This window comes from Diadema antillarum, unplaced genomic scaffold (assembly GCF_040938485.1).
Source record: "Diadema antillarum isolate AM-2024a unplaced genomic scaffold, OU_Dant_1.0 seq00000897_RagTag, whole genome shotgun sequence".
Taxonomy (NCBI): Eukaryota; Metazoa; Echinodermata; class Echinoidea; order Diadematoida; family Diadematidae; genus Diadema; species Diadema antillarum.
This window is the reverse complement of record NW_027271758.1, coordinates 555,219-699,397: the sequence shown is the minus strand read 5'-3', so window position 1 is coordinate 699,397 and position 144,179 is coordinate 555,219. Positions and strand designations below refer to the sequence as shown.

The 144,179-nt window shown below is 39.7% G+C and overlaps 2 protein-coding genes across 2 annotated transcripts in view; one reads left to right on the top strand and one right to left on the bottom strand.

Moving 5' to 3' along the window:
- The window catches only part of LOC139741014 (uncharacterized), a 5,631-nt gene extending 2,113 nt beyond the window's left edge, over positions 1-3,518 (bottom strand). The window contains exons 1-3 of the mRNA XM_071651603.1: positions 1,872-3,518; positions 1,564-1,821; positions 554-1,201 (exon numbers count right to left, since the gene is read on the bottom strand). Of these exons, the coding sequence (XP_071507704.1) occupies positions 554-1,201; positions 1,564-1,821; positions 1,872-3,518 (2,553 nt within the window). The remainder of the gene's footprint in view (positions 1-553; positions 1,202-1,563; positions 1,822-1,871) is intronic.
- A 73,731-nt stretch (positions 3,519-77,249) lies between these two features.
- LOC139741013 (uncharacterized) lies at positions 77,250-141,124 on the top strand. Its single transcript, XM_071651602.1, has 3 exons — positions 77,250-77,895; positions 139,764-139,924; positions 141,029-141,124. Exons 1-3 carry the CDS (start codon positions 77,250-77,252, stop codon positions 141,122-141,124), a joined length of 903 nt encoding a protein of 300 aa, XP_071507703.1.
- The last annotated feature ends 3,055 nt before the right edge of the window (positions 141,125-144,179 follow it).

Here is a 144,179-nt window from a genome sequence, read left to right as displayed (position 1 = left end):
CCCCCCCCCCCCCAAGTACTCAACATCAGTTTTATTGTTTATCCATTTTGTTTTCTATACGGGAAAAAGTAAAGAAATATCACATACAGCAATAAAAATCTCAACCAGAATGTGTGTAGGTGCCCTGCTAATTTAAAAATGCAATGGTACATTGTATGCATTGACCCTTTTGTATACAAATGATGCACAGGATAGAGTGTGTCTGGATCTGGATCTGGATGTTTACGATGCAGGGCCCTACTGGGCATAACGCATCGGATGAGAGAGGGCGCAGGGGTGATTAGAAAGTTCTATCAATGGCCTTTTTGAATGAGGCGATTGATGGCGAGTTAATAGTGGCGTCACTCAGGTGATTCCACTCGATGACAGTAGACGGGAAGAATGAGTTTCTGAATTGTTCTGTTTGTGCTCTTATTTGATTAAAGCACTTACTGTTATTTGTCACTTGTCTGTCTAAGATATTTACAGTATCGCAGTTTGTGAATTGCTTAACACGGATACGTCGTCTAAGTTTTTTAGGTTGAGCAAAGGTTTGAATTGGGAGAGCTGGCACCAGCCCCCCGACCACTTTGAAGAAGAGGGTGAGCTTGAGATTCCTTCTTCTTTCCTTCAGGCTTGGGAGACAAAGTTCAGCCAGCTTGTTTGTGATAAAGCCGTCATCTCTGGACACGTAATCCCCTGTTATGAATCGGACAGCTCTTCGTTGGATACTTTCAAGTCTGTTTATGTCCTTTTGTAGATATGGGTCCCAGGCAGTGGCACCGTACTCAAGGAGTGATCTAACGAGTGAAGTATAGGCAGTTCGCTTAACGTTGGCAGGGCAGAAGTAGAGGTTTCTCCGAAGGAGGGATAGAACCCAATTCGCCTTTTGCTCCTCCCACTTCAGGTCGTCAGAGATAGTGACTCCTAGGTAACGGATGTCGTGAACGTGCTGCAGGATATGGCTGTTGAGTTGATAGAAGTAGGATGATTTACTGCAGACACTCATAGTATAGCACTTCTCTGCGTTGAAGCACATACCCCATTTATGTGCCCAAGAGACCAGGGCTGTCAGGTCGTTTTGAAGGATGAGGTGGTCTTCCTGGTTCCTGATCTGACGGTAAAGGAGACAGTCGTCTGCGAACAGCCTTATTTGCGACCTCACTGTGTCTGGTATGTCGTTGATGTAGCAAAGGAACAATAATGGCCCGAGTACTGTTCCCTGGGGTACACCTGAATCAACATGTGCATCGTGGGAGCTCTCTCCGTCTATGACGACTCTCATACAGCGTTTTGTTAAGAAATTTCTAAGCCATGAGTGGGTGGGGCCAGTGATTCCAATGGATGTAAGTTTATGTAGGAGATTTTCGTGGGGGACCTTATCGAAAGCCTTCGAAAGGTCCAGCACTATGATGTCTGATTGCTTCCTTTGGTCGTTTGCATGCAACAGGTCATGGAGGGCAGTGATCAACTGGGTTTCGGTGGAGTATCCAGATCTAAAACCGTGATTCAGGTGAGTTAGGATGTTGTTTTCTTCTAAATAATCAAGGAGGTGTTTACATATGATATGTTCCAGGAGTTTACATGTGACTGATGTTTTAGAGATGGGACGGTAGTTTGCCGACTGGTGGACATCCCCGGTCTTGAAACTGGTGTCACGTTGGCCTGCAACCAGTCAGTAGGTAGTACCCCAGTGTCCAGGGAGAGCTGGAATATCTCACTCAAAGCTGGCGCAAGTTCGGTGGCACACTGCTTCAGGATAATGTTAGGGATGTTATCCGGTCCACAAGCTTTATGGATGTTGATGTTCTGTAATAGCTTGAGAACTCCATCAGCTGTGATCTGCAGAGGAGGGAGGGAGCAATTGTAGTTTTTTTCAATGCTGGGCATACGATTGGTCTGGTCCTTGTGAACACAGATGTAAACTGCTGCAGGAGGGTGGTTGCTTTGGTCCTGCTGTCCTTCACAAGGTTTCCTTCCAGCATGAGGGGAGGAACTCCATTCCTGTCTTTCCTCTTTGCCTTGATGTAGCTCCAGAAGGGTTTGGAGTTCTTGTTGATTTCCAGTTCATCGACGATGGTGGAGGTGAGATGGTCCCTCTCAGCTCGACGGAACTCTTGTCTACACTGGCGTTGAAAGGCCTTGTAGTCGGCCCATGAGTTAGTCTTCTTGGCTCTCCTGTACAGTCGTGCCTTCCTCTTCACCATTCTTTTCAGCTTGTGGTTAAACCAGGGAAGTGACTGTCTGCTGCTGCTCGACTTGGAGGGGATCCTTTGTTCTATGATGTCTAACAGGGAGTCTCGCAGCATAGTCCATAGGTCTTGGACGTTTGTCCCTTGCCTCTTTCTTTCAGTGACCATCTCAGATATGTTGGCTACGTCCTTTTTCACCTCTTCCCAGTCAGCTTGAGAGTACTTGTAGATCTTTCTCCGTGGTATCTTTGCAATGGCTGGTTTCATGTCGAAGTCCGTGACCACCATGGCATGGTCGCTTATACCTGGGATGCTGTACGACGATTTCACTTGTGTTGGGTTGTTAGTGAGCACGATATCTAGGATGTTATCATATCTCGTAGCTTGGTTGTGAATCTGGACCAGTCCGTGTTCCAATGAAAGGTCGATTAAAGCTTGTTGGACTTCTCTGTCTTGAGCATTGTGACGCAGGGTGAGAGTTTGCCAGTCTATATCAGGACAGTTGAAGTCACCTGCAATCACAATGGTTTTGTTTTCCTTCCCTTGAAATTTCTTGAGGGACTCGTCAAGTCGCTTGACATCTAGGAGACTACGGTGAGGCATATAGAAGACTCCAAAATATGCCTCAGCTGATCTCGGCAGTTGGATCTTTGTCCAATTGATCTCACATTCCGTGACTGCGTTTTGGAGTTCACTGCACATAACTTCCTGTTGTACTCCTATGAAAACACCGCCTCCACAGCCATCTCTATCATTTCTGTAGATTTGGTATGAAGATGGGAACACCTCGCTATTCTTGATGGCATCTTTTCCTGGGTCCAGGCCAGGTTTGATTCCTTGGAGCCAGGATTCTGTGCCACAGATTATATCGGGTTTAACATACTGGAGCGCCGCCTTAAACTCTGCCGTCTTTCCTCTCAGGCTGCAGCAGTTCACAGTCAGGAGTCTAAGGTTACCAGTGTTTCTCAGGAAGGTTCTGCTGTTTTCTCCTTCCAGACTAGAGCCAGAGGTAGTACTTGGTCTTTCGCTGTCAGGTAATGACTCTGAAGGGGTACTCCGACGGGCCGTGGTCTCCCGGCTTGGGGCAGTCACATCACTAGTCGGACTTGATGTAGATGTTCGCTGGCTTCTCTTTCTAAAGTTACGTTGTTTACGTGGGCTACTGGCAAAGGTGGGGCTAAAGGGCTCATTGGAGCTTAATGTATCCAGCGAATCCTTGAGGTTGGTGAGTGGGAAATAGATGTTTGACTCTTCCAATTCATAGCTATGGAAGGTGAAGCTGTCGATGTTAGCGCTATTACACTTGTGGCAGTGCCATACAACTTCTGACTTCTCTAGGTGAGACATGTCTTGCGAAGCAATGCTCTCACACGACTTGTGGTGCCAGATTGAGCAATTTGAGCAGCATACTGCAATTTGTGACCATGTTACCGGTCGTTCACAGACTCCACACGGAAAAACATTTTTCACTCTAGGACCAGGATTTGATTGGATGTCTCCGCTCAGTATCAGTAGTAGGACTACAGATCTCAGTTTACTTTGGTGTGAGTGGGTTATTTTCCATGCTGTTGACACTCTAGCACACTGGTGGAACTGCATGATGCTGAATGTAGATCTATTCCCACGGGCATGGCCTTGTAGTACATGACCATTCACGACTGACATGCAGGTGTTAGACAGAGCAGTGTTTTTCTCAAACCCACAACTACAACATGTTACATAAAAACAAACAATAAGGACTAGGGTATGAAGGAGGATGTCTGAACGCACAATGGTGTCTCTACGTGAACCCATTCTGCTTATAACCCGGTCTGGGTTCTACTCACGTTGTACCGCTACCGACGACTAACGCAGGCCGCCATGTTGGATCTCCCAGTGACAGTGTGGTCGGGGGGTGGCAAGCAGCTCAACCCAAGGAAGACTTAAAATTCCATTTCATCGCTCAACTTACGTTCCATGAAAAAAGGTAATCATTACAGTGACAAATTTCTCTTCAGATATTAACAAACAGTTGAATATAATCCGAGATTTCGTGGAAAACTGGGGTGTAAATCAGGAGCTCTCAAAAACACGTCCGTTCCCCGTCGAGCGCGCCCGTCGAGCGCGCCCTCGCGTGGTGCACTCGAGGGTATTTACAATTGTGAAACATGCACTACATTGTAAATACCCGAGAGTGAGCTATACGCCTCCACTAACGCCACGAAATAATCCTGTGCATCATTTGTTTTATAAAATGGGTCGAAAATTCGAAAACTAACATCATTTTTCAGCGTTTTTCACATACCTTTGTGGGTCAAGACGTCCGAAGATGTTCGTCCCAAACATTTACGCACGTCGCACTCGCGGAAGTCCCGCACATACAGTATAAGTATAATGGGGGTTGGGTTTCCGGACACTTAAGTTCCCGCATGAAAACTTACTTATTTTACATAGAATATGCACCCTTTACCTTAAAGACTTGATATAGACTCCTCATATAGGCCTACTAGACAACATACTCTGAAAACGGCGTGAGAATTAACCTGCTAAATCGTTGGATTTGCTCTTCAAAGTGACTCCATGTACGCGTCCGGTCCCATAACGCTTGGTCTACTGTACTGTACAAAGTGTACGTATAGTAGAGTATACGTACGTACGCCACACATGTTATGCACAAGGGAAGACAGGCCGGCCGGCCGACAGCCCGAACTAGAAGTTGTTTACAGGATTGACAGCGCGTATGCATGCAATTCATCAAAGGAGCCGCCGCGCGCACAGACGATCGGCAATCTACCATAGGATTACAGGCAGTGCAATTGTACTGAAGTAAAGGAAGGAGGTGTGTCTCATTTCAGCGCTTCCTATTGGCTACATTCTTGAACCCATTTTATAATCATGGATATCAGATTCATGCAGTCATATGTGGGGTTATCTGGTTCGGAAGAAATTATATTATTTTTAGTTTTTATTTTTAGGCGTATTGCAGGAGCAGCAATGGTGTCGATGATGACTAAGATTACAATAATCATGGCGACAAACTAGAAATAATAGTCATGAATTGATACAATCAATGCTACAAAAATTATGAAAAAACTTTTTTTTTGGTAGCGGGTCAATAATTATATGATCATAATGAGAATACTATCGGAATTTTCTCTTGTCTTGACCATAAATAAAATATGAAATGAAATGAAATGAAATAAATGGAAACGGAACGTTTCAATAGATAAAAAAGAAATATGGAGTTATCGTAGGTCAGATTCTTTTGTGTAAGCGTTTCCTTGAAATCTTTCAATATTCCCAGCTTTCCACTCCCCAGCAGATGTCTTAACTTATCAATCAGAAAAAATGAAAGAACGGTTTAGAGGAAATGCAATATTCGAATACCAGACTTCAGGGTTATAGTTCCTTCCGTGATTGAAGAAAATGCAAGAATGGGCTTTCAATTCCCAGAGATGATGCCTAAATCCTTTCAGCTCCATCTGGAGATTGCCTTGAATTACTGTCAATCCTAAACCTCAACTTTCATCCAGTTCCCGAGCACGATTGCTTTATTCATTCAACCCATTAATTCAGTCCTATTGTCTGTGTTTCTCCTCCCTCTCGCATACAACCACGGTGGACGTCTTAACCTGGCGGTATATATTGTTCTCAATTTCTTTAGCTTGCCGCGAGAGACTTTGAAGAGGCGAGGGCAGACAGGGGAAAGAGGAGGGGAGGGGCGAAATGAGGGGGGGGGGAGGAGGGCACAATAGTGAGTCAAGCCATCACTCACTAATGAACAGACTATCTTACTGGGAGGCTTCATTCGGTTGACCCAGTTTCTCAGGGAAGAATTTTCAGACGGTGCTTGCTCGCCTTCGTTCTTTGCACGTATAGCGAGCCTCCTCCTCCTCCTCCGCCTCCCCCCCCCCCCCCCACAATACCGAGCAACTTCTGTAATTAGTGAGATTCAGGGAGAACTGAAAAAGAAAATCGACAGCGGGAAACGTTGATTGAAGAAAAAATTCAATCAACATGCAGGCCGAAAATGACTTCACGTAAAAGATAGGGAACAAAAAACCTTTACTATTACACTGGCAATTAAAAGTGGTATCATCAATCAAATCGAGAGACCTACCTCATGTACATGTATGTAATGGAGACACAGCTTTAAATCATTCTGTCTTTCCCACAAAATTTCATGATTAAACCGGTGAAGGTAGTTCATCGAGGGAATTGGCCAGAGGCACAGTAGAAGACACCTCGGTTTACTTCACTTCAGCGATACAATTTCAACGGACAGTTGAAGAATGATCATTGATAATGATTATCATGCTCTTTGTCCACGAGACAGGTCTGACTTTATATGATTCTCCCTTCCATACTGACTCAAAGACAGACAGACAGAGAGAAAGAGAGAGCACACACACACCTGTATACAAAAACACACATACACACAAACAGACACATTAAGCACTGTTTTTAAGTCTTTCACCTTTTTAAGTGTGTAAGGGGGTGGGGGTGGGGACTGAGAAATGGAATTGGCATTGTTCCTATCATATTACCTAAACAAAAATACAAGAGGAATCATTCAAAACAAACACGATTTAACTCACTAAGTTTTGGCATGCTGGTTTTTGCAAGTGAACGTTCCTAAATCTGTACCTTTGGCTGATATCTGCTGATAACTTTCTGACAAAAATAAATAGGCATGACAGGAGAGGGGGGGGGGGGGGGAAGAGCCAATTGTTTTAGAAATTGAGGAAGAAGTCAAATTTGTCCTGGCATACATACCACAGACAACGTATAGTACAAAAAGAATTATGAGCTTCAAGGTATACCAAGAAAAAATAAGAAAAGAACAAGAAAAGCACTCGCAGAGCTTAGACCTCCAAGCACACTATGCTGAAAAAGCATTCAATGACCCTATTTTACTTGCCAATGAATAAGAATCCTTCAAAATATCCTGAATCCATACGGTGATCCGGTCAGATACCAAAATTTAATCAACGTCTATTTCTTATTTCATCTTATCTTTTCCTGAGATTTGATCAAACTCCGTTCATAACTTTTTGAGTTACTTTACAAACAATTAATCAAACAGACAGACAAACAAACAAACAAACCAACGCCGCCCAAAACGTATACTAGTAACCTCCTTGGCGTAGGTAAGAATGTCTTTACCTTCGTAGTGTTTCAGAATCCCTGCAGAAAAAACAAAAACAAAAACAGAAACTAATCGAGGGGTTGATAACGCCATTATCAATCACCAATACGATTCGGTACGGTTCTGATCGGTTCTTACGTTCGGTTCTGATTGATAGTCTTAACACAAGACATCGTATTTTTGTATTACCTGTGTTCATGGCTTCACATGGCTCGATAGCTCACGATAGAATACAATAGCAGCCAGTTCTGAACTCTGTTTTAAGCTGCCCTGAGTATATTTAGCGACATTCATAACTAATATCACTACTATCACAACATCATTTAACCACAGCAACAGCAACTATGACCAAAAACAAACAAACAAATAACTTTTCTTTCTAAGCACAATGCATGCTAACAAATTTGGGCACACAAATTTGTTGATGTTGGTGAGAACGTGCAGGAGAGGCATACTAATGGTAACATACCTGAATGAACCAATTCCCATTAACATCGAAGTGTTGAGGCGTCGCCTGTTTGTTTCGCGCTGTGCCAACCATGTATGAATAATGTGTACCTCGAAACTTAAAATTATAGCTATTAAAAGCACAAACACAAATACAACAAGCGTGGTAATAGATGTGTTCACGTTATCGTCAGTATAAACTGCTCTTAAGCCAAGCAAACGTTCAGTAATTCCTCAGTGGTTATATTTTCCCCTTGTCATTAAGTGGAAGAAAAAAAAATGAACATGAAAGACATTGACCTCCCCCCCCCCCCCCCCCCAATGATAAAAGGAAGAAACCACAAACACACACACGCACACACAACTACACCAGAGCATCGAAGAACACCTTAGGCAGGCCCGTGGGCATCGGAAACGCTGCACAAGTTAAAATGGTCCTGTTTAAAACCCACACCGCAGTTTTTTGCTCTACGTGTTTAACATTCATGGAATGTCGTTACCGCTTTAGCTTGCATCTCCCTCCCCCCGGGGGTAGAAAGATGTTATCCATGCATTAACACCGAGCACATGAACATCACAGGGAATCCATCGCAAACTGTCGCCAGCACTTAGCCCCGTTTATCTAACATCAGGACATCGCTGAAGCTGCATGGCAGCCCTTTCTTCCTTCTCACTCAGTTGTTGACCCGAAATCTCCGACTAAAAACTCATCGCAGATACCGGCGAAGCCATTGCACCCCCTTGCCCATCCCCCCCCCCCCCCCCCATCCCCAACTGCTTCTTTAGTATTTCGATCTGTTCTATCTTTGGCAGCACTCGACTGATATCAGGCGAAGTTGTTTTTATTTCATCAAATTCGTCAAAATCCCTGTATGTACTTCCTTTTTCCTCTTTTCTTTTCAGGTCTTTCCTCCCTCGTTTAGCGTCGGCTCGCTAATCAATTGGTGCTTCTTTGTTTGTAGACGTGACTGGAAATACCAGCGACCCTCTTTCCGAAACCCTCTTTTTTTTTGTCATGTGGAGGACTATCGAGTCCTCATGTGGAGGACATACCGATCGAGGAGGAGGAGAAAAAAGGAAAGAGAAAAAGAAAAGTCTTCTTTCCTTCTTGCTTTTTGTTATCATGTTCTCATTAAGGTCATCCTTTTTGTTTTATTGTTATTATTATCATTATTATTATTATTATTATTATTATTATTATTATTATTATCATTATTATCATTATTATTATTATTATTATTATTATTATTATTATTATTATTATTATTATTGTTATTATCATCATCATCATTACTATTATTATCATTGTGATGGCCATAGCCATCATCAAGTGAGAAGGCGAAAATTTCCGTAACATATCTTTTGATAATGGTGGTTGCGGTGCATGAAAGTTACCATGAAGGAGCGGTTGCGATTTTATACCTCATTCAAATTCGTTATTCTATATAGCGTCTGCGAAGTCGCTCGCGAGTCCCTGATTCTTTCACGTCAGTCATCATGAATGTTATGAAGCGTTTCATAAATGCGTCGCTTCACCCACAGTCATTTACAGAAGAGCAGCTCTTTCACGCTCGTATATAAACGTGACAAATTAACGAGAATTACGCGACATCGTCTGGCCATGTTTCCCAGTTTGAGTTACATTTTGTCGCATGGTCCTCTATGTAATATCAATGTCCCTTCTACTGTGTCGCAAACACCAACAAGCTACAAAAAAAAAATGTGAATGATTATTTAATGCAATATAAAATGGCAAAGATCTCAGATGATAGTGGCCGGATCTAATGTACTTATTTTCCCCCAATTCAGTGGTGTTAAAATTAATCATTTTGGATAAATGATTCTCTCATGCGAGAGTTTTTCCTCAACAACTTGATGAACATTTTACAGCAATGTCAGCAAAGTTCGTTTTCTTTTTAACCTGATGAATGAATGAATGAAATAATGAGATTCGTTATGCCAAAGGTTCGTTATTCCAAAAATGAAATAAGGTCCGCTATTCCAAAGGTTCGTTAATCCGAAATTGAAATAAAGTGCATAAATTCGAGCAAAAACAAACAGGTAAACAAACAAACAAACAAACACTAAATCCTAACGAACCATCGGAGTTACGAACCTTACTTTGCTTTCGGATTTAATAATGAACCTTCAGAATAACGAACCCTATTTTATTTGCGGATTAACGAACCTTCAGAGAAAAGGACTGTAAGCGACGGTCTGTGCGGTAATGTCATGGTTTATCATGCATGCGATATAAAAGTCTAAAAGATAAGCATATATATCTTTCCGACGCTGCCATTCAAGCCTATTTTTTTCTTTCTGACAAAATTAGAAAACCAGAGAAACCACCCAAAGAGAAAAAGAATATGGGAAAGAGCAGAAGGAGTGAGAAAAAAAAAATGAACACAACAACCGCGCCCAGCTTTTAATGTGCTTGATGGCATACATAATCAGATAAGGCCGGCGGTCAATTATCACGGGGGTTCAGTGACATCACTATCACGGGCTTTCATCGCGGGCTGGCGTTCCGAGAGACCAAGGGAAGATCGCTTGCTCCGATTGATCGCGGCTACTGCGCGGTACAGGCGCCATGACACCAAACGGAGCCCGGTTCTTAGATGACCTTTTGTTTTTTATAGTGTCTTCTTATAGCTTTATATTTGCTCGAGTGTCTTTTAAGGGAGTTGGAGGGAGGGAGAAAGAGAAAAAGAGACAGATAGACTGACAAACAGAGAGATATGACAGATATATATATACATATATATATATATATACACATACATATATATATATGTATATATATATATATATATATATATATATACATAATTTGTATATATGGTATATAAAAGCAGTGTTTTTTGTGGCAATTTATAGCAACATGTGTCCAAGATATCCTCGTTTAGGATGAATCTTATCAATAACATTTTGTAGTAGTAGTAGTAGTTGTTGTTGTTTGGTCACTTCCATCAATATTTGTTGTACTTTCCTGATATCTTCCAATTCACATAATTATTAAAAAAGACAATACAACAATAGTAGTAGATTAAGTGGAAAATCTTATTCTAGAAAGCATAAAATAAGTCTGCCAACTGTGGCAACTATTGGCATGATCTTTACATCTATGTTGCGTAGTTGTATACAAAGTCTATAATGACTGGACCATAGACAGTTTCTGCATATTTTGGGCTTTTTAAAGGTGAAATGTAGGCACAAGTATTGGCAGAGTCATGTAGAGGGTATTGGCGATATACGGCATGTTAAAAACACGGAGCATTTTTTTCTACCAAAGTACATGAAGCATGACAACGGGTGATTTTCGTTATTCCGGAGGTTCGTTAATCCGAAAATGAAATCAGTTTTCGTTATTCCGAAGGTTCGTTATTCTGTAAAACAGGGAATTCCCTATATTCGTTTATCCGGACATTTTGCGGAGTTATTCCGAAGTTTCGTTACTCCGAAGGTTCGTTATTCCGAAACAGGGAATTCTTTAAATTCGTTTATCCGGACATTTTGAGGAGTTATTCCGAAGTTTCGTTATTCCGAAGGTTCGTTAATCCAATGATTATGCGCACGTAAGGACCCTGATGGTATTAAATGCTTTCATTTACAATGAAAAGTCATGTATATGAAGAGCCTGATGGTATTGTAATACATTATTATGAGTAGTGCGACAGTTTTTACGTCAGGGTCACGTTGACAACCGTTTCGCTCTTTTTTTTTTCAGTGCCCATAGAACCCCGTCATATAGGTTGATAGTAGGGAGCTTTAGATTTTGCCGCGCGGACGCTTGAGACGGCGCTTGAGCTGGACGTTCTCCTCTCCCCTGCGTCGTGCTGAAAAGTAGCTTTAGATTACGCTGGGACGCAAAGTATAAAAAAATAAAATGGCACCCCCATATGATCGGTGCATGAAGTAGTTCTCTACGTCGCAAATTGTGCGGACGTAAAAATAGCCCAGAACGCGTAGTGAAAAACTCAGACGACGCGAGCTAAAAATAGATCGACTTGACGCGCTCTTCTGCGGATGAGCAGAACATGTTTTTTCCTCTTAATGTCCCCGTCGCGAAAATCTAAAGCTCCCTAATATCAGACTTCACGACTGTGTATTGACTTGTAACGATCACTCCAGTGAGGATAGGGTGGGCCATTATGGTTACAGTTCGTCAATCCAAAGGTTAGTTATTCCGAAGGCTCGTCAATCAGAAAATTAAATAAGGTTCTTTATTCCGAAAGTTCGTTATTCAGAAAAGTAATTAAGATTTGTTATTCTGAAGGATCGTTAATCCAGAATTGAAATAGGCGTCGTTCTTCCGAAGGTTCATTAATATCAAATAACTTTCATTATTCTCAAGGTTCGTTATTCCGAGAATGAAATAAGGTGCGTAAATTCGAAGGTTCGTTATTCAGAAAGTGAAATCAGGTTTGTTATTCCGAAGGTTCGTTATTCCGAAGGTTCGTTAATCCACGAATGAAATAGGCTTCCTTGTTCCGAAGGTTCATTAATCCTGAATTGAAATAGGGTTCGTTATTCTCAAGGTTCGTTATTCCGAAAATGAAATAAAGTGCGTGATTCCGAAGGTTCGTCAATCCGAAAATGAACAGACGGTGCGTTCTAGTTCACAAACCTTCGGAATCTGATATATCATCCATTGCAATATTTTTTTTTTGGATATCTCCTGGGGAATATCTTGCCTTTCATTTAACTTTGCCAAAATGGAACACTGTAGTAAAACGATAATGCTGTAGACTCTCAAATACATGTTCCAGGGTTCAAGTCCTGGGTGCTGTCTTCCTTGGAGATAATACAGGGATTTTGGAAGGTGGAATCCTCTTGAATCGATAGCATGCGTGCTACTTCTGTGAAGATCTTGCCCTGACTGTTCTGAAGAAGAGTATTTATGCCATTGTAATGATAATGATAATGATGCAGTTGTAATGATAATGAAAATAATCATAATGTCATTGATAAGTTTACATTCTGATTATTATTTTATTGCCCTCGTTCTTGTTCTTGTCCTTTACATTCGAATGTTGTTCTTGTTATTGTTATCATAAAACTGTGATTATTACCGGTGTTACAAATGCTGTTAATCTTATCCTTATTACGATAATAATGATGATAATCAAAGACTAAATAGTCATTTTATATCATTCTTATGGTTTTCTGCGTTCTTCTTCTTCTTCTTCTCATTACTGTAATATTATTATTATTATTATTATTATTATTATCATTATTATTATTATTATTATCATTATTATCATTGTTGTTGTTGTTATCGTTACCAATATCAATATTATTTTTCTATGTTCAATGTTATTATTTCGATTATCAAAATTAGTTTTGTTCGTACTGTAAGTCCCAGGTCAGAGGAAATAACTTCAATTTGAACCTGTCCCGGGTCTGCGGGTGACAGCTCGCACTATCACACACATCTACGCTCACACCCACGAAATTGCACGGTTTGAGATATTGGTATAAAGCCTTATAGGAGGCAAAAAAAAAAACGGTTGCAGCTCGTTTTTTATTACAATAATCGATATCGCTTTAGCAATACAAGATTGGTCCATAGCTCGCTTTGCAAATGAGGAAAAAACCCGGCAAAAAATACTTTGCCATATTTGCTGACGGACAACGCTGTCGATTCTTGATTTTACTGATGTTGTTGTTGTCCATTCCTACATTGCTTGAAGGCACTGGGACCAAGAAGCAAGAGCAGCAGAAACAACAAAGCTCATTGAGTCCCCATATTGTCTGCAAGGAGAGGCAGGACTCAAGTTCACGGTTTTGGATTCTGTTTAATTGCTGCGCTTTCATCAGTTGGCCAGATTTACCTCGGAGTTGCATATAGAGCGGGGTGCGATCGATGAAACCTGGAACAACATCATCGGCACTCCACGATCAAGGACAAGAACATCCCTTCGGCTTTTTTTTTCTTTTCTCTTTTTCTTCTGTCTCTCTCATTATCTCTCTCTCTCTCTCTCTCTCTCTCTTCATAGCTCACTTACTTCTTTTTTTTTCATGTTTTCTTTCATTTTAGACTAGCCTTTTCGATAGGTCTTTTTTGCCTGCCCTTGTAGGCCTTGCTCTCGTTACTTCCCCTATTTTGTTCCACCTATAAAAGGCTTTTCTCTCTTTCTGGAAATTTTCAGATCACTTTGCCTTAAGTTTCGCATACTGAGCCATTGATATAGCAGTACGAAAGGGGACGCCTCGCCGTAGAGTTCTTCGAGACGAAATTAGTTGCAAAATTGGCCGAATACATGACAATCTTTCTATCCCTATACCTCTGTTATTGAAAGTGAGGATACTGAAACCACAAAAAGTAACACTGCTTGATGGCTATTCACAAAATGAAAAAGATCTGATTCCTCAGAAAATGACATATTTCTGAAGATTCCGTTATCTTGCAGTGGTTTTACTTCAAGGAATGTTTTGATCATTGACATGAAAATGAACGAAGATATGGACGCATACCAAACGCAAGCATTCGTTTTCTTGTGTTTGCATTTGCGCGTGGATGAATGTGCACGTGTGTGTCATGAATGTATTCAATTTATGGCTATATTGCACGATTCTGTCAATATCGATATTCTTTCAATCTAGATGAAGAAGGATCAAGGAGATACAGGGGGAAAAAAGGAAACATTCTTAATCACGCCCATGTGCTCGGTCTCCTCCGCCTTGGCTAAATGCGCTGAATGAACGAGATGGGAAAGAATGGAAAATTGATCCCGAGGCAGAATTAATCACAGCTCGTCTCTTCCAGAGGGAGATGGAAGTCTTTGATGCGATTGGTAGCTTGGTTCCACGGTGACTTCAAACGAAAGATGGCCACAGAAACGGGGGATGCTTTCATTTCCGGTCCCCACCCGGCCAAAAGGAATTGGCGACTGTCAGCAATCCCCTGCCTTTCCACTGAAATCTTTCCGAAGATTCGTACACACAGCACTGATACGCACACGCTCAGAGATCAGACACACTTGCACATTGCACACAGACAGGCATGTACACTCACATACACAATCAATGGCAAATAGATGAACATGGATGCACTTAATTATAAGTCTCCGAAAAAAAGAAAAGATACTCAAAGCATAAAGATCGCGAATAGCAGGTGTATAGGGCTCGGTTGCGATTCCAGCGTTATGGTTTGTTTTAGCAGTAGAGTCATTGATATCCCAACCCCAATACAATTACACATTATTGTATTTTTTCTTCCCCAAAGCAAAACATATCTTCAGGGGATATTGGTTATCTTGTTCAGCATGGAATTATTATGAATAAACCATGATATCTAAAGCGTGCAAAGATGATGAAACGTGCAGCTTTGAATAACTGGTGGCGAAATAGTCATTCTACATTATACTGGGGCGATCTGTAAAAACGAAGGTAACATGTCATGCTCCATAGCATGTTCACTGCAAAAACATCGGTGTTAGATTTAACACCATGGGTGTCTAATCTAACACCGATCAAGTGCCAATATAGGGGACCACACCCACAGGTGTAGAAAGTATGTTGTGATGGTGTTGAAAAGTGTTCACCTGGCACTTCGTTGTGTTAATTTGACACTGCGCTGGTGTTAACTCAACAATGACACCGAATGGTGTTGATTTGATATTATCAATAGGAGACCACACCAACTGGTGTTACTGTGGTGTAAATGTGTTCACACCTTTTTTTGTTCTTAAATCAAGTACCTTATCTTAAAACTCCTGATCGTCTTGTTAAAGTTCAAAATCAACAAGAAGAACAGTAACTAAGAAATTATTCAAAAAACAATTTTATATTTTGAAATGACTAGACATCCGGAGGTATTAATCTAACCCCATAAGTGAGAGGTGCCAGGTAAAAATGGCAGGGGTAAAAATGGCAGAGGTAAAAATGGCAGAGGTAAAAATGGCAGGATAAAAAATTGCAGGGGTAAAATTGGCAGGGGTAAAAATGGCAGAGGTAAAAATGGCAGAGGTAAGAATGGCAGAGGTAAAAATGGCAGGGGTACAAATGGCAGAGGTAAAAATGGCAGTGGTAAAAATGGCAGAGGTGAAAATAGCAGAGGTAAAAATGGCTAGAGGTAAAAATGGCAGAGGTAGAAATGGCAGAGGTAAAAATGGCAGAGGTAAAAATGGCAGGGGTACAAATGGCAGAGGTAAAAATGGCAGGGGTAAAAGTGGCAGAGGCAGAAATGGAAGAGGTAAAAATGGCAGAGGTAAAAACGGCAGAGGTAATAATGGCAGAGGTAAAAATGTCAGAAGTATAATGAGAGCGATTTCGTGAGATATAAACGTATGAAGAGGTTTTAAATGATAACCTAGCCAGAGCAAACTGTATTTATCGAATTTTCAAATCCAAATTGCAGGTTTTAAGAATATTGAATGAATTATGTTTTAAAGAGATATACATACGGTGTTTCATATTTTATACCGGACTTTTTGCAGTGTGGACACATGTGTGAATACTCATCTCAAAACGCAAAGATTAGAAGCCACGATGCAATGTATAAAGAAATGCCTTGGCAAGTATTTGTAAATCTACATGTCTGTCTCCCACATTTTTCTATCTCTTATGAATATAATGCTATAACATATTATATATCGTACATCACAGGGAGAATTAGAATAACGACTTTAAGAGTAATATCCACTTTAGTAGTACGCAGTAGTTTATCATTCCCAAAGTCATCAACACTATACAAAGTCAAATAGTATACAGTCCAGCGAGCATAAAAAAAACCTGTCAGTGCCTGTGGTAGCTTGTTTGTTTGTTTGTTTTTTCTTTGAAGAATACTGAAAAGGAAACTGATTTAATGAAAGGGACAAAAAAGATAGAAACCATGACAGCTGTACAGACTACATGCATGCACATCACGCATAACACGTTCAATCATGCGATCAGATAATCCACGCCACAAGCCATGAATGCAGTCCTCTGATGCTAGCACAGCATCAATCACATAAATCATAGAATGCGTGGGTTTCTCCTTTCCATTCAATAAACTTTGTTCTCTGCATTTGGATACCCTTGAATACACATTTACATGTGTGTGTGTGTGAGTTTGTTGTTGTTGTTGTTTAAAATATAATACTATGAGTATTATTATCGTTATTAATATGCTTGTTGGGTCGACTTCTCCCCACAAGAGTCATGCCTTGTTTTGGTATTTACGACATATCAAGTGATTTGTATGTTTGGAAGACTGAGGATCGTACCCGCGAGAATAGCAAGATCGACGGCGTGTGACAAAATGAATAGCTCTCCTTTTAAAGATCCATTCTGTGTATTGCGGTCAACTGGTAGCCATCCTCGTCACGGCTCAAAGCTACTGGAGTTCAGGTTACCATTCTTGGGCATGCATCCATACCTTGAGATAGTGTCCCATTCCTAATTCATCGAAATATAAAGTTATTGTCTCCCCACCCCACCCCATCTCCCTCTCTCTCTCTCCGTTTCCTTCTGTCTTTTGTCCATCTCTCCGTCTGCCTCTCTCTCTCTATCTCTCTATCTTATGTCTGTCTCTCACTCTTTGTATGTGTGTATGTATGTATGTATGTATGTATGTATGTATGTATCTATCTATCTATCCATATATCCATTTACCTGTATATTCATACAGTTGCCAACTTTCGTAATTCATAACTTTAATTTTTCATCTGTCAATTTCCACTTATAATAATAGTCAGTTCTTAGAAACGCATAATACCATAAGATGCGTGTCTATGTGTCTATGCGTGTACAAAATAATGAAACAAAATCTATCACATATTTCTCTAATTCAAACATGTAATCAACAATTGTCAAAAAGGTGAGTTTTTAACACAGATTTGAATTTATCAAAATCTGTAATGCATCTAACACTGAGAGGGAGATTATTCCATAATGAGGGTGCCATTTTTCCAAAAGACCTATCACCATATGTCTTAGATTTGACACTTATTTCAGAGAGGAGATTTTTTGATTTTGAGCGCAGATTACGACCAGGATGATATGGCTTGATGAGTTCACTGAGATATGCAGGGGCATTTCCATGAAAACATTTGAATACAAGGGTCAAAATCTTAAACCTGATACGAGCTCTTATGGGCAACCAATGAAGACTACGAAGAATCGGAGTTATATGATCAAATTTCCTTTTGCGTGTGACAAGCCTTGCGGCTGAATTTTGTATCCGTTGGAGTCCTTTCAGGTGAGAGTCTGGAACTCCAATGAGCAAACCATTATTATTATCCAAATGACTAAAAATAAACGCATGAACCAGTTTTTCTGTAGTTGCTTTATCGAGAAAGTGTCTCAATTTTCCAATCCTGTGTAGACCTATGGCTGCAGATTTGCATATTATGTTATTTATGTGAGTTTTCATACTAAGATCATCTTGGATAATGACACCAAGGTCACGTGCCTTAGAAATTGGTAGCACAGGAGTATCGCAAACATTGACGGACAAAGTTGTTGAGGACTTGTTACGAGATCTTACATGCACAACTTCAGTTTTCTCAAGATTCAATTTCAAACCATTTTGCAAAGACCAATCTTGAATTTTACCTAAGCATGATTCAATCTGACCAACTGCTACATCAGAATTAGCGCTTTTTGGCAATGAAAGATAAATCTGAGTATCATCAGCATATGTAATTTTACTTATGCCACACTTGTCAATTACATCCTCTAAGGGAGCTGTGTACATTATGAAACACAGTGGTCCTAAGACAGAACCCTGAGGAACCCCTTATCTATACTTCTCTGATATTTTTGTTTTCATACAAATCTACATATTATCAAGATGGCGTTTCCCTTGATAAAAGCTCTGAGACCTTTACACGGGCGAGCCTGGATTCAGTTTCCCCGGGTGGCTTATGTGACCTTAATGTTAGCCCTATCCTATCTTCACTTTCGCTCCCCGATTCGCACACTGCAGTCGTAGGCCTACAGATTCATTTCAGATACATTTGTATCCTCATCTCAAGATTTCGGGTGCCCTATGAATTAGTGGTTTCTTGTTTTTGTTTGGGGTTTTTTCCGTCATGAACACGTGATCCATAACCAGATACGCCCAGATGTGAGCTGTGTATACGTGCCCCTAATGGTTACATTAAGCCCACTCCATACATCAGCATGGGCCCCGAAAGCTGTTCTTCCATTGCTTTAATCCGTTCAAATTTACTACGGGAGAAGCGTCGAGGAGAATTCTGAATATCATGCAAATGATTTACACCAGGATGTGAGTCTGGAGGTTTGGGCGTCATCAAACACAAACTCTCCTGAATGATCGGTTTCCGATTTTCGATTTTTTTTTCTTCTTCTTCTTTCCGCCCCCAAGACATATCGTTTCACTGAAGAGAATAAGTCAAAGTATCCAGTTTCGAACATCAACAAGTCGACGGCAGTCACTGCTGAATAAATCGTGATTTTTCTTTTTGTTTTTCTTTTTACCAAACTTGTAAATCTGTAGAGTAAACACGAAATAAGCCACTGTCCTCTGTTAGAGAAAGAGAGAGAGAGAGAGAGAGAGAGAGAGAGAGAGAGAGAGAGAGGGGGGGGGGGTTGGAGGAGTTATAATAAAGCTGATACGATTAACGCCTCAATGTGGGAGTAGTCTTTTATGACTGGAGTAAGTTAATCAAACAGAGCAATTAAGACAAGTGTCTTCATTACCAGTAACGATATTGTCAATAATTCCTGTTCGTGTTCATGTTTTCCTGCCTGTTCCGTCCCAGCTTTCGTTCTTGTCCTTGTCATAGTCCTTTCCTTCTGTTTGTTTCGCCTGAAGGATCATGATATCAAAGTTTTCATATATGGAGTCCTTGACGGATCTTGAGATACCCTCATCTCCTAGAGTATAATTCACAAAATTTACAAGCTGTACTTTTCTTGTGAATTCCTCATTTCCACATAGAGTTAGAATATGAAATTGTATTGCTTACTTGTTTATTTATCTAAAAACAAATTTGACCTTATTATAATTGCATCCACGTTTTGTTGAATCTTATGTGATTCAAAGTCACTTAAAATGTTATGTACTCATGTGAGCGTTAGTATTGCTTTGTATCACTTTATATGGAAATAAAATAATTTAATTTGATTGAATAATACTGTCAGGCGCAGGTAACAGCATATCGGTCGCTACCTCTTATCCAAGTATGCAGAAGTCGCAAAAATTGTATGTGTGTGTGTGTGTGTGTGTGTGTGTGTGTGTGTGTGTGTGTTTATATCAAAATATAACACAAATCCTGTTTTAAGTCGATCATTTCAACCATAAACCTCCTCCCTACTCTTTGATGGCTCGAAAAGAAGAAGAAAAAAAGAAAAGGAAATGTAGTGGCCCGATGTAAACGGAAACATAACAATCCATTCTGAATCTCAAATGCCCGATCGGGCCAACAAAAGGTAGCCTATTTGGAAATTTGGTTGCCTGACATAAATGTTTGATGACCCCTGGCCACCAAGTCACCTCCAGCCCTGTAATATATATAAATTCACATCGAGGGACAGAAAGAGAGGAAGAGAGAAGAAAACATGGAAAATGGAGAAGACCATTGTTGAACAACATGAATCTCGTTCTTGTATCCAACTAAAATAGTCTGTGGCAGCCACGCTCTTAACTCTAGACCCTGATAATTAAGTTGCCACTCAGTAACGTCAAAAGGAGAAGGAGACCATTGAACGGCGCTTTGTCAGACTACTATACAGAGTGCTGACTTTCATCCTTCGATGCAGAAACAAAACCCGACTGTTTCCAAATGCCAAGCCGAATTTTTATCTCATGGTGTAGAGGGGAGAAGAAAAACGCATTCTCTTGTATGTAGAGAGAGAGACCTACATACATATGCTTGACCTACAACTATCTCTACGTGACTTTTTCCTCTTTTCCTTTCTTTTTTTTTTTTCATTCACTTCTCTCTCGATATGAATCAATCAATTGCGTCTGAAACGCATTCCTGTTTTCCAGTCTCGGGTCATCAAAACGATTGATCACATTACGCTCGCGTAGCGTTTCATTGAGCTGGGAGCGGGGCGAGTCACGAAGATTAAGGCCAAATGTTAATGAGAGTTTGGGGCGATTTTTGTTGGACGAGGATATGATACACGGAGTGATAATCCTGTATATATGATTCCAATGCGAACCTGTGTCTTCGTCCGTAAGAATTCTAGAAGTAGGCCTATGTGCATATGATTTACGCATGTGACCTATGTGTATATTTGATGCACGCAGTCATGTGTCTTATGTGTGTATACATTGATCATTTGTATATATGTATGTGCATATGCATGTATGTCTATGTGTGTATGTATTTATGTATGTATGTGTGTATGCATGTATGTATGTATGTATGCGACTGTGTATATATACTATATACTTGCACTTTCTTCATTTTTCTTTGTTTATAACCATGCATTTATCAATAAGGTACATTAATGTTAAATATTGTATTTATTTTCTATTTTGCTGTACGACGAATGGATGTTTCCAGCATTTTATATCATTAAGTGCTTTTCATCAAATGTTTTAGATTGCTATAAAGTGTGCCAATGTTGCGTTTATAAATAAAACAAGAAAAGAATAGAAATAAACATGAAGTAGTGTATTAGAAAAGCTTCAACTTGTTTTCGAGAAGTTGTTGACATAGGTTACAGCATACTGCATGGAAGGACGTAACAATGTAAGAAGTCCTGAGCCAGACAAAAGAAAATAAGTGTAGAGTTAAAGAGAGAGGGTTCAAAATCATTACGTGAAATTATTTTCCCTTCAGATTTTGTTTATTTGCTTGTTTTTATTCGACCAGACGACTGAGTGCAATGCGCCATGTTTATTAGCGAACGAGGGAAGGCTATCAACGACCGGGCAGTGATCTGTAAGCCAGGGGACGGGACGGGGTGGATGATACCTCATGCAACCCTCCAATATTGCCGGGGGATCCAGGGGCTGAATTAACCGGAGCACCAGACAACCAGCCAAACATCCCCCGAAGACACACCCGCTGTCTCCTTACTTAGATGTCTCATTTACCAGATCAAAATAAAAAATGAAATAAAAGCTATGTAATTGCATTCCCCTCCCCCTCCCCGGTTTTTATTCTTTCTTTATTTTTCATAGCTTTCATCCATATGGGAACATTACATTTACACAAACCATAAACATAATTCGATATAGGGCATTACAGTCATGACGCACTTATACAACACATGTGAAATAATAACTTTCTTGATAAATGAAACAATTAAGCGATATTCCAGCGACACGACGGTCCAATGATTAGGTAAAACATTTTTAGCATAAGGAAAATATCTCTCGTTTGGAAATTGTGATGGATCCTAAATGTGAAGCGTATTAGTAGCCTCAATTTCTACCCCAATTGAATTAGAGAACACCAATTAGCGCGAGCAGTGATGTTAGAACCTCTACATATTAAGTCACGCCAGTTGCTCAGTTATTTTGCATGGCGTTCTGCAGAGTAGCCAGCCCCAATAATGTGCCAGTCCTCCCAATATACTCATGTTAATTTTGTGAACAGTATTATGATCTAAGAGCAAAATAAAGAACAACAAATCTGAAATAGAATAAGAAAGTTGTGAGACATTCTTTATGTGTGTGTGTGTGTGTGCATATTTTCATGAAAAAGTGATATAATTCGTAACCATGCTAAATACATAGATGACGTTTTGTGCGATGTGGAAATGTCAAATGTAAATATTTGCACATTGAGAGATGCGCAGACTATAGAAATCCGCACTCTTCAAAGGAATAAATCTATTTCATCCCCCACCCAATCTTCTGCTGACATTACACTTCTGGTTTCGACGAGCATGGTGTATTCAGTGGTCTCTGCATGATGGGGTTACCAGTTTATACGGTGTCAACCTATTCATTAAAGGAGAATAAAACCCTATGAATTGAGGGAATGCATGCAGCAATAATTAGAAGAACACATCAGCGAAATTTGAGGGAAATAAGATAATCCGTTAAAAAAATCTATGAACATTTAAAGTTTTAAAGCAGCTATCCCTGGATGAGTATTCTACAACACTTTGTGACGTCACTTACGAAAAGCGATATAAAGAAACTAGAAAGAAAATTGACTGTTCACTTTTCTATCTTACACCATGACAGAGCACTATAGATTTATCTCTTCCAGAGACAGGGCAATGCTCTCACTCTTAACATAATCAGGAACAAGTCGAGCGTGTGTGCACTTTTCATACAAAACGCGTGGTTTTTTATTTTACATTCTCCTTATATTTTCTTTATATCGATTTCCATACATGACGTCACAATAGTTTTCTCATACAGCAATTGTTCTTTGAAACTACACCAAAACCAATGCCAATGTCAGAAAACTTATTAGACAGGATCCTACTGATGATCATGCCATGAAAAGGGGTAATCTGATGTCTGGATATATTGGATTATTTTGTCTGAGGAGCTACTTTAAAAAAAAAAAGGCATACACCCTCAACGGCAAGAAAAGGGTAACTCACGGAGGGATTTCGTTTCTTGCCTCCGAGGCCGTAGGCGAGAGCATATACCATAATGTGACTCAGGCACGATTGAAACCAAATTCGATATTCATGCGAAATGTCATGGGCGTTGGGAAGGCACGCAGGAAAATGAACGATACTGTGGTTATAAATTGTAGCCGTGTATCTTAACTGAAAGCAAAAGAGAAAATTCCTCGTGATAAAAAGAATGAGGAAATCATAAATCAAGACAGTCACCCACGTACACATCCACACTATACACGTATAATAATATACAGTACTTGTATGATCAAATGTAGTGAAATATCTTATGTGTATATTATACAAATATAATATCTCACTATTCTTTTGATACTCATGTATATCTCTTACATCCTCAGGTCTGATATTTTTTGGAATCAAATAATTGTGTGGAGGGTGTGCCTGCTTCGCCTCTGCATATTGAAAGACGTAAGTGTGACTTACATTCGTGATCATGTCCACAACAATCAGCCAGGGTCCTCCGATGAAATAACAACAACAGCGCTGCTTTTTATTTTCTTGTTGTTCGCAATTACAAATCTCTTTCAATGTGATATATCACTGAAACATGACATTACGATTAATTTATATGTTTTAACTATCTATAAATCAATACAATTTGAGAGTTTTTCTCTCTTTCTGTATCCATCCCTCACTCACTCTCTATCTATCTATCTATCTATCTATCTATCTATCTGTCTGTCTATCTATCTATCTATCTATCTATCTATCTATCTATCTATCTATCTATATAAGTACATGTACTTCCCTTTAGATTGCTGTATCGCTCTCTTGAAATAGTCAAGCAATGCCTAGAACTGTACACACCAACGGATTTTAATTTCGCATTTGGAATTATAAACAAGAAGATCGGAGTCCTACAGGGCAGAATGAATGTATTTGACAATCGTGACCTCAAAATGACGGTATATTATGATCTTGTTCAACTTCCCCCGTAATTCCTGGCAATAAAGCAATATCGAAATAACAAACAAGCACACCAACAAATCTATACAGTCTATTTTGTGAATCTCTCATGAATAGATTGACCATATTAAAACGGGAGTCGCAAGAGTCTCTCTCTCCTAACAAAAACTACCCTCTCAAAAACAAACAAAACACACACAACACACACACACACACACACACACACACAGATAAACCAACCAAATCAAAATGGCCCAATCTTTACCGTATAAAAGTTGCCCAGGGCAAATCTAGGCTAAGACTATGTAGGAAGACAAAGAACAGGTCGAATTTGAATGATCAATCGAATACCCATTTAAGGGAAGTACACAAACCCACATGGGCCACCTTGCTAACCCCCATCCCTCCTGTATATCCCACCATCCCCAGCCATCCAGAAAAAAGAAGTTATTTAACCCATTGGTAGCTTTAAAACTACACTGGATTGTATTCAGCAATTGGGAAATTGTCATTACCCGGAGTTCAAGGGGTTAAGCAAGATCAATGTAGGCTTCGTGTAGGTGTAATCATTGGGCAAAGGGAATAAATGAGGAAGAGCTGCAGACTTAATTTAGTAAGGTACATTTTTGGCTCCGGGCAAATTTCAAACAGGAGATTTCCTCAATATTAATCCTCGGCTTATCTATTCTAGACTGTCAGATGGGTAATGCAACTTTTAAATACGTCCTAGGGGTCGTCCGACGAGTAGAAAGGGGGAAAAAGACCAAGAGAAGAAATTTGTAATCACCCCAAAACAGATACTCCTTAATTCTAGAGTTTCTAGTGTGTATGGCTGTGTACGTTGTTTGTGTGTGTGTGTGTGTGTGTGTGTGCGCGCGCGCGCAAAGGTGTGTGTGTAGGTGTATATATATATATATATATATATATATATATATATATATATGTGTGTGTGTGTGTGTGTGTGTGTGTGTGTGTGTGTGTGTGGCTTGCACTTTAACGCGTAATGCGATCTGAATAACACTTCCTTGAGAAATCGATATGTGATAAAGATTCATCAGTAGGCCCTATGTGTGTCAAGAACTGTCTGAAGGATCAGCAAAATCGTGTCACGTGTAGACGATCAGAATTATGATCGCAATGTTGACACCGCTGTAGGCGATAGTGGTCTACCCTTGTATTGCCATGGCAACCAAGATTTTAAAAAGAAACAACAATCGAAATTTACACTAGTATATTCCCTCTGTGTGTGTTTTTTTTTTGGTGTGTGTATGATAGGGATATGTATGTATACCTTTTGAAACTCAGACAAGGCAATTACAGTTGCACGAGTTTGAAGGTAGAGTATTGTGACATTGTCATGATTTGAAATTTTGTAATCTTCAGTAATCCTCACAATGGGATCTAATCTTGTTTTATGGGCACCACTAAGGAAGAAATATAAGCATTAGAAATTGAAACAAGGTGAATGCGGAAGCGTAGTTTTGACTACAATCTAACCTTGATGACTGATTATTAAGAGCATGGTGTGTATACCGTCATACATATCACCTAATATGTCAAGAACATTGCAAAAACATCGGTATTAGATTTAACACAGTGGGTGTCAAATCTAACATCGATCAAGTGTCAATAGAGGACCACACCCACAGGTGTAGAAAGTATGTTGTGATGGTGTTGAAAAGTGTTCACCTGGCACTTCGTGGTGTTAATTTGACACTGTAGCTGGTGATATTTTTGACACTGCGCTGGTGTTAATTCAATAATGACACCACATGGTGTTGATTTGATGTTGCTGGTATTAATGTCATTGGTAGAACATCCGTCCAGCTTCAGTAGGAGACCACACCAACTGCACCACCTGTGGCTTAAATGTGTTAACACCATTTTTCAAAAATCAAGTACTTTATCGGAAATTTCTTGATCGTCTTGTTGAAGTTCAAAATCAACAAAAAGAACAATAATTAAGAAGCTATTCAAGAAAACAATTTTGCATTTTGAAATGACACCCGGAGGTGTTAATCTAGCACCATATATGAGCAGCGGAAATTTAACACCAGCTCCGTGTTTCATATTTAACACCGGACTTTTTACAGTGAACAATTCAAGATATCTTGCATTACAGTCACAACCGTATTGTATCAGAAAGCACTGTCATTCCCAATATTATGTCTCATATCCTGTCATCGTATCGGTATATTCTCATATCATTTTACGATTAAATTAAATTAAATTCAATTCAATTCAATTCAATTCAATAGTTTATTTATTTCCATCATAAAAAAAGGAACATGATCCAAAGCGGTACAAGTTTTCGATTTGTCTTTCATTTGTCTGATAGGGGCATTTTTTTTTTCAAATACAATATAAAGTATATGCACGAAATATGTCATAAAAAAAGGAACAATGCACTTTGTCATGGCAACAAAAATAGTAAATAATTATAACGATGGAAAACAGTGTTCCACTAAAAAGCCAAGCTTGTAACACGTGGAACACTGGAACAAAACAACGACAGCACCAAATGATATATGATGCATATGCAAATGGAAACTAAAGGCCAAAAATAGGTATACATGGGTGAAAGCAGCAATTTTAGTAGAATACATCGGCAAATGCTTGAGGAAAATCTGACAACTGATTAAAAAGTTATGAATTTTTACAATTTCGGTTTTGTCATTGCTGGATATGGAGACTTCTACACTTCATGATGTCATTATGGGCGATGGGCAACAATGTAAAGTAAATATAAGGAGAATTCCATGAAATTATTTCTTTCTTCATGAAAAGTACGCATTCCATAGACTTATTACCAAAATATGACAGGAATATTATTTCCCCCTGCTTTTAGAAGGAGGTAAGACAGGCGCTCTTTCATTATGCTAGGAAGGTGAAATTATGTCACATTTTCTCTACATTTCCTAAATACTGTTATCTTTAATGAAGTGCAGTAGTCTCCTCATCCAGCAAGGGCGGCACCAAAACTTTAAAATTTTATTTTAATACTGTTCTGCTCGACCTCGACTACGTTCAAGTGCAGATAACACCTTACTCCATGTACCCAAAACCAACAGTAGAGCGGGGGACAATGCTTTTGTGACGGCTGCACCGAACGATTGTGGAACGATCTACCTCGGTTCGTCCGCATTTCCCCATCCCTTGATGTCTTCAAGAAGAATCTTAAGACTTTCCTTTTTGATGGTAATTTGTGACTGAATGTTGTTGTAAAGTGCTGTGAAACCAGTCATTGACTGTGTAAGAGCACTATATAAATGATCCAATTGTATTGTGTTGTATTGTATTGTATTGTATTGTATTGTATTATTACTTTTGAATGGATTGTCTGATTTTCCTCTCACTCTCACTGATGTGATCTACTAATATTACTGTTTTCACTCGACCAGCATAAGTACTTGGGCTTTGGTTTCCTTAAACAGAATATCTGTGTGCGGTTGTTATTCTTTTACATTTTTTCATCATGATGTTACCGCTTGTGTTATGACATGTTTTGTCGCAATCTTGGCGCCAGAGGCTGAACCGTATTTTACCGTCCACCAAATGTTGTTTAGTGGTTTTACCCCATTACGAGGGTTGCTCAACCCTAATCTGTATGATGCAACTCTTAGATCCTTGAGGGTTTTAAGATACATATGTATTCAAAATGACGGCCCTAAAGTAAAATTCCTATAATATTTCCGTGCGAACGGTGAAATTTGGCAACACTGATTTTTTGACCCTGTTTCGAGGGTGCTGAATATAAATCTGGATGATGCAATTTCTTATCCTTTAATGTTTAAGATATTCAAGATGACCGACAAACTAGCAAACAAATTGGCTGCCAAAATGATGCCGATATCTGAAATTCCTTATTTTATAAATGACGAAAATTGAAACAAACTAATGGTTTTCACCCCTTTTCGACGATGCTGAATCCGAATATCATGGATGATGCAACTCTTGTATCCCCGTAGGATTTTAAACATTAAAGATGGCTGCCAAAATATGAAACTCCTTTTAGGGACAGAGGGATTGCTATTATGTTACCAATACTTCATATTCTACTTACATTTCAGTTGAGCGAATTTTTCAAACTAGCAAGAATGTTACCCTACAGGGCTTCCATAATTCACCCCCATAATTAACGAACGTCTGAAAGCATGTTTCAGGCGTATCATGGAAAGATATGAGATTAACATCCTCTTTAAGAGATGAAAGTGTACACATATGCGAACAAAAAGATATGACTAATAACTTTATGACGCCAAAAAGACATATTCCAAATGGCCAGAAAAATAGCCACCAAGACGGCTCCCAAGATGCGAAGTCAATTACGTGACTTTTTGATTTAAAATGTTGAAACTCATCTTATGTTTTCATGAAACTTGTTTTTTTTTTCTAATGATACCATAAAAAACGGCGACAACCATTTGCGGAGATAATATGTCACGAGTGTGTGTGGTGTGTGAGTGGGGTGGGGTGGGGAGGCTGCGAACAGCGGAGGTGATACCCTAGCCATGGCCATTCATGCCTGGCCAAACGCAAGGGAGTGACTGTGGGCGGGCTATCCCCATGCCTCATGAAACAGCTCTTGGAGCTTATATTTGAGAAGGAAAATTCAGCATTCTGGTGTGAAACTTGTGGTAGGAAAATTAGAAATTTTCCAATCCAAAAAAGTTCAAAAAAAATTAAATAGGGCAAAACCATCAAAGAACATAATGGTGGATGGCAAAATGAGATTAGGCTCAAAATCTGGCAACTGTAAATATGACTGTTGTGTTCTGCTGATTATTCAGGTGTGAGTTTCTTCAATTTGTCGCTATATACCTTCAAGGTAGTAAATGCTACCCCTAACATGTCAAGTTGATGGAATGTGTTATTCGATCATGAAAAATGAATTTTTGTGGAACTCCCTTTATATTTTCTTTATATTCTTGTCCTCACATGGCGCCATAACCTCTAGTAGTTTCCTTATCCAGTGGTTCCAACACTAAAACTGTAAAAATTTATAACTTTTGCATCGATTGTCCGATTTTAATTATTTTAATTATTCCACATTTCTCTTTTGCTTTTGGTTTCCTTTAAGCACCCTGGAAGGAGAGTAAAGCCGTCATACTTTATTTTTCGTTTTTTCGTCGTCTAAAGGGAAGTGCACACATATCAGGATTTCATATTTTGGCGGCCATTTTGGCAATCAGTTTAGTGGCTATCTTGAATATCTCAAAAACCTTCAATATAGTGCAGATGGATTAAGCACCCTTGAAAAAGGATTACAAAAATTAAAACAATCTTTCCCATTATTTTATAAGGAAATATGTAGGAATTTTATGAATTAGCGGCCATCTTGAATATCTCAAAATCTTCAACGATGCAAAAGTTGCGTCATCAAAGATTCGGATTCAGAACCCTCGAAATAGGATAGCACCATCAAAACAACAACAGCAACAACAACAAAAAAAAAACATCGGGTGAACGACAAAAGTCGGTTAGGCAAAAATTTAACTTTGGCGCCAAGACTATCAAGAAGATCTATGATGACTTTACATGTTACATCGTTCTGGTCTAAACTACTTTAATGAGAGACTGTCAGGATCAGTATAGCCCTGTACTCTCTACATTGTTGCCGGTCTATTTGATATATCAAGTCAGTCACCTTCCATATGAAATCTTCCGTACACGTTAACCACATCTCTGCTTCCAAAGCTAGAGACCAAACCTGCATACAAAACAAAAAACCACGACGGGATACATTACAATTAGGCAGTTTCATTTTCAGACCCAGAGATGGCCATGCGATGCCATTCATTGGCGCCAGAACGTGCTTTACAAAATAATGGTGATGAGGATCGATGCAGTGGTCAAGATACTTTGACTGATACTATGGAAACGACATACGTATTGTACGTTAAAGAAAGCGTATGTGTGTACGTGATTTCTCATATTGATGCATGTACGTGAACAAGGGAGAGGAGAGACAAGGAAGATAAAAGGAGAAACTGAGGAGATGTGAGGGAGGGAGAAAGAGAGAAAATAGCCAAAAACAATGCCCAAAAAAGACTTTCCTTGATAAATTTTGGGCGCAGGAGGAGTGAAATCTTCGTGAAGAGTTAATGTAGGTTGACCCAATCTGTGGAGGTCGAGTGTGCACAATACTCCTAATTGCGTGAAAAGGAAATTGATAATATCGATTGGGTTCTCAGAAAAGGAGTTTCTAAATTCAGATACTGATAGCCAGGGGCAATGGGATAATGTTGTCACTTGGACCAAGCCCACGAGGGCGGGGAGAAAAAGAGACATTTGAGAATGAGAAAGGAGGGAAGAGTAAAGAGAGAAGGAAAGAGACAGGGAGGAGAGAAATAAATCAAGAAAGAGGGGCAGTTACATGGAGAGGAGAGAAGAGAGGGACAAAGAGATCCAGAGTGTATGTAATTCACAATTTTTGCAACTTTTTTTTTCTCGTTTCGCTTCTACTCACTCCCTCTCCCTCCTTCACCCTCTCAGCCCTCTTCTCTCCCTCCCTCCTTGTTTCTCTCTCTCTCTCTCTCTCTCTCTCTCTCTCACCTTCTTTCTCTCCTTCCCTCTGATGATGAGATGATTTATGATTGAATAATTTGGGATGATTTGAAAACTTTCATTTTATGATAGTTTAATCAATTTGAAATAATTTTAATTGACAGAGGTAATATCGATGAAAATCGTAATTTATTGCCACGCTTCATCCATCTATTTTAATGAAGCAATTTCTTCAAGTTTACATGTGCCATCAACGAAAAAACACACACGCACACACACATACACACGATACGAGTTGCTGCCATGAAGCTCTTTATTGCTCAAATTGACACAACAGCCAGTGTAATAAACAGGAATGAATCAAATCGACTCTGTTAAAGGTTAACGTAACGATGACCGTCCTTACCATGTATGTTGTTGTTGTTATTCCTATTACTTGGATTATTGTCTTTGTCGTCTAAATGAACATAGTTGAAATTTTAATCATCCATTATGATTTGGGAGCAAGAGGAAGGATATTGCGCTAAAGAAAACACACACACACACACACACACACACAAACAAAACGTGTAAAACGTAAAATCATACAACTTAGGGGTTTCAGTAGATGAGGGCCTAAAATGTATTATTGGAATGACAGAGAATAATACGGCCATTAGGTGTAACATAGGAAACAAAATAATCATTCACAATTCCCAAATAATGGATGGATAGTCCTGTTGAAGTCCATCTTCTTAGAAGGAGCTGGTGTACCGAGAGGCTCAATTACGCGCACTGACTTAAGAAACAAGCATATAAACAAAATGCACACACTACAGCTTCAATACTGTGCGTGATATGGAAAATATGAAATCTCGACGTTAAAAAGCAATCACCAATTAGGTTAGTAGCGACATATGGGGAAGACACAATTAGGACAAACATTGGAAAAATTGGAAAAAATTGGAAATAATACATTAATTTTTCAAAGCTCTTCCATAAGAGATATCTTTTGAAATTCCAACCATAAGTTTTGTCGTCATTTAAGAACACATATGTATAAATCAGAATAATTCCTGAATTAATGAATCATTATGTATCATGTGCATTTTTGCGCATTCTTACAGTTACGTAACTGTGTTGCTCGGGTGACAAGGAGTCTTGAAAGCGCGATACAGGTGGCTACTTTGTATTTCACTATGCTTTCGTATATTTTATTACTTTCTCTTGCTCTTTTTGCTCTCTTTTCTTTTACGTCCCTTTCCTTCCTTTCATAGTTTTCGTTACTAGGTTATTTAAGAAGACCAACACTTTCATATATACAGGGACCTATACATTACAAGCTTTGCTTTTTAGTAGGTCCCCACATTTCATGTTTGTTAAATTGTCTTCTCTTGTATTCTTTGTAATTACGACGCTATGTTCAATCTTATGTTCAATCGATCGTATTATGTTTGATGTTTTGAGATGTGGAACAATCAAATCAAATCAAATAAAAAATAATTGAAAATATGAAGGAAAAAACGAAAGACATGCACAAAATGTGAACGATGGCGGAACTGAGAGTAATAAGTGAGAAAAAATATATGAGTAAGAGAGGGACAGGGAAGGTGATGGGGAGAGAGGGCAATGATAAGGGATGTTGACAAGACGAAGCCATTAACTATTTCAACCTTAAAAGAAAACGCCTTTGTCTATACAGCGAAGTAAGCTAGAAAACGGCTACCTCTGCCCATACATATTATTAAACGGAAGACTTCTGAACGAATGACTTGCAGGGACGTAATGTACACTCGGATGGGATGGGATGGGATGTGCGCAGGCGCTATTAAAGATGCGGCAAGTGTTGGTGTTAAACGTCAGGAAATAGAGTTGGTTGACACACAGCTGGCTAGCTCGAAGGATTCCGTGCGTATCAGGTGACTAGCTTCCATTCTTCTCTTGAGTGGGTGTTTTTCTGTGTGACTGCATCGTGCCCTTGCGTGATATAGAGGAAGAGAGAGAAAGAGACATAATATGTAGGGAGGGAAATGGGAGTGTGTGGGACTGTGCATGTTAGGGCTTTTTGCGAGTGAAATAGGAGCAAGATTTGGAAAGAGAGAGCGTTTGTGCGTGGGTGTGAGAGTAAGCAATTGGGCCGTTTGCATACACCTCGTTACGGTTTGGATGTCACTACTCTACAATGTCATTAACTCGAAGTTTTCATGACATTATTGTTTAAATTTCAAATCATCATCCATTTATAGAATGATTCCAGCCAGTGATCAATATATGATATACATACTATAATACTACTTACATGAGGAATAAGTTGATGTTTTGATTTCTTTGACTCTTTGAAATTCCCGATACAGCAAACTGTACAAAGAACTCTGGGTAGAAGTGATTATCATAATCCGTATTATCTCACAGGAGTGGGCACATTATGGCGTAGTGGAACGGACCACGTGATCTGTTAAATGAGGGTCTTGGGTTCGAATCCACCCCAGTGCGTTCATCCTAGGACAAGATGTTTTACCAAACATGTTTCTCTTGAAGTGGGTAATTGGCATTCCTGGTAATTGGCATTCCTGATAAGGGGCGAATCCATGAGTTCCGTAAAGGGGTTGGGGAGGGTGTGTGTGTGTGTAAGGGGGGGGGGGGATCCCCCTCCCACGGTAGGGAGGTTTTTTGATATATTTATCTTGGTCATCGTGCGATTTCATACATACTTTTGGTATACTTTTTTGTGATTTTATTACTCTTGAAATATAAAAAAAATAAATAACTATTAAAAATAAATAGATACTAAGAAATAATGATAAAGGGTCGCCCGGTGTGCCCCCCCCCCCCCCGATCTTACACTGCTGAGGTATACAGCAGAACCTTCTGGAATGAAGAGCCAATCCTGGGTATATGATCCATATATATACTATTTCTTTAAAATTCATTAAAGAAATTAATGACAGAAACTGCGGTTTCACTAGCAGCAGAAATGAATGCAAAACTATGTAAGTAATGATTTCGGTGGTAATATATAGTTATCAACTGTAATGTTCTTGATGATGCAGGGCACGCCATCTTGCTGGCCATGTTAGTGCTTTGGGGCTTTCCATGTCCAATGTGCTTTATGGCACTAGTGTCTTTAAACACTATGGACAGTTATAGTGATTTGATTTGATTTGAATTGATTTGATTTGATTTGATTTTTGATTTGATTTGATTTTTGATTTGATTTGACTTGATTTGATTTGATTTGATTTTTGATTTTTGATTTGATTTGACTTGATTTGATTTGATTTGATTTGATCTGATCTGATTTGATTTGATTATGATTTCATTTGATTAGATTTGATATGATTTCATACCATTTAATTTGATTTGATCCTGTTTCCTCATTTCACTGAAAACCGTGATGTAGGCTTAAAGTGTGGCAAAGAGCCAAATGCAAAACTACGCAATTGCAATTCTGCATGAAACAAGCAGTCTTTAAGTTATTTTTTTTTCTCTCTCTCTCTTATCAACATGATATTTTCTTAATCATTGGAAATGGTTACACATCGTTGGGAGACCATCATCTAAAGCATTTTTTTTATGTTGACTGGTGAATTTATGAGTAAATTTACAGACTTGAAAATTGTGAATCTTAAAAATCAGCATTAGGTGTTGTCGTTGTTGTTGTTGTTGTTGCTGCTGCTTTTTTTTTCCTTGTCACAGGGAGCAGCTCTTTTCATGCTCCCGATCACGTCATATGGGAAGGAAAAAAAGCAAAATAAAACTGGGCTAATGATAATGACTGGATGTAGATCACTGCCCAAACAAGAGGCTGATGATCTCTCCAGCTGCAAAGGTCATTAAAACAGGTAGCTTGGTCACATAATGGGATCGGAAATGACCCGAACTTAATTTCAGATACCTTGCTAAAACAAAGTTCCGCTATTTAATGATTCATGTAACACGTGAAGAACAATGGTATCGAGGGGGTTATTATTGGGATAAAGCACGGTCCAGGGCTTGTTTTATTGTACTGGTCGGGAATGCAGGGCAAGGTCATTAGACATTAGATGTCCTGATTGATATCATGATTAAAACAACACCGATCATTACACCCTTGAAGGTGGCGTCTCAGTGACTGCAATGAATCGTCAGGATTACGTCAATGGCCTCTTTCACCAATCATTGCCTGCCAAGTATAGAACGGCTGTGTAATCACCTTGAGTCCATGTCCATTTTTTCATTTAGAACGATAATTGAAACATCGAAAATGTAACAATTTACAATTGGCAATAAATTCTTTGGCATGCAGCAGAAACCTAGTTTGACAGTAATGTTTTTGCACTCGCAGCTTTATGAGTCATGAATTTCAGTTCTGTGCGTATTGAGTGAATATCCATACTTGCACATTTTTTACATCTTTTTCTCTTATTAGAGTTTCAATTCTTGTCGTGTGAAATGTTACACGTAGTAGTTTTTGAAAAATTCCCAATTTTTAGTTTTGAGTTTTTCTCTCTTTTTCTCTTTGATGTTTTCATCTTTCCATGTTCCTCTGTCTCCTGATTTCTGTTCGTCATTTCATTTGTATTCTAGTGCCATGTATTATTTCTCCAGTGTTCGTGCGGGTGTTTCTACATTTTTCAGAATCTATATATTTCATCTTTTCATTCTAATTCTCTCATTTCCAACCCCACTCTCTCTCTCTTTCTCTCTCTCTCTCTACTCCTCTCTCCACTTCACGGTTTACCTTTCTCTCTCTTGCTCTCTTTCTTCTTCTCTTCTTCTCTCTCGTTCCTTCTTTTAACTCTTAATAAAATTTGTTCTCCCTTTTCCTCTAATCCGTCGTGATCAGTCCTCTTGCATAATTGCTTGTCTCTACTACTCTGTTTCTAAATTATGTCTTCATTTTACATACCGACACACACACACACAAACACACACACACACATACACACACACAAAATATATATATATATATATATATATATATATATATATAAACACATGTAAATTTATATAATTTACATATCTATATACTTTTAAGCAGAAAGATAGAGATATATAGTAGATATATATGCATATACATGTATATCTATCTATCTATATATATCTACACTCTCCTTCTCTTTCTCGCTCCCTCGACTCTCTCTCTCTACTTGACACAGTACCTCCTTTTCTCTCCTGCTCTCCTACTAGAATGTCCTATTAAGTCAGTCTTCCTTTCTCCAATCCCTCCTGTCTTCCACTCTATCTCTCCTCTCTCTCGGTGTCTTTGTCTCTCTTCTCTCTCTGCCCCCCCCCCCCCTCTCTCTCTCTCTTTCTCTCTCTCTGTCTGTCTTAGATCCGTCCACGAAATGTCATTCATGAATTCTAACTCCCTGGAATCACTTTATCGCCCGATTTGCCCGAAATCATGCGATCTTCCTGTGTGCGCACGAGGCGTTTAGCGTTGACGTAGTCACCACCAACCAAGCGCCTCAGTAATGCCCAGACATAGTGGGAAAAGATAACCTACAAGTATATAGGAAATAAACATTTATCGTCCGTAGGGCAGCATTCGAAAGAGACTTGCGTACGCACACCGTCCCTGCTTTTGACACACTTAGCAATTTGTGGTATTTTAGAGCCACATTGCGAACAGTCTTTCCCTAAAGGGATAGTATATATTTTCGGTTGAGATGCGGGGCTTCCTGAGGTTTCCAAAATCTTTTGATGAATTATGTTTTTGAGATAATGAGAAACCTCTTATGAAATATGAAAGAGCATACCATTCTAAGAGGAATTCAAAGATTATTATTTTGATGAAAAATTGGTTTAGAAATAGCCGAGATATCCAAAACAAAGCGACCCTAATAAAAGGAGGGACCAACCTTTTATCAAGATCGCTTTGTTTCACTTTGTTTTGGGATATCCCTGCCATTTCATAGAATTGCATGTTCTTTAACATTTTCTACAGTATTTTTAAAGTATCTAGCCGAATCCTCATCTTGACCAATACTATACATCCCTTTAAAGTCATGCAATACTATGTATGCTCATTGTAACAGACTAGAAAAAAACAACATTTCATATCAAATCGTGATGAAACGAATAGAGACCAATGTCCCTTTTTTATTCAGAATCCACAAAATGAAGTTGGTTGGTGTTAGAAAAAAAAAGTATAAAAAATTGTAGCTCAAGATATATTTTTTTTCTAAAACAGCGTTAAAGTTGCATGACTATATACTGTAGTTTTTGATGCATGGATATTATTCCTCTATGTTATATGCTGCATACAGTCATGTATGTATAGTGCTTGGCGAGTTGGTGGTTTGCCATCATACCCCGTTGGAAGTAGGTCCGTGGTTTCTGCTTAAATGTCACCGTACGGTAATTAACTGAGCAGTGGAAGATGTCTTGCACATCATGAAGTCTCGTTTGGGGCTACAATATTCAATTGATTTGATTTGAATTGATGATGTGTTCCAGTTTACCCGAGGAATATATGAAAAGTACTTGTAAAGTATAACAATGTTATAGTATCTGAAGAAATGTTCATTGTGGAGTGTATATATAAGTATAAAGTGCTTTGATAACAAACAAAAGAAAAAAATCGTTATGATAAAACAGGGGTGCAGGAACGGAAATTGAATTTCCCAAATCGTGCCCATTAGGTTACCAAATGAAGTATTCTGAAGAACATGACGAAGAGAAAGAAATTCTATACGGACCAAATTATAACTGTTGATTCAACCAAGGAAGTTAAGTGAATGAAATGATATTCAAACTTGTATGACCAAGATAGTAAAAAAGTTTATATGAAAGATTCAAAACTGTATACTTTTTATAACATAATTTGTGCACTTATTAGTCACCAAATACCATTAACATGACGTAGATTCAAGCTATACACTCATCATCAGCATCATCATTATTTTCATCATCATTCTCATCATCACCATAAAAATAACAAATTCAAGCACTTCTCTTAAAAGGCCCTTGAAAACTTAATGCTCACCTATTCAACTGACAATAATGCGAAGTAGTTGTTTTGATCTGATTTCAGCATCTAATAACATCAGATGTCCCTTACTATTATTTTTTTTTGCTTTGTTTTTAACAAATAGTGTCCCATTCGTTCGTGGATGACGTCTGATGTGCTGTTGAGTCAGCTGGAGATAAGAATGCAGCTTGGGCGTGTGTACAGTGGAGGGACCTCGACGAGCATGGCTGGAGTGAAGTGAGATGTTATCGAGGAATTCTCCACGGAAAATAAATGATAGTGGAGTGGGCTGAAGAGCTTGAAGAAATTTATAGATATGTGTGTCCGTCTGTCTGTGTGTATATTTATGTATGTTTGTGTGTGTGTGTGTATGTGTGTGTGTGTGTGTGTTGCGTGTGTGTGCGTGTGTGTGAAAAAGAGCCATGGAAAAACAAAAAAAGTGAGGAGGTTGGAAGTTGTTCCAGTTGCATGCCCCACTGACGGAAGAAGACATAAAGAGCTGAGTCAGAATCACCGATTCATAATAGGTTATTCCATTCTCAGTATTACTCACACACACACACGCACGCACACATACGCACACTCATACAAGCACGTAAAATTGCCTGTAGAAGAACATATATCCAAACTTTCCCCTTGCATTTCTTTCACTAATTTCTTTCACTATATGTTACCCACAATGAGGCACCGCGTGCGTTTGGGAAAGGAATAATCTCTCGCAATATCTATTATATATATACACATTATATGTATATATATATATATATATATATATATATATATGTATACATATACGTGTATATATATTATTCCCGTTCTTCTGTTATTTTTCAAACCCGTCCGGCTTCACTTCGAAGACTTAATTGAAGCCGTTAATCTCTACACAACCATGGCAACGCAAAGTAGAGAGCCGGACATATTCACAATTTTCATTTCGTTAGGTTTGAACTATTGAAAAATAGCAGAGAAGCAAAGGGTGTGTAAACTTTAAAAAAAAAACAATGGATAGATATTCTCTTATAAGATAAGCCTGGGTACACGTATGAATTTCATATGTGTGTGTAGGTGTCCGTGCGTGAGCGTGGTGTCTGCTATTATCGTGTGTATGCATAATGTGTGACTGCTAAAACCGTCCTGCTTTGGAAAATTGTTACCCTCCAGACAATAGTATCTCGAAACAAGGATAAAAAGCTAAGTCATGACGTCAGAAAAGACGATGCATCGTGATGTCTTGAAATGGGGAGCGGGAGGATGACCCTTCTGGAATGAACACTGTGTCCCAAAGTGTTCAGAGGGAACACTGTGTCCCACAGTGTTCTTTCCAGCAACACAGTGTGAATACAATGTGAACATAGTGTGAAATCTCTTCACACTGTTAAATTCGAGCGTTTTAACAGTGTGAACACAATGCGAGTCATCAATTCACAGTGTGAAAGAAAACATTACTATGTGAAAACTCAGTGAAAACCACATCACAGTGTGAAATCATCTTCACACTGTTAAATTCGAGCGTTTTCACATAGTCGACTATGTGAACACACTGTGGGACACTGTCCTTTCCAGTAGGAGAGGATTCTTGAATATCAGTTAAACGCGACACAATCAACAGCCAGACCAAGCAGAGCCAGAAAGGTGACAGAGAGTGAAAGTTCGTTTCTCAACATAAAGCTTGTACACTTTGAACTTTTTTTTTTCATAAAAATGATGATGACAATGATCTGATATTTTCTAACTCCCCTGGATTTCTTATCAAACATGATGGCAATGATAATGATTTGATAATGTTCAAACTCTCCTAGATCTCTTGTCAATCTGCTAAAGTACGAAGAAGAAGAAGAAAGAAAGAAAGAAAGAAAGAAAGAAAGAAAGAAAGAGAAGAAGAAGAAGAAGAAGAAGAAGAAGAAAAGGATTAATGAAAACAGTAATCCATCTCGACCTCAGACATTCGGTCTCCGTCTCGGACATCATCTCGCTCTTTTCCACTGTTTAACCTTTCACTTATTCCGTAATGGCGGTCCTTTATCGAAGAGATGGCCTTATTTGCTGCGATCGTTATGAAAGAAAAAAACAAAAAACAAAACCATACCCACGCACTCATATTAGAATTTGTATTATTATAAAGCAGCAAAATGGAGGGGGGGGGGGGGAAGTTGGAGAAAGAGATTGCGGATCTTTCGCTTTCTTTGCCAAGGCAATCTCATGATTCTATCGATTTTGTTTTTACCTCGCGTGCTTCCTGCAGACGATTAAAAAAGGACGGAGGATCAGCGATGCTTCGTTTTGATTAACCTTGGATGGAAAAGCGCGCGCAAGGACGAGATGCGGCTTGGTAAGAACTTTTCTAAGTAATTGACAGATTTTTGATATCTCTCTATATAAATGGGGCCATCTTTCCTGGACTCGTCGGGTCTCGTGTCATTCAGTTCGGGGAAGGGGAGGTACAATTCTTCACGACTGAACTGTAATCAAGTGTGTTATCAAGGTCGAGTCATATTCATGTTTCCATTCATGTCTTTTATCATCACAGAACTTCCATATCGGTTTTAAAACATGGAGGTACGCACAATCTATCAGAAAAGCTAATTTGAACTCTGATTAATACGTGAATTACTTCTCAAATCCCTCAGTCCCCGTGTGTCACTAATTGTGGATGCAGTGTGTACCATGTGAAAATATATTTTGTAGTGTCTGGTTCGACTTTTTTTTTTCTGTTAGTTGAAGAAATTTCGTTCCTCTTAAAATGAACCCCCACAATTGCTCTGATAATTACAACGTTGATGATGATCAAAATGATAGGTGCTGGTGCTGGTATACGATTACTATGCACCTGCTGGTGGTAGTGATAGATGCTAAAATTAGTCATGATGTAATTCACACATGATAATAGCGATAATAGCAAATTGTGACGACAACGACAGTATAAAAGAGATCGAAATAAAGGAGTAGACAAAAGAGGAAAAAAGAACCACTGATAGTGATAAAAAATTTCACCTCACAACAGACTATCATTTAATTACTGGGACTAATGTGAGAGGTTGCATGCCCTCGATGTGTCAAAGGAAAAGCTATACGATGTACATAGACTTTGATACTATACATTTGGTCTTGTCCAATGCATACATACATACATACATACATATATACATATATACATACATACATACATAAACATATGTGTACACGTATCTATGTGATATGTATGTATGTTTGTATGTCTGTATGCATGCATGTATGTTTATGCTCTTTCAATGAAAACAATAGAATAATGACCACAAATAGAGTTGAGGTATAAACAAGAACGGACATGATGTCTAGGATCAAATGACGGGGGTCATCCCACAAGACCGACACCCACGAGTCACATAGCCCACGAGTTCGACATTGAAAACAGGTCCATGGGTCATACAGGTTATGAGTCATACAGCACATGAGTTCGACACTATTATAGGCAAATAAAGCCCATGAGTTCGACACGATAGGTAAAAAAAGCCCACGAGTTCGACAGGTATAACACGGGGCTTAATGTGTCGGTCTCGTGGGCCTTGTTAGCTTAGTGTCGAAATCATGGGCTGTATGACTCGTGAGCTGTATAACTCATGGGATGTATGACTCGTGACCTGTATAACTCGTGGGCTGTATGACTCGTGGGTGTCGGTCGCGTGACGTGCACCCAAATGACGAGGGTGGTGAGTTGGCTCAGTCGATATAGCGTGTCTGCCTCCGACCCAAGCGGCCCGGGTTCGAACCCGAGTCTGGACTTAGCAATGTTGTGTGTAATCATACCGTCCCCTCTAGCAAGAGGCAAAACACTCTGTCCCTCGGATAGGACATAAAATGTGAGAGAGTCACAACTAATGCCCGTAAAAGATCCCACTTCATTCATTCATCACAAAGAGCAGGGTGTTTAAAGGGGATGGCTAGTAACCGATCAGTGGGAATCAGTGGGAATGCTGGAGGATGATTGTTCCAATCCTTGTGGGATTCATTTAAGAGTACAGTTGAACCTCTCTTATCCGGCCTCCCTTTATCCGGATCTCTCTATTATACGGACGAAATCTCGCCGTGATTTTTTTTAATACAATGTAATTACGGGAGGAAAGGGGGATTCCCAACTCCTTGAGAACTCCTACACAAACACACATGAATTGCATATACTTGATACATTTCTTAATAATTATTTAGGTAAATCATCCCAAGAATTTATAAAAGAAAATGATTTCATTCTTGCAAACACGAACCTCTATTTTGGGGTCTGTTACTGAGTGTAACAATGAAAAGGTTGCAGTATACACATTACTACATGTGGTACTACAATGGGCTACATCAGTACATGTGTATGTATGTACATGGATAAAGCATTGAGTCTCCCGTATCCGGCCAAATCCCTTATCCGGATGAGCCCCGGTCCCGACTTGTCCAGATACGAGAGGTTCAACTGTACATTATATATCTATTGTTGTGTGAAAATTATTTGCTTCAGAACGGTCTCATACTCTCTAAAAAAGAACGAGTGAAAATATTCACTCTTAAAAGAGTGAATACAAAAAAAGAGTGAACTTCGAGTGAAATTGGAGTGAATTTTGAGTGAAAATGCTTTTTTCACTCGTTTTAGAGTGACCTCAGGGATCACTCCAAAATCTTCGAGTGATCCCTGACGTCACTCCAAAATGAGTGAAAATGAACATTTTCACTCGAAATTCACTCCAATTTCGCTCTAAATTCACTCTTTTTTGTATTCACTCTTTTAAGAGTGAATATTTTCACTCGATTTTTTTTAGAGAGTATTCAAGTAATGTGCAGATTAATGCCCGTCACTGACCAGGCACGCTAACCTGGAAACATTAAAGTGCACTTTACTTGAATATGAGACCATTCTGAAGCAAATAATTTTAACAACAACAATAGATATATAATATACTCTTAAATGAATCCCACAAGGATTGGCACAATCATCCTCCAGCATTCCCACTGATTCTCACTGATCAGTTACTAGCCATCCCCTTTAACCCGGTGAACTGGACCCCATGGAAGACCAGCTTAGCATAGCTGAATATGGGCTATCCAGCCATCTTCTCAGACGGAAAAATGAACAAACAAACAAACAGACAGACGACGCAAAATGTTCTTCAGGTACTTTAATAAAGGATATGATGCTAACACTTCTATGGGAGTGCGATGGATAGGGATTCTGGTCACTTCACCAGAGGTCCTGCGTTTGAATCCTGTCTGGCATCAAGATTCCTTGGTGCCGCCCAAAATCTTCCTGTCGGCCCGGGTCTTAATACGACGAATGTAATAACTGATGGGGTGCAAATTCTATCAGGGCCCTCTGGAAGAGAAATAGCAACACTGGTAAGGTCTTCCTCCATATATAATTTCATTTTCATACAATATTAAATGTCATATTTTCTTTATCATAGTTTTTGTTATAATTGTTATTGTTATTGTTATTATTATCATTTTATCATTATTATTGTCATCAATGGGCTTCCGTCTAGTGACGGGACAGCATAAAATCTGTACATAAGTGTTCAAATAACTTTTTTATTGGCTTCTTGAATCAATTGCTACTAAATTGGTACTTCTTTGAAAAGGAATGCTTTATCACTCATCACTTTATCAAATGTCAAAAATATATCAATTTTCCAGTCGCTTTTATAGGACGTGGAGAGGCAATATGACGTCACGCTCTCGCGACAAATTTGCTTATTTTTAGTATCCCATAGAGAGTCATATAACGGTAATTTACCGACATACGAACAGTCATACTTTTCTCGTTATTTACCGATTTGGCTACATTTTCTCCGGTTATGTTGCTTCACAACATTGTTCTCGTTCGTGCAGCTTTCAATTTGGGCTGTTTATTCGCCCTGTAACGTACTGATACATGGTAGCACAGCAACGGGCTGTCGTGGCTGTAACAATGAAGGCAAGCCCTACCCATCCCACTCCCGCCCCTTATAACAACAAAAACATGTAGAAGCCTTAGAGACCTTTTCCTCGGGTGAAGGAAAGATGAACGGACATGATAATAGTTTTTGTCAACATTAACGAGAAGGATGTTCATTGGGGAAGAAATACGAACCCAGTGTAAACAGCACAGCGGCGCTCGTTCCATACATATCTCCGTGTGTTTGTTCCTCCCGTTCCGTCCGTGGGACGCGGAGGGAGCAAGATTTCAAAAATAAACGAAATCCGATCCAAACGCCGTACTGCGCGGGACAAGGACGGCTCAACACGCCCCATCCTCCATGTCAGAGTCGAAAATCTCCCTGCGTCAATATTTATCGTGCATATCTGGTACTTGAATGGGGAAAACATATCTTAACCGATAAAGCCAGACCAAGGGTGCGCGTATATCCGGCACTGATGGGGATAAATAAAAAAGAAGAAATAGAAACGAAAAGTGCATTTGACTCTATTATGACGAAAACGACCAGGGAATTTCGTCAAACCTCGCTGTTGCGACCTTGCGGGGCAAAGGATGTAAATGACACGTTTGCCGCATAACCTGGCATACTTTTCATAAGCGTCTGGAAGAGACCCGAGACCCACACGTAAAATATCCGTTGTGTATGCAAAGCACAAGTGTTGAATCACACGTCTCGGTGTGTCGGAGTAGCATAGTAGAAAAGGTATCAAACTCTTAAAGGGATAATATAGTACCCATAATTCTCCAGAAACTGTCGAGTTTTGTTCTTAAATGTACACATGATATGTATATCAAAGAAATGTGTGAAATAACGCTGCAATAACAACGCGATTTCAGTTGGGTACCGGCGAAGAGACGAAATATCAGCCAAAAAGGTACGACAACAGTATTACAATATAAGAACACAATCTGATCGTGATCATTTAGTTTTATAATCGATTAGAGATGATAGACAAACCGAGCCATAGCAGTATCCCTCGATCTTCAGAGCGAGAGTGAATCGCATGCAACTTGTTGGAAAATACGATTGCTATAGGGTACGATCGATCATCATGTAACGTTCTTCTTACACACTTCTGAACGGGAGGGCTCTTCAAGAATATAAATCGTATACTAAGATCAAAATCATTTTACACTTTTGATCTCAAAATACTCCAAAACAATTCATTATCCTGGCAAATCGCGTCAGCCAGACAGTTTTCTTGATAACCTTTCGATATGTTGCAATATTTGGGGCACTGCGGCATAGTGGATAAGACTCCCAATCGGGGGACCTGAGTTCGATTCCCGCCCAGTGCTTACGTCCTTGGACAAGATGTTTTTACCCACTACACTACCCACATGTCCCTCTCGACCCAGGTGTATAAATGGGTCCCTGGCAACGCTGGGGTAATAATAATGGCAGGGCCCTCTGGTAGAGCAGTGGCAACACTGAAGAGGTTGCCCTGGAAAAAAAAACCGTCCTAATCATGGGATATGAACTTGGAGCCCTTCTGAAAGCTATGTTTCGCTTTTAAAATGGGAGATCACAAGTTCGAATCCTACCCAGTGCGAGCATTATCTAGGTAACAGGCAATGTTGGGGTAATGACAATGACACTAGCAACTTAAATACAAACTGACCGCAATTTTGTCATTTCATTCGAGTAAAATGATGATACTCGTCGTCTTCAGCAGATATGGACATGCTGAGTGACTTCATATCTCCTCTTGACGAATTACTCATCAGTAACTATCGACTTTTAGTAAGGATTAATGTTTTCTTTGGGGGAGTTCATTGCAGTGCTATGCTGAATGCTTTGATGAACACATTGGACACATCATGTGATGTTTTAAACTTCAATAAGTGTGTCAGAGCATTTTCACATGGTGCATTAATGTACTGGGTGACACTACTGTAGGATTAAAGCCATCTTAGTTTTGTGCGCGCGTTTGTCGGGGCGGGGATGTGGGTTGATATATGTGACAGTGAAGACAATTTGATGTACAAGGGAAAAACATGGGGTGGTATTCTAAAATCCTTCCAAGGAAGATTTTTTTTTCCTAAGTCAGGATTTTGTCCTTTTATAGTGGTATTCTGAAAATCTTCCTGAGCTTCTTCCTAAGCTTCTTCTTAACCCTTTTCCTAAACTTAGGAAGAAACTTAGGAAAATATGCAAATGACGATGAATCCTGGGAAGATATGCAAATATTTGACTTAGGAAGAAATTGGTGTTCTAGAATGGACTCAGGAAAGAATTTTTGGAAGATTATTAAAAAAAACCCACCCCTGTCATCGTTGCAAAACATCGTGATAGGCGCTTGTCATTCACTGCGAGCAGTATGTACTTTATATGCACAAACTGGGCATGAAAATGGGACATGCCTCGCACACGTGTATTTAGTCCAACGTCATAATAATATGCGATTGTCATTGGTTGGTTCCTCATGATACGGCATTCCGTATTGGCTGAAGAAAGAACAGTGGACGGGGATAAGGATGACCTAATTTGCATTAAGAAGTTCTCAGGAAGAAATTTTAGAATACCAAGTCTGTCTGTCCTAGGCACTTCCTAACTTTCTGATTTAGGAAGAAACTTAGGAAGAAACGTAGAGAGATTTTTAGAATGCCACCCATGGTGCCTACCAGATCGCTGCAGAGTGCAAAAAAAAGTATAAAAAACAACAACACGAAAACCATTCCTTTACTAATTGATATTGATACACTTAAGCAAAGGACCATGGTAAAAGCTTCATCAAAATTTGTTTAGGAGGCGATGACGTCAACACATTATCTACCTTGCGTACTTGTTTGAGACCAATATAACTGTTTCGTGAAACTGTGTGAATTTTTAAATGTTACATCTTTACGTATAACGTTGAAGAAATCTGTTCATTTCGCCAATTTTACTCTGTCTAATGGAACCAATCTGAAAACTGAATGGTGTTTCTCTGGAAGGTTTAAAACGGCTGTAAATTAGGCCTTACATAGTGTAGTTATCATCCATGATAAGACTTGTCAATTGGTAATCTGCGTGATTATAAATACCTTCGGTTTGTTTGTTTGTTTGTTTTTCAATGAAAGCGGCGTGTTTCTTACTAAGACCGGGTCAGTTGCAGACAAGATGGGCAACGCACGTAATAATACTCTCAAACGTAACGTAAAACCATAAAACAACCATTCACGTGTGTCGCGCACTCGCCGAAACAAAGCTGACTGTCAAACTTGAATTCAAGTTCAAGTTTCTTCCTCTTTCTTGAACGGAATGTAACAAAAAAGTAAAATTCACATTATTTAATTTGTGTGCGAAGCGCTATGCTATTAAATTCTGACAACCCCCCCCCTCCCAAATATCAATACTAATCTTAAAAATCATGTTAAGATAGTAATATTATTATACATATTACTTCTTGTAAACGACAGCGCAAAACATAAGTTGTAAAATCATGAGATATTTCAAAAAGACCTGGGAGACCGACTTGAAACACGATATCGACACAAATTGCTAACTTTTTTACAAATTTCTATTGTCTCGATCAAATTAGATTAGTTCATAAATAAACATCATATCACAAGCAAGTTGACTTCATGAATGAATTTAAAAGTAGTCTGCATTATAATTTGCATTTCCCAAGTATATAAAGTGGACCCCCAATTTTTTGGTGTATTTTGGAGGTGTGTTTTTTCTAATATTTTGAGAACTTGAAGTCGTTGTTTTTTTTTTATATATATATAAATGAATCAGCTATCTCGAATCTGTCATTATCAAGGCACCCCACTGGGCTTTCATAGTGTTAGAGACATGCTCCCAGTGAAAAATAGGTGACGCACATTAAGAAGGAACATACTGCGCAGCGTGTGACCGCAGCGCGAGTCCTTTGATGTGTGATTTGGCATGGAGGTGGTGATGCACGTAACTGTATCCGAACATCACGCCCAGCCCGATGTGATGTGATGACGCCCTCAACCCGTAGCTTTCCACAAGGTGACTGATGAGTGTGTATCACGTTGGAGGCTTCGCTAGATTATTACTTGGACCCCCACTGTGCTCTTGGCCAGCGCGGTACGTTCAAAGGGAGTTGTACAAGGTTGGTTTACAATTTATATTAAACCTTAATCTTCGAACTGTCTCGGGACATGTTCTCTAATGAGTTATTTAAAAATGTTTCCAGGTTTGACAAATCTGGGCATTATGGCCCTACAGGCCGCCGGTGTTTCTGATAATGTGTGAAAACAAAGCTCCGAAGAAAATAACAAAGAAAGAAAAGAAAATGCGATTCAAATATAATACCCTGTAAAGTAGATAGAAGTATACGAATAAACCGCTTGGAATGTTGTCATAGGTCTTGATAATGACAGGATGATTTTAAAAGTTTTGTATAAATGCTTGAATGCTTTTTCGCTTTCGTTTTTTGTTTTACTTTTTTTTTGCTTGAGGGTTGTTCTTTTTTTTTTTTTTCTTTTTAAGGAGCCACCGCAAAGTCACACAACGTCTTTAAGGTCTCAGCAAAGTCTTACTAAAAGGATTTCCGGACCGTTTAAAATTCTTTCCAAGATGGTGTTTACGTGTCAACGTGTACCGAAATTCTGTTCTAGCTTAGACGTTCTTCCCGTAGTCACACAAAAGTACAGTCGTATGACTGGAAAAGAGATGGAGCTGTCAAGGATATCATCTCATAGCGGGCATAACTCGGCAGGACGTCTCAGGCCAATGCCTTTTGGATCTCCCTCCCTCTTTCCCTCCTCTCTCTCTCTCTTTCTCTTTCTTTTTCTGTTCACTTTAACCCGTGTCTTATACTTCCGAGTTACATCCGTTCATATCTGAGGGGGTTTGTGTGTCTGTGTGTCGATATGAACGTTGCTAAGGGTGGGGGTTAGAATATCTAATCTTCTCGTTATGAGGAACAGACTATACATCGAACATGCTGTCGAATGACCTATCACTAGATCTATACCAGTTTGAATCGCTGAAACGCCTTTGAGGCCAGTATATCAAAGTAACCTGTTCGGTTTGGGTGCTGTCTTTCATGTTAATGTCTACTTTTCAGTCATAACTGGGAACAATAGTTGATTTATGCACAGACAGATCAATGCATTTGCCTTATTGCATAACTCATCGAACCATCTTTTCGTCTTATTTTGGAAGGTCCACTCCGCCCTCCCCCTCCCTTTTAGTCGACTGAAGTTACATTGTTTAAAAACCAAATAGGTTTATAGTTTGCCGAGGACATTGTACAAGATGTGTCGAGGATGTATACAAGAGATGCATATATTCATCATGTGGTCCTCTCACAGTCACAACGAAGAGTTTTGCGCGCTAACGCACCACTGAATGATGTACGTATTCATGTTGAGGTATAATATACAAATATCGACTGCGACTGAGGGAGATGGTAAAACTATTTGCACCGAGGTGATTTCTCAACAGTGCTATGCCCCGAGACGAAGTCGAGGGGCATAGCACTGTTGAGAAATCACCGAGGTGCAAATAGTTTTACCATCTCCCGAAAAAAAGCAGTCGATATTTGTTTTATATCCCTCACGAGGGAATTATGCATTCAAAGAAACATGAGAAAAAGAAGTGATGACAGTGTGCCTACCTTCCACGCGTTTCACATACATTGCATGCATGCAGCGCTGCAAAATGTGCGATGTGAGAAATTTAGATATCGATCGCAGAATCGGCGATTGCGTGCAGATCGTGGATTCCCAAGTGCTAGATCACGCGGTACGCTCACGCTCGCGCTGCAAATGTGTCAAATGCTGAGTACCGTAGATCATCGCATGATCGCAGTGCATGCACCGCACCTACGAAATTTAACAGGCCCTATCGCATTAGAGATCTAAACGCTAGTCTAGGTCTAGTAGAAAAACCGGGTGATTGACTTACCAGTAATCAGTAGATCCGGATTAAGAATAGATCCCTTCTTGGTGTCCAGAAAAGAACGATTCATCAAAGTCTTGTAGATTCCACAGAAACGTTTTCCATGTCAAATTAACACTTTTAACAGCGTCGAACTATGAAATCTCCAAACAAAGTTAACGTAGAAACAGTTTGTCTCCAAACAAAGTTAACGCAGAAACAGTTTGTCTCCAATTTCCAAACAAAGTTAACGCAGATGCAGTTTGTCTCCAAATGCAGAAACATGAACACATTTACAGTGACTAAGCATCACAGGTGGCATTACTAGGTCTGGTAGGCAAGGCCTATTTGTTGAAAATATTGACGGTACATCCGTGGAAGTGGTATTCTGGGCGTTGGTTTTTCGTAATGTTCATCGTGTAGGAGGCTCTGGTGGTGCTTCCAGTAGTGACCGTGGTGGTGTCCGTGGTCTGCTCTTGTGGAACACATGGAAATGAACTATTATTGGGTACTTGATCGAAAACCCGCTCCAACTGACTATCAGTTAGTGGTAGCACATTGTCAGTCTCAGGTTCAGCACCCATGTCCTCAGTGAGAGTTATCTTTGATGTAGATGGTTGTTCTTCAACATTTGTCTTCGGGTACGTGGAGTAGATTCCTGACAATGTTTCTGACATCTTCTTTTTCTTGGCTTCACTTGTGCGGGCGTAGTTCTTGATAGAACTTTCAGCTCTATGGCCAGACACTGTCATTATGTCTCGAGATGGATGTCCTGCCTCGTCCAGAATTGAGATGCTAGTTGCTCGCAGGGAGTGATTTGTGTAGATTTTACAGCCTGCTTCTTCGCAGATTCTCTTTAACATTGAGCCCAATGTATTCCTCCCAAGAGGGGCATTTGCGTACCAAACGGCATCATCGGTTAGCTGTGCTTTTGATTTTGGCCTTTGCCACATCCATTTACAGTTACCATTCAGTTTGGACAGGTACATTTTGAGACTGGCTACAGGGCAAAGTGGATTTCCCGGCAAAGAACACATCTGTCCTCCCTGGCTCTTATCGTCATCGTCTGCATGGTTTTTGGTATGCATGTCACGGAGTGTAAAGTACTCACCGTCACTTCCATTAGCTTCATGAAGGATAAAATCTTCTGGTGTCATATTCCTCAAATTCTCCATACCTCTGTTGGCAAAGTAAAGCATGGTGTCAAGGAAAACCTTCTTCTGGAGACCATCGGGAGATTTTAAGTCTAGACTTTGCAGAATCGTTGTCATGTCATCCTCCGAAATTGCAGGGTGATGTTTCACAGCAGCATGGCCTGTTGCTTTCAGATTTTTCACTACGGCTTTGAAAGTTTTTCCACTTCTCGAAAAGGATTCATCCTTGGTAATGTCCACGTTTCTTGTCTCCAAGAAATGCCTTTGTAGGCTAAATCGCAAGGCTTGCATAGTTTTCTTGCTGTAGAATTCTCTGTTTTGATTCCGAGCTCCCGCATAGAATTGGGAGAGAAGTAGGTCAAGAGCTTCGTTATCCAGATTATCGACATCGTCGTCAAAGTTGGCGTTTATTTCCTTACAGAAATCCCGGAAGACAGAAAGTCCGTATCGGATTTGTTTCTTTGTGCTTTTGCTGTCGTTTCCTTCGTTGAATTTCAACAATTCTTCGACATCTAATAGGTGAAAACGGGGCTGGTTGTCGGCCATTTCACCACGGTCACTACTGGAAGCAGCCATTTTTTCGATTGGTTGGCTGGATTATGGATCGAGATCCTGCATGCACATGCTAGCGCTAGCGCTATTGAGACGTCTGCGCGATACGTTGCATGCGTACCGAAAGCGCGCATTCTGGCTACCCACCGCTCGCTGGATCTGTACGTCTACATACACAGGGTCTACACACTGCCAACAACCAAGTGGGCCTATGTTACGCGACGCAATTTGCGCGCATTTTAGGCAGTGCAAAAAATGTTAAAAATTCAGATATCGATCGCAGTATCGGCGATTGGGTGCAAATCGTGGATTCCCAAAAGTACTATATCCCGCTGGCTAGTAACCAATTGCACCGCATCCAGCTGCTCGTAGCTAGCTAGTCAAACTACACCATGTTCGTGCGCTGTACAATCCTATGGCAAGAAGCTTAACATGAGGGATATAATACGCCGCATCCTACTGTATCGTTTCCACAGGATCGTTAGAAATGAGAGTTTCATCAGTAATAACGCACGTACTGTTTTCCTCAATGTCAGTATCTTTCTGCAGGTTTGGAACTTTTGGAGGAAGACGAGTTCAAAGGAACTGAAATTTTGATTATGTATAAATCTAGAGAATTTAGATTGACAATCAATCATAACATTATCGTTTCTTAAAATCACAGTCTACGGTTACGAACGATATTACTACTTGTCGAGAAAAAAATAAACATTTTCAATTTCTATAAACTTTCATGCTTCATGTGACATGTTAATGAAGCTTCTGCAATTCCTGGTTCAGTCATTTCACTCTTTAACTTTGAACGTGGTGTGTGTGGAGGGGCAATTTACGTCCCACGCGTCGATCATAATATACTGCTCCGAGCGATTTTCCTCATGGACGAGTAACGTGCAGGTCACCACCCCCGCCTTCTTTTATATCATGTAATGTGCATCCACAAACGTCTTGACGTACTGATTTGATACTCTTGTCTTACCATTCAAATCACTGACAATGGGGGAATGTGTATGTACGTATAATAATATTATATGTGTGTGAGTGTGTGTGTGTGTGTGTGTGTGTGTCTGTGTCTGTGTCTGTCTGTCTGTCTGTCTGTCTGTCTGTGTAAGATGCTAAGTGACTTTTATTGATGGAATTTACTACGCGACTGTGTATATTAACAAATAAGTTGGTACATGACTATGTATGTGAAAATGATTATGTATTATGTACATTAAAACTAAGACTTTGATAACATCACCTGTTATGGCTTTGTAGTTTCCATGGCTACATACTCCGAACAAAAAGAGAGCCTTTAAAGGCGGAGTGAGAAGGGGAAAAAGAAAAAGAAAATTATAAATCATCGCGAGCAGCTGAGGTGCACTTTTGATAGTGATTATGTGACACATAGGACATCACAATATAAAACTGCATCACATCTTTCTACAGCAACCGTGCCAACATAATATACTATGCAATCAGCGAGGCACCTCCTGATGTAACTGTGTCAACACGCATTTTGTTCACTTTGTTCATCAATGTACTGGCTATTATTAACTAGATAAATCGTAAATGATGATAGATGTTATCTAGTGTCTAAGCTTGTGTGTGTGTGCGCGTGTGTGTGTGTGTGTGTGCGTATTTAACTTAAAACAAGAGAGAAATACAATATAATCATAATGATAATGTGTAACAAGATAAAGAGCGAAAGAGAGTGGAGGAAAACGAGAGGAACAGAGAGGAAGAGGGAGAGAGGGAGAAAGAGAAGTCAAAGAACTGAAGATGCTTTCATTGCAGACACGTCCAGGCGACTAATACGAAGATTAACACCACACACAGTGGCACGTAGCTCACCTACATCGTAGCCCGTGGCTGCTTCGATGGTCATTAGCCAGGAAATAGCCTCGCCTTTCTCACCTTACAAAGCCCTTTACACAATCCCCCACTGAGGGCGTTATGACGTCATTATCGGTGACACTGACCAAAAGAGATGGACATCTACGGACACTGACCAAAGGAGGTGGACAACTACGGGAAATTAGAGTTTATCTCATCTCAAGATCTTTGAGCCCACTGCCGGGGGATAACAATCCTCGTCAAGAGGACCAAGCAACTTACTCTCTCCTTAAGTGGCTCATTAGGTGGGTAGTGGTTAGCTTGTCTATGACCGAATCAAGCGCTGGAAAGATGCCCTCATCATTACCGGAACGTCGGTCGCTTCCTCTGTTCCTTCCCCATGCTCCTCAAAGCTGTATAGAAGGAGATATTTTCTGCGGCACTATAAGTAAGTGCAAGTGAAGAAGTATGAAGGAAACGTCTTCTCTATCCAAGAACAATGGCGAGATTCATTTCTAAGAAATCGACTAAGAATAACTCTTGCAGAAGGCGTTGGCCTTCGTGGCGTATTCTACCATCACGATCTCACTCGGTGCTTATTAGAGTAGAAGCTCATCTGTATTGGAAATTCAACTGAAATTAGTGGTAAACTTTTGATCTCAGCTGTAGCGTTGACAGCTGAAAATCCCGGAGGTAAATATCTTGTACTGAGATTAAAAGTCAAACACCAATTTCAACTCACTCAGTCGGTTTATTTGTTTGTAATGTATGAATAAATTATGCATGTATTTACATGTTGGAATATTTTTCAATGATCTGTGTTATATCCTACATCATAATGATTCTTAAAGGGGGATTAGCAGCGAACTTCTCGTATGATTTTATAATTTCACCATGGCAAAAAGTGAATGTGGCGTGACGTCAGATCTCGATATATTCTTCGCTTTACCATTATGTTAACGTCATTTTTTGTTCGATAACGAGATATTTAGCCATCGATATCTCAACAAAGTGAATCGCAATCGCGATGAGGCCCAGCCAGCGGCAAGCGCCTGCCCTGTACTAGCACTGTCCTTTTACTTTGTACATGGAGTGTGCACTGTGCACGGTGCTGTAGCTGTGCAGAATGTTGTGCAAAATGAGCAAACTTGGTAAATTGATACACTTTAGTTCTTATCATTATTATTGTCATTTCTATCTACATCTAGATTTCTCTCTCAGGATTTTAATCAAATATCCCATGCACTATTTTGGAGGTACCAGTGAAAATTATGGATTCTTCTGTGAGTGGCATAGTTACTATTAGATAGTAACTATGCCAGTCACTGAAACATCCATATTTTTTTTTCTTTAGGGCTGCGACCCTCAGAAAATTGTGCTGTCCCAGTCAACTTGTTAGAATTCATAATTTTAACTGGAACCTCTCAGTGCATGGTATATTTGATCATTATTATTTTATACCTCAATCATTATTTTTCTCGCACTCTTTCTTCAATCGAGACGTGAAGACATATGAATTGAGTTGAATCGAAGTGGCTGATGATTCTTACGTGTAACATGTATAAAACTACATATTGCAAGCTAGTACACATACAGCTCCTAAGTCGTAATGTGTATGTAAATGACACCTTACACGTTTACTCATTGTGTCATTGCAACGACGAAAAAACAGGACACTGCTTTATTTTTTATTTTTTGATTCGTGGAAGGCAGTTTCACACTTAATTTACCACATGTAGTAAGATACATTGGGTAATGGGTACAAAGTGTTAGAAAGAAGGGATTTTAACGCTCCCTAAACAGAAGCTGTCATTAAAAGGACCTCATACGCAATCGATTTCGTCCCTTTCAAAGACGTCATTTAAAGGAAACTTTCGGACATCTCGTGTTGAGTTCACCTACTACAGTACAGAAAAGCCGAGCGCGTATATACAGTAGAACGTCTTGAATGATGATTTTGCTGTACTGGTTTGTATTGCTCTGTTTTCGTTTTGCCTGTTTATAGTCTTTTAATAAAGTCCCATGATACTTTCAAAGAAGTGGAATGAATGATTCTTATTGACATTACAGAGATATGGGTCCGGAAATAATCTTGTTTGGTTTTGTTGTTTTCTTTAAACAAAGATAACCATTCACCGTTCCATGGACGAATATCCCCGAGATAATGATAGTTGAAAAGTTACAATTCGGGAAAAATGTATGTATTCGATAATTACATGATAATATGTTGTACATAGATTTACGCTGTGTAAACCTATACACGTATATTATGTATGATCTCTCTAGCTCTCTCTCTCCCTCTCTCTCTCTCTCTCTCTCTCTCTTTCTTTCTCTCTTCATATGATACATATGTATATATATATATATATATAAATTATATATATATATATATATATATATATATATATATATATATATATATATATATATATATAAATGTGTGTGTGTGTACACACATACATACACATATGTATATCGAATATATGTGTATGTATGTACACACACATACTATTGGTATAATGCTGATATGTATCGTTGGCTTTCTCCCCTTTTGAGCGTATTTCCACTGTATACGATTCTGGAAAGTTATGATGGGACATGTGGGCTATTATTTCGTGCACTTTATATAAATCGTGAGTGAAAATAATGTTCTTATATTATCATATGACACTCTTTTTCTCCATCGCTCTACTCCTTCTCTTCCTCTCTCGATGTCTCTCTTAATGACGTTTTCTTTCCTCCCAATGCACAATACCACACAAATGAGGGTGACCTTTGATTTATATCGACACGGAAATAGGCACTGCGATATCGTGTTACTGAAGTTAATCTAAATTACCTGTCGATGCCACAAACGATGCGCCGCAAATCTTTCACGTCGTTCAAAAGCATTAAATGAAACGTGCCATTCATTGGTCCTACGCTGCCTTACGACATATGGGACCATTAGTCGCCCTGGGGGGCAGTGGCATCGTTTGCACGAACTCCAACTTTATAACGTCAGCCTGTATGCAAAATGATGATTATCAACCGCAAGGCCCTGAACTGCAGCTCCCTTCTAAATCAACACGCAGGATGTAATACAAAGTTAGCATGTTTCATGAAGTCATCTTCAATGCAGTGTGTCCCACCTGATCGGACGTCAGTTCATGCATGCCAGGAAGTATATAGGCCTACTGCTGGTCGCCGTGGGGCACAACTCTCTTTATGGTCGTTTAAGGGAATCACGTGCATGACCTTTTTTTCTTTGCATTTTCTTTTCTCAATCTTCCGCGCTCCATCTCTCCCCTACACCTTCTCTTTTTCCTTCTCGCTCTCTCCCCCTCTCCTTCCTTCCCGCTCTCTATTCCCGCCAAAGTGCGTAGTGTGGGTCATCCGCATGAGACACAGTCACAATTGTCTGGATCCCAATGGGAACATTATCGTTATATTTTCAAGCTGAAGAAAAAAGAAACCCACACAACCCCAGATTTCTGTTGATGCTATACAGTGTATTCCTTGAAAGGGGTGAATTATCCGGTTGGGGCGAAAATAAATGCCCACGTTTCACGCTACGACGGCGATAATATGAGTCGTTGATATTTGCACGTCTGCCTCGCATGATCTTGTAAATTACTTTCTCGTTCCCTCGACTCCGCTTCCGTAAAAAATGATGTGGAGTAGACAACCCGTCCCGCGCGAGATCCTGTCCGTTGTTGCTGTTATGTCATCGATAATAGCGTTGGGTCGCCAATACACAAGACGGGTATTTCTCAGAAGAAAACGATAAAGCATGTTAATGTTGTTGTTGGTGATGGCCCTGCTTCTGTTCTTGCTCAGGAACTCGTTCGTGTTGAGTGAATTATCTTCCAGATCTTCTGGTTTCTCAGCTGTAATGGGTATCCTAATTTATTGTGCGTATCGGTCTCCCCTTGCTCTAATTAACAATTGGGACATGAAAGTCAATGATACCCAAGGGGATGGAACTGGGTTAGCAAACTAACGACAACATCAACAGCTGTGTCTGCCTTCACAGAATAGGAATATATTGATATCGCGTCTTCTTTGTTTGTTTGTTTTTTTCGTTTCTAATGAATAGTTGCGAATTAGAATAAGAAAAAAAAATAGATAAGATAAAAGGGAAGCTACCCATCCAGGAAGTATAAGCATTATTCAAAATTTGGAGTGCTACATCTCCCAGCTCTTTAAACCAGGAATTATCAATGAACGCATCATTATAGGACGGAACAAAGAAAGAGAGGGAGGGGAAGGGGAAGAAGGAATTTCTTCTGATAGAAATCCGCCATGGTTGAGTAATTTCATTTCGAGAATCTCGCCACTGCAACTCCCGCAGGGAATAGATACTATGGTAGCCCGATCCCGACAGCATTAAATCATTGTCCAATACACATGGATAGCAAAATCTGAGAAAGCAGGAATACACAGTAAATTGCCTAGGGATGGGACACATGAACAAAGATGTGTCCTACTTTGAAAGCGGTGGGTAACGAACGCCATGCATGCGCTTTTCAGTGTGAAGGCTGATTAAATTAAACATGTAAGAGACTAGAATAACGACTGATAGGCTAAAATAATGACTTGACGATTTCTTCCGGGACAGGAGTTGTGTTGTAAATTAGCAGATTTAGATTTAGCCAAGGATTGTTTAAGAAAAAAAAATATATATATACATATATTCCGATTAACCCCGGAAGTGGCAACAGAAAACGTTACTCCCCACCCCTTTTCTTTTTTTTTTTTTTGCTTGTCAGTCGATTAACCCCGGAAGTAGCACCAAAAAATAAAAAAGAATGATACATTTTTTTTTTTCGTTTTTCTTTTTTGCTTGTCAGCTGATTTTGGGATACAATGTACTGTCAACCAAAATGCCACACCCCCCCCTCCCCATCCTCAAAATGAATCGATGTCCTTGTTCCCATAATCTGGGCCCCCTCACTTTTAAAAAATGTAGCGCCTGCCCTGTGTATTGCGTGGCATTTTGTTGCTTGCAGTCATATGCCAGTTCATTTATAGCCATAATGATATCACAGTAATAATGAGGATTGCCATGGTAACATAACACTGCAGCAACAAAATGATGCAAAATGCAATGTTTTTGTAATTACATGACCCAGAATAGTGTTCCAAATGTCTAGACGGGTGTACTTCGTGTTATTCTGTTTTTGCAGACATGTTGAACTCCATTCAGAGCCATGATCATTTCATAAATATCACAGGTATGAGACTGTTGCTATGGTAACATAGTGATATAAAGAAATATGAAAAAAAAAAGAGTCGATTCTTTCTCAATAAACAGTCTGAGGTCTTCCATGGTCCGGTTCCATACGTACGTGTCCATTTGGGAGAATAAACCCTTCATCTGAAAGCATTGTGAGGTAGATTTCATGTGATATTTTGTATCGTTTCAAAAACCAACTTTGTTTCTCGCTAGATATTCCAGCAACACCAAGATGTAATTCAATTCAGTTAAATTCAATTCAATTCAATTCAGTTCAATTCAATTCAATTCAATTCAATTCAATTCAATTCAATTCAATTCAATTCAATTCAATTCAATTCAATTCAGATTTTATTATTACATCCAGCAAGGAGTGAAAGATATAATAATAGCATAAAACATGTGTAAAACAATCACATTCTCAGCCTCTACTTTTCACGAGTAATCCCTTGCTTGATTGATCGTGAGATATCTTTCCTTGAAGAATTTTCACCTGAAGTTTCGAATTTATTCAAAAGTGTCGAAAATTGCACAACTTAAATGTTCTCTTCGGTGATTTGCCATGCAAAATGAGTGAGTACATAGCACATGCAGCCATAATAATGGATGATACTATACGCGTGTGGTGCAAAGGGAACCGAAAAGTAGGGGAGAGTTCGTCGAACGGGTACGATAAAAGATTCTCACCCCGGGCTTCATTTCATTTTCATCTCTCACTATACCTTTGGGGACTTCCTAACATTCAAGCAGTCTGCACGTTAGGGACAAATTCTTTCCGTCCATTTTTTTTTCTCTTTCTATTAGCATTGCTATCCAATGACCAAGAGACGTTGAGAAGAGATGGCTGAAATTTGCTCACCCGCCGAAAACTCCTCCTCCCTGTGATTTATAACTTTCTGTTCTTTTCTTCTTCTTTTTCAAGCATGATTAGTTAATTGCACTCGTGTTGGCAGCAGAGGCGATGTTCTCATTTTGAATGTTCTCGTGACATGAATGAAATTTAGATTTTGAGCGACTTTGGGCTTCCCATTCGCGATGTCAGCTTCAATTCGAGCTAGTGCGCGTGAAGGGAATTCGGGAGCCCGACAGCAAAGCAGCACACAGTTGGGTTCGTCGACCTATATATGGGAGTTTGCATAAAAGCAGGGCAAAAGACAAATCGTCAACATCGAGATGAAATATACATGTGCTCTTCTTCTCTTCTCTGTCAAGACTTTGTTACGGATATCATTTTTGTTACAATCTGTATGATATTAATTTACAAGGAAAAAATGCGTCGTTGATATATAATTATGTAAATTGTACTACTATGTAGTGCTGGTTACAGAATTGTCTGAAAAATTGTCTTCAATGAACATGACACTCATTTGTGATACATTCTCATCTATCTTCAGCTTAAAGGTTTACGTTTGACACACATCATTAACTATTCTATGTTATATTATAGAGGGAGGATAAAGATGATTATATAGAGGATATAAATTATGAAGGAACAAAAGAATAGATAAAAAGTTTGAATTACAGAAAAGAACGAAACAAAAACCATATCAAAATTTCCCACCTGCCCCCCGTTTATGGTTTCGTCCTCTGAGCTTAGGTTACACATCTCCCTGACTATGGTTTCACTCCAATCATTTTGAAGTCTGATAGGCGTGCATTGTGGAAGAAGGGATAAAGGGAAAAACCCAGAACAAAAACCAGAAATGCGGACGGCTGTATCAGCTGCGCGCCGGTTCGTGCGGAAATCACGTTACCCGCCGCGTAGCTCGTCTGTGATTTTGCACGTTTCTCTACTTCGCGGGGTTTTATTAAGTTTTGTCACAGTCGTGACAGCTCGGACAATCACCGTTGTCAGCCGCTACTTGCTTTGTCTCTCTCCCCATTTCCTTGCAGCTGCCCACCATGCCGCAGAAGATTTGTACAGAATTATACACAATTTTGAGCAAAACACTGAGAAACACCGGAAATGTGGGATTGTTATTACTTTTTGTTTTCTAATACTTTTTTTTTCAATTAATATCACTTCAAAAATGTAAGCTAGTATGAATGGTTATTATCAATGTTTCCAAATGTCGCTTGCTTCCCTTTGGAATGAAACGAATCGCACGAGGTGCTTTGAAAAAACAGAAAAACGTGCTGGAAATTATAGATTTCTGCCAAGTCACCTGCCCTTCTGTGCGCGTCTAGCACAGCTTCATGCAATGCGAGATACCATTTCCGTTTGGGGGCGTCAAAGGTTCAATATTGAATACGATGAGTTCAGTTCTATACTGTGTTTTATGTACATATATAAGGGGAAATGCGGAATAAATGGTAGTTTGGGGAATTTTGATAAAAAGCATGAAAATATTCAGAAAAATGCAAATATTGCCCTTTTTGACAAATTATGCATTGATATGGGCTCAATGCAGCATTGAACTGACAAGAGTACAGATTGCATCTTAAACCACAGAATTATGTATGTTAATGATAAAAAACTTTTTTGAGAAAAAGCAGATATACCTAACTTCCCCAAATGACTCGTTTTCTATGCACATTTATGGTACAGTCCTCAATCTACGCACTCTACACCTTCTGTGCCCTACTGTGGAGTAGTCCTGAGGCCCCAGATCAATGATAAGGCTTTGAAAAAACATTGTCAAAACCTTAACGGGAGTCAAAAATTTCCCCTTTGGAACGAATTCCCCTTAAGATACCTCGTTTTCAGACGTATATTCCCCCTATTGACGCTTTTATAGCATTATATATATATATACATATATATATATATATATATATATATATATATATATATATATAATTATATATATATATGCATATCACAATACATTTATGCAACACCTGAATAGATCGTTATCATTTGATTGGTAGTTTGATATTGAACATTTGTCCCATTTTCTGTTACGTCATCATACGTGCAACTGTAGCTCCATTTACCATGCAATCTTGGATACGTACGTAAAACGCTCGCGTTTGCAGTGTGCATGCGATCAAGCTGACTGATTGACGGACAGTGCGATACAGCGTATAGCGCTCAGCACTCTCTTCCACAGATCTCAGAACGTCTCGCACCTTCTCTCTTGTTTCTAAATTCACAAAACATGAAATGACAAGGATCTATTTTCAGGAGTTATATAAAACAAATATTTTTTATTTTCACTTGTGCAATGGACAGAATATTTCATTCGGTGAAAGATTAAATCATTGATCCATTCAATGATCATTTCATCTTTCACCTCATGAAATATTCTGTTCATTGTAATCATCAATTCTTTGTGTAATATGAGATTTACACCACGGAGGTAGAAAGGGAGGATTTCTTTCCGCCTCCCTGATTTACACGTTCTTAATACAACACACTTTTTTTCTATACGCGCATGGGCATGTGCACTGGCATGATATGCGTGAGTGTGTGCTTGTGTGTGTGTGTGTGTGTGTGTGTGTGTGCGCGCGCGCGTGCGCGCTGTCGTGGAAGTATGTGTTTTTTGTATGTGTACGTGTATTTCTTTTTTCATGTTACACCCAGAATGGGTTAATTCACGAATGATTTAAATAAAATCAATATATATCAAGGGAAAAAAAACAGTGTGTTCTTGCATGACCATGTTCATGACCATGCTTGCGCATATTTGCCTTGGAAAAGTGTGACGTACCACATCTACATGTTTGGGAATATGTATTCTAATGCTTGTTTGTTTGGTTTTTTTTCTTTAATATTCTCGTTGAAAGAGGTGCATGTTCAGATATTATTCTGTTTATAATTTTTGCCGATGTTGCTGAGACTGATCACGTGTCTGTGTATTTCATTTTGTCTCAGTCCCTTGTCAAATTGTAGTTCGTGCTGATCAAGCCGTCCTGAGTATTATGTTTCGTAGCATAAAGAAATAAATATATAATACAATACATACCGATTTATAAATCAAATAACTCAGTAAATTTGAACCAATATCCTTTCTTTGAATATTTATGTGACAAAATGTTCATAAGTATTTTTACTGAATCATGATCAAATTGTATTTTACCTGATGGCAGTTTCTGGAAATTGTATGTTCTTTGGTGAAAGGGTAGACACTGAGCTGTCCTGAAAACCTCACACAGATAAATTAATAAAAATTAACGTGATGCATGGTGTATGAAGATACTTAACACTCGTTCGCCATGTAGTGCGTTGTATCAGCTTCTATTACTCATTAATATTACCAAAATTACGGCATATTAGCATGAAGAAACCATAATCAAACTTAATTAGATAACATACTGTTACTTCAAAAGAAATCATTCTGCATTACATCTTATCCAAATTTCTACTTTCACAGATTCTCTATTTTTTTTTGTAACTAGAATACTTCTTTGAATTAGTATTGGAATTTACATTGCGTGGCTACCTATATATATATGTATATAATAGACAATTTTTATAAACTGCATTTTTATCTTACTTTCTTTAAATATGTTTCGATTGTGTTTGTCATAGCAGACAATCTTGTGAAAACACCCACCTCTGTTGAGAGCTTTCAAAGCAAAAAATAAACAAACAAACAAAACACGCTTATCTTTAATGGTCCAACAGTTTGGAATAACTTCTCAACTTACATGCTTATCACTTCTGCAATCTTTGTATCTAAGAAAAAAGTTTCTTTTACAATCAAGCCTTGGTCACAATTCTTTATTCTTGTTATTGCTTCTTTCCATTGTCTTCTTATACAATGCCTGTATATTTTGAATTAAATTTTGAAATTAAAAATCACTATTTTGAGTCTCAAAAGGCAACCCCTCACCGACTCACAGCACTCTCTCTCTCTTTCTCAACACACACACACACACTCACACACACACACACACACACACACACTCACACACACACATACACATTCATAATGTCTCTTGCATATCACATTGTTATTTGCCATCAATATGTTTTGTAATTACGAAATTAAAAGAATTTTATTCAATGACTAGATGCATGCATAATTGTTTCATTGCTAATTCCATAGATTATAATTGTTTAATGATCACTAATTGTTAAAATATACATGCACATAACTCGCATGATGATGATGATAATGCATCTGCGGTTCTTTCTCATAGTCCTGTTCATGTTGAACAAGTTGACTGATGGTTTCATCACCTTGTGACGCTGCTCACTCTCGTCAGTGGTTGTGATAAATTCAGCCATCCCATTATGTAATGTATTGTAGCCTGGAGTATACGATGTTCCCTGCGGGACTTTCTTGTTCAGTATCTGGTTGTTGCTGGTTCTACAGCTATGCACGTGACTCGTAGGAAGAGAGATCGTTTCAATCGGAGAATGACAGAGTTCAAATATTCAAGAAAAGTGAGTCCGCACGATAATGTTCTTGCTTTGTCCAGAGATGTAATCACTCTTCCTCATCTGTGCAGAGCACAGTACAGTATCTTCTTCTCTCCATCACAGGTTTATGCGTTTCTTGGTCAAAAATAGCACGTTGAACAAAAAATGACAGCACAGATTATGCATTCGGAAGACCAAAAAAAAAAAAAGTACAAAGGAATAGTGGAGAATATGATCATACTAACAGTTCTCTCCTGCGGAAGTGTAGATGTGACCGAAAATCAGCCCAGCTGACAGAAATCTCTCTCGTAATTGACGTTGGATTGGTGAGAGAGGAAAGACTGTGGCGACAGGTGTTTAGCAAGCTACGTATCAAGATTCGTCCATTTCAATATCTGTCTCTCCCTGTGTGCGTGTGTATGTGTGTGCGTGTGTGTGTGTGTGTGTTTTCTTTATTCTTTCGCGTAAGCCTTGTCCCCGAGAACCTGTTTGCATTCCTGTGAAGTAGACAATGGCCTGAGGAGCAATTATGTTGCCGTTTGAAGGGGGCGCCTGCTCTGTGTATTATATGCGTGGTGGAAGGAGCGATGTATTTTTAGGTTCGTCTATGCTGTAATAGGCTGCTGTATCTTGCGTGTGGGAATTAATGTGGGTAGGGAATTAGCAAAGCTGGCCTCGGGGGTAACTGAAATGCCATACTAATTAGCGACGCATCAGTCTTGCACAAATCCTTCTTGGAACGTCCCCGTTCTTCGCCAGCAGTATAGTGCTGGTTTCGAGGGCATGGCGAGGAAGCTGACACAGCCGAGAAATAATGATGTTACAACAACACGGGCCCAGCATTTTCGCCAATTTTCGAGCCAATATAGTCGTAACCGTTTGGAATTATTAAAGCCGCCGCTCTTCTCTCTGCTCGGAACACATTCATGTCCCTTATCCTTGGTTTGCTTTAGCACGGGCTAATGGGACCAGAAACTTTAAAGCACGAGCACAAACTCCCAGCAATGATGATATGCAACTTCGCAGCGTAAGTGGAAAAGAAAGGTCTTTGATTGGTTGATCTCTCTCTGTGGTCAACTACGTCTTTAGGGAAGTCCTTAACATTGGTAAAGGGACATCGTGTGTGCCTGTGTGTTTTGCGTGTGTGCGTGCGTGTGTATAAAATGTATGTGTGTGTGCGCGCTCGTGTGTGCATTTTTTGTGTGTGTCGGTGGGTGTTATTGATGCTTTCCGGTTGCGTTTCTGCGAGTACCGATTGTTCATGAACACCAACGCCTACAAAGTCAACATTAATTGACGAACACTCAAGGAACCCACACTTTAGCGTCGTGTCAGGCCTCGTGGCCTTGGTGTATATTCCACTTCGTGCGACTTAAATCACAACTAGCTTGTTAGAAATGGAGAACGGTGCGGCAAGAGGTGAACGCACAAACCGAGTGACGTCAGCCACGAGGCTTCTTCGAACTTGCATCCGTCTCACCTTGCTTAACCACGCATTGAGGAATAATTTAGCACACAAACTTATTATCATTTATGTTAAGTACGGTAATCTACCAGCTGTGTCTCGATTGACCAGTCCAGATTAACGAATTCTCCTCGAATCATCCATTACTCTGCGAGGTACTTGGGGCCTTACGTAGCGGTTTCTGAATTCTTTTATAAAGGGCTGGATATTTTTAAATTTGATTGTGAACTTAGATAACGAAGATTGATTATATACCTTGTGATGAAATGATAATTTTAGCGTCTCGTCGATTACACACAACGTTGTGTACGCCACACCTGTATGAAAATAGACGACACAGACAAGGCGATAGCCTTCGTATATCGCACTTTTCTTGTTTCCAGTGCGAAAACTTTTGTGTGTTGTTCCCGTTGAGAGCAGAATATGCTGTTTGCATAAGATCTACAGACACTAATGTAGGCCGATTTAACCACATGCTTGGCAGGAATCAGGGAGAAAACTAGCGTTAACACAAGTCCGTATAAAGGCCCTGTGGCAGACGGCACTTTCTCATGCGCATTTTCAACCCTTGCCTTGCCGTTATTACTTGTAATACACATAACACATGGCGTATAGAGTAAAAGTTATCCACCCGTTAGTGACTTGGGACTGTTCCAAACATACGAAGGGTGGATCATTTTACTAACGCCTGACCAAATGTGTCCAGTATTTGTTTTATAAAATGGTGAAATGATCCATATTCCGCGGCAAGCGTTCGGCAAGTTTTCCATGTCGGAACCAGCTCCAAGATAACTGAACCGCACACACAAACAATTAATGTATTTATGATACACAACCAAAGCAGCTTCATCGCAGATAAACGATCTTAGAACGTATCATAAATATACTCAACTGTAACGCCAGGATAAAAGAAAATTTGAGCCTTTAGAAAATTAAAAGACTAGTCACGTGATAGCTGTAAGCCAATCATTTCGGTAGGATCCATAGCACCCTTTTATAGTCTCGAAAAAGGTGTGAAATATAAACCTAGGTCACTTGACAAAAGCCTAAGCGATTGACGGAACATACCACCTCCGAGTGTCTATGGAAATTCGGAGCGTTGGTGACGAAGTTTTCTGGTCGCTAAGGAGATAAATCCTGTCTTTGCATCCTGTTCTATGCAAACCCCAAGGGACAAAAAGGGAAAAAAAATGTCTTCGCTCATAATGTTCTCTTTTGTTTTTAAAACGGAAGCCTGGCAATGTTGTTGTGGTTTTTATGGCAAGAACCTTCTTGAAGATCATGTCTCGTGAATCTAATTTGATAAACAAAAGATTACAATGGGGGAACAAGAAATAAACCCAAATATATAAAAGTGTCGTGACCTCCAAAGTTCACCTGTAATTATGAAAAAGAAATAAACACACAATAAATGGGAGAAGCATACAACAAATGCTTTCTAAGATGGATATTTTATCTAAGTGGAATCTAATTGAACATCTATCACAACAACTGCTTTGCTGATGGTGCAAGAGCGAAGACAGCTAATTGAACGTGTACGTAGGAAGCGAGCTCACGCAGTGCTATTACTTCGCTGCTCCTGTCGTCCAGGGAAAGCGGCATCACGCGGTGACTGGACTGGCTGTTGCAGTGAGGAATGCCCGCATGCAGCGAAAAGCGGTCAAAACAGCCACGAGAGCATCAACTGCAAAATTCCCGCTTTGATCCGGGTCATCGACTTTAGAGCCCGCTCCGAATCCTGCCGGATTAGAAAGCGGGCAGATGAGGCTTACGTATGCGGTCAGGTTGCACACGAGTATCGTACTTGTTGAGATACTTTGGGTTGGCAATGCTGCTGCAAGATGAAAGGAAGAGTTCTTTAAAGCTCAAATGGACAGAGACACACACATATACAAACACACACACACAACGTTATACATTTACTTGGTACCGGAGAAAGAAAAGAAAGAGAGAAAGAAAAATCTTCCATAATTCTGTCACCAATTCATGCAACTTTTGGGCAACCATCCTGAAAATCGAAGGAAACGTAGCATTGAAAAGAGTCAAATCTCCACATTTTCATATCGCTGAACGAGGCATAAGTGCGGTTACATGATTCAATCACATTCGTGCAAGTCAACGCGTCCAAAGGAAGATGATATACCTTGTATTAATCAGTAGAAGTCTCCAATAGCTTTGGACTCGAGGTCTCTGCTTCGAATCTTAATTGGCAGAACTAGGAGTTCTCCTTAGCCAAGCCACTTTAACTATGGATGACTTGTTCCGTCGGTCTCGTGATTGTTTGCTTGTTTAGCATTAACTGTGCTCTTTTTGTCAAAACTTTGCGAATGAAATATCAAAACTCAGTCTCACTCTAAAACTGCTAAATGGGCGAGGATATCATGATGCATACACACTATCAGAGATAGACAAATATGAGCTAAAACAAAACTGTGCTCGTAAGACTAACTCCAGACTCATGCCCACGCAGGTACGATTGCTACCACAACGCAGGTGGAGCAATCAAGCAGACAGGTAGATATGGGTCAGGTGCTTCAAAGTGTAGATTCATAGCTCAGTTAACGTAGTCTGACAGGAAGTCAATGATCTTCTATATTTCTAGCATTTCGGAGTTTTTGATTAAAGAAACTAAAGATACTGGGAAGACAATCATCTGACAGAGGCACTGGGAATACTTAACATTAATTTATCGTACTCCATTGTGTCTTGGCGCAAGGACTTATGGGAGTTGCAAAGTGATAATGAAAGCTCGAGTTTGCGTGCCAAAAGAAGAAGGGGAAAAATGTTCATTTCATCAGCTGTCAAATATGAAAGTCTTATTCATCTTTTTCATCTTTTTTTCTCTCTTTGCTAGGGCGTATCAGTTGCCATGGCTACTCGAGCGTCTGATAAGAAAAGCTCTGTCCTTGCTCTCTCGTGACATAATTGTGTTTGTCTAATCGGGACAGCCAAACAATCGGGCTCCTCGCCACTTTTCGGTCGGCAAAACAACCTTTGCATCGATGTGCAGCGGTTTCTCGAAGCAGCAATGCGCGGAACTCTGATATTATTGTAATATCAGCGAAGGTCGTCCTCAGATGGATTTCGTTTAGCAAAGGCGCAGTGCGGTTCCACTATGGAATTACCTTAAACTTACCTTACTGTAACATCGCACACGAAACAATTTGAAACGAAACTTTGAAGTGAAACAAAATAGAGCCTGCATCGCCATCGCCAACCAGTGTCGCATCGATATGAATGCTGTTACAGCTGCATACATTATTAATGATATTGGCCGTTGAGTCATCTGCGATACTGATGGTCATGATTTGGTTATTTGATCATTTGGTTACATCCCAGACGAAGGGGGAGACTCCGAAAAGCCCAAGATAAACGTAGCATTTTCCTTTTAATGCGTTAATTTCTTATGTCAAAAAAGTAAATAAGTAAAAGCTTTACTGCATACAGTGTATACCCTCACTGGTAGCTCTTAAAATTGCGAGTAAAGACTAATTTATACAATTGTTTTTAAAGTCGATCCCCTCTTTACAGAGAGCTGCTAAAAGAAATGGTTGTATAAAAGGGCAATCATTGTAAAGAACATAGTACAGACATTTCGAGCTATCTCCTCAAACGACTTCATAGTATTAAAAAAAAATATCAGTATTAACTGATCAATTTTGAAATAGACAGAAGAGAATGTTCCAGACTTAGAGTAAGAATAAGAAAGGGGACAACTTTTAAACATAAAACACATTTATTGTTTGGGATCGCTGATCTTGTGGAGGAGTAGGGAAAATAAGACAAGTCATCTTTTATATTGACAAGATCTTGATCACATTTTCAATTCTCATTTTAATCGGAAGTATTACAAAGACAATGAATACGAAAATACCTCAAAAGGCATGTTTGGTTTAGGAGACATGGCTCAGACGGAGGCTTTCAAATTTGCAGAAAATATTGTCTCGCTTTGATATTCCGTTTCGTACTAGGGAGAAAAAAAGGTAATAGGCTGTCACACATGGCTTCAGTTTGAGTTAATCTTCAGAATCTCTCGTCATAACTATGGCATAAAGATGACGGCTTATGAGCAGGGGTAGTGCAGTTCCGATGGAGCAATGATCCGTAGGGAACGATGTAATTTGAGCTGGCGTGAAACGGCTGGATTTAAAAAAAAACATATCCAACTGTCGTCGCATTTCGTTCATAATCCTTTCTCTTCAGCATCCTGCAGCTTATACTTATGACACCCACTGATCCATTTAACGCCTCCAGAAATTCAAGCAGATTAAAATGTTTGATCTCTAGACATACCCTGACAACAAATGTTGACTTAACTTCTCATCTGCCGGTGCACAGGGTGAATTCAGCAGCTCGACAGGCGAACATAGCTAAGAGGCCGGGGGAGCTGGTTCGGAGAGCGAATCTTATCGAGGGGTCGCTAAGAAGAGGGAGTTTCTGAGCCTTATAATGTTGTTAGCCTATTAACATTCCAAGCGTTATAAAGAATGAAATAGAATTATAGAAATGGAAAATAGTAGGTTACGTGATCAGTATTCTACGCAAATCTATTTTTAGTTTTAAGCAAAGCAGATTCGTAGAGAAGGGGGGTGAAGTTGTCTTTAACCCTGTGAACCTCATTCTTGGTTAACTTTGATGCAGGCACTCAGGCTCCTCTCCTGACGCCTCCGCTGTGCGTGATTGAAGAGACGACATCCACCGGTGTGACGTCGCAGAGAGCGCGCCGTGACGAGAGAATGGATTCAGATCGAATTCCCGCGTTTTCCTGGCAGACGAGCGAGCGTGGAAATCCCATAATGCCCCTGCCTTGGAAATCAGTTAGCACCTTTGAGAAGTAGTGGTGGCAGAAACTGTATCACCTTCTCTCAGGTTTTGACCCTCCTTTTCCGTATGTGCAAGTGACGGTAAGTGTGTGATGGTGTGTGCGTAATGGTGTGTGTATAATGGTGTGTGTGTGTGAATAAGAGATAGAAGGATAGAGAGAGGGTGTGTGTGTGTGTGTGTGTGTGTGTGTGTACGTATGTGTGCGTTGATGTTCGCTTGTGTGTACGTGCTCGCTTGGATATTGCCTTCTTGTGATATCACGTGGTTTGTTGTTGACGTGTGATGCATTTTACACAGAATTAATAACGTTCCTATACGAGGAGAGAAAACGGCAATATAGTGTACCATGCCCTTACGAAGAAAGACAACTCATTCGAGACATCCAGGAACTGCTTCAATGTGTTTTCTTAATTCTATTGTAGTCGTGGCCCATTTTTGTTTGCGTCTTAACTTTTCCATGTGACTCCAGTAGTCTACGGGATGATTCACCACAGCCGTGCTGAAAATACCAATGCGACAACGCAACGCTACATTCTATGAGGAACTCAAATTCACATTACTAAATTGACGGAGATTTTAAACTGACATGGATTATTCCCCATTCTGTGGTTTTAAAAGCAAGTCCAAATCCTGAAAATACATTGCAGTTAGCGGGGTGTTTTGTTTTTTCTTTTTAGTCACACAATTTTATCTCTTTTTATCCCAAATTGAATAGCTGGTACTTTGATTCTAGCAAACCCTGAAAGAAAATGCAATGAAACACCAGGCGTAAAATATGTTTAAGACCAAGAACCGAATATTCATAAAAGACATCATTCCATGGGAAGTCTGCACAAAATCTAATCAACCCTCTGAATGCCACACCTCTCCATAGGTTTATGTGTGTAATTTGCGCACATTTGACTCACTGGCATAGAAAGGATTAAACGCTACTTTTCGCGATATTTGTCTCGAATGTTTCTTTACATTACGCCAAGTTTTCCAGTCGTTTTTAGCCTGTGAACCTCTACCTGGTGGAGAGTTCATCTGTGTTTGTTAGCAGTAATAAGCGCACTCATACTGGTTTTTGGTACCTTGCTTTGTTTTATTTGAATGATGGATCTTAAAAAGCCTCATTACAAATTCTCATGCATGTGCAGTTAAAATAATATATTTAGGCCTACTTATTTTGTAATCTGTTTGTTAGCTATCTAGTTAGCTATCTAGTTTTTGTATTAGTACAGTTATTAATCATGTCTCTATTATTCATTGACGTGACTCTTTAATTCAACTCTCTATTTGGTTAAACATTTGCCTATCACGTTTGTATCTGTTTATGTAAGTATTTTTGAGAAAAGTATATTTATATTATGATCACTGTTTTAATTTTGCTTTGTAATCATTGGATATTCTGTAAGGTTTCATTTCAAAAGTCCGTTATCACAGTCTGTTTTAATGTATGTATATATATCATACATGCATATATGTGAATATATAGATATATAAAACATAAAGAAATATACATACATGTTTGTATTGCAACATTAAAAAAACCGAAGATTTACGGTGTGTTCATATGTTGCAATACTCATTGAATCCTTTTTTACTTGATGGCTATTTAAATGTCATCAATGGACTTACGGAATGTATCAGAGCTCTTTCTGGAATATAAGACATTAAGAAATGCCTTCAAAATCTCAATATGATGAATTAACTGACATGAAACAGGGGTCGCAGATTCCTTTCTATCTCTATCATAACTATTTCATATTGTATTGTTTATTGGTCTATGAATAGTACGTTAACTTTCATAGTGACGACTAATGCACAATAAAACATGTTTTTACAATTTCTAAAATGCATCAGTCTCGGCTGCATGATGCAGAAAGAGTTAACTGAATGATTACAGTCGTCGATCCCTCCTATATAGCTCTCCCTCACCTATATGTCCATTCACATGACGTGTTGCAAAAAAAATTGCAATGATATTACAAGATACAAATAGAATTCGCAACAGCTTAAATGTATGCAAAGTTGACGATAGATGAAACTAATCGTTCATACCTAATACATATTGCAGTTAGGTGGGAGAACAAAATAAGAACGTTGAGGAAAAATCGGAAGGAAGCAAGTTAGAACGAGGGATTGTTCTTCCAATGACAGCATCTTTTACAAGTAAGATTAAGGATTTTCTGGTTCTCATAAAATATTACTTGTTTATCTCAGTGTGACTAGCGTAATGATACAACCGCAATGACAGTGGGACTTAAGACAGCATCTTTTACATGTTTGATGAATAATTTTCTGGTTCTCATGAAATGCTGTCAATTAACTTCTTTATTTCAATGTGACTTGGGCATTAAAAATATCACCGCAATGACTGTTTAAATATTATGTAACAAAAATATTCTTGGAACTAGTAGGTTTGAAGCGCTTTACGTAAATTGCAATTTCACTCTGTCGTGGATCAATCCGCTAAGTGGGTGTAGCTAATCAATTTGGCTTCATCCTCTTTACCCAGTGATGAAGATTGTTCCTCATTTATGAATATCGTCCCTCATTTATGAATATCGTCCGTCCATTTATTTTACTTCGTATTCCTCCGTTATGTTCAGTTATCTAATTTGATGTCGGCTCTCTCATTTGCGGCATCTTTTGTTTTGTTTGTGTTTTTGCTTTATTTCATTTTTCAGAGAAATCCAGAAATAAGCTTTGGGATGAGAAGATTGCTGTCTCACACAGCTACCCCTCATTTCCGAAACATTATTTCACCTATGGCTTCCCAGACGCAAACTGATGCAGCCGGAGTTCTCAGAAAAAATTATGATTTCCACTTTGGGGTAGCATCGGTTCCCATTTAGGCTCTGGTTTGTCTCTATTCACAGTAGTGTCTATGATAACAACTTCTTGAGTGTTGCTACATGTCTACATCCGTGGTTGCTGTTAATGTTGTTTTCTGGGGGTGTTAGTGTGTGTGTGTGTGTGCGTGTGTGTGTGTGTGTGTGTGTGTGTGTGTGTGTGTGGTTTCTCGTCACCTTGCGGTTAGAAATATTTCAGATGTGTGCAAGGGGTGCTTCTTATAAGCAGGTAAACCATTTGGAAGAGATGTTGGTAAAAATTATGATATAAGTTGAGACCTTATAAGAATCTATATCATATTGCTTTTCATATACCAAGGGATCCCTCCATTACCTATATGTTGCAATCATTATTGTCTGCTCCCTTGGCTCAAGATACAAATCCATGTTGATTCTTGCTGGTTATGGTATCCATGACAAGCTATATGTGTATTCTAAAACAAACAAAACAAAATCTTATTTAAAAAATAAAAATAAAGAGCAAAAGCAGAACAACCAAAAACAAATGCAAAAACAGAACAAAACAAGCTCAAGGATAACTAACGTTTCAGTCTAAAGCAGTTTTGTCATGCTGATCCGCTTCTTGATAGCATGAACTATGAGGAGCACCAAGGAAAAAATAAAACAATAATTTAACTAAAGATATGTTTTTCTTATTTTTTGCTCTAGATTTTGTCTTGAATGATGCCACTGCCTCAGAAATGATGATTTCTAATTTCAATTAGGTAAAAAAAAAGTTAACCTTGCTGATTCCTTATGTAGTTGTCCATGGATGCCTGGGTACAAAATTCTGCCTCGTAAGGTTTCATAGTCATTCACTAAACAATGTATCAACAGTGTCTGTGCATGCTAATGACATATTTCACTGATTGCTTGAAATTAAGATTTGAATTATAATCAAATAGACCAAAAAAAAAATCTGAGCAGATATCTCTTCTTTGATTTTGATTTGAGTCGATTTTATTGTTCCACATCTCAAACACAAATAACATGATACAATCGACTGAACATAAGACTGGACATAGCGTCGTAATTACAAATAATACAAGAGAAGATAATTTTATAAACATGAAATGTGGGGGACCTACTTAATAAGCAGAGCTTGTAATTTATAGGTCCCTACAAAGATGAAAATGTTGGTCTTGTTAAACAAACAACCTAGTAACGAAAATTATGAAAGGAAGGAAAGGGACGTAAAGAAAAAGAGAGCTAAAAGAGCAAGAGAAACAAATAAAATACATCAGAGCATAACGAAATAGCCACCTGCAATACGCTTGCGAGATTTCTCATCACCCGAGCAACATAGTTACCTAACTGTAAGAATGCGCAAAAATACACATGATACATAATGATTCATTAATTCAGGAATAGCCTTGACATGAACGACTCAGTAAAAAGAATGAAAAGCAAATTCGGAATGCCTAATAAACAACGAATCTGATGAAGAAGAGGAAGCACGATAAGCTTTATGTCCTTTGCCAAACAATGCCAAATATCTATAATCAGTATACTCTTCCAAAGATTTTCACTTAGTTAAAGTTTCCTCTTTAACCCACTCCTTACCAATACGGACAGCGTGATCATGTGTGTTTTACACGGGAATAAATCAAACTGAAAGATAACACACACACACACACACAGATGAACATAAGATATATATATATATATATATATAATGATATCATAAGAATATTATGTGTGTGTGTGTGTGTACATGTTTTTTGTGTATTATGTTTTTATCTTTTTGTCGTGGGTTTAAACCCTTTTTAGCTGAATGATACTTCAACCCAGTAATGTAATCTCTACTTGTTGGCGCACAACACGACGTGCCTTCGACAGACATGGAGACAATTTTTGGTGGATCACACTCAATGAGCGTATCGACCGGTGTCAGTGGGAAGTAAAACATATCTTGCCCAGAGCAATATGTTATCCAACATTTTTTTTTTCTTCTTGCGAAGGAATGATTTAGAGGAGAAAGCTCCGCGCTGTGCTTATCCACAGAATGAATACTTAAAGTTACTTCCAAAGTATTGTCTTGCTTACCATAATGTAGTATGATATGATATGAATGGCATCATCTCCTATCATATTACAGTATATTAACGGTTGATATGGTAAAATATGAAATGATATTGATTTTTCACCTAAAAATAGATTTGTTCGATCACTTTTTCTTTACATCATTCACGTGCTATGGCTGATTTCGTGATAGAATTTTTGCGATTAAGAATCATATTAGACGTGTTAGATTAAAGATTCGGTGATAATATTATTAGGCAAAAGTATAATATAGCCATATGTTTTGCCTTCATAGTGAGATGGCTCAGTCGGTAAAGCGCGTCTGCACTGTAATCTAATCGCTCGGGTTCAAACCCCATTTGGTTGGGCAATGTTGTGTGTAATCATGCCATCCCTGTAATGAGAGGCAAAGTAGTCTTTTTTTCCTGCATATGTAAGCTAAGAAAAAAAATCCAACGTTAAACATTAGATGCAATGGATTAAGGTAAAAATGTTATTACATGTAATGCTTATAGCATTGGAGAAACAAATGATACCAGCAAGAATGAAATGTTATGTTGGAGCTTGTGTGACTCAAAATTCCTAGAAATATTCTGTACGCATGTAAGTGTTAGATATATTACTTTGTATTACTTTGTATGGAAATAAAATTATTTCAATTTGACTTTGAAAATTCTGCTGGGCTCGAAAGCTCAGTCCCCTTTTGACTCAATTTTACTCGACTGGCTTGCTATGAATAGTTAAATAGTTTATAGCAGCTTTTTGTTCTGGTATTTAATCATATTGCCAATGATTTAAAAACCACATCATGTTTTCAAAAACAGCTAAAACGTACTTTGATCTGCTAAGAATCCTGACATAGAAAAGCCTTTCTTGTCAAGGAAACATCTCTTACTTTTACGCTTTTCTTTTTAATCTCTTTTGAAAAAATGCACTTGGACCTACTAAAGTTACAAATTAACACACTGTCATGAATGTGCGAATTCATATATTAATGAAGTGGATCGAAGAATCGCACGTGGATGAAAAGTTTCTAGAAAGAGACGGAGATCACGCACACGGCCCTCGAGAAATAAAGTTTGTTTTTCGACTCCTCCTAAACGTTCAGGGATAATGCAGCCCTGTTGATGCTTCGTGTCACAGAAATGACGTTTGTGCTGTTGATTATCAACATTGTCTCCTTCATGCTATAACAGTTCACATGTGTGAGTGCACACACACACACACACACACACACGCGCGCGCACACACACACACACACACACACGCACACACACATAATATCAATGCACTTCTTATAAACATTTTGCTACTAACTTCCGAAAACTTAATACACTAGTATAGACAAGGAAACTCTAGATTCATTTTTTTAGGCATAGTGAATTCCAATGACATGTTCACTGATGCAGTCAAAAATATGACGCAAGATGGCGCCCTATTTCCCTCCATGGACGTTACTTTCATCTCTCTCTCTCTTCCCCTATCTCTCTCTCGTTTACCCCTTGCTGGTAGCAGGGCCCATTCGCTGCTGGTTTTCACGCAGTGGTGCACGGCGCGTCACAGCCATCGCTCCACGCTCATTTTCATCCCCCCAAACATACCAACTATAGTGCGGAGCGTGCGCCACGCGCCCGGAGCTGCCCCGTCGCAGGGTACTCGCGTGTGTTGGCGCTCCAAGGGAAGAGTCAATAATGCACGAATCTGCGGCATTCGTCCGCTTGCCACCCGGCTAGAGAGGATGTGACGTGTTCCCTGCCTCCACTCGGGAGTTTGTGTACTCTGTGATCCCTATACCATAACGGATTATTTGCAATATCTATGATTATAATCAAAGCGTTAATCATCAAAGTTTTGTTTTTCTGCTAGCAAATATAGTGCTGCCTCGTAAAAAATTGTGAACTCGGCTACACTTTTTTGTTTGTGTGTGTGTCTTAACTACCACGAACATCAGTCTAAAGTTGTGTCAGAGTGATCTTTGCAATCCAATAGCATAAACGTGCAGGGAACTTGGATAAATCCCTGCCGACCTCGCCCGGCCTGTAGATCGATGGCGATGCGTGGGGGCAATTTTTCAGCTCGTCTGCTTTTGGGGGAGATAATAACGTGAGAGGACACACTCATCGCATGCTGCGATTGGCTCTCCTTGTCAATGTTTGTATACCTGTCCCTGTGATGTATGAGGTGCGACATGTATCACAGCCGAGCTAATCAATAAGGCAAACTTCCGACTCGATCAACCTCCGGGCGAGTCCTCCACGTATCAGCTCTCACGTGAACGATTCCCTCCGAGGCAGAACTTTCAAATCGCTTCAGCGCCGCTCAAATCACATCGAGACACGATGTGATAACACTCTCAGCATCTTCTGTTTTCTTTCTCCCATTTCGTGCAGGCGAAACAGCGAGCCTCCTTCCAATGTTGATACGGAAGCTGGTACTGCTCCCTCCGAACGCAAGTAATAAAAACGCTCACCCTGGAGATCATTTTCTTTGGATTAAAACGTCGCGCCCCGACGATTGGATCGTAGATAACCGCGAATGTAACGGATAGATCGCTACAGTGGGCAAGATGCATCGCTATCAAGTGCAACGTGTGGATAACTTTGCCTGTATTTTGCTTATTTCATGGGTATTTTTATCGTTGTCAATGTTGAACAACGTGGTTTTGGCGATGAAAGACACCACTGCAGCCCCCGCCTCTACCACTGCCTTCAACGCTTCTGCCCAGTCTTCAGTGGCGCCTAGCGAGAAAACGGAGCCGCCCAGCGACTACGACGAAGATGAGGACGTCGACCAGGCAACGAAAGACGATCATTATCGCTTTCTCGCTTTCGTTTCGTCACCGCCGGAGGATATCGTAACCAAGTTCCTGCAGTACGTGGACGCCACCCAGCGGAACATCGAGACGTGCAAAAAGGGTACCTGGCACGTCTCTCTCGATCGCGGCGCCGTGAGCTACGGTCCTGAGCGCTACATGGACCAGGCGCTGAAAACCGTCAGCACGGCCAACATGCTGACCCGCATATGGCAGAGCGAAAAGCTGGCGGACGTGCACGACAACGAAGATTTCTTCTACAACATTGTGGTGTCCAACGTGGAAAATGACCCGAATATCTTCGCTTTCGGCAACTGCTACGATAAGTTGCAGTTTCGCAATTACACGCTGTTTTGCCCGTTTGCGTATCGTCAACCAAATGGTGTTATCAACGTGAAGGATCTGTCCGTTGAGTATAAGTATTTAACCAACGAGTCGGAATGGTTCTATCAAGCAAGGATGAAAGTGGACCAAGTACTGAGAACAAGGGAAGAAAGCAAAGGTAAGTTCTGATCGGTGCTAACTTTTTCAATCCATTCATTAGTGTTATCATCTGTCAACATTTTCCTATTTTCTTACGTGCAGCAAGGCTTTTCATTTCGACGGCTTGAAAGCAAATGCGCAAGTTTTGATCTGAGGAAATCTCTGCACACTTGTCGGGCTTCATAAATAATTAAGAATAATCCAGAGAAATGAAAGGTTGCGCCATGTCATAATGAATAATTGAAATGATGTATCAACAGCTGATGCAGCTACATTTTCTTTTAAAGAATTATATGGTATACATTTCATCTCTCCTCTGCCTTATGAACTGCGAAAGCTATTTCAGTCCCTTAGTATCTGGAAAAGTGCATGTATTTCTTTTTTTATGAAGTGGAAAAATGGGATTCCATCGGGATTCGAACCTGAGACCTCCGGATGCTAGCCCGGTGCTCTACTGACTGAGCTATAGAAAGCCCTAGTTAAGTGTTCGAAACCCTAGATTCTAAATGCTCGGATGGTCAGAAGCTATAGCAGTGTGTTTGTGTGTTACACACACGCATGCACTTAAACCTGGCATAAACCCGAAGGATAATTCAACTTCGGGATAAATGCGAGGGGTCACCGAAGTGATGCAGCTTTTTTGAGTATGTAACAAACGCAGACAGAAGAAAACTGACCAGAAATGAATATAATTTATTTGTGGAAAAGTGAGCAAAGAAAAATGGGATTCGAACCCGAGACCTCCGGATGCTAACCCAGTGCTCCACCGACTAAGCTATAGAAAGCCCTAGTTCAATGTTTTTCCCAGAAACCCTAGATTCTCAATGCTCGGATGGTCAGAAGCTATAGTTGTGTGTTTGTGTGTGACACAGACGCACACACTTAAACCCGCATAAACCCGAAGGACCAATACAAGCGTGAAACATTACAAGATATAGTATTACACGTTACATTTTATCAAGCGTCGCTGGTTCAAGAACGATATCGAACGCGGATATCACAATTATTATTTTGAAGTTACAACGATTTCACACATAAATATCGATGTATTCTTACTCGACTGTGTCGAAGTGCACATAATTCCGAATACGCGCGCACACACACACACACACACATACTCACACACGCACAAACACACACACGTCGGAATGGGTACAGCATCGTCCCGTTGGCACTCGCACATACTCTAACGGCGTAATAGATTACAAACGATTTACAGTCCCTGGGAGGATGATTAGTGTTTTGCCGTAAGACGATCGTGGTAATGTACCACCGACGAACTCATTGGGCTGATATTAGTGTGATTGTTAGGCTCGCGGACAAAATAGATGTTGATACCAACTCACCCTTTAGTTCAGATACATCCGGCATGATAATGAAGCCGAAGAGACGAACAAAATAAACCCAATAAAAAAAAAATGTCGTAAGAAACACCAAACATGGCTGAGGTCTGTTTACTAATTCATATGTATGTATTGATGCAAGTCAAAATTAGTAGGATTATTCTAAAAGCAGTATTCTCTCAAGGCCATTAAAAGTTATAGTTCTGAAATATATCTTCTGCCTAAATTGTGTGTGCATTAATATTGTAAGCATTGTGGTGCACCAAACACGCCTAGTCAGTTTAACGGTGTCGTAGGGAAAAAATAAATCGCCTCATACACTATTCATTATATCTGACAAGATTCATATTTCATGGACTATCACTTTTGAATTAGAATTGTCCTCGTCCGTCTCATTCGTTATTCATGGTGATCGATGGCGAATATGCCACTCGTCCACTGTTTGATAGAGTTCAGATGAAAAGCCGAGGTATACAGCTTAGTGAATAATGAGAGGTGATACACATACATGCCAGACAGAAATGCATTAAACATGTACGTACATGACCATGATTACATAAAAACGTGATATATTTTTATGAATTGACAAACGTAAAAGCTAATATGTATTTCTCTTCCTTTATATATGTCTATATTGTATATAAATGCATACAACATTTTGAGAGTGAGGACGATAGGATGGAGAAAGACGTACATGAAATAACGGGTGGAATCAAAAGAGGGTTTTACTGTTGATCTCACTTTCCGATCTTTATTTGGCACCGTGTTTGATGTACTCTTGCGTGGCCAATCCCCTTGTAGGCACAAACACACATCTCGGGACTGTTTATAAGTCAAAGCTGTCCAAAGAGGCAACGCATATATACAAGATGTGACTTGTGATATGAAGTCGTATCAAGCCAATAAACCGTCGCCTTTTATCATGGGGTCAATACAGGCGACAAGGTGGAGAGTGATGGAGGGGGGAAAGCGGGACATGGAGGAGAAGAGAGAGAGAAATATTGTGAAGACGGGATGAATATGACAACCATAACATATAAACCAAGCAAGAAACCCTAGATATGAGCCAATGCATCCTTTCATCAAAAACTACTCGCAGCAATATCTGGGCTGGGGAAAGAGAGTGTACGAGAGCGAGAAAAAATGGGGCTAAAAATTATAGCGCACACGAAATTGGAGCCGTTGTGGCTTGGAGGATAAATATTGGTGGAAAAAAAAAAGATGTCTGTCCTCATTGCATAGGCCATATTGCACCCACAAATGCCGTCATTATTTTTTTTCCAGTCTGCGGGTGCCTCTAAACGAAATAATGATCCCCTTTACACAGATTGCTCCGACCGTCAAAATTGGCCTTACGACGACGCCAACGCTGTTGTGACTTTCCCGCGCATAATTTACGCAAGTGCCGAACCATTATCACGCACATGCATTACACACTCTCTCGCGGTTCTTTCAATTTCGAGCAAAAATTGAAAAACTGATTTTTCTCTCCCACCGTTTCCGCCCCTCATCCACACGGCTTTGTGTTAACGACTGTTGTATCGATAATAATTGTGCGGAAACATCCATGAGAGGTGTCTGTCTCGGGAACCGATGAATCCCATATTGTACGGCTGAAATTAGGATGCGACTGATTGTGAACGGACAAGCGAAACTACTGCCACTGAATTCTCATTTACCACCAACAGTCTCTATTTCATGTTCCTGAACGTGTCTAAAGAAAGTGCAATATGGCCCGACGTGATAGGAGTATACATACTAGAAGGATAGACAGTCACATAAGCGCATACATACATGAAGAGAAAGAAAACGAGAGAGGGCGAGTTAAAAGTTGATTTTTATTTCAAGTTTGTAATAGGCTCTGTTGTTGGTTTGGAGAGAAAAATAAATTGTAAAAGTAAAAGTTTCTGTCAAACTAGACTTTAATTACCACTAAAGCTACATTTTGTTTATTTGAAAAACATCCAGTTATTAGTTGTGATTGTACAATATTTGTGATATTCTTTGTTTTTCGCAAGGAGGGAGTATGTAATAAGTGTGTATGACGTTTTATTGCAGTTACAGCCGCTATCTATTCTGCAAATGAGCACATCAGCAAAACACATAGTGGTCTGGCATGTAGACTATTACAGCGCCATGCTGTGTAACGTCAAAGATAAATTCGTCCAAGTATGATTGCGCGGGATATAACGCTGGCTATTTGCCACATTATTTCTTCACTTTCTCCTCTCTAGACGCTAGACGGCCGTTGGGACCATAAGGCATGGTAGATTAATGCTCCATTAATGTGTGTGAAATATTTTCTCAACAGCGTTGTTGTGGCTGCACCTCTTTAAACATTCTTAACTCGTTCTCATTCCTCTCTTATCAAACAGGGAAACACTAAACAAACGAACAACTACCAAAGCTGGTTAATAGCTTTCATACACAGTGTGGTATAACATATTACGTAAAACGTGCCATTTCTGGACGCTAAGTGCATTGTACCCAACTGTTGTCAATCAGGACTACTGACATCATGGAACAGAATTACTGAGAGCATTTTTTGATACTGATAAAACATATGTAAAAGCCATGAACCCTGCGATTATCATATTTTGTGCTGTGTTTCTCCTAAAGAAATTAGATACAGGGCCCAGAAATACAAGAAGAAGCTCAAAATAATGAATAAAAGAAAAATCATGAAATATAAAACCTATCACAACTTTGTACTTGCGCTTTGAATCGTCGTCGTAGCAGGGTGCTACAAGATAAAAATCATTAACATCAACATCAGATGTGAAGGTCACTTTAAAAAATGCGGCTATTCTGGACTGGTGATACACGTGACCTTTCGTGTCCAGATTATAAATAGTGGCAAGACCCGATCTGGTAAAACTTCTCGTTAGGAATTTTTTGGAAGCTCTTGAAATGGATTTCTTGCATTTTTCACACTTCTTCTTCTTCTTGCACACAATTTCGTCTGTCACGTTTTGTGCCTGCGTCGCTCACAGACATGCCGATTGTGGCATGGCATATCCTCGAAGGGCGAGATTTTGTCACGATCCCGGCTGCGAGTGCCAATGTCCGTCTCATTTTCTTGTTGCTGTCATTTCTTGTTGTTCTTTGTATGACACGTTTGCCTTGGACGTGTGAGGAAGATCAGAAAAAAAAGGGGAAGGGGGAGGCCGGGCGCTCACATCGCCCGAGGTAACATTGGGAGTTGCATGATATGGACTGTCATGCCAATCCACTCACTCTGCCTTTTGTCCTCTTTTGTGCATTTTTTATTTCACAAAATTTGCTGAATGCTGAATGAAATATTACATTTACTTAATACATATAGCTATGTCTGTATTTTAGTCGGCATGCACACCTGTACAAAAATATGCATGCACCGGTACATGTCGGAATAAATATATTTCTACATAATATATACATATATATGTATATATATATATATATATATATATATATATATATATATTTGCTGTAAGTACATGAATATGAATTTCATGTTCAGGTGTATGAGTTCAAGTAAAGAAAGTAATGGAAGAAAGGATATTCAGAAGATTTCGTGTGTATCAAGAACCATCAACATAAAGGATCCTAAAAGAAATATACATTTTCAAGAAAATTCCGGTGAATGAGTCCAGTATGATTAAAAAAAAAATGAAGGCACGAGTTCATATTTGATGCGCTTTCCCTGCATCTCAGTTTCAGTGTGTCTCTCATTGTAATGTGGTCCCTACACTATCTTTCTCTCCCACGATCGCTTCTGGCCACGCGTCGACAGGAATGCCATCGTGGAATAACCCGAGCTGCTCTGAGGAGGCTTTGTGATGGACTTATGTGCTATTATTATTTAGGTCGAGCACAAAAGTCAATCTGGGCGGCAGATATTCCTCGCATGGGGATTATTTTCGTCTCAATTTCACTCGCTCCCCTCTTCCGTTCAACAAACCCACGCACGCACGCACGCACGCACACACACACACACACACACACAGTGTATGCGTCATGCTGGCAACTGAAGGGAGCCGAAGAAAACCCACACACACACGCACACACACACACTCACACATACAAGACAATAAACACGCCCAAGAAGCCGAATTGATAACAACCAAAACAAAATGTGACTCTGATTAGATTAAGGCTGAAAAAAAAATAATAGTCGTTTCTTCTTTGCTTATTGATTATTTTTATTATTGTTATCTTTTGTAAATTTTTTCCATTCTTTTCAGAACATTTATTCTCTAGCTTGAAAAAAAAAACCAAATCATATATCATGTTTGTGATTATCCGTCTTTTATCATTAAAAAAAAGTAATTCCTGTCATCAACCGACTGCAATTTTGTAAGCTTCATTTTTGTTTTGAAGTCTAAATCAGCGATTACCATAAAGTGTTACATCGTTTTGTTTCTTTTCGTTTCGTTTTGTTTATTGAATTTTTAACAAAAAGTGACAATGCACAAATATATCACGAGAAAAGGACAAATAATATGAAAATACATATTTTCAATACGTCGAAATATCCGATAAATAGCATTAATTGAGGAAGAAATTAATAAACGTATACATGCTGTTTACTGTGTTTTGTTGAAAATGGAAGGGAAGCATAACAAATATATATATCCTACACGATTAAGTAACATAACCTTTCCTTAATCTGTCCGATCAACTGCACAGTCTGCTTTAAGTATTTTGCAGACAATTCAAAATAAGGTATTGCCATAGAAGCAATAGGAAATAGATTTTGAAGTGAGTGTTGTTACCCATAATTGGGTATGAGATTAAAAACATTTAGATATTCACATTGATGACTGTAAAGCAACCTTTCTGTCGGAACAATTTTGTGCATAATGATGTTTGGTTCGGTCTTGTTTTTGTGTAATTCATTCTGTCAATTTCAATCAATAGAATACAAAGTACGTGTACAAAACAAGCGATACAAAACAAAATGCGAGTGATAGTGTATAGTCCATGTCATAGAGTTTCCATTGGTTAATTGTAACGGAGGAAAGGGATCTGCAGATGCTGGTGATTTTGGCTCAGACGGTAGCGCGTCTGCCTCCAAATCCATAATGATTCCCGAGTCTAGCTGAGCAATGTTGTGTGTTATCATACCGTCTCCTCTACTAAGAGGCAAAGCACTCTGTCCCTCGGATAGGACATAAAATGGAGGTCCCGTGTTTGAGAGAATCGTAACTTCATGCACGTAAAAGATCCCGCTTCAGTGATTCATTGCAAAGGGCAGGATGCATAACCCGGTGAAGATGTCCACCTCACATCCAACTGGACCCCATGAAAGACCAGCTAATGCAGCTGAATATGGGCTATCCAGCCATCTTCTCAGATGGAAAATGAAACAGACAAACAAAACAAACAAACCCGTTTGAGAGGACGTAACGGCCCAATAGGACCGCCATCCTAAATAGGGCTTGACTTAAATGTCGGCCTCCGCATCTTAGTGCAACATTTATCCTGGAGAATTTTTAGTGGCATTGACATGAATTACACACAACAAGCAGACGTAATATCGTAAGGAGGTTAAAAAAATGTTAAACACCGCTTAGATAACAGTCCTTGGGGGAAGTTGTTGGCCTAGACATAATGAATACTGCAGTTTGAGATCGCCGTTCGGTTGCTGCAGTTGAGTTTCACGTTCTGCTCTCTTTAAAAAAAAACCCCAGAAATGCTCCCATTTATAATAATGGATCTGCCCTTCTAATAGCTCCATTCTAAAATCCGACATTGAATACCTTAAATAGCTACCACGGCGGCTTTTATCTCGACCAGTCCCCGCTCGAATGAAGAAATAGTGCACAACGATTCGAGTCACTCTCCACAAAATTAAGCCCATTGAGCTATTCTGGGCCAGAATGCGTAGCTCTAAAACAACATAGATCGAACATGTCATCTGCAGACGTGTGGGGATTACCGCTGATTGATTGCGCTATTAAGATTGTATTCGCTGGCAATAATGCGTCAAAATACGTCAGCGTAAGTCAATGTCGGCCTGCCTGGAGGCGAATGTATGTTGAAGACGCACGAACAGATATATATTCTGGAGTTCAATGTCAAAATAGATCGGCGCCAGCGGCATCCCAGGATCAAACATGCTGAATTAGAATCGATTGCAAGAAATCGGTTTGAGAACTTACGGCTTTAATTTTTCCTTCTCGATATTGGCAAAAGCGCTGTGATAGATGAAGAGTATGACAGCGGTAAATGTCAGATCCGTCACATTCACTTTTAGCGGGCGTGCTGGTAAAAACTTAATACAGTTCTCTCTAGCAGTGAAATCAGAAAGAGATACTGCTTCTAGGGTGTGTTTTTAAAGACAGGTTGTTATCTGTGTCCATCTATATTAGTTCATTGTGTGTATCCCTCCAGAATTTTCTCTCCCCGATCAACGTCGAATTTCATCGAAATGCATTTTTTAACTTCTACAACACCACTTTTGTTCCCTGGAAGTGAACATCGTTCACAGTCTCCTAAAACTGTCAAGACCCAGATAATTACATAGACACACTAGAAAAGACATTTTGTCGTTGTTGTTGGATGTCCTTCTAAGTTGTAACGAGGAAGACAAGGATAGCAATATGCAGTGTATGTTACCTCTCTGTAAAGACTCTCTCTTTGAAGGAGAAAGCCCTTCAGAGGAAAAGCAAGCTACCCAGCTCCGTGAGCGGCAAACACTTATTTTGAGGAGGGATTGGACGATTGGTGGTCGCGCTCCTTCCAGCCAAGGCACCCATCTCGGCTCCAGTATCCTGTATTCACGCTTTAAAGTGCAAAATATTCACTCTGTGGTCGCATACTGTATACTGGAATGAATAGAGTGATACAAAAAAAAAAACACGAAAAAAAAAACAGAACAGTGAAAGTTTCCATTAGAAGTCGGACAAAAAATGAGTTATGGAATTTTGAAGTTTCACATGTTCTATCGAACAGTTATGATTGGTGACAAGTTGCACATGCAAATTAATTGGGACAATGATGTCAATACGTACATTACGTACATTAACTTGTCCACATTATTTGCATATACACGTACATGTTCGTTCGTATTTATTCTGTGTCTCAGATCAAATTAAAATAGATTGCATGGTTGGTTGTAACAAATTTAAACAAAACATATTACCAAATCACAAGGAGCAATACAAAAGTGCAGCTTATACTACATGCATGATAAAAGTTAATCATAGTAAAACATTTATGGTTGCATATGAATACAGAAAAGCTGAACATTTGATTAAAAAAGTGCATACACCATGTGCATGGGCCTATTGTATATTTGTATGTACAGCTGTACATCAATTACTCAGAGAGAGAGAAAAAAAACATTATTGCTATAATGACAAGTCTTGACTTAGTTGGATTCTTTGTCATCAGGTCAATATGTACATTCTTTATACTTGGTTACCAAATTGTTAATATTGCCCGATTACAAATATCTTTTTTCCTCTTATGTTGTCAGTCTTTTGTGTTTTAGTTGGTTTGTTTTCATCTCTTTGGAATACTTGTAATTAAAATCACATCGGCTGAAGCTAAATTTGACGATGAAACACAACATCAAGCTCAGTACGGCGAGCCCAACGAACATGTTCATATCTTCCACTGATAACCACAATCTCTGCATAACTCGCACCATTCACCCCACTGTTCATTACTATGGGTGTCAATTTGAAGCGATATTGTGTGACGAAGTGCAGAAGAAGAGGAAAAAAATAAACAAACCACCTGCCTGTAATATTCGGTGCGCAGTTCAGGGGATATTCATCTGCTATCAATGCGGAGCCTGTATTGCCTCGAAGGGACTACATTCATATGTAATCATGTTCCATTACTGCCAGGATCACAGGGGGCTGCAAAAATTGTATATAGAAACATAATAATGGGATTGTGAAGCATGTGGGTGGGGAAAGGTCGATATAATGACGCAATGGTGATAGTGATGTCTTACCATCTACCGGAAATAGAGGCAGATGCTTTGCTCCTAATGACGACGTGAGCAATAAACTATCGTCCCAGCAGAATACGCCCCCCCCCCTCTCTCTCTCCTTTTTTTCTCTCTTTTTGCTGAGCCCCTTGACGATGATACGTTAATAAATTGTAAATAGCTGTCTAGGATCTGCAAGGTTCATCCACAGTAAAGGCCGGGGTCACGGATCGTCGAGACCGTCCTAATGAGCACGCATCGCCTGCCCTGGGTATATTCAGGTACACACGACTTCAATTACCTTAATTGAATACACGCTGGTATACACACATTCGCGTTGGGAAATAGATATAGTCTGTGTTTACTTACAACGTTAAAACCCCGTAGCGTATCTCTCTCTCTCTCTCTCTCTCTCTGTGCAGATTTTTATGCGTTGCAAAACAACTAAAAATGTGAAAAGCAATGATGAGTAAAAGTGCTGTCAAATACGCTTTTATCTAGTGGTGTTGATTTGTATAGCACGAAGTTTTCATAGCATGATATCATTATTACAATGTTTTTTATATTATCACTATCATTACTATTGTTATTTCTCTTTCAATCAATCATCACAATTATCATTATCATTATTATTATCATTATTATTATTATTATTATTATTATTATTATTATTATTATTATTCGCAGCAACAGCAGCATTCTACTGCTTTGGTGTAGATGCCGAGACGTGACGTTCGCGTATTTCAATTAAAGTTGATCGTGTATCACTTTCGAAGGCGCTTTCTTTGCTTCGCTTACTGGTTGCAGCGCCTCCATTGTATTATTAAGCCCGACTTACTGGGGATCCTCCTGTATGGTACCTTGATTCTTTATCTTTAATTACGTCTCCGTTCTCTTTCACAATGATTTGCTCACATTTCGTGTGCAAAATCAGCCATGAGTTATGATGAACCATGTGTATATTTCTGAAAGTGAACATAGTTGATTATTTGTACTATGCAGAAACAATAAAATAATATGAAATGAATTGAAGTTACTAAAAATTGTCACATTTGGAGGTATAAGCTGACAAATAAGTCAAACAGACCTGCGATCTAAAAATAAAAGACAACCAAACAAACAAACTTGTATCTCTTATGTTTTTCATTTCTTCTGGGATAGTCTGGAAGATGAAATACAGCAGTCAGACATACTTACGTATAAAGAAAAACGAATAGCCAATAGGGAAATATGAGGGACAGCTTAGAAACCGCGAGATTACGCAGGCCTTAATCGATGAGAGACTGTGGAGGTGGATTTTTAACCTTGAGCCGTCGGTTCCGCGCGATTTCCTGCAGTTGATATATAACGAAAGATATATAGAGATAATAGGTGAGTTCCCACTGCCGATCATAATATCATCAACTCATCAAACCCGATCAACCTATTTTTGCCTGGTCGGTCTCGCTCATCAAGGGCGATCGGGGGCGATCGGAGTCGATCTATCATGATTGGCATATTAGGTCCGGCTTCCTTCACGATATTTTTGACACTTCAACATTGTCGAGTAGGACCAATGCCGATCATGGTAGATCGACCCCGATCGCCCCCCGATCACCCCCGATCGCCCTTGTCGAGCGAGCTCGACCAGGCCAAAATAGGTTGATCGGGCTTGATCGAATTGATTATGATCGTCAGTGGGAATCCACTTTATACTACTATTACATTCATATAGGATAGTGATCCGAGCAATAGGACAATTTTGACCTCGGAACGTTGCTGACCATGCTGTTACCAACAGAGGGTCTATAAGTGAAAGCTGGTTATTGGTCAACACTTTTCTCTTGTACCTTGTCATTAAAGGAATAAATATCATGCTATATAGGAGCGATTTAATGAGAATGCGTTACATTCAGTGTTTTTGTAGCGCCTCCTTTATAAGTGCGTACGTCTCTGTGCCGAAGGCGGCGCCCTGCGTTTCGCTGCACGGACACATGTCATCACACCGAGCATGAGTACCTACAGCGGTGGCAGAAGAAATGACGTGATTAATGCGCGCACACCCTTCCACTTCCCTGTGCAGTAAAACAACACAGTTGTAACCTCAGAGGAGTAACGGTGATAGATTACACCGTGAATGTTTATCCCAGAAGGTTCCCCAAAACATTGATTTTTAGTCAACCGGTTATTCTGAAAATCTTCCGCCACGTGACTTTCTTGAAGAAAAAACAAATCAGTAGAACTGATGATGCCAAATCCGACAGAAAATCTGAAAATCTATGAAATTTTAAACGTTTTTATTATTTGAAGCATCACATGTTTTCGCAGAGCGGTGATATCAAATGCAAATTAGGTAAGGAGACCCTCGCATGGGCTTTAAAGTCTCCTATTCGTGTGCACACAAATCTACTTTTAATTTCTTCTATTGACAGTTACTCAAGAGGAAGAAAGGTAGATATTCTCGCAATGTATTTCTTTTAGAGCATCATCAACAAAGCCAAATGACTTCTGATGTCACGGATGCTATAGATGCTAAATTTGTCAGAAAACTATAAATCATCCTTGTTATAGTAGATATTAAATGCTAAAGGGAGAGTTTTGAAGTTAACTTCCTTTTTTTTTGGGGGGGGGGGACGGCATGTAGACCCCTTCCACAAAGAGTGATCTAACTTGTCTTCCAAAAGTAACCCTCTCAAGACAACGGTCTCAAATTGCCATTGACTTCGCTGACATCTCATGTTGCTCATGGCACTGAAGTGGTTAATCACGGAGAGACGTGAAGCTCCTCGATGGGGTGGTAAGAGGAAGCGAGTCGGCGGACGTCAAGGGGGTGCGTCGGCCGAGAGGTGGGTGCATCACCCCTACCAGTCCACCGCCCACACTGCCGGGTCCTGAAGAGGGCTCATGTCTCTGACCACGTGTCTCAGAGACCATCGTCAGCCATGCGTACTTCCAACGTCCCGCATCACAAATAGAGGGTTTTTACTTCTCCTTTTCATAGATGGGGAACGGTGGGAGGGAGGGAGGGAGGGAAGGAGGGAGGGAGGGGGGTTAGAGGGGTTTGGGAACGGGGAGGAAGATGGAAGGGTTGTTTCCATGGGGACCGACGGCATGCAGCGGATTCTGGAAGAGAATGATTCATATCCTCTCATTCTCTTGGGGTATAACCTGTCCAGATAATGTTCTCGTCCGTCTGCTATTTGACATTCACCGTTCAATCTTGCCTCATGTAAGTTAGGAAGACTGCCTCCGACGAGAACGCATCCGAAATAATCAAATGCAAATTTTATAAATCGTCAACTCAGCCGATAACCTTGCTGTGTACAATATAAAGAACATTTTAGAGCCTGTTATCGTCAGTGGATTGAAGCTACAAAAAAAAAATGTTCACAAAGTGTCTCAGCTAGTTTCACGTGTATCAGCATGTTTTCACGTAAGCAGACGCCCTCGTCTTCATTATAGAGACCACAGCTGTTTTTAGCGCGACTGAAATACACACAGCTTGCCTGATGAGGTAAGCAAGTGTGTGAGTGGCTGGAAACCCTGGAGCAATTAATGTAGGTGCTAGACCGCATTTCATTTTGACACATCGACGAGAATAAGATGACCCTCGCAGGAGAAATAGAACTGTTCTCCTCGGGTGTCGCCTTGCATACAGTCTCGTCAATCACTACAGCAGTAGATTGTTACAGCTCGCCTCATCTGTCATTAAATCATTACTTGAAGGGATTGACAAGCATTGGTGGCAGGTGCAATCTGTCTGTTTGTCAAATGTAAATGCCTTTCAAGTCTTTCATGGCGAATCCGGCAACATTAACGAATCTGAAATATCTGAAAGTCATTAAATGTCTTCGAACACATTGGGTTTTTTTCCATATCACGGTAGTTATTCTGCATAAGTGTGATCATTGTGTAATTTTCATTTTGTGATATCGTAAACCAGTGAGCGTGAGATGTCTGCTGCTGAATAATTGAAACATTAACGATTAATATTCTGTGATGTTTACAGGTTGCGGGAAGCCATGATATTTATTTTTAAAAGGCAGTGCACACTCTACCATCATAATTCTTACACACATGGGAGTCAGCGTAGAGAGCTTTGAGTTGTAGAGTTAGAAATTGAAATAGAAAAAAAAAGAGGGAAATAGGGAGAGCTACGGAAAAGGAGTGGGATTGATGATAATAGGGGGAAAATGTCATGTAGGGTTGAGTGAAGTGGACAGATTACGCAAAGATACACAACGTTGACAAAAAACAAACAAAAACAAAAATGCAATGCCTATTGCAACATCTAAAGAGGGACAGAGAGAGGAGGAGGAGGAGGAGGAGGAGGAGGAGGGGAGAGACAAGGGAGAGAGAGTGACTTTAAGTCACGTAAGCAATGGCGTATAGTTTATGATCTAGCTTACAGGTGTCCATTGAATGGATATTGCTGTGCATTTTCATGCGAACTCAACCGATATGAGATGTTCGGCTCGCATTTAGTGCAACTGTAACCTTCACCAAAAGCGAGTGCTCGAATTGCCTGGTTGAGAAAGATATTGCTTATAGTCTCGCCCGTAAGAGAAAGAGAAAAAAAATGAAAGCAACAGACAGGAGAAGAAATAAAAAAAAACAGAGAGAAAAAAAAAGACCGCAGCATTCTCATGCCTGCCTAAATGTCATTTGTCATCAAACAATCCAGGAAGCGCAATCCTTCAATCAAATTTTCATCAAGACTCCGTCTAGCGAAGAACTCGTGGCGGGATAGACATGTACCCGAACCAGCGAGGTGCGGTAGACGAATATAGCTTGCTAGCTATTGATGTATGTATCCAAGCACATATTTCGCTGCGATTCAACGGTGCACAATTGGACGGTTTCCTCTATGGAATGTTGATTTTCCAAGCTCCGCTAGTTTTATGAATAATTATAGTTTTCTTCATAACTTTTAAATAAGAAAAAAAAAACGAACAAGCAAACAAAAACTGGAGACGCATGGACAATTCGAAGGCGATTTTTCTTGGACAATCTGATCTAGGCCCGTAATAAGTTATTCTGACTTCCATGAATTGTGCCCTACACGTGTTGTCCACCTCCGTGGCCCGTGCCATGTGTTTTTTTTTTTTCGTTTTGTTTATGTATAAATCCATGTAAAACTGCAGTCCTCCTTTGGAAAGCAGTTTTGTACATCTGAATGTAGGCCAACCTTGCAGGGTGAAATTAAGAAACGCATAAATAGATGGATGAATAAATAAACATGCATCAAGCAAGGTGCTGTTATGACGTGTAGGCCTAAGTGTGAATCTTGCAATCACTGCGATTGCCCACATTTTAGAATATGGGTTGAATGGAAATAGGGCAAACACGGTTATAGAGGATTCTGTCACTCGTTTGGATAACGCAACGAGAAAGTTTACGAGTTTACGAAATTATTGACGACATCTAATTGGAATATATTTAGAACTGGAAATGAAAAAGATTATGCAATACCAAAGAATATCAAATATATTTTTGAGAACTATTTTATGTTTCTTCTGTAATTTAGATCACATTGAATCGAAATGACGCTTAATTCTCAGAGTTTGTTATAATTCTGGCTTGCACAATATTGTATAAAGGGTGCCATATTTAGGCTGTGGTGGCTTATGACAATGATTACCAGAGCTGCGTTTGTATTTTTATGGCCATAATTGCAATCAAAAAAAGTGTTATTATTCTTCTCATTACTCTAATTACTTTTAACATCATCATTATCATTTTGCAATCATTATTTTACGTTCTAATGATTCTGAAAGGTATTAGACGGGCGACACCGCAAGAAACTAAACCAACGATGTTACTCAAAAACCACAGGTCTAAGTCAATCATTGTGTGTAGCGACATGACCTTGTCGACACAACTCGGAGTCTTATTCTATAGTCCCCCGTCTTACAATATTGTGCATACCTCTAAATGGCTGCTGATGTCATTCGCGAAGCATTGTGGGAAATAGAAAACAGGACACTATCTGCCCTGCAGTGAGAGTCCATTCATTAAGCCCCAGATCATTTTAAAAGAAAATATGTCGTTTTCTAAATATATATATATATATATATATATATATATATATATATATATATATATATATGATTTCATTCCGACTGCCTGCTCTGCATTTGAAAAACTTCGCGGAAACAGTTACATATTTTATAGCAACCTTTATAAAAACAAAGATTAGGTATGGTTAGGCATGGTGTATAGTGTGTGTTTTAATCCAGGAAGTGTTTGCATAATAGAACAGTCATGAAGCAATTGTATAGCGCTATACCCGCCGCTATTTTCTATCTCTACGTTACGTCACTATTAAGAATTAATGCCAAAGCCTTCTAAGCACACGGGGCCAGTGAAATGTACGACCATTCAATGTATTCAGCTGCCGCAAACACACTGGGTTTGAAATAGGTTTCGTTGCATTATTGAGACCATTTTCTTTTATTTCAATAAAGACCCATAGCCTTGTACGTATTTTCTCCCTCTAGCAATAATGGAAGAAGACAATGTTCGGTAAGTATACATACTATGCACACATACGTCCGTCTCATCAACGCATTAAGTCTGTCGCCATGTTTATTCTCGATTTTTTTTCTAAAAGCGCGTACAGAGAGAGAGAGAGAGAGAGAGAGAGACAGACAGACAGACGGACAGACAGACAGACAGACAGACAGACAGACAGGCAGACAGACAGACAAATACTGAGGAACAACTGGGTGAATGATGGGAGGGGGTGGTGGTGGGGGCGTACTGAAGCAGCATGCCGAAGCGTGCGTATAAAATTGTCTACCCCTATATACAATTGGAGTTTAACCGTCATTTCAAATCCTTGTCGTAGCACAGAGTCATATAGATGGTATTTCAGTGATTAATTTACACTAATGAGTACATCCACTGCTCAATTCCCTCGGCAATCTTTCTCCCGGGACTCCCCATGTCCCGCGCTTTTTTTTTTCACTCGTCATCCCAGTCTGGAGATTGTTCCGACAACGAGCGAGAGAGAGAGTTCATATACCATCTCATCGGAGCCTACATTGAGGATTTCCTGCGACTGATTATCCCAATGTACCATATTTATTGATCAGAATCGGAGTCAATTAGTGTCACTGCCTTTCGGGCAATTAGCGTCCGATTTCAATGAAAGGGAGGTGGATAGAAGTGCATGTGTCACGTTTTAGTTTCCAGCGAGCGGACACTATAGACACGCGAGAGGTGGGATGACAGCAAGAGACGAACGCGCCTTCATGGTTTCTGATGGTAGTGTTCATTCCCCTCGCACATTTTTGTCAGTCCTCGATTATTGTACGGACAGTCAGTTAAAATGTCAGCTATTTTCTGTTTTGTGTGACAAAATTAATGATGCAAAAGGTATTCATTGTTATTGGTTGGGGGGATTCATAAAAGGCTGTTAGTGTAGTGTCATTTTTGTTCACGATCTCTTCGTTCACCAGCCAGTAGTAGCTCGTGTGGCCTATATGCATTCATGCAGCCTAACGGACGCATTCTTTGAACGTTGTTTTCATTGTCTTTAAAGTTTTTAACCCCTTCGTTAGCTATGTCCCATGAATGACGTCACCTGCGTTTTCCACTGCGAGTAGAATCTGGTTCAATATATTTCAAGCAATGTTCGTGCATACCGTAAAATTTCTATCAAATACCTTGTCGCCGTTTTTTGTTTTCCTACCAGATTTGTCACGTAACACGAACCATGGTGAATGGTTCTGTCGCTGTCATTTTTAGGTGTCATGAGATAATGAAAATCCATTCAACGAATCAACAGCGCCGCTAATCATCTTCTCCCGTGGAGTGCGTGTCCAGTAACTCCTTTGAATTGATTGATGTGATCCATGAAAGTATAATCTGTATCTTCTGACCCTCGCTGAAAACCATTTAGGGACAGAGACTCTTTTTTTTTAGATCCCCTCACCCTCCCGCCTACATTTTCAGCGATTGAGAACATAAGTACCCATGCCCGAATTCGTCAAGTGAATATGAATTGCTGATTTTTGGCGATGAAGAGAAAGAGCATACTTTGCCTTCCATACGTATTCATGCCATGCGTGCCGGTCTCTTTCCTTTCTCTCTAAAAACCTGGAAATGCCAAGTGTCCGAGGGTGATCACGTGATTAGTTTCGTGTGAGGGTCTAATTTGTCCGTTCGGTCCACAGACACGAGTGCTGTGTGTAATAGCAGCCCGGAAGGAACGAGTGTACCCGGGGTTCATATCCTAAGAATTGGGTCAGGTGGCGTGCTTGTGCCGTCGGGCGGTTTGGAGGAAAAGAGGAAAGGCGGCAGGTAAGAAATGGCGTGAAATTAATGGAACGCCATATTGTTTTAACCCACATAGAGAGTGCATCGCATTGCCGCCAAGAATGCACACAGTGAGTAATTTGGTGGTGGACAGGAAAGACTGAGGGGGGGGGGGGAGGACACCAAGTGCTCGTTTTCTCTGTTCCTTATCTAATATCGCCATGGTGTCCTCAAGAGATCCGCGAGAGTGCGTGGAATCTCCCCAGTGAGGCATACAAGTGTCCTCCACGGAGAAGGACCATTGCAAATACTTAGCGTCAGCGACGAGGACTGATGAGGTATGTGCAAACATTTGGCTGGCTGTTTTCCCACCAACACTTGACAAGTGACTCGATCGGGGCAGCCATATAGTATAGTACCTCATACACAACCACCAACAGTTTCAACAACCAGAGCCAAGGTGAAGAAAAACAAAATACGAAAAAAGTCCAAATTTGCACTGTCAATCATTGTGTATCATTTACAATGCATTTCGCCTCTTTCCAGTGCAACACAGACGAATCTTCAGGATTTTTTTTTTATTTAGTCTTCATGTAATGTCAAAAAGAAATGTCACGTGACGTATAAAACGTGGGTAAGTGAAATATTGAACAATTTGTTTTTGTTTTTTCAATCACTAACTTGTCATTATCCAATTGATTGAAACAAACGTTACTGTAATTCTAGGCTCTAGAAGTATGAATAGATACTAACATAGAGTTGACCACACGGTGCCCCCTCCCCCAAAATGATAATGGCATGTAATTATATTGAATGTCAAAAAATCATTATGATCATTACATGTAGGTCAAGACTAGATAGATACGAAGTCATGGTCGAATTGGTTAGTAATATTATCTTTTGGGAGATGGGCGTGTCCAGATGACGGCACGGATCGCATGCCGCCACACTCCGAGGGACGTGTAGTCGTGTTCCGCCGGCTAGGCGTACCAGCTGGGGCGCGAAGTTACCCAGTGGGAACCATCTGCTTCGGTTTTTCTCTCAAATTGTTCTATTACGTCACTAGAAAGAATATAGAAAACAAAACAAAGAAGCATGGAGAACCTCAAGCCTTCCATCCTCGCAAAACCAGTCCAACTTGGCGCCGTAATGTGCTATCAAGGGTAGATAAATTTCATGATTCAGGCACGTGAAAGGCAGGTGTCATAATCTTATTGTGTACTGGAAAGTTCTGGATGCAGGACCTATACCTCCGCTAGTCGCTTGGTAATCGAGCAACGATAGCATGTAGTCCTAGGCGCGCACACACACACACACACACATACACACACACACACACACACACACACACACACACACACACACACACACACACACACACACATACACACACAAGCAAGCACACACATGCACACACACCTACAAGCAAATAAACACACAAAAACTTAAGCATTTATTTTGCAAAGAGAGAAAACGCTATAACCAGAGATGGTACTGGTCCCGAAGTAATGCAGGTGGCTTGTTTCGCACTGACCTTTGCAGAATGTTCGTCGCCGTTAATCCACGATGAATATTATTTCCCTACCGATGAAACCGATAAACTGTCTGATAAATGAATAGAAATCAGAAAACGAGATCAAAATTTGATCTCCGGCAATGCTTAAAGTTGTCAGGCATACTGATTCAAGACAACCATAGCAGTTAAGACCAGTACATATGATAGATTTGGTTTAGGTTCCGTTTTCCTACGCATGTTCTTTGACAAACTCGAATGTTAAAGCCTCTGCGTGGCATGTAAAACCTCTCCCTAGGCATCTTCGGGGAAGCGTCGCCTTATATAGGGCAAAAGGCTTCATAGCAGCCGATTTGCCTCTTCCGTAGAGCCAATTCTAGGTTAAAGTATAGAAGCGAATGCAATACATGGAGTACGTACTTGACGTAAACGAACGCTTGGTTTCTTGGCGGCATCTAATGTAACTCACAACGAATTTGGTCTAACTGACGCGGAATTATTGGTGGGAAATCACACATTCTGTAACTATTTATTATCGTTTGATCCACAGTTAGTAACTATAAGTTAGACATCACCAAAAATATGGACGGTGCCATCAAAGACACCCATTCCCCAGGACTCCTTAGTCCTACAGTGTTGCGACACCCCATCAACCAGGAAAATGAAAGAAAAAAAAAAACCGCAGTAACGAAAAATCTTGCCGTTTGCTCAAGGGTTGCAGACAAGAGATTTTCCCGCGTTTGATGCTGACTCATAACAAGGTAAAAAAAAAAAATCGATTCCCGAGTGACGTTTGCAGTGCGTTCCATCCCCATTTCCCGACTCGGTAGAGTTGGCTAGCGATTTATATTTCGTCGAGTTCAGAAAAGGAAGGCAGATAGGGAAAAAAACCTGCCGGAGAACGTTTCTCATTTTTCCATCCTGTTTGGTGCCAATAAAAGCAGAAGAAATTCGGGGCCTCCCTTCCTTTTCGTGCAAAATATCAACATTTTGCAACAGAGTCAGAAGACAATGAGGAAAAGAAGTATGGGGCCATTTGTTGCCAGAGAACACGCATTGGATATAAAGACTTCACTACGCTGATCATTCCGCTTACATAAGCTACATTGTTCTTGGTATCGGTATATGAAATATCTTGCCAAAGGTAGTAAAAAAAATGACCAAATATGAAACCTTACAAAATGTAGGTTGTGTCTAAAGCTTTCACTGGAATTCGGTCATATCGTCTTCTCAGGTGTTTTATAGTGTGCAGTATTTCAAATTGCTGATGCTGATGTTGCTTTTATCGATTTATATTCATCTCCGACAGAAAATGGACCTGTTTCATGAAGAGTTGAAATTGATTATAAAGTTGATTTCTATCATAAGTCTACAGTAGCCTGTATGTTAAGGAAATTCAAAATCGATTATATCTGTTGATGAAACAGGGCCCTGGTCGGTTATAGTTAATGCAAAATGCCAATATGAAAACAATTCTTTGTTGTTGTTCTGTATTGCCTTTATGTAGCCTCATTCATACTCCAAATCTTGAAGTTCTGCAAAATATGTAGCTCGCCAAGAACGAATTATGTTCTTAGTCATATCTCTATATCCTAACAAGGCTGACAATTGAGGCTTTATACATTGAGTAAGATAACAATTATGTTTTTTCTTTCTTCCTTGGACTTTCTGTGCTTTTATTCTACATGATAAAAATCAACATTCTTGAAGATGGTGAAAAATACCAAGAACGATGATGAAAACAATGATAATGATGATGATATAAAAAACAATTATAAATGTAACAAAACAAACAAAACACTGTTATCAAGTTCTCTTTACTATTACTGCTATTGTTGTTATTGCTGTTGTTATCATTGATAATGCAATGAAGAGGTATGTCATTACAGGGGTGGATGGTGACAAGGTAATGGAGAACGTAATTACGGCCGTGGCAAACCCGACTGGCTCTAACCCATCGAGTTCTGGGAGTAATTTTGATGGAGAAATTATCAGCTTGTCAGCATCAATTTGGCGATTCTGAATTTCGATGGATATTTTGTTTTGGAGAATGATTATGTGGGACGGATTTAATCATAACACATGGACAAAGTCGCAAATGATTTTGCAACAACACGTGCAATTTGGAGGGACAAATTGGATCTTTAATCTTCTACAACGTGTTGCCAATTTAAAAATTAGTTTCAAAAGTAGCAGTGAAAGGGCTGTTGCAACCACAGCAGCAATGGCATGCATGTAAACAACAAAGGACTCAAATGGCAGATATTACATTTTTCCTCTACTTTACGAAACCCTATAGTGGATATTATGAGACAGACACTGGTGTATTTACATTCAGATTGATTGGTCCCCATTACTTTCACAAATTGGACATGTGAGATATTAGGATCCATGACAGTACTGACAGCTTCATTGCTTCGGGAAAATTATTAAAAAAAAGCAATGAACAATATTCAGCAAGAGAAGGCAGCGAGCATTACAAAGTGACAAACCCATGAGGAAATAAACAAAACTATTTCTATAAGTAGCAGAAGATATGCAGCAGTATAAAATCCAATAATGTTAAGAGTAACAAGACAAAAAAAAGAGTGAAACAAGAAAGAATTCCGAAGCATGATGTTGACGTGTCATCTCCCAAGGGCTATTAAAGGGTGGACACTGTACGATCCCTTTGACGCCACCTTGCGATTACTGTCAAGTTATCCAAACGAAAGAGCCGGAAGACACAGAACGCACACATGTATGAGTAGATGTCTCACCAAAGCTGGTGGAATTGGCATTTTTTTTTATCAGGAATAAAACTGTCCTTTCAGCATGGATAATGCCTGCTTACAGGAGAACAGTCAATGAGGAAAATAAACGTGTTTTTTTTTTTGCATCAAAGATTTGATGCATAAAGAAGTTTTTTTGAAAGTAAAAAACAATGATACGTAAAATAACATGCACAACGTAATGTATTTGCTAATCGAAATGATGAAAGCAAACATCTTTGTCATAAATATGCATGTTTGCATATACACCTCATCTTGTTACTTACACCGAATCCGCCCCCCCCCCCAAAAAAAAACACCTAAATTATGAATGAAGATAAACATAATTGTCCTGACCCATTACGAAATTTAAGTCAGTATGAATCGCAATCATGATTTGTTTGTATGATACGAGTGATGGCCTCGTTGAAATATGCCCCGAGTTGTTTTCTGAACCTAATATTCTCTTCCTTTCATTTTGTTAGTCACACTGTTTGAGGCAATGGCATATAACTTACTCTATTCTCCTTCTTCCACAAGTTAGCATGAAGGGCCGATGGGAAAATATGAGTCAGTGAATGAATGAATGAATGAATGCGTACATCATAAACATGGAAAAAGATAAATAGACGAATTCATGAATAAACAGATAGAAGATAGAAAGATAGATGAATGCAAATGAAATCAGTCTATATATCAATCAACCGATCGATTCACGTTTAAATTAATCAAGATATCAATGTACTAAGAGTGTTTTGTGCAGTTTTGATACAAAGATTCTAGATAGACATGATAGTAGGAAAACGATAACCATAATGTATGATATTGATATGAGGCATGAACTTTTAGGGGAAGCAGAACGAATGTGATTAGTTGGATTAACTGATCTTCAATGTATAGAATCAACAATGGTCACAGAATCCAATGAAAATCTTGTACGTTAAAAACACCCATGATCTCGCCAAATTTAATGCGAAACGTGGCGTCTTGGCAGCAACATCAAGCTCTGAGATATCTAATAGTTCTTTGAATTTGCAGAACTGAATGTTATGCGGAAGGTAATACAGGTTCATTTGATAGGTATTCCTTTCGTCGCAGATATTCTTATTTAACTCATGCGAGGGGAGGGGGTGGAGGTGTTACACAATGTTCATAGTCCCGTTCGTGCGTGAAAAGACGCACAGAAATAGTGCATCGCGCGAGAAAGCACAGTTCGTTTCGCCGCCACACACGTAAACAAAATATGTTTTAATACTCATCTCATACAACCGAGCGCTGTGAATGTCATGAACCTGGTGGGGTGGAAGTCTTAAGGTATTCGAGGAACTCGGCATCTCGTGCGCACTTGTCCTTTTTACAGACATCTTGGCGATGCACCGCCTCATCATTCGCATAGTGGTTCAACCAGTTGTCGATGCACTTTACTTCAAGGTAAAGTGGCAAGATCTAGCCCACTCAGGCCTGCCTCCTCAAAATGCTATTGTATTCACATGTTGTGCTGCAATAGTGGCAGAGTTATTTCTATTTAGGGGCTTCTCGTGAAAGTCATACAAACTTTAATCTTACAATGCATATTCAGTGTCCACACAGATTGTAAATCGGTTTTTTAGCTGTAATGTCCTGAAACTTTCCTTTATTTTCTTTAATCACGACAGCCGTGTTTCTGGTCAACCTAAGGTGTCTCATGTAAATGTGAAACCATGCCTATCAAATTTGTTGGGGCTGTTGCTGCCCACGTGACATCACCCTTCGCCGGAACTCCCATGATGCACTGCGAATGAAAAGGAGCGTGCCTATGTAAACTTACTACTACACCATTATGAATACTTGGATATTTACTATTTACTCATGGCAATCAAAGGTCTCACAAGAACATTCAAGAGTCTTCGAACGTCATATTTGGGAACAACTCACAAATTGGAAATGCGAATTTGGAGACTGAAATGTGAAAGATCCACAAATGAACTTTTTTAGCCTGAGGGCATTCGTGCTATATTATTGGTCAGAAGAAGAAATGCTATGTTTATCAAACGTGCATTTCCAGCGTTTGTATTCGTAAACCCAGAAGGCTCTCTGTGGCTTCAGGGAGACCCAGTTCAGGCGTACATTGATAATGTCACCAGCTTTATTGTAACTGATTGTCAATCAGTTGCGGTAAAAACAACACCGCGCAAGAATCAATTTATTTAAATAAGTCATCAGTCTTGTTGTCAACACCGATAACACACTCAAGTCTTTTGATATTACTGTATTTTAACTTCATTCTTCATATAATTATGTCTGCATAAAAAAGTAAAATTAAAATGATATTCGAATGAAACTGTACAACATCGTCTTTAAGCTAATCATAATCACTACCCCCCCCCCCCCCCGTCGGCGCAAGTTTAGAATTAACTATTTTTTAGTCTAATAAGAAAACATAATTATAATATCTCTCAGCTTTCCTTAAAGAGTTGGCAGCACAGCCTGTTTAGATTTCGCATCAGTGGGCGCAATTCTTTTTGGAACATCCATATCATTTGCTTACGAGTGCAAGCAACCTTTCCCCTCCCCTCCCCCCCCCCCCCCCCAGTCTCAAGCTATTGCTTTGATTTATCTTTCCTGGACACCAAAATATTATGTAGCAATCCCACCTTTTACGTGATGTGTCACTTAATCGCTGTTTATTCTCTTTTTCTCTATCTTTATGTTCTCTATCACTCCCCTCTCTCTCTCTATCTCTAACAACAACAGTGTATACCCCCCCCCCAAAAAAAAAACAACAACAACAACAACACTCCTTAAAAAACCTAAATCTACCGGAGCGACAAGTTGTCGAGATAGCGCTAAGCCACGAGCACTCACCCTTGGCAAGTGAACGAGGAGGGTTAACACGGGCTGTTCCGGCCGTCGAGTGGAATTCCCATTCACCGGGAAGTAACGTGGAGCATTCCTCCATGCCATCTATGCATCGTACCCTTTTCCGAGCCTTAATACCTCTCCATGCACCCTTACGTCTGGTCCAGATATGTCGCTCGTCTCACTGTCGTCATAACACCATCGTTTAAGTGGGTCAAGGGCAGTCAATCCCTATACTCTTCACTAGCAGCTAGCTCCTATCCTATCCTAACCCCCTTTTCTCTTCTCTATACCCAAAAGAAACTTAAAGGTCCGGCGGATTGTACCCTTCCGCGATGGAAGACTTGAAAATAACAACGAAATCAGAACATTGCAAGTCGCTCATTCGAAAGTAGAGTATGACCACTTTACTTTGCATGAAACTTTGCAGTTATTATAGTGGCAAATCTCTTTCGTAGTAATGATGATCATCGTGAAACTGCTAATTGTTCGTTGGTGTCCGCTGAATATCATCCAATCCATCTTTCAGAGAAAAGCTTTATTTTACAACTTTCCTAGCCATTCAAGTTCCCAGGGAATTTTGCTTCTGAAATTACCATCGTTTCATCATTAGATTAGTAGTATCTTAATACTTGTACATGTCATTGTCTTTCACAGAAATTTCCCATTTGTTAGGGAAACATTACCTTCATCTACCAAAAAGTGTCGGAGAAGTTAACGATCCGTGATAAATGAAGAGATTAAGAAACGCTAGAAAAATGCTACAATGGAAAAAAATACCGTTAAGATCAATAAAGTGAAAGAGCACGTGCATTTATTTTTACTTTCAAAGCCCCATCAAAGTACAATAAAAAGAGGGACTAAAAATTTAGCGACGTTATAAGAGTCATATTCAAAAAAAAATCACTGATCTATGTTTTTCCTTAACAATAAGCATAGTGCAAATTCGTGCTCCTTCCTTTGTTTAGGATGAAGATATCGCAAAAAAAAGCCCATGGAATTTATACACATTAGTTGCTATTTATCGTATTGTCGTGGGTATGGCCGTAATGCACACAGACATTGCAAAGTCACTCTGTACATTATTTGTTATGTGATTGAAATATCAGTTCATCTCGTTGAAAATATAATGTTGTGTATTGGAGACAGACGCCAGAGAAGACGAAGGAGAGATAAAGGAAGGGGATGAGAAAGAAACGAGCGAATGAGAGAGGGAAAAAAATCTGGGAAGGGGGCGTCATTCGGGTACTGTAGTTGAAATCAAAGGGATCAAAAATTCTGCCACATTTATTTCTACCTATGATCCATCCTGAGTCTTCTACTGTCAATCAAGCGTGAGACACCGTCGCGACGTGCCCACAGTTTATTACCAAAGGTGTCATGTTTTGCCAAACGCGTGACTGGACGACACTGTGCAGTGCCGTGCCGATTGATACACGGTGGCGAAAGAGACCTCAGTAAATCCTTCATAATTCAATGTCTCGACTTAAGTTTCCTGGACAGGGATATTGATGACGAAAAAACCCACCATCCTCACGCCTACAAGACGGCCGTGTGCTGGTAAGACTCTACACCAGACACAACCCCACCCCTAACACCTCGCTCATCGAAATGAAAAATGAAAGCGGAGAGTCGAAGGTGGTTTCACACTCACGAAGAAACTGAAACTCGTTCTTAGTTTCTAGTCAGCCGGAGTGTTGGGACAGTGGGACACTCCTCATCTACAGTTAACTGCAAACGACATTCCTCACCGCAGATGCAGTACAAACGTGGCCTGCCGTGGTTAACCACGCCACTATGGACTTGACATGGTGTAAGAGTACGTACCCATATGAATCGTATGCACAATAGGCATAACATTGGCGGAAGTGAATACCAGGGTCAAACTAATCTCAACCCACTCACCCAATCAGTCTGCAACCAGAAACGCGCAAATCTCGATCGTTGCCAAACGCCTCCATAGCCACACTCAGTCAAATGTGATTTGGAGAAACATGAGTGGAAGGAACGTGATTCCAGCTTACTTTCAGACCTACTAAAATTACTTCATTAGCATGACAAGTGTTTCTAAACATGTTTGCAAAACGAGTTCTTCTCCAATCTGAAAAGGGCTCTCGCTCTCGCGTGTACACTAGCAACGGAGTGCGGCTACGCAATCGATATTGTGGTGACGTGAAAACAGGCGCGAACAAATGTCGCACTCCAGTGAAGGAGGTGATTTGTTATGAACTTGTGAAACAATATACAGACTAGGCCAAGTACACTCAGGATCCAGACGCTGTGAGGGGAACAGGGAAACCTGACATTTTACAATCTGATCCAAATAGTTTTAGTGCATATTTTGTGCAAGAAATCGAGAATGGAAACAAATAAATAATAAAAAAAAGAAAAGAAAAATGGAGTTGTGACGAGAGTTTTTTTTGTTGTTGTTGTATTTCTGCTGATTTTGTAACTGTTCTTTTAATCAAAATAATATCACTTACTGTCTTTTCAATAACTTCATGATGATATTGAATATATAGCGAAGACATAAATGTAAGATGACGGTAACGATGATTTACCGTTAGTTATGAATGTGACAATGACAATAGCAATGCTAATAACCCTTAACAATGGCAATGATAAAATAAGCTGTATCCTGTAGCACCTACCTTCTTTGCTCCCCACCTGATGACTCTGTTAGAGGTAACAAACAATAAAAAAAAAACAATAACCAGGTATATGTCTGCGCACCATCCTAGATGGCAACCTTTTCAGCTTGAGCCGACAGTCTGCCAAAACTGAAGTTGAGGATGTCGTGTACAGAAACAGTTGTATGCTGATGCCTCGGCCTTTCTTGCCCACTTTGAAACAGCGCTGCAACGGACTTTCAACCGTTTCTCTGCAATAGCTGCAGACTTCAGCCTCACCATGAATGCCTCGAAGACGACATCGGCATATTTATGATCCGATGGCAGCACACTTCCAACTGCCAAGAGTTTCACTAACTTAGGCAGCACTAACAATTCAATAGCGCCAGCCTTGGCAACGAGATAAATCATCAGATTCAGGCAACATACTCCTCCTTCGCCCAACTGAGAGACAGACTGTGGCATAGACATGGCGTGAAGCTGACTTCCAAAATAGCTGTACATCGAGCAGTCATTCTTCCAGCACTACTCTACTCATTCGAGACCTATAGGCCCTATCCTGTACCAAAGACACATAAGGCGACTCTCCAAACTTCTGCAACAGACATCTGCGATGAACTATGAACATACACTGTGGCAGGATCGGTGTCTCAAACGAGGAAGTGCTACAAAGAGCTGGAATGATGAGCCTTAAGTTCATCTGTACTCCACTTGACGAGTCATGTCTCGCGCATGTCTGCCAACGGAAACTCCCTATGGAGAACCGATGGCATGTAGACAACCAATTTGTCGTCCCTTCATCCGCTTCAAGGATACCTTGAAAAGACAACAGTGGCTGGCCAAGACCGCTCCTGATACCCTGGAGAAGGTTGCAGCAAATCGAACAGACCTGAGAAATGTTGTAAAGGAGCGGACGAATGCTGCTGATCTAAAACATCACAACAAAAACAAAAACGTTGAGGAAAAGAGAGCACAAGGCTTCTCGGTAACACACAAGTGACAGATCCTTTTGCATGCACTCCACGCAGCTTCCACAGTTCAAGTATAAAATAGTCTGCTGAGTTAAGCAAGCCAGGAAGCACAACAAGACACGATTTAGATATACACAAGTGGAAATACCTTGTAGTCGTCATGGACGGCCATAATGAAAAGGTAATGAGTATCGAGGGCTGGTATAAACAAGGTATCCCAACAGGGCAATAAATGTATACTACTTATACCGATGAACTATGGAACGATGAATAACAGGAGGTTTGAAAATTGATGACAGAATGCACCTGGTTATTCCGAGGCATCCTTCCCAATCAAAAATGAAAAATAAAAATGGCACGACCAAGACCGGGGAGTATTATTGGCCCGTTGACCAAAATTTATCTCAAGACGAATCTTAGAAATTCCCCTGACTTGATTTCTTGATGACTCTTCTTTCTTTTCTTTTTTTTTTGTGCCTAGGGGGCCTTGAAATAATCTTCATCTCCACATGTTGAATTTATTTCCATCTGTAGGTAACAACAGGTATTTAAAAAAAAATACGAAAGGCAAAGTACAAACCAACCTGTTGTTCGACTATATCAATCATCATATAGATTTTTTCTCTACTATATACACTAACATGCTCGACGGCACTTTTTGCAGGTACAAGGTGGAAGGAACTTTTGGTCGTGTTCATTGGGTGATTACTTCTAATGTCTCTGCGAGATTTCTCAACGATAACGTTTTGCACATGATCATTCTAAGCTAATACTTCCCAAGAATATTGCGAGTCGAACTTTTGCGCGATGCATTCCACGTCTACCCAGTGTTTCTTAATTCCCGACCATCCTTTCGTCGCGATTCCTCAGATTGCGGCTTAGTGCGTGCCGACAATCGTTTTCAGTTCTCGGCTGACAAGTGGAAGTGTAAACATCACTTCGACCAGTAAAGGGGATCCAGTTTCGCGCGGTAATTTGGTCGTACGTTCAGACGAGTGACAATCCGGTCCAATTTCATAGATTGCCGTCGACGGGTGCGTCTGCGTTGTAGCCTGTGTGGCGACCAATACTTAAAGAGAAGGTGGGAGGGTTTTCTCTTTTTTTTTATTAAAACATCTCTGAGGATTTTCTGCGATCATGTTTATAACTGCCTAAATCCCTAGGGCTATTTCGATCTCCAAGGGCACATTGGCAAGGACAAGCGACTTTTATTTCAAGTTGTAGTGTGCTGGCCTATGTCCGTACACATCATAGTTGCACCACAGAAATCCAATCAAGGGTTCCCTTTTTACTACATCCGTCCGGCACTACTCGCTTTATTCTTCAATACTTTGGTAGTTATATTATCATGAATCGTCATCAGATTGTTGAAGTACCTTTGCTCATTAGGTATATACACCTTATCATTTTACTTCCTTACCATGCTGGGTGTCTGTAAGGCTTGAGCTTACACTTATCTTTTTGACAGGCTAGCTGCACGGCCATTTTGTATTTATTGTATTCTTTGTTGTATCGATTTGATATTGAAAATCACCATTTGATTTTACACATTCAAATTGGAGCTGTTTTGCAATGGAAAATGACGTTTTTGTCATTTTACCACTCGCATTTTTTATTGCGCATACGGCAAGTGTTCTTGCGCTGTGAATCACCTTTAATGCCTTCTTTTGAACAAAAGAGTGAACTGTTAATATCAACAGGTCAAAGGTCAAACTGGCGATTGTAAATGCCTATACATGTGAGTGAGAATGGACGAAGAATATTACTGTTGTATCGTGACACAGAGATTGACACTTCACATTTTTACATTTTCATAAGTTGTTTTTTTCCGTATTCAAGCTTATCTTGACGATTCACATCGTGGCGACAGTTCAGCAAATTAAAGGTGTTCTAGTTTTTGATAAGTATATTGTGGTGATATTTAATGCCATCTTTTTTGAGATAATGCTCATGCCGTCTGCTACTCGAGAGGAATCAAATTCATTTGCTCAAAATTTCAGTGCGATTTCACCTACCAACTCAGGAATAATTTTGGTTTTACAATCATGAAATATTGTCTCATGTACAGTGACTCCCCATGTTATCTCCCCCATTCTTTTTTTTAATGTCATTATGTTGCACATGTTACTTTCTTAATTTTCTAAAATCTAATCTATTCAAACTAAATTCGCTTTTACTGCTCCGTCTCGTATATCGGCAGTAAAGTTTATTGCGTTTGCTGCTATGTGAAGATATGTACGTATTCATACATGTACATACAATGTGACGCTATTGTCTGCATCACTGTATACCGACTAGAGTAAATTTTTGAATTAATGTGAGACATTTCGAAAAACGTGGCAACCGTAAAACTCTTCCCATAGATTTTACAAATTAGCCTCGCTTTTGTTGTTGTTGTTTTTTCTGTCATCGTTTCTAGGTGAATTAAGGCTTCTTTCATTTTCAAATCTTTTTTCTTCTTCCTTTTTTTGAAATCGCACAATAAATGTGATGCGTACAGAATTACCGATAACCTCTTGTCGCGTAAGTTAGTGTATTGCTCTTTCAAAGTGACATTATGCTGTATAAGTTTAAAAAAAATGAAAATCCAATCATAGCACATCTCCGGGAGATCTTGTTGTCATATTGTTGCATCATCGAATAAACAAACAACAACCTGCCGGCCCTTTTGGACGACAAAACTGTCATTCCTTCATTTTTAAATACTACTGTATTAAGCAATTGGATGAGAGCAGTCTACAGGTATCTAGAGTACAGGAAAATGCAGGAGTGGGGAGGGAATCGTATATCTCAAATTGCCACTTTCGTTTCCTGATTTATTACTTTCAATCAAAAATTTGAGGCGACTGTGTTATTCCGCCTTCTACCGCATCGTTCAGTCTTCATCAAAAGTCAACTCCACTCCAATGTCCATTAGCGTCCACCAAATGGTCCTTCCCAGTATAATTAGTGGCTATACTATTCATATCTTTCACTCACTCTCTCTCGCTCTCTCTTTCTTCGCATTTTCTTTTCCTCTGTTGATGTACCTTGTCACACTTGCTCTCCTGTCTTAAGCCATGTTTTGGCGCCCGAAGACGCGTGGCACACATGCACGCCTGCTTAAAAAGCCAGCCTCTCGCATAATGCAGGAGCGAAATTCTGTGAGTAAATCAATAAAGTGAATAACACCGGTTCTTTGGTAATTTCATTTAGATCGCCGTACAACGCATGTAATTCGGCGTCTGAGGTCCACCCTGGCTAGCAAGAGAATGCATTTACCCTTTTTAGGGTCTCCGAAGAGTTCGCTCCCACGTGGCCGCGAGGATGGGAAAGTACAAATGGCTTACGTCGTGTCTTGATCGCGAGGTTGACAAGACCTGAAAAGAAGAGAGAGATGGGGGGGGGGGAAGAGTGTGTGTCAAAAAGAGGAAATTGCGAAGAGGGTGTCAGAAAAGAGTTCTCTGCATTACGTGCACCTGTATGGATTTCCAGCTTTCATGTCAATTCCGCGTGTCATCGTTTCTGTCTCCCTCGTTGGCGAACGTTGTCTATCACTGGAAGACGTCCGCGCGAATAATTGATCCGCAGTTGCGACGTGTATACGAAGATAAGCTCAACGCCATACCCCCTGCATGCCTAGCCACAGCCCACTGTATGATATGGCTGTAAACGTGCCGGTTAATCTGTCAAGCAATCGTCGTTTCGGTTCACGCTGCGTATCTAAATCTCGGTCTATAACAGCGGTCTTATTTTAGATCTCTTTTCTGTTTATTCCCTGTAAACACTGCATCACATATATCCTTACACTTTATCCACGGCTATAGGCTCTTGTGACGTGCGGCTCGCAGGATTTGATAGGATGCTATTTTAGGGCAAACTGCATCTTACCCAGACTTAAGTGCTGTCATATTGGAACGTAAGATATTTTTTTTTCCATTAAGGTGATATTAATATTTCTAATAAACACGTCTACAGCGCAAGTGAGGATTTATAATCGTTCATTTATCAATTTGGCTAGGCCTATTATAAGATTATTGAGTCGATACGAAGCGGATCGGGGAGAATCGTTTAAACCTCTGCACAGTCTCTCCCTTTAGAAGTAAGACATGGTTTGTGATATTTGCTAATATACAAACTGTTAGTTGAGCAGTGTGTTGCTTTATTTTGGAGTTTGTAAATTTGCAAGAAGTTTTTTGTCATTATGAAAGACTACGCATGTTGGAAACATGAACGTTAAGGAAATCATAATTGTGTATATTAATGCTTGTTACACCAATTATATATGAGCGGCGCAAGCGCCAGACTGGGGATGTATTGGGTTGGGAGAAAAACAGTGTTATTGACTTTAATATGAGAATCAGGGCTTAAAAGTGTCTAGCGTATATATCAATCATATCTACCACGCTGCCAGAAATTCCTAATTTATAAAATTTGTAATACCCTTGTTTGAATGGATTTAATTTCATTTTTTCAGAAATTATATATACCTACCAGCAGTCAACATGCTTAATATTAATTTGAATTCACGTCCATTCTTGTGCTATGAGTCATATTATACAGACATTCGTCATGTTTTGCTTTAAACGAGTGGTTAGTTAACGAAGATTGATGAGCAGTCATTCGTCTCAACTCGTCCAACATACAGTCAGCCCCTCTCTCTCTCTCTCTAGCAGCGAATACCGGTATTCCCACGCGGTCTCCGGAAGAAAACAGACCACCACTTCATTTGATTAAATCTGCCTCTCCGTTTTTATTCGCCAACGTGCCTCCAATATTCAATACCCGCGACCCATGCACACAGTCCATTAAAATATACAGATGCTATCGCACTTTTTCCCTGCTTGACCGTCCCCCCCCCCCCTCTCTCTCTCTCTCTCTCTCATTATACTCTATATTCACTCCTATTTTTCTTTGGCACGATGTTCGGGTGGCTTGTCAAGACCCAAGCGAAGCAATTATCATACAATTGACAAACAGGCGTAATATCTGATGGTACTAGGTTGACAAATAATGTATTATCTATATCCATATCTATGTTTACAGATTACGTTGGAGGATAGCCGCCATGCAGAAATCGAATTAAGGATTTGACATGTTGGGGAAAAGCGAAATGAAAAATTACAGACAGATTCATCCGAACAGCATTGACCATCTTCTATACGAGTCCAAGGTTGAGATAATTATCGGAGAGATGAATTCGTCGTCGTCCTCCTCCTCTCTCTCCTCCTCCTACTTTTTCTCTCCTTTCCCCGTTGTCGTCCTGATGCTCACCGAAATGTATGTAAACGACATTCATTCTTCAGGAAAATGACTTAATTCGTCTTATTCCTATCTATAAGTGGGCGGACAGAGGGTCGCCCTAAGAGATGAATAGAACTTACTTGGAGTCATTGATGTAGGAGGTCTTTGCTAAAGTTGGACTTTAATCTCACCATACAGCGTATAAGGCTTGAAAGTCGCCATAGTCGTGTAGAACAAATGCACAAAGCGTCCCTTTACATGAGTGGTATATAATGAAACATTATTTAAGTCACATGCCTTCCCATGATCACATCTATTCGCTAAATCTTTGTGGAGAAAGAATGGCTAAATCGTATCTTAAGGAATATTATACACAATACTTCAAATAGTCCACAATTATTGTGGAATCGATCTGTTCTCTTAATGCCTTAAAAAATGTCTATGGAACTGATTCTACCAAACCAATATCAGCAGTCACTGCAACTTTGTACTTTTTTTCGTCGAACAAATCGCCTTCGAAAGGTAGATCAATGAAAAAATCTACTGTCGAAAATCAATAATCTTATAAGCACTGTGGTGCAACCATTGAATAAATCTTGTTGATATTTTCTGTCTTACTCCAAAGCAAGTCATTTATGCTTCGCTGCTGTGCGTGACTTCGAGACGCCAGCAAAACACCTATTGCAGGAGAAGGATTAGACAACATTACCACGTTTGGCTTGCCATAGATCAAGTAATGACTGCCAGTTGTGGAACAGAAAAGATTGATCCTTTTTCGAGAGCTTTCACCCCTTCTGCGACGAAAATAAAACTCCCGCTTGCGTAAATCCGGTAATCCGTTCCCCCCCCCCCCAAAAAAGGAAAGGAAATGCCGATAAAGATGAGAAATCTCCCTTGAGACCAAATATTTGTCAGGAAAAGCCCCATCTCTAATCTGGTCTTGAGACCCACGGGTCCTCCCTCCTCCATGTGTGAAGACGAGACAATCGCCCGTGCAGAGCAAGTTTCATCCATCTTACTCGCATCATCCGGGTGATGGACTCGAGGGTACCACGGCGTCGTTCTCTGACGATGGATTCGTGGCCATCTGTACGAAAGAGACCACTTTCCGTATACTCGTATATAGCCAAGGAGAAGGCTATGTGTGTGTTTGCAAAAGTGCTGGTAACCTTTTTATTTTCAAGAAAAAAAAAACAGATTTGAAACACAAGGTTGGTTAAGAGTACACGGCATCGAAACATAATCAAAGACAACAGCCTGACTGATGCGAAAGAGTCGAAAAGCTTTTGATTATCATCAAATTTTGATGTCATTGTGATTATTCTTGTTTGAGCTTTGTGACCGGTATTTCAAATGATTTATGAACTAAGATGGATGGCAGAAGTATATAGAAACTTATATGAAGATTGTTGTTACTATAGTGCTTTCCATTTTTCCCCTTTCACTTCTGTATCACAATTTTTATAGCAAAAAAGTAAAAAACGGGAGGAGAGAAATCTAAGCAATAATTGAAGACTACACGTCAACATGACAAATGACAACTGACAGAGCGTAACGGTAGTTTCTGTCCAACTCAAACGTGTTAAGTGTACATACCTCAAGTGTCGAGCTCGTGGTTCAACATAACTGCTCTTGCTCATGCGAAATTGGAAATTATTTCTACTAAATATTATTACTTCCAAATTTTTTTTTCCTCCCACACACTTGAATTTCAACAGCAAAAACTCCATTTAATCCTGGCGTCTGCTGACAGAAACCTTCCTCTCGTCTATGCTGGCTTTTTATTTTTTAGCAAGACAGCTTTACTTTCAAGCTGTTAAGGATTTTTTATGAAGATTGCAGATAATTTTTTTTTTCGACGCCACTGTGATGACAGCTTCAATAGATTTCCCCCCATTTTTTCTGTATGTTTTGGATCTAGCGCCACGGTACGTGTCAATCATAAGTTGCAGTGAGACAATAGTTCACGGCTTTCCAACCTGGCGTGTCACTCAAAATCCTCATTATGAATAATGTCATGTGTACGCTGTACGAAGAAGTTAATGCTATAGACCGTCGACACAACGAACATTTCATTTGGAACGCCATTTGCCTACATCTTACTGATGCACCTAGATAAAACTGTTTGAGAAGAACAACAAGTGAAATATGACCAGTCATCACAATGATCCTGATAAATTAAATCCAAGAAAACATCACAATAACATGATATGCTGGGGGAAAAATGCAATATGCAATGATTCTCCCAAGAAAGAAAGCCACCTATTTTCTTCTTGTTCAAACTTTTAATCCTTATGCCTCTTTGGAGAATGGTTATTGCGTTTAAACGCCTTTAGACCGCATCTTAACCACACAATTGTCATGCTTGAGCAATACCTGAACTTTAGATAGACCATCTTCGGTATGGCGTAAAGCTTTACTATCTATATAGTAGCATTGTTGAAAGCCTACTCAACCTCCAGCCTGTCGTAAGAGAAATATCTCCTACATTAAACCTGTTCCGTTGTCGTCGTCTGGTTTGCAAAGAGCAAAACCATCACATCGTGTATATACATTGATAACGTGATACATTTCATGGGAGGAGACAACTCCTGCATGTCCCCAGATAAGCCCCGTGTCAGGCAGCTAAGACTCATGTCCTGCGCTTTGCGAATTTTGAAAATGTCAGCTGTAGCCTTTAAATGTGTGGAGCTGAAGGACCGGAACGAGCAAAGCGTGGCGAGCATGTAGGTCGACGTAAGTGGAGCGAATTGGATGAGAGAGGGGAAATGACGTCTCAAGTCAGCGAGCTCTCAAAAGTTAACCAAGTTGCATTTCAATGAATTTGGAGGGAACGAAAGCGAAGAAGAAGGGGGAAAAAAAGGTCCGTCAAAAGATCATTACTGCGGCTGGATTTTAATGGGTATGAACTTGAAATGATCACGAGGCAATCTTAAACCATCCCTATGACCATTTTTGCGTAAAGAGGTCTACTAGAGGTGTGTACATAAGTATCTGCGTTACTTGGAATGTGTGGCAACCTTTTTTATTTGTATAATGAATACCTGAATAAAACGATACGACCCAAGTCCAAATTTGGCTATGTATCGTCTTTGGAGACCTTTTTACGAAGTCATGCAAAGTTAGATAATCAGTCAATTTTCTGTTTCACGTTTAAATGTGTATAAAAAAGAACATTTCACTAACTAACTAACTAACTAAAAAGGTTAGAAAATTATTTATTGATTTCATTTTTTCCTAAATTCTCTGTAATGGACTTGGGTCACTCTTATATTCATATATATATATATATATATATATATATATATATATATATATACATACATACATACATAGCTTTTTAAAGAAAATTCCAACATCAACTGACAGATGGTCCGCTGCGGTGGTAGACTTTTGTCGCTGGCTGTAACGAGGTCGGCCGCCACCGCCTCCAGAGTTTGCCCATCAATAGGGTGCAAAGTTCTGCTCTTTCTCACTCGTATAATGAGGTAATGTCCATTAATGCATAACGAACTCCTGCTCGTAAGTGTGTTTCGTGGCCATCCAGGTTCTCTGAGTGACATTTGCGATAGCCACCATTTGAAGCTGTGGTTGACTTCGCCACGCTCCGATGGCAATTCAGAAGGAATCGGCGTATTTTTTGTTTCTGATCGTTTCCTTGGATGATTTCCACTGGAAAACTTTGTTCTTGAAAATAAAGTAAATCTTTTTAAGCTAAAACTTCTTTTTAAAAGAGATCTTTTGTAATTCCCTAAATGTCGCTGAATTTGGTTTTTTAATTGATGTGCACAAAATTTCACTTTACAAATGAAAACGATGATCGAGTGACTAGGCAGTATCCGCACTATCGATTGTGCCCTAGATTTTGAAAGAAATTTTAAAAAATGTATTTTTTCACAAGTCTTCCCAATTGAGACATGCGGAGGAGAGTCTATTTTTTGCGCGTTATTGACGATCTCCTTGCCGTTTGTATCGACGTCATTGGCTGAAAGGTGAAGACATTCAATTAAAAGCCTTGGTCATTTACCAGGTTGCTTAAAAAGAGTACCTGAATTAAAAATTCCGTATTTCTCCCACCCCCGATAAAGAATGATTAAACGTATAGGCATATCTGCAGCCAGCAAAGGTTAGATTCAAATATTCATGGTTTCACTCTTCCAAATAATTATTCTATTTTCTCGTCCTGCCTTCAATGTCTTTATTACATTGCAAACGTATCATATTTTATTTGTGTTTCTTATCATTGACGTTGTTTTTTGTTTGCATATGTTATGTCAAAAATGTCATACACTCATACTTTATTAATTGGCAGCATCTTGATCAGTGGCTGTACCTCTTTTTTTTTTTATTCCTCTGGTCTGTTATTGAATTTTACCTATTGTTCGTAAGAAATTGCCGTTTGCACCAGCACCGGAACAAAACGGCACTTTGCGCATCCAAGAAGGTTTCAGGTGAGAATAGCATTGGTCGCCGAGTACCTCCTTGCTGTATGACATTAAGGTTTGTATATCGTGCATATCGTTCTGCATAGGAGTCTCTTTCGGTCTCTCCCATTTATCTCTTTTTCTCTCTCCCCTCTTTTATTTTCTCTCCCTTTTTTTTCTATCTCTTCTCTCTCTCCCTCATTCTTTCTATTTGTTCTTTTCCTTTTTCTTTTTCTTTTGTAAAAAAAAAGTATACCGCTTTATACCTCTGGCTTTATTGACCATACCAGTCTACCACAGACTGTAGTGTCTCTTTACTTCGTGGCAGGTGATTTTTACCTCCTCCGTTTCTCGTTCCGCTGCTGAGACTGTACACAATGTAACATGTTTTCTCATTCTCTCCTTCCCCCTCCCTGTCTGTCTGTCTGTCTGTCTGTCTGTCTGTCTGTCTGTCTGTATCCGTATCTCTCTCTCCCTCCTTCACTCTCTCTCTCTCTCGCTCTCAATGCAATAACTTACCTCTCCTGGATAATAGATTCTAATTTCCGGTGAGAAACGTGAAACTATGTCGGACATTGTGAGCTCTCGTGTGCATACATTATTTGGGATCACGTGGCAAGTCTGACGAGGAACATGAAGGACATCATTTGAAAAAAAAGAAGGAAATGTGACAGATCAAAATTAATAATGTTTGCCAGATCTTCAATGATCTGGTTGGGGGCACGTCGGTGCCATAATGTCATGAAATATTATTCAAAGTCTCTATGTAGTGAATTCAAAAATTATATTTTACTTTTCATTAATCGCTGTATGTTACAAATACAGCACTATATAATTTGTGAGGAACCTTAGTAAATGAAATGACATGAAAAAAACAAAAACAAAATGTGGCTGAGAGAACACAAGCAGTCATCAATTATTTCACGTCTGGAATATTTTACTACACAACAGAGATAAACAAATTCACAAATATATCACAAAGTTATGCCTGAACAAGCAACGATGACCTTGAGATAATGCCTGGCTTATACTTTAAATAATTTCTTACATAGAGTATAGAGGGGGACACAGTCGTTGGGAAGAGTATTCAAAAGGAGGCCGGCTTGAAATGGGAGTGCTGGAAGATTGGCGGTTAATTTGTGCCAGGAGAACATCTGTAGGGTGACAGATTGCTGTTGACCTTGTCGTCTTCACTGTATTTAATTTCCCATCACTATACAGTAGCGCTGTAGAGTCTTGCCTCTAGTTCTGGTATACGGTTAAGGTGGGAAGTTTTCCCAAAAGCATTCATTGTATATCCATTGATATGAATGGAGTAAGATAATTTTTAACACTTGGCGAAAGATTGAGGAGAAAAAAAAATCAGACTATCTGTTCATCGATTTTCTATTTTTTTTTTTATTTTGGCTTACAAAATGTTATTTTCGGGGAAACTTCTCCTTCAGTGCTTCCACATTAGTACTGCTTGTTTTGTGTGCGGTTGTATGGACATAATTTTCTCTTGCAAGAACCCGTATGACGGCATACACAGGTGTATGCACTGGTATGAAGTACCTTGACTCTATGTATCAGCTGAATATCATTCTTTTTTATACTGCAGTAATGAACTCAAGCGATCACATGCGCTCTTCTGAAATATGTAATTTTTAATATCTCCATCCGTAGACGCCCACCTGCAAGAATCAAACGGTTTTTTCCCCCTTTCGTCATTGCTCCGACGAATCCAATTTCTCCATTCTGGATGAAATTTGCAGGTATTGGAAACATCTGTATATTAGTCCACAAGTTTAACCAAAAAAAAAAAAATACAAAAAATCAATCGCTACCTAGATGATAGAGTCTGCATTCATGTTGTCAGATATCCCAGTTCGCGCACGCACGTGTAACATGAACGTCATACAAGCCCTAAAAATCAATTTATTTTTCCTTTGGCCACTGCTTTCCGAGTCCCTTACAATAGCAGAGCCAAGCGGGCTGTCTAAACACACATCGTCCTTGCGGTCCCCGAGCGCGGTCACCGCGTCATTTTTATTGCCAACTATTAATTTAGCGCGCGCGGGAAAAAAAGCCGGTAGCCGTCCTTGGTGGTGTAGCCAGATCGCTCTACGAGAATGAAATCGCTTCTTGAAGGTCCTTAGAGGTAGGTGAGCTATAATTCTCGCTGCAAAGACGAGGTATCAGGTGATTTTGTTTTGTTAGTATGTTTGTTATATATGACAACACATCATCCATCACACCGTGCAAAGGTGGCGCATTACGTATTCGGAAAGAAAGCGGCGCTGGCACTTGCGTCATCATGGGAAATCGGTTTCTTCTCGTCGAGTGGATTCATGCCCTTGTCTTGTCTGATCACGGCCGGGAGGGAACTAAAGGAACAGCAGCGTCGTAATAAATTGCATTATTGCCGAGCAGATTTGCTGATTAATTCAATTCTACAGGCTCTGTGCGTTGCACAGCTGTCGACATATCAACGGGGCGTTTTTTAAAGGGGCTTGGCTACCCGGCGCGCGTTCGGTACCGACACCGCTAACTATTCTGATGATGGCTAACCCCTTGTCTGGCGAGTCGCGCGCGAGTTGGATTGATTTCACGAAAACGAGTGGCGCGGTGACACATTTCAGTCGTCAGTGCACTTGATCAGGTTGCCGGCGAAAGACGCGCGCGCGAACGAGACCTGTCTCGTGGTACATTGTAGTAATCACGCTGGTGAATGATTACCCCATCATGCTGTTGTGAATGAAAATAATCTCACACAGCCAGTTTGCTCCGATATTACCCCTTCACTCATATTCCATTGCTCTGTGCAAACAATCATCTCAGAACAAAATGTCATCACCTGGTACCACTAGCCAGAGTCCTACAGGTGAGTGCGACAGCCCCGTGACAGAGGTTTTAAACATGTTCTCAAATTTGTAGTAAAGAGGAAGTAGGCCTTAAAGTGATAATGTATGCATTATGAAAGCATCGAGAAATAAAAAAGATCTTGCCACTCATGTCACCCACAATGAACAGCAATGTATTCCTTTATATCAAATTTAACAAGTCAGGCCCAAGGAATAGATGTGTTATGGCCCCTTACTCGAGAAAACGACATTATAACACTCAATACCATCAACTGGACTCGCTCACTGGGCCTCGAATCTGACCTTGCTGATAGTAAGGTAGATACACAGTCATCCTAGATGCCTTCCCACCCTTATTAGTGACAACCAGCAGCTCCATATAATGGCAATGTGTTTGAACCTGGAGGAGAAATGTAGGGGAGTGTAGCATTTCATACCAACACCTGCTAGCAATAGAGAGAACACGTAAATATAGAAGAAATCCCCGAGTATTGTATAGCTTTCAGATGAAACCCGGAAGCAAGTTTCTTTCGTCGTCTGTCGCTGAAGCGCGTCAGCATAGGCACACAACACAAAGGTACTTCCATTCAAGTGATAGATACGAAGAGAAGAGAGAGAGAGAGAGAGAGAGAGAGAGAAATAAAGAAGGAATACACAGAGAGTACACCCGATCGATCCATCTTCCATTACGTGATCGATTCCAGCGAAAACGAGCGAGATGTGGATTTTGCCCTTTACTCACTAGCAGGGACCCACTGGTAACCATTGGCAACAAGAATGTGGCTGAATTCGCCTTCATCGTCGGACGTTTTCTACGTTGTTGACAATGTCAACATCTCGCTAGGGCAGAAAGTTTCAATCTGTACCGATGGTTTTCCGGACAGAAAGACACTATTTACTTTCCTACATATTACCACTTAGCCCTGCTTGGATTTTTTTGAAGTATGTGTGTGTAAAGAGTAGATATATCTTATGTTAGGTCTTTATGTCTTTACGACAAGAAAAAGAGAGCTATATCATGTCTTTCTGACGAATAAAGAAAGTACAATGTAAGTGATCACGTTTTTGTTTTCCTTATGATACTGCAATTTGAAGTTATCTAACGCTGATATGAACATCTTTTTTTACCTATGATTATGTATATACGTAATATGTATATATTACTCTTCATCGTTCCAAAAGTAGTTACTATTTCCTTTTATTTGGAGCTTAAAATTTACTTGGCTGTATCCAGCCAGATGAACACACACATAGACACAGTTGCCATGAAGCAATCTACTGCTGATATGAACTCATTGATAAAATGATGTCACATTCCAGTAATTGTGTCCCCCCCCCCCTTGGATATTTTCTCACGAGGTGTTGCCTATTTAGCATATCATTTTTTTTTTGTTTACCAATTGGCCTCATTCACATCTGTACCCCTAGCTTGCCCATTTCACATCGTACACAAAGTTTATATAGGAAGATGATTAATGCTAGTGAAAACCGATGTGAACAGTGCAATGACACTGCACATAAGGATAAGTAATTCTGTTCATAATATTAAGGTTATTCATCAACTTTATGTATCAGAGTAGCCATATCATATAAATCAACAGGTGATTTTTTTCATTTGATTGTTCCTTAGGAGGTCAGTTATTTCCCCCCTCCCCCATCTTCTGTATTCACCATTTTCTTATTTCCGTTCCGCGTATTTTTCTCATCATTCTGTGTGTGTGTTTTTGTTTTTGTTTTTTCATTCCTGTCCTTCCACAATTCTCCGTTCTCATCCTAATCGCTTCTTCACCCGTCTCCTCTCCATAATTTGCCGTTTCTTTTTTTTGGAAGAATTCTTCACTGAGCGACCTACCTGTAACCAGTCAATTAGTGGCGGAGATGGAGACGTTATATTTCTGTTTCCATGTAGGGCCTGTACATGCCTGTACGCACACTTACTTGGCCATCCTAATTGCTTTTCCATTAATGTCAAACCGTATGCCTCGGGCATTTCGATTGACTGCGAGAGAGAGAGGGTGGTAGGGTGGTGGAGGAAAAAAAGATGGGAGGGGGAGGGTAAGATCGAGAGACGGGGGGGGGGGGGGTGGGGGAGGAGGACGAGAGGAGATGGAGAGAGGGATAGAGAGAAGGCGACGTTAATGAGTCCGAAATTCTCAGGCTCGAAATTTGAGCCTGCCGAAAACATTTCATGTCCTTATATTCCATTTTGTCGTGTTACAGTCTTTTTTTTCTTTAACATTGTAAATTGGTCGCCCCTCTCCCCAAAGTTCTAAGATATTTTCGTGTCCTCACTCGGCCAAAGACTGACAGAAATGGTGTTAGACATCAGGGGCAAATGGCCCCTTATTTTTCCTCTGTCTTATCTGTACCAACTCATCATGCTTTACGTTTTGCACTTTACATATTTCAATTATTCATTTAATGAGACTTGCGTCCCATTTAAGCATGTTGTATGCGAGGCAAATGATGAAACATCCGTTCTTGTAGCATGTGTAACGACTTGCTCAATCTGCGCAGGATGACGCGACAGTGAGTTATCGATCTGCATTAAGCTGTAAAGTGAACAGGCATCAATCTAACCGTGTATTTGAATGATGTTTGCTGGCATTTCGCCAGGCGACAACTCCAAGACTGCTGTCTTGTTGTTTGTTTGTTTGTGTGTGTGTGTGTGTGTGCTGTAGGCCCCCTATGTGTTTGCGTATGTGTCTGCGTGTGAATGTGTGTGTATCTTTTTCAAGACATGTCTGTCACGTTTTATCTTTCGCACACTTCCCGAATGTGCCTTGTTGAATTATCAACGCTTCCTATTCTTTTTAACTCATTTTGCTAGTTCTGCCAGACTAATTTCCTCCTTTCCGATATTCTTACTCTTTTGCTGTCTCTTTCTTTCTTCCTTTCTCTCTCACTCTCTCTTGTTCTTTCTTGTTGTTGTCTCTCTCTCTCTCTCTTTGTCCTTCGTAAACTTGCCAAACTCAGATTGCAAGTACCATTAGCAAGATTGTGTTTTCAATTGAGGAAAGGTTGCTCATTGTTACTGCAGATGGAAACTAGAACTCACACTTTGCTTCGTTTCATTTTGTAGCATATGTTTTCCAAGAGACACGTTCATTTAGCACGTATGTATCGAACCATTCATCAGAAATGCGTTCAACTACATGCCTTTGTTCAATGCAACGCAGCGACGAAATATAGAACGATTGTGAATTATGAAATGTAGGCATGTTTATGAATTATATATAATGAATGTGTGTGGGGGTGTACGTGTGTGTACATAATACATACATTCACATTGGTGCTTCTCCATCGTGCAAAGGCAATTCATCAAGAAATGTTTAAGAAATACATATATATGTATATACATATAGGTACATTTATTTGCATGTGATTCATTTTTTTTTCTTGAACCATACAAGACGGTATAACATTCTGTTTACGTGATAATGGATGCACCATATAGGCCTATGAATTATAGTAGGAGACGTCATGAATTTCTTTGCTTAATACCACCATCGTGTGAGGAAAAAAATGACAACCCAGAAACCATATCAGAGGGAGAGTTGTCAAACTTCCAATTTTCCGAAGTGACTCCACATAACATATGCGTACATACACTAAGATGCCCTATTGCGTAAACGTATATTAATTATTTTTCTTATTATTTAATGAATGCAAATGTTAAAGAGCTTCTTCTTTTTCTTCTTTTTTTTCGCCAACAATTTTTTCCTGACAATATCGAATTTACATCATCTCCTCAAGCGATAGCAAGGTCTTACTCTAGTCAGTTTCTCCGACATGCATGCGGACATAGGTAGACAGACTCTGCACACGTGGATGGACAGCCCCTCCACTCCTCCCCTTCTCCATCTAATCCCCATTTAGCAGGTAACTTGTATATATGGGGTGTTGAGCTGCGTCTTAATTTTAATGGTTATCTGATCGGTCTTGGCAAGTTTTGCTTTGTTCGTTTAATTGTTGCTGCTTTGTTTTGCTGATGACTTTTTGATGCTTGTATACATGCGACAAAGAACAGCTGTAGAGCCATGACCAATGGTGGTGGCAGACTTGAAGGGTAGTTCTGATTAATTAGTACCATTGCCACATGCATTTTGATCCTTACAGATGTCACCCGTATTCTCAAGAACACACTTGAATGCGTGGCATTAGACCACCTGACCGGTTGAACACTCTGGCCAGGCTCACCAAGTATCCACATTGTTTTATGGAAAACAAGGAAAAGAAAAGAAAGAAAATTGAAATGAGTCGTAAGTGTTATTCTTTGTGTTCACCAACACGTATTATTGCATTTGAAATTGTCTCACATATCAAAATGTAATCATCAGTGGGAAAGGGTATGGTTAGGATTCTAGGAGGATATGTAATACCGTCATTGTGGTATTGTTAGATACGAAGTAAATACAAAGGTATTTTTTAGAAGGACACATTCGGAAGATTAATATCATTTATTCTTTTCTTTGCATGTAAAAAAAAAAAATAAAAGGTCTTCTGAGATCCCGATATCGATGGTCAATTGTAAATCAGTTAATCGTGTAATGCGGAATCTCGCTTTTGATACTTTAAAATTCCAAATCAACAAATACGAACTAAGGCCAGAGGGGATTGATAGTTATCCACCCTGGTGGATGTATATAGTATACATGCCCCTTACTGGGGTAATTCGTTGATTGAACTTCAGACCAATTAATTTCCAAAAAATAGCACCGATATTCCATTACGCGAGAGCCGATGGCTTTGCACCGATATTTAGGTCTTTGCGACGACCGAATCGAGGTTATTCAATAATTACGACACCCTCAGGGATAATCTCTGCTTTAATCAAAAGCAGCCTATTTTTTTTTTTCCGGGGTGGGGGTGTCTTTGCTTGTTTGTTTGGTTTTGTCGGTTAGTATCACATTAACGAATCACGTGAGAGAATATGAAAGTTTCGGCTGACTGAATTTAAATTCAAGTTTGACATGGCCAATGATTTTTCTAGCCTCCATCAAAATCAGTGCAGTTATACAGCGAAGTACAGATTTCATGCCAGTTTGTAATCTAGAAAAGTGAATAAGATGGCATCGATCCTATTCCTAGTGTTATCAATGTAAGTTGCGTGCGAAAGGATTCTTCATTGAATACACTTGATTAATCTCTAATTAAGCAGCGGGAAGCCGGCGAATGAAGAACGGGGACCCTTTTCCGGGTACAACGATCAAACATAGACTGTCCAACGAAGGTCATCTTTGCCCCGTCAAAGAGTCGAGAGCCAATCAAGTCAATGTCGGTTGTCATTAATACTTAATGAAGCAGTCAAAAAGCGTTTGAGGTTACCGGGTGATCGAACCGAATTCGTTTCAATCAACATGTGGGCAAGCTTTCGTTAACGGATTCATCTGAGCGTTGGGGGGGGGGGGGGCTTGACGAAATTGGTGCCTTTCGGAAGCTTTGGTCGGAGCAGGGAGAGAAGTATGTGGTCAAGGCTGACAATGCCACATACCAGTCAGTACCGGTCTTCTCGAACAGTCGGCAGTTAGAGAGTCTCAAACAAGTCTTAGACCTCTTGCCTCGCAACGCGGAAAAGAAGGGATTCAGATTTTTTTCTTTTATTATTCTGGGCCGAATTCGTGATGTCAGCTACAGCTGTATTTTGAAGTAGTAGTCGGATTGTCTCACGCACCTCGTCCAGCCTGTAAAAGTCCTCGACGAAGTAATACTAGTAGTTAAAAGTGCAGCAGGGCGGTACGTGCTTTACGCTGGGCTCTGGTTGCGTGGGGTCGAACTCTTTGTATTGCCACTAGGCCGATTCGGAGTTTCATTTTGCGCATGAGCAGAAAAAGTTCATTTGTACCAAGAGGCATGTGATTGGTTTTTAAATTCACTGGGGTAAGCATCTGTGATGTAATGATTATTCATGTAATCCTTATAAATGCTGCTTGCCAGCACATCCACCCAACAGCAAAAGGGGTATTGTCAATATCAATAAAAAGCAATTGTAATGAAACGGATGCTTTCCAAAGTGTTAATTGACTGATCATTCCGGTCATCTGGTCTACGCAAGGTCATTCTTTGTTTGAACAGGATCGATGAATTCCATAAATTGTTACGTAAAGCTTATGCATTACGTAGGTCTGAAAACGAGTGAAGTGCTCCTCACCTACTGAGAAAGAAGAAAGGTTATTCGTACCCATGTGCCCATTAGCGAACTCTCAACTGGATTATTGTAATGTATGCATACGCTGTACAAGGACCTCATGACAACTCTTGTTCACGTCTGGATAACAAATGCATGTATTCCAGCCAGCACGATCAGTTACATAACATGTCGGAGTATATTTACAATCCAGGGATGGTAAGGGTAGGGGTAGAGAAAATGAGAATGGACATACCGGGAGCTCTTTATGGGAGGTATTATGAAACCTGATGGTTGTTACAGATATCAAAGTCAGATTGACCGTTGAAATAAGCAAGTGGTAATGACATAACAAATAATGGAAAAATGTAATCGTTCGGTTAAAAATGTATTATGTAGTTAGCAATACATGCATGTGGAATATTTCCAAACAGAACAATGGACAGGCACGGGGACACACACAAGTACACACTGACTCATACAATACATCATACATACATACAAACACACTCAAAAGACACATGTAAAAAAGAAGGAGAAAAAAATCTTACAGTTGTTAAAGATAGGTTTCTAGACATCACCTGTGACCATATGGGGGGGGGGGTGGATGACAAACTTATACACTATCAATTAACGAATACAATTATGCTATCGTCTTCGAATTGGCGATTGCGACATGTGTCTGTTATGAGATAGCAGTAACAGGACTGAGTCAATGAATGCCACGATTTTGTTCGTTTTCTCGCGATAAAAGAATGAACAGAGAAGAAGTTCTTATAACGCTTGAAGCATTCCATTTTGAAAATCGACGTCAAGAATTTCAGCAAAGGTGGAAGGTTAGACATCTTCCGTGTAATGCGCCAAATAAGCATCCTCTTTAGTGTGAACCAGATAGGGTTGCGATAGAAATGTTAATGGGATCATCCCCCTTCAAGAATCTGGCCCCCTATGCGGTCCCTCTATATATAGATACGTCCTACAGTCATGGAAAACGGGCGACGCGCCGTCGTAGTCCCACTCATTGATTTTGCTTGCCTGACATTTAGCCCCCTAACTTGTCACTTCAGCCGTGGGACACCATTTGATTACAACGCCAGATCAGGAGTAACCGGACCTCGACCCAATCGACGAATGTACGTCAATCAAACCCTGACTGCATTTCTAGAGGGCTGCCCCCTTTTCACTGGGAAAATAAACACTGTATATACCAGGCAGAACGTAAAGTAACAGAGTGATGGCCTTGTACGATGCGCCGCCTCTGCATTTTTGGGGCAACTTTTTGAAGCGTTGGTGACCATGCCTTTCCAAAAATCGATCTCACGCCCTGATGTCCGGTTGTTTTGTTTAGTTTTTCTTTTCTTTTTTTTTATGTCCAAGCTTTTAAGTACATTACCAAACGTTCACAACGATCGAGACCTGAGCAGGTCGTCAAAATATCAACATATTTGCTAGTGTTCCACGAAACACATTGATATCCGAACGCCATTGTAGAGAAACTTGCATTATGCTCAAGTCGACTTTTAGTCTTTTTGTATCATCTTTGATTTACTTTTGAATGATTTTAGCGCGATTTTGAGGTCATGGTTTTGACAGGTTTAACAAAAAAGGGAAAAATTGATAGAGAAAGAAAACAAAAAACGTTGATGCGAAATTTGCGGTTTTATACATTATATGCAAATACGATTGAATCTCTCTACCACTCACTCTGATGTCCTGTACACAATTTTTTGTTGTAAGCAATACCGTAAATGTTACTCATCTCTACAAGGAAACAATTTGCTTATGCAGTACACGGCCAAAGATCTGTAGAGTCGAAAAGATTTTTCCCCATTCGCATGATTTGGATCATTGAGGAAAAAAAGACATAACATTGTGAAGAAGTATATAAGCCACTGTAAAAAAAAAAAAAAAAAACCACACACACACACATACACACACAGAGAAGAAAAAAACCAATCATGCCGTGGCGTCATCCAGTGACATTTCTTCATGTCTTAAGTGTAATGGTCATCGTTTCATGATTTGTGTAAATTTAATGTGGTTTGGCGCTTTATATTTTGACTTTAACCATTCATCGGTAGCTTTGATTAGAGTGGTACACATTTCATTTCATTTCATTTCATTTCATTTCGTTTAGTTTTGTTTTTATCCCTCCAACAGTTTTAAAAAGGCTGGCTAAATTTATAACTAGTGGTTCGTTTTTTTTTCAATCACAAAACAGTTAAGAAGATTACACTTCCTGTTATTATTTCACATTGGCAGTTTTTGTGGTCTTACCCCGATGATTATTCTTAACCCATTTGTTTATACATATTTTTTTTTCATATTTCATTTCATTCAGTACAACCCTAATCGTCTTGTCATGCACGAGTAAGGCTGTATGGTGAACGAATTCATTAGCTGTGAGTGGTTGTGTGTTAAGTGTGAAATTACGTACACATTATTGCGTTCTTTCAATTTCCAGCACCTCATAATGTTGCATATCTTTGTAAGCAGCGCATATACCGAGGGTGTTTCTTCAGCTTGACTGTGTTCCCAGACTATGTGATTCATGTTAGTTGAACTTTGTCTATATGGGCGATCCCTGGGGGGACGCACCCCGTGTTAAATGGGCCGCATCCCTAATTCACTCGGCAGGGGGGAGTGCATGTGATGGGCGTATTAGATCACGGATGAACGACCGCATCATGCTCGGTGCATGGATTTTGAAGGTTTATTTAGGCATCAGCGTCGACATGGAACCAGTACATTAAAAGGACAGAGAGAGAGGGGGGGGGGTGGAGGAAGGGTTTGGAGAGGTGGATGAGACTATAAACAAAAAAAAAGAAAGAATGAGGATGAGAAGCAAAATAGACCGGAGAACACGCATTTATAAGCTGTCCTGCAGATGCATAAACCTACAGTACGGTGACGGTACACTCCACTCACTTCTCTTGAGACATCGTTTGGCGAGGTGCGATCAAGGAGATGGAAACCCTTCCCTGGTCTGAATAGGTCGACAAACAAACAAACAAACAAACAAACAAATAGAATTAGAAGACAAGTGCTCTCAAGATCACGTAGTGGTCGATATGCAAGGGGTAGTGATAAGAGAAGAGGGCAGCATCAAAGTCAGAGAATAGACACGTCACAATGGAAAAAAAAATGACATACTGACAGAGACAGGTCGTTGCTAGGGCAACAAGCAACATGATACGAAGGAGATGGCAAGGAGGGCGCCAAGAGAAACTCCAGAGTTCTCGGAAAAAAGAGAAAAAGTATAAGGAGACGGGAAAAGAGGTATGGGGTGGGGAAATGTCCTCTGGCACATGCGAATAATATGATAAGGATGAAATCATTCTCGTTATGGGATCTATGCAGAGATCAAGCGAATTCCCCCCAAGGGGGTGGTCTTGCGATCCTCCGAGCACTACCAGGACTTCACACGCGATTAAGCTTTCCATTACCTTAATGCACCCTCCCCGTGTCGCGCCTCTTCATCACACATTGGCGCGCACGAGCTAAAGGGAAAAAGCTGGGTTAAACAACGCGAGGAGGAGCGGATAATGATTTCTAACGTTGAAGGGATTTGCCCTTTTTTTCTTGATCTCTTTTTACCCCCGTTCCGATACTACCTCAGCTCCAAAATTGATACTTTAGCCATGCAGAGGGATTGGACCGCGTTACTCAAAAGCAATTTGGCATGGATTTTGCTGGTCCACTTTCGACGAAATTTTTGTAACACCAAAATCATATCATGGACGGTCATATTTCATGCTAATGCCGCATCCCTTCACGGAAGAGCAGGGTTAAAGTTCCATGAAAGGGCTCCATCTCATTATTTCGTGGTATGGCAGTATTCATCTTTTGTATTGTGGAAATCCGAGGCAAAAAAGTGACCTTGCATGAGATACGTATGAATCTTTGGCGTGATATTAACCAGAAAACGCAGTAAATTGTCTAGAGTACCAGTGAGAGATACAATTGGTGCCGTTGGGTGGATCCCGTTTTAATGTCAACAGAGTCACCAGAGAGGTGTACATTATGGAGAAACTACTAAGAACAGATTGTCACAGATCTCACTTATGCAACCACCACGTTATAACGAGAACGCACCGAGGTATGTCGTTTTCCTCGTCTTCTTTCAATCAGACTGGTAAATGGTAAATGGTCCCTACTTACCAGAGGTAGTTTGTAATGATGCTCGAAATTCATTCGTGCGTCGAATCTGTTGTTACGCAACGCATGTCATGTGCCCAATTTCAACGAAAGAAAGGGAGCGGGGGAAGAAGAGGGGTCGAGAGAGATCTTTAAATTACGAACTTGCACACAGCGATTCATGTCATGATGAGCAATATAGTTTAATTTCCATGATTTCTTATCTAACTCTCTCATCCTCCTCACATGATGATATAAGAGTATGTTACCAGCGGCGCTCTTTATCTTTTCGTCAACAATGTCGGTACTTCTTTGCTCATAGCGCAATGTGCATAGATATAGCCTGGTTTCAGAGGTTGCTCATGCGGCTCGTGCACCTCATGAGACACTCTTTTGAACATGAAGTGCGTTGTTAGAATTTGGAGCAGTGTGTATGCTGATGTAGATACTTACCGCCGTATAGCTTCTTGATTAAACCCTACAAAGTAAACATGGCCCCCGCCGCTAACTGCATTATTTGTCCCCCACACCATTAATAGATCACGTGATCAGGCTGGTGTTTGCCCTATTAGACCGATAGATGTCTACACACGATGCCGAAATGATTTTCAGCAAACAATACCAAGTTGATATCTAAACATCTCATACATTATATCCCTCTCCACTACTGCTATTACTGGATGCAGCAAAGGAAAAGACACTTATACAACTTGTCATACGTCAGGGAGAGAAGTGGTGTTGGTTTTCATTTCAATTCCAATTTCAATCTATTTCGTCAACATTCATTATCAAGAATAGAATATACAAACGAATATACAACCACTAAAGTGGAGATTTTGGTAAAATTAGATTTTCTGCAAAAAAAAAATCAAGTTTTACAAACAAATTAGTGAATCATGTGGATACAAAAATGCAGCGAATTATTGTTTTTCATCTCCCATAACATGTTATCTATTACAGGAGCCGTTACAATAAATAGACACAAGGACGCCTTATCGGTGAGATCAGCGTCCTTTCCTCGTTACAAAACGACTAAAACCGTGCTCTTGGATTTTCATACAAAAGGAGGGGAAAAGTATAAATGCGGGAGGGGGAAGGGGCCCATGAGTGGCCTGGTTGATTTTACACATAAGGGATAATTACCCTATTAATGAGCTAATGTTAAAAATCATAATGAATTCACATGACCATGTCCTTCTGTAGTAGTTGTTGTCAATTCTCCCATCTACATTCGAAGAATATTTGGGTCCTGATTTATTCCACCAGTATTTATTACTCACTTTCTCGCTCTCTCGACAAACACCCACACACATACACACACACACACACACACACACACACACACACACACACACACACACACACACACACACACACACACACATATATATATATATATATATATATATATATATATATATGTACATGTATATATATATATATATATATATATATATATATATATATATATATACATATATATATATATAATTCAATAACGTGGTAGGCAAAGAGGAATGCTTCAAATATTAGAGAGAGAGAGAGAGGGAGCAAACAAATGATGAGCACACATATATATATAGACACACATAACATACACACATACATTCCAATAAAGAATTACCCATTATATTACTCATTACATAGCTAAATAGATTAACTACAGCAGGAAATTTGTGAAGGTCCCTGATTAGCCCTCCCAATAGTCCATTTATATCAACGCCATTCTCACTCTCTTAAATATTACCTCGCCTCTAACCGATTTGGCCCTTGTGCAGGGTCTTAAAAGCTTTGAAGTATTGGGCCAGTTGTGTCTAGGCTAGTCCTTGTCGCACCATCCCTTTTTTTTTTTTTTCGTCACGTGCATTTTCAGTCGCTCCATATTATGATTTATGCTCTTTATGCATAATGTCCTGTGAAATTTTACTGGGAACCTAATATTCTTGGATGAAAAAAGTGGAAATAAAGTTTGAATTTGAATTTGGATTTGATTTGCACACCTGTGTTTTATTGGCATGCACATCCTACTGGGGATAAAGGGTATTGATGAAACTGGTTAAATTCACTCTAAAATTTCCATAAAACCAGATAGAAATACACAAATTCATTGACAATCTTAGAGAAGTAAAGAAATTTATTTTCGGAAACATAGAGCAATTTTAAGAATCACTTATACGTTTAGCAAAAAAGGGCTTTTTTAGTATTCTGCAAACGGCATCTTAATTATATTTACACAGCAAGGGACTAAAACAAAAGAGGATGATTTACTCTTTACCTTGTAAAACTCTATAAACGAATAGTCAAATTCACAAAAAGATACAGCACCAAATCTCACATATATGATTTCTGGAACATACTGATTTAATTCTCTCTCATAATCGGAATAGTCTATAGCTCATACTATTGTTTTGGACAGACACATTCTATATCCGTAAGCAGACGGCGCACAAATAATCATGATTTCAACAAGTTTAGTATATATGCAAAATTTTAGCTGCCTTTTGTATGGAACATTGAAGTTAAAAAATAGCAATTTTGTGGAGATCTGGGAATCCAGCATTGTAGGAAAGTGCACGTCAATCTCTCCTTCGAGTGAATACACTATCACTCAAGCAGCACGATTGTTCTAATCAATTTGCGTCGAGAAGAGTACATTAAACTTTTGTGTTAACCATCTGCGCCAAGATTGGCAGTCGCCTGGTTACACTGCATGCCGCACTTCCCTCAAATGAAGGTAAGGAGGGGGTACGCGAACACACAATGTTGGCCAACTGTGACGCATGTGAGTTGATGATAATTGGAGGATGCCTGATCTAACACCTCCTTGTGTTGTATTCTACTATTTTTAGCCATCAAACGCCCCGCGACAAGTACTGGTGCCCGCCCCAGAGTCTGCACTCCTTGGCATTCTTTCCTCATGAGGGTCGCACTCTCCTCGGCGTTGGGTTTCCAAGCGGAGCCAAAACTGACGCATTGCTGCCAAGCACACAGATAAAGAACGAAGCCAATAAATGCTGGAAATGTGTCGGGGCAGCATCTCTAACCATTAAGCCTGTCGACACGTCGCTGTGCTTCATTAAAGGGCAATCGATTATCATAACTGTCATTTGTCACACTATTGTTAGGCGGACGTCCATTTTGGTGAACGCCTGCCCCAGCGGTGCGCCCACAATCACACATGGGCCCCGATGGGAAATCAGCTCACACGAATTTGTTATATATGATACATCCTGTGCTATAAAGAATGTATCTATCGGCTACGTTAACCTACTTCCTGGAGTGAAAAAAAAAGAAACATAACTCAGAAGAGCCGTGGCACCTCAGACAGTGCGGACGCAATTAACAACTTCATTTTCTTCACGAAATCGGGCTCACAAAGTGGCGGGGGGAGAGGGTATCATTGTGGAAAAAAAGATTGGGAAACCCTGGCGACTGTGTCGCATGACTCGGATTCATTCTATTCATTTTTTTTACACCGATTCGTAGAAAACCGAGGCACTATTATGTGCTCTTCAACGCAACCGTTCCCAGAAGGCCTTGCGTTTCATTATGGCCGCCCAAAACAGCGTCGCATCATATTTCCCAAAAAGCACTCCCATGGACTATAACACACCTTCTCCATCATCGTGGTTGGTTGTCGACGTCATAATCGTTCCATCGGTTGCTACGGTATGTTACCTGCTGTCACCTGGCACTGCCATATCATATTTCTAATCCTCCCGGACCCCCTTGCTTAATTTTTCAGCCCATTCATTATGTGAGCCCGTTGCTCTCACGTACTTGATAAATAGTTTCACACGTTGATGTCTTCAACCTCCCCTCCTAAAATTCGTCTCTTCCACCATTAGATTTGGTGCCAACTTGTTTTTGTTTCTGTTTGTACTTTTGTTGGGGTTAACAAAAAACTGATAACTTGCGCACCTAGAGTCAATTCCATTTTCCTCATACGAATATCCGTCAAACTTGATGCAGAAGCCCTTTTGCCAGAGACCCCCCCCCCCCCCCCTCTTCCTGGTACTTCTAAACTGATTTCTTTTGGCATTGCAATGTAATGGTTATGGGTTTAGCGTTGTTTAATACCAGTCATAGTATAGTAGTAGTAATATTAATGATAATGATGATGATGTTGATAACAGTGGTAACAATACTTATAGTGAAAGTATTAGTAATGATGTTAAGTTAATTTTGATAATGAGCAGAAGAAGCAATTCAACAGTTTTTCTTTTTTAATGGCACAGTGTTCAGAATGTATCTTTGACAAAGTGCCATAAGGTGATGGAGCAGACGCAACATGAGATTAGTTCGTGAAAAAAGTTTTGGTTGTGAAGAAAGCCTACCCTCACACGACCAAAACATTCAATAGACCCGACACATTTCGATATGACTTTCTGATTCGAATGTTTCGTATGACCTGCCCTGCCCTGATGCATGGGTTGGTAGATTGATCCCCAGTATACTCGGGGTATCAGCTCGTCCTCAACGGGTTAAGACCAAGAGCAAGGTTAATATTACCAAAATGGAACTCAAATACGAAGACATTGTGATTAGTATTACTTGCTGATGTACGGATGGTTTGTCATAGCCTATGAAAAGTGCCAACTGATATTCAGCTTTTAAAGAAAAAAATCGTTTATACCTCGTTTAAAGACAAAAAAACCTTGATGGGTTGGTAGACTGAAGTAGTATACTCCTTCCCCTGTCATTGCTATTTGTTAATTGGTGCAACCATACGGTCGCAGACTATATTGACAATACATTGATCATGTGAGGAACCCAGTGCTTTTAATAGCATTTTCACGAAAAGATGTGGATTGTTTTGGGATGTGTCAATCAAAAGCTGACAGCTTTGTCAGACAAAACAAAACTGTAACAAATTAATTTGTGGCCATCATATCATGATGTGTCACGGTACGTGATCTCGTGTGTCCGGAATCATTTCATTCCCTAATTTGAAGCGAATTTGTCACAAATATAAAAAAGATACTTAACTCATTGAAAGAGAAGCTACTGTCGGAATTGTAATGGAATCACCTTGAACGCATTTGCAGTATAATATGGCAATTGGTCGACTAATTAGACTAATAGATGCAATTATACTGTTGAGTTGGAACAGACAATAACACAAACAACTACATAAAAATATGGGCTTTCAAAATGAGATCGGAAACACGAACTGAGGAGAGTTCAATGAAGGGATTCATTATAACATCAGTCATCCTTAATGAAACTAAGGACCAGAGAGATCGTTTGAGCGCGTTGCCATGCCCACTTTGCTGAATTAAGGGCGGGTCAGTATATCCCGTATACTCGATCGGGTATGTTTTGCTATATGTGTATGTTCAGGACAAGAGAATCGTTAAGACCGAAAGCCGGGCTTGAAGGTTTATACCTTAATTTGATCCTTCGTATTGACACACTCCTGTCCGGAAAGGAGAATTTGTTGAGAATCGAGCAAAGTCGTGACAAATTGTTGGCCGGCCATTGATTAAAAAAAAAGGGGGGGGGGATATTTAGCCTCATAGTCCATGACACATCTTCGTTTAGCCCCTCCAGCAGGATTCATGTCAGGTTTTTTTTTTATTGATCTGCCTGCTTTCTAATGTCTATTTTTTTTTTGTTCCATGAAGGAATAGTTTCTCTGATTCTTTGTTCATAATGTATGCATTAATACATGAATGTACATGATTTCCAATGGTTTTACTCTTCCCTTTCTCTCTCTCACTCACTCCTAGTCTATTCTATCTGTTTCTAAATCCAATAGTCATGGTTGTTTATAACCGATGAAAAGCAGCGGATGGTATACCCTCTCCGGTATTATGACATGATGATGTATCTGTTTGTACATTTCCAAATTATCGGCTTAGCTATGTCTAATTTGGAATAGTTTGGTTTCATCAATAAATTTTTGTCTGCTAATTCTTTCCGTGCTGACGGTGAACACCTGTATAACGTCAATAGCACTTTTAGACGGCGGCCCTGAGAGAGCATAATGAGATAAGATAATAAAATTTACAGACGTTGCCAAAGAGATACAAAACAACAAGTGATAATTAATTCCATGTCATAGTGCTCCATGTTATCTATTACACAGAGCAGAGTACCATATGGTTGCAAAATGGTGATGTGTGAGTTGGAAGGGGAGAAGTGCAGGAGAGTGGCATCGTGTGCAGAGCTCGGCTTACATGGAGGCTCCAGCAATATCAAAAACAAGATTGCTATATAATGCTCACAATAATTTGTGCGTTTAAAGAAATATAATGCTCTACCGGGAGTCTTGTTCGATGCTGTCTTTCATACACTCGAATCATTTGGATGCTGTTTAATTATATAGTTTACTGCTCGTTTCCATGGATTCTTCTTGTTTATTGCACCACGTGGCCTGACTTTATCCCATATCTATTCGAGTGCAATAAATGCACGAGAGAAAGTCCGTGAGTGTTAATACATACACAGTGTTCTATGGCAAAAAGGGATGAGGAAAAGAGAATATAGCGAGAAAAGAAGAATGTTGACCTGAATGCACTTTCGGGCAACCCTAAGGTTATTTGGCATTGATTATTTCATTTTCTTGAGATGAACATTTCTCGACCTTTTTGCCCCCCTTACCATTAAACCCCGGCCTCCGCTCTTTCGTTCACCTCGCATCTGTTCCGGCCGAGGGGATCCGATGAAATTTGACGAGCATGAAATTGTCCGCATAATTTACTGACAATCAATGTGTTTCTGCATATATAATATGAAAAAGTCGCTCAAGTTTGCAGTGTCCTCTCGGGGAACTTGTCATCTTTTCCTTCTCTCTCTCCTTCTCTTTCTTTCTCTGTCTTTCTCTTTCTCTCTCGTGCCGTCGGTTGTTGTCGCTCGAAATTTCTACCAAAAGGAAAATGGAGGTACATCACTTCCTTCGTAGTTTGCCATTCCCGAGAGCAAAGCGGAAGAGAAAGAGAGTAAGAGGAGGTAGAAAGATGGATACAGGGAGAAAAATAGGGGGGAGGTAGAGGGAGAGATGGACTGGTGGTGGTGGGGGGGGGGAGGGGAGAGACACATAATAGTGATTAGTATCACGTGTCAGTTTGCCTCCAAGATGGGGAACGTTGAACGAGTGGAGCTGTGAATATCTAGGCAAGAATGTTGTAACATGGCCGGGTGCAGCATGGCGAGCTATCGGGTGACAGTCACTGCACCCTCACTACCCTCATTGAATGATGTTTACTCCGACTTAAGGAGGAACTCCTTGCTCCCACTATAATAGTGTGAAATATGTCGCGAAACGTGCGGGCATCCATGGTATTGCACGCAGCGATAAAAAGAAAAAAATCGAGAGGTGTTGGTAATGTTGATGGATGCGGAGGACTCCGTTTCATGGCGCCTTAATTTAAGTTGCAAGAAAAACAAGACGAATTATAGCTCAGCGGCGAAAGTTTTGATTGATATCAAATGCATTTTCCATCATCGAGTGGACAAATCAAATTGTCAGCTTTGATAAGGAATCTATACTTCTCACACCACTCCAAAAGATTACTAGGCACTAAACATCGTTATTGAACAGTGTGATATATTTCCTCTGACTTATAGGTCACGTTATATGAATGCATGGCAATAATATTGGCAGTGTCTTCGAAATATTTAGACTTTAGTAATCAACTGAGACCATTCTATATTTGACTCTTTGAAAAAAAAAAGAAAACATGAGGGCCTTCTGTCTGCTTACTGACTTACATGATACGAAGACAAGAAGTTTGTAAATCACAGGAATGATACTAGTTAATTGAGGATATACTCCACAGTAGCTACAGGTTGACAATGAAGTGATTTTTCAACACCTTACAACAAGGGACAGAATCCGGAAGTTCGCACAGCTACACGGACTATACACAACCAAGACATTTAACGTATAGTCGCCAAACTGACCCGTAACGTCAAATCCCAAGTGCATAGTTATATTTAGAATCTCCTTTGGGTTTTTTATTTCTCTCTCTCACTCTCTCTCTATCGCTCTCGCTCGCTCTCTCTCTCTCTCTCTCTCTCTCTCTCTCTCTCTATCTATCTATCTCTTATGCATGGAATCATAACTCACCAAGCAGCAGTAAATGGGAAGTTGTGGTCATTTCACGACGCTCTTTTTCTGCCACAAATTCGTGGATTCCATTACCATAAATATATATCTCTGAATAAAAGGTAGTATACACATGGGCTTTGAAACTACTCTGGAAAAGTCTGATGTTCTCGTTTAAAAATGAGAACAACCCATTTGTACGTAAATAAGGTGGTTTTTTTCTCTCTCTCTCTTAACAAAAATGAACAAATAAAATGCCACACTCCAACCCACAAAGAAAAACAAAATGACTTGAGTTACCAGAGGCAATTATGTTTGTCCGCTTCCACTGGATGTCCTTACATGGTATCTGATGGGAAAGCTAAGAGATGTAATAACGCTTACTCCGTCTGGTATATCAGGCCTCGTGGATTCGGACGGGATTGCTAACAAAAATATGATCCCGACCCGAGATTTTCGCCAACCTATAAAAAGGGATCAGAATAGAGCAGCTATGATCACACATGGGATGAGATCACAGCTGCGCTTTCGAAGTACCGGTCAACTCCTGGGATTTTCTATTTATTTATCTATTAATATTTTGTTTTCTTTACAGATTTATTTATTTGTGTATGTATGTATTTGTATCGATTAATCTATTTATTTATTTATCTATTCGTTCATTTATTTATTTTATTTATTTATTTATTTATTCATCTTTTTTGCTGCAGCATGCAGAAATCGTCAATTTGTCGTCATTAAATCGGCAACTCAGATTTACATTGCATATCCTGTCTATGAGAGAAAAATTGGCTTGCACTTGATGAAATCATTATAAATCTGAATAACATTTCCCAACAATAAAAAGTGCCAGTTTGAGAGAGAAATCTCCTGAAATGTATTGATAATTCTACAGTCAGGTTTAGATTTGAATAGCATCTAAAAGGCATTTGGAAATTCAGAAACCAAAACAAGGAATAGTTGACGAACATTAAATGTACCTATGCGAAACATGAACGCCGTAGAATATTTCGACGCGGTGATGCCTAGGAATGAGGACCTATATAAAGTGTATGCATTTAACATTTGTATCCTTACTAATTTCAGAATGTCTCCATTGAACAATTCATCCTTTTCTCACGTATGGTATATGGTATGGTATGATATGGTTTATTAAATGAAATGTTCTCGCAGCCAAAAGGCTGAATTGCAACATTTGTTCACACAATACATAGTTGATTAAAAAAAGAAAGTATTTACAATTTTCAAATCATTCATTACTATTTAAAAAATAACAATTAACATCATTTCCAACATTATTCATTATAAAATATATTACATTCACTACATTCAACACACTGTACGTGACGAATAAACATAAACTGATTACAAGGGACCCATGCGGTTACTTCCTTTTCTTACATTGTATTCACATCTTTCCCCTCCCTCTCTCTCACAAACGCACACACAGGCGCAGACACAGGTACACTCATAAACACATACACACAATCATCTCTTCATCACATCCAATAAGTGACTCTCACACACATAAACACATAGAGACACAACAAATTCTCATTCTCCCACCACACGGCATTACTGATTATAAGTGTACATTCGTCACACTTAAACTGCGTTTTGATCACATAATGTTTACAAACAGTCAAATGTACAATGTAATGAATGTTTACAAATATTGATCGGAGTACAACAAAATTATAGATTCTGCATCATAAAATAATCTGATGCGGTGTGATATCATAAAATATGCCTAATATACTCTCGTACACTGTCATAATATATCTCCGGGAATTAAAAGCAGTATCAAATGAACAAATTCAAATTATCAACAGTTACCACTGAAAAAAAAAAGATGGCTGCGCAAACCTGTTGAAAGGTTGTATGTTTTCCAAGTAAATTGATATTCGTTGGATATTACTTAACAAAAAGAAAATTGTGGCTGCCGGGGTAAGTGAAAAGGAAAAGAAAAAAACATTACCAATAAAAATGTATACATATATCATAAGATTACAAAAATATGCTTTATGCCTACTTTCAGGTCTCGGGAATGTCGCAGACGGGATTTGTCCATAATACGTCTCAATAAAAAAAAAGACTTTGATTCTGAATTAAGATCAAAACATTTCAAAGGCAGACCCAATTGCGCGGAAGACCGAGGCAGTGTGCGTGTTTTAAAAAGGAGATTCTAAACTACCTATTAATTCTGAAGAGGACTTTACAGGTTCCGGTAGGCCGAGGGTTAATTTGCGATATTAAAGGGATCTTACAGTTTATGTGGGGACCTAATTTCAGGTTTCTAACATTTTTTGGTGAGATAATTAGAAAGTTCTTATGAAATATGAAAGAGCATGTAATTCTATAATGAATTCAACGTTTATTTGGAGAAAATTGGTTTTGAAATGGCTGAGATATCCAAGATAAAGCGATTCCAATAAAGTGTGGGACCCACACTTTATAACAGTTGCTTTGTTTTTCTTTGTTTTTGGATGTTTTAGTCATTCCAAACCCGATTTTCGTCAAATAAACTTTCAGTTCCTCTTAAAATGGTATACTCTGTACTATATCATAAATGTTTTCTTGGTATCTCACAAAAAGTTAAAAGCCCAATTCTCATCTCAACCAATACTGTACCATCCCTTTAAGAAACGACACAAAAATCCGGAAACAGGAAAAAGAACAACATCAACAAAGGTATAGACAATCTTGACATTGCCATGTTTCAAGAATGTAGGCCCCCTAATCGAATGTAGGCAAAGTGTTACACAAAATGGCGGGATCCTATTTAGGCGATGTGCTTCTTTTACAAACATTGTAATCTGTCTGCACTGTTTTACCTCTTTATATGCCCAACTACTGCCCACACACAGGTGCAGTGTGGGAACCCGGCGACTACAAAGTGGGTACAACGCGGATTCAGTACGGTTACGACACAGCATCGTCACAGTACATTCCGGTCGTACGTCATCATCCTCGTTGTCGGGTTGTTGTAGTCTTCGTTGTCGCCCTCATTGTCGGTGTCTTAGTTTCAGTTAGTTTAATTTCTCCGCTTGTACAAAATAATGAAACCATTACAACAAAATCAACAATCTTCACATCAAAATATTAACAAGCGTACGTAAAAAATACATATACATGTAATTATATTTATGATATACGAACATACAATTTCAACGTATCTCAAGGTGTACAGTCGAAGGGGACCATTATCCGTTATCCATAAGTAATTTGCGTCTGAACAATGAAACATCTTAGATTTTTTCCTTATTTTTAACTGAAGAAATATAAAACTGACAAACAACTAAACAACTTGAATTTCGAGTATTTTTATATCATCTAGTCGGAAAGGTCGACAAAAGCTGTTTTTGTTGATGGTGCTGTATATTTCCAGTCCAGGATATGGGATGCGGAACGTTCGCGTGATAGTGGTCTGTGGTCTGTGAAGGGAGGGGGGGGGGGGGGGGGAATGAGAGGGCTCCGCCGACTTTTTGAATGTCGAGAGGCTCTCCGTTGGCATGTACACTGAGAGGGGCGTTGGTATGCTGAATTGCTACAAGGGGTATCGATCGGCTTTCTTGCTATCCTCCGGACGCAGCTTAACAGGTGACACTTGAGACTTGGTCTTGGCTCACAGCTCATGCATGTCACACGCGAGGACCTGTATACTCAAAGCGGCTCTCTGGCCTCGTTTTAATCTGTAGCCGAAAGGTTTTGCCTGCTTTCAGGACATATCATACGAATGAAACAATACTGTCAGGGTGATATATATGTTTCATTTTTGCCCCAGTTAGACCTGTCTTCTATTGGCATTGTCAACATTCACGCTAATCGCGCGCGCGCGCGCACACACACACACACACACACACACACAAACACATACACACAAGAAAAAGAATGTGCCAAAATTTGATTTTGCAGTGTATACACACTAAATGCAGAACGAGAAGTTAAGCACAGAATTCTTCAAGGAACCTCATTCGCCACGACTCCACAGTCCCCGGGCTTGTTGTGTTGAGAAAGCTCAGCATTTTATTGGACAAATAAACCCTCACAAACGCATAAACACACATACAGCGTCACACACAGACAGCGTGGTATGTGATGGAACTCTTTCCCATTGTGTGCTCGCCAAAAGACGCAGGTGTTCTCGTTGAGTTCACTGCCGAATGAGGACCACGCAACCTTTTGCGATGCAGCTAGGCGCTGCGTCACGACAAAGCGCATTGCCTGAACTTAAAAAAACCTACTTACGGCCGGGACGACATTGTGCCCTAGAGAAGCATGTGCATTTATACCGAGTCACGTGCTTATCTAACAATGACGATTTGCTTTCACCACAACTTCCCTCGCGATTTCCCGGGGGCCTCCTTCCCTGCCTCGATTCCCCTGGCGAATCCACAGTCCATCGTTCACTGTCAGTATGCTAAGTGTACCCCGAGCATGGCATCTCCTCTTTCGAATCTGGCACGTACAAAATGTTTCATATTTTGATCCGTTTCTGCACTATTCACGCGAGATTGTAGATTCCCCCTTCTTTTTTTTTTTTTTTGCATATTTCTCTCTTTCAAAGAAGGAATGGCCACTCTATTATTTGTCAGCACATATTTGAACAGTCGGACGTAATGGTAGATGGCGGTTTATGACGTTCGGCTTCTTTTATTTCACCTAGCCGGCATTAGTAGTGCGTCCGTCTATCGGATTTCTTATTCAAAGAGACAAAAACTTAGCTGCACTTTGTACGGTGCAGCGTCCATTGAGGATCACGCACGGTTTCACTCCCGTGTATTCCGTAAACGTGTTTCCTTCATTGTGCGAGGCTCTTCGGTGTGGCTAGAAAGTAAATACTGGCTTCGCATTACGTTGTGCTCTTAGACGGTCACTCTATAGCACCCATTGTGGAATTCCAGCACCCTCTGATTATTACGAGAAGGAAGAAGGTGACATGACAATGATAACAAGTAGGTAAACGTGCTGTGAAAATACACAAAGAGTAATGTCTTGTCATTCATGATGACTGTGCGTGGCACCCATCCTTACCCATCCTATTGTCGTAAGCAGAGGGTTAACTGTCCGTTCGTCTGCGTGTGGCAAGTTTCTTTAGGTTCCTTGATTTGGCACAAAAATGCATTCATATCATAGTCTCATCCTTCAAGTTTTCTTTGGTTTAACTTTGTCTATTATCAGCAGTGGAAGGGATTGGTACAGGTCATGTTATAACCAACGTAGAATCAGCTGTAAATGTGTTGTGTAGACATAGATAAGCAATATTCAGTTAAGGAAAGTGCTTTTTAGAGGAGAGAGAGAGCGCGCGCATTTTGGAGATATTAATTTTTGTTAGGCAGACAACGATAACATAACCCCTTTTTAAAAGAAAACTCTTTCGAGAAACTAAATGAATTGGTGTGATATTCTTCGGAATTACACAAGCATGTAATTTTCAACACGCCGCTACTATGGCATGTTGAATATTGAAGCATGAAGCAGAACATGGCACTCATGTCTTTTGATGAGGTCCTGTACACAGTATAGACTCAACAGTATAGACATACACAAAAACAAACACCGGGAGGATCTTATTGCAGTATGCGAAATGATATGTTTTGTTCCCTTCATCCCAGTGAGGTCTAAAACAGTGGATGGCTTAGACCGCCAAAATAGTTCCTAATTTTTCGTCTTATTATCTGGCAATGTGTGAATGTTTGTGGGGATTTCCTTCTATCATAATGGAGGGTGGTGTTTGCAGTCATCTCATGTTGAAAGGCGATCCTTTAGTAGCAGAGACAAGCGTCCTATTCCTATAGCTCCTTCCAAATGCCAGAGAAGCTGCAAAAACATAAACCATGCAGACACGCAATTCGACTATCTGTTGCCTTTTCAAGACTTTTTTTTTTCTGGGGATAGAAGAGGGGTTCGTATACTGCTTCATAGAAAGAAATGTGTTTTCTCTTTCTCTTTCTTTGTCAGATATTTTTGGAATATTAGATTTACCCATAGCCTGAAGGAAGAATTGAATCTGAGGGGAGAAATCTTACCACGAATGAAGAGATAGAAGCTTCGTCGTCGGCAACGAGATAGGCGGATCACATTCAAAGTGGTGTTAGCATGAACGTGTTCCTACAAGAGATGTACAAATGTCTCGTGTTCCCTATTTAAAGCGAAAATGGAATATCGTTCTGCGACATTCACAACAAGGCATATAATACTTCAATCTATGTCGTATTTTTGTCTTATTCGGTAACCAAATATCTAATATTCGGGCTTGCGTTTTCTAACACTTGTAAGGATTTGTATGTTCTCTCCATCTTCACAGTCAGCCGCAATAATGGGCAATCATTTGCAAAATATCACAGTGAAGCAAATGAAAATCCGTCTCCAGGCTTTCTGTCAGAACATGATAAGGTATGGCTGCATACATGAATGGAATGCAAGTATATTAGTAAGCATATCGCTTTACTGTGTAAAAGAAATCCGACAACCACTTATATGTAATTCACCAACGCACAACGAAAACAAATGCATAATTATTACCCACGTCTGTGTGTTATCATTGTTACTCTATACAGTCGTATTTTTGCTCCCGTTTCATTTCGCAGTTGCCTGTCTAGAGTAATTACAAATGGATTTGCTTCGCCCACATAATACATTATTCGGAATGGAGAGAGAGGTTTCATAGCCACCTCCGTAATTGTTGGATGAACTGTCCTGGATTCGGCTGTGATATTCTGATCCAGCAGGCTCTGATTCGAGACACAAAATTAGTTTTTAAGTCAGTCATGTTCATTCGTTCACTCTTTGGCTAACTGGTTTATCAAATCCACGATGGATTGTATTAAAAAGAGTATGCATACATTACATACATACATACATACATACACACATACATACGTACATTGTATCATATACAAGTTTAATTGATATATAATGAAACATAAACTTATATGTATGCATTTACATAATGTAGATCATCTATTTCACGTATGAATTATCTAAGTACATACAATGTAAATATGAATAAATAAATGATAAATAGATAAATAAATATATATATATATATATATATATATGTATATCATACATATGTATATATATATATATATATATATATATATATATATATATATATGATATATACGAATAAATATTTATAGTAAGGGCTGGTGACAAAAAACAAAGAAAATAGCGCACGACTAAAAATAACGAAACCGTATCTAATATGATTGAACAAGAAAAAACGAACGATGGCATTGCTTAATGTCAAAGTTATTATGCATTAAAATGATCGACTA

Excerpts from the sequence above, each read along its gene's own strand:
- LOC139741013 (XM_071651602.1), top strand. The coding sequence starts at position 77,250 with ATGAAAGACACCACTGCAGCCCCCGCCTCTACCACTGCCTTCAACGCT. Across the intron at positions 77,896-139,763 it reads AACAAGGGAAGAAAGCAAAG|GTGCAGTGTGGGAACCCGGC; the intron begins GTAAGTTCTGAT and ends GCCCACACACAG. Across the intron at positions 139,925-141,028 it reads TTGTCGGTGTCTTAGTTTCA|ACGCAGGTGTTCTCGTTGAG; the intron begins GTTAGTTTAATT and ends GCTCGCCAAAAG.